Source organism: Cryptomeria japonica, chromosome 2, assembly GCF_030272615.1.
Source record: "Cryptomeria japonica chromosome 2, Sugi_1.0, whole genome shotgun sequence".
Taxonomy (NCBI): Eukaryota; Viridiplantae; Streptophyta; class Pinopsida; order Cupressales; family Cupressaceae; genus Cryptomeria; species Cryptomeria japonica.
Window position 1 is genome coordinate 72,293,115 of NC_081406.1, and position 144,179 is coordinate 72,437,293.

Here is a 144,179-nt window from a genome sequence, read left to right on the forward strand (position 1 = left end):
GATCAAGCTCTGGTTAACTTAGTTGACCATGGTTGACCTTATTTATAAATGCTAGAATTCAATAGGATGGGCTATGTTAGATGGATAGATTGGTGAGAAATGTAATTGAACTAAGTTACAAAATCTTTTCACCTTGCTGTGTACATTTTGATGTGTTATAGATTTGAAATCTTATATAATCCACTGATTGGATAATCTTTATCTAACGTATGTCAGCTATATCTGAATTTGTAGGACTTTATTATGATGTTACAAATTATGATGCATGCCTTATGAATGGTTGGAGTTTATGAGGATTATGATAATTGCTTTATATGGATTGCATTGTTTTATGGTAAATTGATTTGTATGATGTCCATTGTATGCAAAATGATTGATTTGTATTCTTATTTATGTGTTTAATATTATGAGGCTATTTGGGAATTACTAATGTGTAATTGAGATGCATTGGAAAATTATCCATGTGACCATGGAAACATTATGGAGAATCAAGCCTAGACCTTTCTACATTCATAAAACTAGGGGTTATCTATCCGGAGAGACAACACCCCATTTGTATTGTATTTTATTTGTAAACGTAAATGTTTGCATGTGTGTTAAATTGTATTTATTAAATTGTTTAAAACCAACAAGAGACAATTTCCATGTGTAAATTAAGTAATGTATTTTATTGTGTCACTTGACACGTGCTAAATAGTGTTTTGATTTGACATGTCTCTTGGAGGGAAATTGTTTCAACCAAATCCTTTTTTAAATATTTGAGTGTGGTCCCAAATTTACCTTGGGTAAAGAGTCTTTGGGGTGGTCAACTCAGGTTTGACCCGTAGGTTAACTTCAGTTGGGTTTCTAAGGGGTCAAATGGACTTCTAGGGTTAGTTTAGGGGCTTTTCCAAAGGTCCATAGGGTATACCTATGGGTTAGGGGTATTTTTAAGCATGTAACCACTCCCATGTGACTGATTTGACCCTTCAAAAATTGGTTTTCCCAAGATGGGCGAAAATTCAACTTGGAGGATTCTTCATTGGTTAGATAACCTTCTTAGTATGTGTCATCATTTTCCCCATTCCATTTCCCTTTTTGAGGTGCCTTGGTTAGGGAGTGTGTAAGGCTTTGGGAAGACCAACCAATGAGAGCTCTCACTCTATCCAAGAGGTTGGAAAGAGTGAGAGAAGCCTTATTAGGCAAGGGATTGAGACTTAGTAAGTGAATCACCCACTCTCCATTATGGAGACTAGATCTTGCAGTTTTGAAACAAGTTTAGGATATAATTTTTGGCTAAGTGTTGAAGGAAAGAAGTGTGGATTTGGGCTGCTCTTCTCCAAACTATCCTTTGTAAACCTTTGGAAAATTCAAGGTTGGTTCAATCTCTTACTTTGTATGTTGAAACTTTGTTTTGAAAGATTGCTTGAATGTAGTTGTTTTCTTCCCTTGTGTTTTATTTGTGAAGATATATATGTGATCTCTCACTTGTCTAGTTATGCATTTACTTGTTTTTTGGGAGTATCCAAGGTCATCTTACCCTTGGGAGGGTAGAGTGGTCTTGGAGGTGGAAGGTTTTTTGATAGCCTTAGAGTGAGAGGCTCTCTTTAAGAGAGTGATCTCAAGGGTTTGTTTATGTGACCCTTGTTGCATAGTTTTGTTTATGCATTTGGGGGTCATAAGGGGGGATATTATGGCATGTGTGCCTTGGGGGTCATAAGGATGTTGGGTCAAGTTGGACTTGTGATGTGTTCTTGGTTGCCATGAGATGGCTTGTGATCTACTATTTTGTAGTTTCTCCTCAAGGTACTTAGTCCACTTCCACCCATGTAAAAATCACATTATGTGATGATGTTTAGCCTTGGGATGGGAATGTGTTTGCTATGAGTTTTCCATGCTTGTTTGTGTATTGCTTGAGTGTAACCCATCTAGGTCCTGGTTCTCCAAGCTCGAGGGTGGCTTCTAGTAAGCCTAGGTTGGGAGGTGTGCCTTCATGGTCATGACCTAAAAGTTTGTATTGCAGGTTTGCTTGGAAGAGAAGGAAAGAAGAAGGATATGAGTTAATCCTAATTTTATTTGTATTTTAGTTGCAAAATGTATATATATTTGGGAAGCCCTCATTTAGTAGAAATGAGAGGCTAAGTTTGAGATCTATTTATTGTAAAAGTTATCAAATGTATTAAATGTAATTATTTGTCTTAAGTTTCATTATGAAATAAAGAGGTAAATTTACTTGAGCATATTCTTGCAAAGAAAAGAGTAAATAAATAGAGTTATTTCTTTATAGATATTTGAGATAATTTTAATATTTACTTGTTGCAATATATTAGGAAAGAAATTTATTTATGCCTTATTAAGCTTTTGAAAAGAAATGAAATAGATAAAAGCTAGTAGTGTTGTTGTGCAAAAAAAGAATAGTGTAAATCTAAATGTTAATGAAGCAGTCTCTTTTGAATAAGAAATGAAATATTGATTTACATTTATAGTTTAAACTCAAAGAAAGCATAAATAGATATTTTAAGGGTTATTACTGAAAATACATTATATCTTGTTGTTTATTGATTTAATGATATTTAAAGAGAAGTTAGTTGCAGTCAAAATAAATTCATTTCTGTCATATTTTCTAATGCTGAAAATATATGTATAGCAGGAAATAAATAAATCCAGTTATAACTATTTAAACCAAAAGATAGCTAAGTAGATATAAATAGTGAAATATGTACATTGAAATGAATATGCCCAATGTTTTAAATCTGCATCTAAACTATGGTATTTATTTCTAAAAGAAAAGAATGACTACATTTTTACACTAAAGTATAGATATATAAATATGATGATAATGAGAAATTTAAATTTAAGGGAATGAGGTTGCTGTTAAAATATATATATATATGTGTGTGTGTGTGTGTGTGTGTGTGTGTGTGTGTGTGTGTGTGTGTGTGTGTGTGTTAATAAGCTGAAATTTAGATTTAAAAGAAAAATACATTTTATCTTAGTACTCTATTTATTTAATATTTTAATGTAGCCTGTTGTTTATATATATATTATACTACATTTTCAAAAAGCATTAAAAAATAAATTAAATAAATAAATAAAAGAAAAATACAAATAAATAAATAAAAATAAACAAAGTTTTTTTTTTTGCAAAAGAAGGGAGGGCAACAGTGAGGAGAGTCATGGCTCCCTCACCTGCCTCCAAGGGAGTAACCCTCCTTGTGGGCACCGCAGTGAGTAGACATCTGCTCACTATGGGCCATCCGTAGTAGGCGAGGTGAAACCCACCACTGCAGGCAACCCATAGTGAGTGGTGTGCCCGCTACTGTGGCAGTTGCAGGGGCTCTCCCCTTCCTCCCCCTTTCCTCCTTGACACGGCAGCCGCAAAGCATAGCTCGGCCCTTGTCGTGTCATCCATCGTTGTCCCTGCATCATGCCTTCACGCTCCCTTTTTTTTCATATCCGCCCTGCAATAAAATGATTAAATGACAAGATCACAAGATGCCCTAACTATGTTATTCAGTTAGGGCATCAATAAGAGAGGGCTTAGCACATTTTTGGAACTTTAAAGTTTAGAAATAAAATTATAATATAATAAATAAATCATTAAAAGAGAAACAAGTAGATGTCTATGTTTAAATATTTAAGGGAACCCTAGTTAGGGTTGGAGGGATTAAAATAATGAGAAAAGAGGAGGGAAAATGTCCCTCTAAGAATTTGAAATGGAATTATTCATTGTAACTTAAGTTATTATTTAGTTTAGTAGGCTAGTTTGGAAACTTAATGGAAAGTGTAATGAATTATTGTATATTTGGGTAAATGATTTTAGTGAAAAGTTTAATTAGTATGGAGATTAAAGTTTAGTTTAAGAAGTATTTTTAAATATCTATCATTGGATATTAATATTTATTAAATTTGGGAATTGTTTAGTTATAGAGAAGTAATATACTCTTTTCGACAGGATTTATTAAAAGGGTTGTTGATGGAAATGTTAGAAAGTTTAATGATTTAATTTAAACCTAGAGGAAATGTATATGTTGAATATTAACTATTTATATTAATGTTTGGAGGATTAACATATTACAACTTGATTTAAGTTGTATAGATACATTTATAAATCTTAATGATATTCACAATTAAAAGGAAGAATTTAATATAGGTTATTAAATGTTTAATTGAGAGGGGATATTGTAGGTGGAATTATATATATTTCTAAAATAGGTCAATGAACTTGATCTTGCGAATTTATTTATCCCAAGTGAAACTTTTTATTTAATAATTTAATTATTATAATGGCATTTAGTACTTTAAATTTATTTGCTCTAATGATTAATATTAATTCATTGAAATCGTGTTAATATTGAATTAATAGATCTAAGAATTAATTAAGTTATAAATGAGGAGGTTATAATATCAATGTATTGGGGAATACTTGTTATACCTTTACCTAGATGAATAATTATTGAATCAAGTAATTATATTAATGTTTATGTGGTAGAAGTTGATCTAATTAAGTATTATAATTCGCAACTGAAATAAAAAGGGACATTTGAGTGAATTTATTATTGTCCTTATAAAATTAATTTGTTCTACTTGATTATAGGAGTTATAGTAATTGTTATGTTAGAAATATTCTAACTTTATCGTCTAGGAGTTTTATAGAAACCTAAGGCTTCTAGTTAAACTTTAATTCATTGCTCACTTTAGAAACCCATTTTTTTTTAATATCAATTAAGGTTTCATTGGAACAACTTGTTAAGTTGTCACAACTAATTAAGCATAGGTTGCATATAATTAAGTGTTAAAAAAAAAAATTGTTGTTTGTGTTTTTGCCCAAAAGTTTGGGCATGACACATAACAGATAGATGATCCCTATGATGGGGGAGTCACCACTTTTATCAAGATACAAGTAGCTTTTCAAAAATCCCTATTTCTACTCAAGGAAATATGTATGGTGAGTATCTTGGGAGCAAAACCATCTATGCTCTTGCACTGAATTTATCACAAATATCCTCAATCAATAGAATGGGTGGGTTTCTATATAAAAAAGTGACTAGTAATTTTTTATGTTTTTGGACATAAGTTCACTTTGTAGTGACTCACTTAAGAGCCTTGTAACTTGTGGTGGGGCCCATATGTCCTTTTGACAAGTTACACTATAGGAACAACTATACCCAAGGCTATAGCTTTCACTCACACTTGATTTATATAGCAACTTGAAGGATTTACCACACGAGGTTGTTCCCAAGAGTGATGTGTCTCTTGGCAGGCCTCTCTTAAGAAGATAAAATTTTGAATGTTACTAACACTTTTCTCTTGCACCTAGGACCACGAAAGTCAAGGGAGAGGATAGTGTGTGTTAGAAGTAGGGCCACTCGACAAACTTTGCACAAGTGTGTCAATCACCAAAAACACTTGTTCTTTTTAATTGATTTTCATTGCAATGTGATCTAACTATTTGGAGATGTTGCTCCAACAATCATGGTGTTCTTTTTAATTTTAAAGGCAAAATGTTTTGTAGTCTAAGAATTTAAAATCATAGTCAATTGAATTGAGAACACGTTTTGCTTGAAGTAAATCGATTGAACTTTGAAGGAAAAATGGTTTGTTCTTTTTAAACTTGCCCAAAATAAAGTGTGGATTGTGATTTCTTTTAAGTTTGATGCAAGAAATGAAATTCGTGTTGTTGATTTTAAGCACCAAAATAAAGATTTTGCTCCTATCTTGCAAAAAAGAAATTTTGTTGGGTTTTGAAATTGTGGTTCTTTTTACCTTTGACAAATGAGATTCTTTTTATGAGCCCAAACAAAATGTGTTATTCATTTTATACCCAAAAAGAAATGTGAAGTTTATTTAAACTAAAATAAAAAGTGAATTCATTTTTAAGCCAACTTTGAAAAAGTTAGTAAAAAAAATAAAAATTTACTTCCTAATCTAATTTAAAAATCTACACAAGGAGATAAATAGTTAGCAAAAATGATTATGGTGGGCTTCTACAAGCCTAAATCCTAATTTTTCAGTTACAAAAAGCGTTTTTTACAACTCTCTATTACAATAGCGCTACTCTGTGTGAAAACATAAGCGCTATTTAACATGAAAGCGCTAAATAACAATCAAAAGCGCCAAAAGAAACATAAACGCGCTAAAAAAAGAGACAGAAGGGCTAAAAGAACTCTATCAAATAGAATTAATTTTGTCAAACAACAAGCTAAAAGTGTTAAACTGGGAACGATAGCATTATTTAATGGTCAATAGCACTAAAAGAAAGATGATAGCGCCAATTGAGAGACAATAGCGCTATTATTAGCAACAATAGCACTAAAGTACCAACTTTTGAAGGCACTAGAGCATGAACAAAAGTTCTAAAGCGTGACTTGTGTGTCAATTAAAACATGCAAAAGTTAGTAGTTTTCAAAAAAAAGATATTGGGAGGTTGCCTGTTCGATTCACATCGGGTTCACCAAATTATTCTCTACAAGAAGGAATGGTTAGGATAACAAACACAAGTAACAAGTAAGAAACCAATTGTTAGTGTTAGAAAATCAAAGATCAAACACTATCCCAAGCAAGCATATCAAGAGAGGCACTAAAAGAAAAATATAATATTTAACAAAGAAAATAAATGCAACAAGGCATCTCCAAATGCCTTCCACCATGCTTGTAGCTTCTCCTCCCTTGTTCCTCTCCTCTCCAAGTTCCCAAATGAGTGTAGCTCTCAATAGCTTTTTGTACTATCCTAGATGTCTTATGGAGGTTCAAGATTGTAAATGCTTTAAACTATGCAAATGCAAGTGTAAAACAAACTAAATATGAGATATTATGTAATTAACTAAGATTAATTTTAGCCCAAAATGACAATGTGAGATGATTATGCTAAATGCTCTCTAAAATTTATTATAAGTCAGTTGCATACAAGTTTCTAGGATCTGGATTATGAAGAAATGAGCTCTACTTATAGGTAAAATGGAGCAATGGAGGGTTGAGATTGAGTATTCTCATCAAGGGTCAGAATTGATAGGTTTATGATCCATGTGAGGGATTTCAACCCAATCCTAGGATGACAAATATCAACAAGAAATGGTTTGAGAGGAGAGGGAATAAGCATTAAATGATTAACATGACTTGAGGGTTAACTTGGGAGGTAAGGTTAATGTTGAGTTGAAAGAATAAATCCATTATCCAATAAATAATGTCTTTATCCAATAGATAAACTCTTGTGCAAGAGTTAGTGAGGATAACCATGGTCAAAGAAATAAATGCTTGAAGAGACCCATGGGTTAAATGAGGGTTGAGTTAGAGGTAAAGTCTTTAACCATGGGAGCAAGTGGATTTAACCATAAATGGTTATGTAAGAGCCACTAATGGTCATGCAAGAGCCATTAGTGGTTTGGAAGACTTTATTGGTTAGCTTGTTGAACACATAAAGCATTAAATGCTTTTCAAAGACTTTGAGGGCTTTGAGAAGTGACTTCAAGTTGCTTAGGAATGTGACAATAATTAGGGAATGAATTAGGCTAATTGGGAATGATTAGAAAGTGGTTAGAAGGGTCTAGAAGGGGATTTAGGATTTCAAGTGGGTTTGGTGGGTAAGGGAAAATAGGATTTAAAATAAAATAAAATTAATTTATTTCAACTTGTGGTTGCAACTTGCATTTGTAGGAGAATGCAAGTGGGGGGTTTAATGATTTAAATAAATGTTTTATTTATTTATTTAAAAGAGGAAAGGGGATTAAATTAAATAAATAGGATTTATTCATTTAATTGATTGTGAATTTGGTTTAATGAATTAATTAAATGTTAATTTAATTAACTATTGACTAGTGGGTTTGTTAATCAAATAAATATTAAATATTCATTTAATTAAATGGACATATTTATGTGACTACAAGTACCAATTACATTCTTGTCCTTAGGTCTCAGAACAAGTTCTCATGTTTAGCTCTTCTCAATTTGATCTAACTCTTCTTCCATAGCTTTTACCCAATTTTCATCTTTACAAGCTTCAACAACATCTTTAGGCTCAATTTCAGAAATCAAACATGTCTCTTCAACAACAATCCTTCTCCTAGTCATCACACCTTTATTATCACCAATAATCTGATTCTCTAAATGATTTAATCTTACATACTCGGGGAGTCTTCTAATTATTTTGATTTCCAATCTCTTGAACTTCTTCACCGACAACAACATCTTGAATTACTCTCTTCTAGATCACTCTACTTCATGCTTGGAGTCTGCACTTTCTTTGAAGTAACATCTTGATCATCAGACTCATATCCACATGCTCTATTTTTCTTCTCACAATTCTCATCAACCTTAACATTTGCACTTTCTACTATCTTTCTTAGTCTCTTGTTGTAACACCGGTAGGCTTTCCTGTTAGTAGAATATCCCTAGAAGATTCCTCCATCACATCTTACATCAAATTTTCCTATATCCTCATCTCTTTTGATATTAAATTTGCTTCCAAAGATTCTGAAATATCTAACTATAGGAACATGACCAAACCATGGTTCATAAAGAGTCTTACCAAAATCACCTTTTATATGCACTTGGTTGAATGTGTACATCAGTGCTAAAAACTTCTCTCTAGTAGATATGCAAAGCATTTCCTTCAATCATCACAGTTCTAGCAACATCCAAAACAATTATGTTCTTCCTTTCAACAACTCCATTATGTTTAGGGGTTCTCAAAGCAGATAACTATCTACTGATTCCATGCTCTTCACAAAAGGAATTAAACTCACCAAAGGTGAATTCTTCTCCTATGTTGAAGACCTCAGGCACTCAGCTTCAATCATGTCTTAGTCTCTAGTCTAGCTTGAATATTGTGAGCTTCTCTAGTGCTTCAGATTTATCCCTTAGAAAAGTAACCCATATCATTCTAGAATAGTCATCAATTAGCAACATAAAGTATCTATCTCCCTGCAAGCTTCTCACCCTAGAAGGTCTACATAAATAAGTATGCACAAGATCTAATCATCCATTAGATGAATACAATTTTCTCTTGAATGGAATCCTTGTTTTCTTTCCGAATTGATATTCTTTACACACCAGATTAGTAGGCTTTACTATCTTAGGCAGATCTCTAACAGCTTGAGTAGAACTTATCTTGATCATACAGTCAAAGTTAAAATGACAAATTCTCCTATGCCACAACCAACTCTCATTGATCTGAGCAATCAAACAAATTTTCTCACTGACATTCAAATGAAAGATATTACCTTTATTTTTAGTACCTGATGCAATTTCTATACCAAAGATATTCAAGATCTTACACTTCCCATTCTTGAATTGTAAAGCATATCCCTTATCAACCATCTGTTCAACACTCAAAAGAGTATGCTTCAAACCTTCAACATATAAAATATCATCAATATTATGCTTACCATCAAGAGAAATAGAACCTCTACCATGGATTACACAAGCTTTGTTGTCTCCAAATCTCACTACACTACCATCATACTTGTCCATATTTAAAAATTTACCTTTATCTCCTATCATATAATGTGGACAACCACAGTCAATTACCCATTCATCTTTCTAATCAATTTTAATAGCCAAATCTTTCTCTTCAATAATACAGCTTGTAGAATCATCAGATACTGGATCATCTTCCTTGATAACAATGAGCACAAATTCATCTTTTGAATTTCCTTTCTCAAACTCTTCATTTGTCACACCTTCATTAGTTGCATAATAACACTTCTTCTAATATCTATACTTCTAGTTAGGCTTGTAAGGCTTATCATACTTTGACAATCTCTTAGCTCTTTCAAGACACCTAGAAGAAAAATGACCAATCTTATTACATGAAAAACATTCCAAAGGTAAATTTTGTTCATACTTACCAGCTCACTTAGGTAATCTTCTAGCAATAAGTGCTTCAAGATATTCCAATTCTCTTTCTTGTTCTTCCATCTCTCTCATTTCTCTTTCATATCTAGAAACCCTTGTTGAACTTTCTCTTGAATCATACTCTGCTTCCTAGATATAGTAGCTTTAAATGTAGTCTCAGTTTTACCCTGTGATTCTCCAAGTTTGGTCAACTCAAAAGTAGCAAGCTTACCAACTAGCATATCTCTTGTCACCATTTTCACAATCTGGATCTCATCAATAATAGAAACTTTATGTTTATAGGTAGGAGGCAAATATCTCAACACTTTAGCCACAATCTTATCTTCTTCAAGAATTCCACTAGCACACCCGATGTTCAGCACAAGATCATTCACTTTAGCCATAAAGGATGAAATATTATCATCTTCTCCCATCTTCAGCATCTCATATTTTTCTTTCAATCTATACAATTTAGCAACTTTCACATGTTTATCTCTTTCATACAGGTTTTCTAGCTTCTCCCAAATGTCATGTGCAGTATGCAATCCCATCACATTAGTCATCTCTACATCAGTCGGGGCACTCAGTAATTATTATTTAGCTCTTATGTTATGTTCAACATCTTTGATTATAAAATCAATTTACGTTTATCTTTTCCAAATCAGCATGGCATGCTATGGAGATGACTTATTATTGTTGTAAATGCATTAAGCCAACATATTGAATCAATTATTACATCGGGTATTAATTGATATGTAAACTAATTTTATTGTAATATCTTGTAGAGCCAACCTACTAAAATTGGTCCTAGGTTATGGTATAAATGTAAGATCTTATTTGTAAGATCATGTGTGGAATGCAAAAAAGGACTATGTGAAGGTATATGTGAGAATAAGTAGACCTATACACACAGACATCTTTTGAAGATTGAAGGAGGGTTTTTGTGAAGACAATCAGAACTACACTGGTACTGAATCTAGCATATGAAGATGCTATTTTGAGTAGTACATTCTTATTGGATTTAAACATCCAATTGTAGCCAGTGTGACTCCCATTTGTGATTGAGCAGTGAGCTCTAGGCACTTGGCCTTTCTGCATGTGCAGACCTCATTTATGTACACTTACTATCTACAGTACTATCATCTGATTGTGGGTAAGGTTTCCCACCGTGGTTTTTCCCCTTATAGGGTTTCCACATACAAATATTGGTGTTATGTGTTGTGAATGACTTTGTCTTTTTTGTTTCATGCATTAATCCTTACCGGTGTTGCAATTAACTATTAAAACTGTCTACCAACATATTAGGTTGCTTTACCAGTATTAATCATTAAGTTGGTTATGTTGTTTTTGGTTTGAATTTATTAGACAACTGATTCACCCCCCCTCTCATTTTTCTTCAGACCTAACAAACACCACTTCAACAACACACATAACACATGGATTTTTGATCTAGAAAAATCAGTCAAGGGAAAAAACTAATGACTCAATGATGAACAATAAGTACCAAACCAGTACTGAGGGGGGGGGGGTGAATCAGTAAAGTCACAAATTCTTTTCACAAATCGGTTTGACTGCAAACACTGCAAATGTCAGACAAACAGTAACCCTGATCTAAAACAAAGTCCAACTAATAAAGCTATGAATGACTGTGACAAACATTAACTGGTTAATCTCTTAACTTTCCACTCCACTTAATAGTACACTTCCATTTCACCCTTATGCATGAATAGGTAATCTATCATCAGAAATATAATAATAGCTAGTTCAGCATGATTTACCTTCAGACACGAATCACTTAAATCATCACATGAAAAATACTACACATGACACAGATTTTTCACGTGGATACCCAAGTGGGAAAAACCATGATGGGGATGAATACCCACAAGCTGCTTTTGAACTCTTTAGAAGTCCACTCTGTTAGGAGCCTAGTCCGGTTAAAGACTATTACAACAGGTTCTGCTAGGAACTGATCCTATTAGGGATCACCCAGTTAAGGAATGGCTAAATAGCTGGTTAAGGGTTAAACCTTGTTAGAGGATTTCAAGAACTCAATTAGTTTGAGTCACCCTATTAAAGGATTTACAACAAGCTAATTAAAGCTACCCAGTTAAGGGATTTTCCAATTGTTGAAGTGATTAAAGATCAACAGGTATTACAATGATCTAATAATAGCACTCAACACCTAATGCAGATCTGCTTAAGTTCCTTCCTTCTGCACACACACAATGTAGGAATCAATCCCCTTATCTCATCTGGTCTGGCAAGAATCATGTATCTTTGCACTTAGATACACACACACACCATTTGCCAACAACCTCAGAAAGAAACACAACATTGACCTTATAGGAAACAGATAGGTTAGTAGCATAAACCCTAAACCCTAAAACATTTAGATTAAGTAATTCAAATGGTTTAATCCTGACCATTGAACACATTGCATTGAATCTCAAGACATTCTCCATCGTTCATTCTTCACCACTTTCATGGTGGCTTGTAACCCATCACACATTCTCCACCATTTACAGAGAATTTGCATATTCCCGAGGTAGATAGGATCAATCTTCTTCATGCAAGATCCTTCACCCACTCAATATGATCTTCACTATAATTCTAACTCATCATATGATGTCATCGATAGAATCACACAGGCTTGGAACACTTCAACTAGAAACCCTTAAGCTAAGACTACCAATCAGTTAGTCATATCATGTTAAGTCTTCATAGAGAACATTCCATATGCTGGTTCATATTTCATCATACCGGTTCTCTTGGACAAACATACCACTTCACCTATTGCTCAATATATCGATTTATACCGCTATACTAGTTCACTTTGCCAACTGTTTAGCTTCAATATACCTGTTCTCTTCTTTGCACATATACCGGTTCATCACATTGTACCGGTTCACTTTTTAGCATATTGCCAGTTCACTCTCCAACATATTGAAATCAATTACAACATAATGTCATCATGTCTTCATGCTCTAGGTGCCTTCTTTAGTCCATACAAGGCTTTATGTAGCCTACACACCATGTCTCTATCTTCTAATAGAGCAAACCCATATGGTTGCTTTATATACACCTCCTCTTCAAGTATTCCATTTAGGAATGTAAATTTTACATCCATTTGGTATACCTTGAATCCTTTAAAAGCTGCATATGAAAGAAGCATACGAACTCCTTCCAATCTGGCTACTGGGGCAAAGGTTTCTCCATAGTCTTCTCCATCTTCTTGAGCATATCCTTTACATAATAGTCTGGTTGTGTTCCTTACCACTGTGCCATCCTCATTCAGCTTGTTTCTTAAAACCAATTTGGTACCAATGACATTTTTATGCTCCAGTTTGGATACCAAAGACCATGTACCATTATTCTCTATCTAGTCAAGTTCCTCCTCCATTGCCTTGATCTAGTCTTCATCTTTATGTGCCTCTTTGAATGATTTAGGCTCAAATTCAGAGATCATACAATAATTCTCTTTGACCTTTCTTCTTGTAAGGATTCCTACATCCTTATCTCCTATGATCTACTTTGGATCATGATTCAGTTTGACATATCGAGGAATGCTCTTGACTAATTCCTCTTGCTTTTCTTCTTCATCCTCATCTTCATCAGCATCAACATCTATCGGTGTAGGAACACTATTACTGATATTTGGCTGATTAGCAACCGGTTCCCAGAAGGTTACTACTGGTTCATCTCTTACTTGCTTACTTCCAGTTTCCTCAGGTTTTCCAGAATTTTCATCAACTCTAACATTGATGCTTTCAACAATTCTCTGAGTCCCATCGTTGAAACATTTGAGAGCTTTGCTCTTGGTGGAATATCCTAGGAATATTCTTTCATCACATTTTGCATCGAACTTGTTCTAATGTTCACTCCTCTTGATATAATATTTGTTACCAAACATTCTAAAGTAGCTTACCACTGGTGTCTTACCAGTCCAATACTCATAAGGAGTCTTATCCTTTCCTTTCTTAATGAGTACCCAATTCATTGTGTAGACTGCAGTGCTCACCGCTTCTCTCCAAAAGGTGTGAGCAACTTTTCCTTGGATCAACATAGTTCTAGCTACTTCAACCATAGTCCAATTGTTTCTCTCTGCTAAGCCATTCTACTATGGAGTCTGGGGGGCAGACAATTGCCTCTTGATGTCATTCTCTTCACAATATTTGTTGAATTCACTTGAAGTGAATTCCCCTCCTTGATCAGTTCTAAGGCATTTGATTCTTCTACCACTTTCCTTTTCTACCAATGCTTTGAAAGCTTTGAACTTTCCAAAGGCTTCAGACTTGTCCTTCAAGAATGTGACCCACATAATTCTTGAGCAATCATCTGTAAGAATCATAAAATACCTATCTCCGTGCACACTCCTAGTTTTCATAGGACCACACAAATCAGTATGCACAAGATCAAGTAAATTGTCTGTTGTGAAAGATTTACCTTTGAAAGTTGAGGAAGACATTTTCCCCAATCGACATTCTCTACACACAGGATTTTCTAGTTTTCTTAGCACCGGAAATCCTTTGACTGCCTTAGTCTTACTGGCCTTCATAATGTTATCAAACTTTGCATGGCAGAGTCAATTATGCCATATCTAGCTATCATCAAATTTAGCCATAAGACATGTACTTACATTTGCATTTAGTTGAAATAAGTTACCTTTGGTCTGCATACTAGTAGCCATCAATTCACCATTCTTTCCTTTGATTTTGCATGCTCTATTTTTGAATTCCAGAGTGAGTCTACTATCATTCAGTTGGGAAACACTGAATAGATTGTGTCTGAGACCTTCCACCCAATACACATTGTCGGCACTACACTTTCCATTCAGAGAGATGGACCCTCTTCCTCTAACCATACATGGTGCATCATTACCAAAGTGAGCCACACCACCATCATATTCTTCCAAAGATAGAAACTTGCTCCGGTCACCAGTCATATGATGAGAACAACCACTATCGATAATCCACTCATTGGAATTATCAAAGTGGGAGACAAGAGCCTTCTTGTCTGATACATATTCCTTTACTACAACAAATACAATATCTTCATTCTCTTCATCTTCTGATTCCTCATCTATGACACCTTCATCAACTGCAACAAAACAGTTTCTCTGGTTTCCTTGTTTGAATTTCTGGAACCTCTTTGGTTTGTCCTTGTTGTCACCATTAGGACAATTTATAGCAATATGTCCTATCCGATTACAAGAAAAGCATTTCAAAGGGAGCTTACCTCTGTATTTAGCGGTTCCTTTAGGAAGTTTCCTAGCAAGAAGAGCTTCAAATTCCATTAGGATCTCCTCATCATCTATTTCTCTACTTTGTCTTGGCTTACCATTGGTGCTTGCTTCTTTTCCTTTTCTGGATGGTATAGCAAAAGCTCTAAAAGCTGATTTAGTCTTTTGAACACTGCCATCAAAACTATTTAGCTCATAGGCTATCAACTTTGTAATGGTGGAGTCTAGGGATACCCTAGTCTTGTCTATTGATCTCAACTCATGAATAGCACCAACCCTTATTGCATAGACTGGTAATAAGGATCTTAGAACTTTGCTTACTATAGTGGAATCTTCTATTTTACCACCTGCACTCTTGATATCTCCAACAACAGTTTTGATCCTTATTCCATACTATTGAATGGTCTCACCTTCAACCATCCCCATGTCTTCAAACTTCCCTCTAGTGCTTTCTTCCTTAACTTGTTTTACATGCTCATCACCACCATAGATATTCTCAAGAGTGTCCCATACTTCTTTGGGATTATCTTTATCTTGGACATCAATAAACTCAATGTCAGATAAGCTATTGATTAAGGCTTCCATGACTTGCCCATTCTCCTATATTTCTCTCTTTTGATCATCGATGAGAGTATCGGTAGGAATAACAAAAGCATTCTCAACATAGCTCCAGTGTTGAGCACCCATGCTTCTAATGTAAATATTCATTCTATCCTTCCAAACTTTGAAGTTATCTCTATTGAACTTTGGACCTTCTCTCTTCATCATTACAATAGGATCTTTCCCTCAAGCAGTTAAGCTTACAACACAGAGGACCTGGAGGATGCTCTGATAACAATTGATAACTCAATGATGAACAATAAGTACCAAATCGGTATTGAGAGGGGTGGGCGAATCCGTACAGTCACAAATTTTTTTGACAAACTAGTTTGACTGCAAATACTGCAAATCTCTGACAAACAGTAACCCCAATCTGAAACAGAGTGCAACCAGTAAAGCTAAGAATGATTGCGACAAGCATTAACTGGTTAATCAGTTAACTTTCCATTCAATTTAATACTACACTTCCATTTCACCCTTATGCATGAATAGGTAATCTATCATCAGAAATATAATAATAGCTAGTTCAGCATGATTTCCCTTCAGACACAAATCACTTAAATCATCACATGAAAAATACTACACATGACACACAGATTTTTCACGTGGAAACCCAACTGGGAAAAACCACGGTGGGGATGAATACCCACAAGCTACTTTTGAACTCTTTAGAAGTCCGCTCTATTAGGATCCTAGTCTGGTTAAAGACTGTTACAACAGGTTTTGCTAGGAATCAATCCTATTAGGGATCACTCGGTTAAGGGATGGCTAAATACCTAGTTAAGGGTTAAACCCTATTAGAGGTTACCTTGTTAGAGGATTTCAAGAACTCAATTAGTTTGAGTCACCCTATTAAAGGATTTACAACAAGTTGATTAAAGCTACCCAGTTAAGGAATTTTCCAACTGTTGAAGTGGTTAAAGATCAACAAGTATTACAATGATCTTATAATAGCACTCAATGCCTAATGCAGATCCGCTTAAGTTCCTTCCTTCTGCACACACACAATGCAAGAATCAAACCTCTTATCTCATTTGGTCTGGCAAGAATCACGTATCTCTGCACTTAGATACACACACACCATTTGCCAACAACCTCAGAAACAAACACAACATTGACCTTATAGGAAATAGATAGGTCGGTAGCATAAACCCTAAACCCTAAAACATTTAGATTAAGTAATTCAAACAATTCAATCCTAACCATTGAACACATTGCATTGAATCTGAAGACATTCTCCATCATTCACTCTTCACCGCTTTCATGGCGGCTTGTAACCCATCACTCATTCTCCACCATTTATAGAGACTTTGCATATTCTAGAGGTAGATAGGATCAATCTTCTTCATGCAAGATCCTTCACATGCTCAAGCTGATATTCATTACAATTCTAACTCATCATACGATGTCATCAGTTGAATCACATAGGATTGGAACACTTCAACTGGAAACCCTTAAGCTAAGACCACCAACCGGTTAGTCATATCATGTTAAGTCTTCATAGAGAACATTCCATATGTCGGTTCACATTTCATCATACCACTTCACCTATTGCTCAATATACCAGTTTATATCACTATACCGATTCACTTTTCCAACTGTTTAGCTTCAATATACCTATTCACTTCTTTGCACATATACCGGTTCATCACATTGTACTGGTTCACTTTTTAGCATAATTGTTGGTTGACTCTCCAACATATTGACATCAATGACAACATACAATGTCATCATGTCTTCATGTCGATTCACATATGCCAACAAAACCATGGTGGGAACCTACCCACAATATGATGATACTCTATAGTAGTATGTATAAATATTACAATGGGGAATGCACATGCATTCAAGAACACTACCTAGAGCTCACTACTCAAATACAAGAAGGGCTATAACCCTAGGAAGGCTCATTTCCTTACAAAGATCAGATACCAATCTGGATTACATGAACTAAAATAATAGCATCTCCAAATGTCTGATTACAGTTTCAGTTAAGCACACTATCTGCATAACAAAACTTCTCAGCTCTTCTCTACTACTGAATGATAAATTCCCTTGTTCACACATACAATACTCTCACATATCATAGATCTAATTGTAGACACTCATAGACACACAACTTATTTATACAAATCATCAACCTTAAATTTAAGGTCATCTCAACACATAAAACCTAATTAGAAAATTACATCACATGATACATAAATCAATAAATGAATCAATACAATGTCAGCAAGGTCATAGCATGGACCCAAATCAAATCCTCAAACATGTAACAACACCAAATAATTTTCCAAGATCATCCACAACACACTACACCACCGAATATGTCACATAACATGAAGAATACCACCAGACCAATAAAATGTTCAATAATCTACACCATGATCAACATAGACCACCAAAATGCATAGAATGCAATCAAAGAACATCAACAAGCAATGTGAATTCCACTGCAATCACCACAACAACTCAGATAACAATAATCATCATTATTCTATCACTCAAGCTCAAGAACACCAAATGACAAACTAAAAGATATGTTTGTGAAGTTCTAAATCATGAACCATCCAATCTGAGGATACACATGAACACCCCAAACACTCTCCAAATTCTGCAACTCAATATATAATCATTCTGGAGCAATATGGATCAAATACCACAACTCTACAACACTGGACACTGCAAAACCAACCATCACACTGGATCACATAAATTGACCAAATAATCTCATAGCATCAAGAAACTCAAACTGAATCAACTAGAGATAAGTATCTCAAAACCCATTCATCCACATCAACACATCTGCAATAGATCACCAAAACAACTCTCTGCAACAAACCAATTCTCCGCAACACAGGAATATGTTAACATCAATGACAACAACACATTCCAACAACTCTAATATCCAACAGATTGGGGGTCCTTATATTTCACACCTTCTTTTTGTACAAAATCTAAGATGCTTGAAGTTGATACTCAAAATTTTTATCCTAACACATGTCTAGAAATTGATTTCTTTAAAGTTCAATCCAATTATACATAAAACTGAACCCTCTCTTGATCCTACAAATAGATACAATGGACAAGTTTTAGGATGTGTGTAGCAAAGTCTTGAAAGTAATGAGAAATCACACTTTTCTAAAGAAAACCTAGGTTTCCAACCTCTTCCTTTGTCAACATCCCCTCCTTCATTGTCTAGTGAATCCACATTTTCTTATCCCAATATGGTATTACAACAAGTTAATATTTTATCTGATCTTCTTCAATCCAATTTAATCTCTCTTATTTGGGCTAAAAGAAGAAGGAAACGTAGACAACATCTTGAAAATTCTTCTTTTTGTTAGTACCATCAAATTCATGGCCATTCTACTAACGAGTGTCAAGATTTGAAAACAAAAATACAACATTATATTGATTTAGGTATCATAAAAAATAACATCTGACAATGAATGGCATATTTCTCATAGCCATTTCAAATAATATTCAAGTACCTATTATGTTTCTCCTCACTATTTGACATTATTGACCTATCTAGTGGGGGGCCATTGTCATTCATGGTGGTACAATTTTAGGTGCAATCATAATTAGTGAGCGACATAATAGTATATTTATTCTTATCTCCATTCTTGGGGGCAAAAGTATTATCTTCTCTTTCTAAGGTTTCATTATTTCCTTTCTGGATTGCATTCTTCATAACTTGATGTCCTTTCTTGTGTAGAATTATCCTTCATACAAATACATCTATGTTCCTTGGTTAGGAACTATTCTTTGTTTAAAATGATATATCTCTTATGAATAATCTCTCCTTAGGGAATGTGTGATGCTTCATCCTAATCTTTCCTTGTCCTCTTTCTTGGGGGGCAACGATGGCATTTTTCTCTCATTTTTGAATATTTCTTCTTTTGTGTTGTATTTTTCATAATGTGATGCCCTCTCTTGCATAGATTTATTGATCATGCAAGTACGTGTGTTTTCATTGGTAAGGACATATTCTTTATTTGAAACAATATGTTTGTTATGAATAATCTCTCTTTGGAAGTTGTGTAATCCTCCTTCTCAATGTCCCTATGCTTGGGAGGCAATTATTTCTCTCTCCTATCCTTTCTAAGGATCGAAATTTCCTTTGTTGCATGGGGGTTTGTTTATTATTTAATGTCATTTATTTTGTGAAGTTGTTGTTTTTTCAATGATTCTCTCTTTATGTAAGAGGTGTGTATCCTTGACTTTAACCTTTTTTACATTCAGAAATGTATATCTGTTATAAAATTACCCTTCAGACTAGGTCAAAAATGTGTCATCCTTCATCAAGAATCCCTTTCACTTAGAAATGCGAGGAAGGTATGCATTCTTATTCTCCTTCCCTTCTTTTGGTAGAAGATGTTATGTTTGTTCAAGAAACTCCTCTAGGAGGTAGGTGTATTTTGAGAAAAAATATCTTCTCCTCCAAGGATCCTCTTTACACTTGTTGGAAGATATCTCTTTTTCAACTATCTTATCCTTTCTTAAAGAGTATTCCCTCTTTACCTGGGATTTATGAACATTGTTTCCTAAAGGATATCTCATTGCCGTTGAAGGTTAGGTATCCTTGTTTCTAGCTTCCTTAAGACATCAACATAAGGATATGTTGATATTTTAAGGGGGGGAGAGGGGGGGAGGGGTGCACCCATATCACCCTCTTTGTACCATATTGTATTATATCTTTGTATGTCTTAAATGGGGTGTTTAGAACTGGAACCAGAGAAAACAAACTCTTATATGAGATGCTTCATGCCCGAAACCAGATGCACCATTGATATATGTCTCAAATGGGGTGCACATCACCAAAACTAGAGAAAGTAAACTCTTAGATGAGATGTCTTCAAAACCAAGCATGTATCTATCTCAAATGAGGTTACACATTCTTGAAACTAGAGAAAACAAACTCTTATACTAGATGTTCTTGAAACTAGACATTCGCCCCTTGGAACTTGCAATTTTATTATGTCTTAAATAGGTTGATGCATGCTTGAAACCAGAGAAAAAAAACTCTTATATGCGGTTCTATATACTTGAAACCATACATCACTTGTAGACACACACGAGGATAATTGGAACTAGCAGAACATAGCTAGACTATTCCTACTCTCCTCCCCAACATGGATCACCAAGAAAAACACATCTAGAATGTGTATCCATGTCATATATCTTATTTCTCTCATGGATCACCTAGAAAAAAATATCTAGCATGTATCCACACTCTCTTTCTCTTTTTTCTCATGATCTCATTGCATTTCTATTAGTAGTTCATGGATGATGCATGCTTTTCTCTTTTATGTGATCACTTGTGTTCTTGAGATGGTATTTTTCAAGAATGATATTAATAGTTGAGACATTTTGATATCGAGGTCTCTTTGGCTAGTTGACTTGAGGTCTTGTTTTTGGTTTTTAGATTTTTTGTTGTGTGTATTTTTTCCTTTGTCTTTGTTTGCCTTTTCTTTGCACTTTTGTTTTTGTCTTGTTTACTGTGCCCTTGCATGTATTTGAGTGAGTTAAGATTCTAAAATTGGGGGTTTAGTTCCTCAAAATTAGTGATTTCTTATACTCCTTGTGATTGGTCTCCATTTCTCCTCTCTTTCATCTCTTGTGTCTACTTTACCATGAGTATTTGCATAGGCTCATACTCCCGTTAAAGTGGGTTCTAAATGTAGCATCATAAATTGTCATCGGCTCAATTTACACCTCATGTTTGTGCCCCTACTTTAGTGTGTCTCCCTCTCATCTCTTATCCAGGTCCATTCAGTGCCTTACCTCTAGTTGTTTATGTCATATATACCTACCAAATGATTCTTTGGAGGGGTGTCCTCCTCTCCGAGCCTTAATTTTGGTCCCTGATTGAGGAGTACCCTATCAGATATTAGAGTTGTTGGAATGTGTTGTTTTCATTGATGTCAAGATATTCCTATGTTCTTGTGCCTCGGTGTTGCAAAGAGTTGGTTTGGTTGGTATATTGCAGATATGTTGATGTTGATTTAAGGATTCAGAGATTAGTATCTTCAGTTGATTTAACATGAGTTTCAATGCTTTGGAAGGTGATTTGATCAAGTTATGAGGTCTAGTGTGATGAATGGTTTTTCTGTTGGTTCTATATTGCAGAGTTGTAATTTTTGGTTTGTATTGCTTTGAAATTGATTCATTATGTTGAGAGGATTTTGGAGATTATTTGGGACGTTCATGTGTGTCCTAGGTCGAAATGGTTCATGATTTGAAACTTCAAAACCGTATCCTTTAGTTTGACAGTAAGTTATGTTGGTGTTCTTGAGCTCCAAGAGGGAGATGATGATTATTCTAGTAATCTGAGTTTTTACGGTAGAATTCATGTTGCTAATCCACATTAATCATTGTGTGTGTTATTGAATATTTTCTTGGTCTTGTGGTATTCTTTGTGTTATAACATGAAAAACACTTGGATATGTTGAAGAGATCATTTGAACACTTTGTCTTGGAGATTTTTTCATTGGTATGTTCGTGTTTGCATATTTGTTGTTACCGGAAAATAGGTCCATGCTATGCATCGACAAGCTTATCTATTCCAAATCAACACGACACACTTTGGAGATGATTTTGTTGTTATTATAAATGCATTAAGCTGACATGTTGAATCTGTTGGCATTTCAATAGAAGGAGATTGTTGGCATTTCATTAAGGATATTGAGAAGGTTGTTGAAGATTATTGATATAACTGAAGAAGGATGAAAACTATCTTTATAATATTATTTTGTCATTGATGTCAAGAAATTGATTTTCTGATTCAGTATGATGTTGCCATATCTTGAGAAGTATGTATTGATGAGTATTAAGAGGTCAGTAAGTGACATAGAAAGAATGTGATAATGAAGGGGAATAATAAGTTATTCAATGGGCACCTATTACCGAGTTAGACAATGATGAGATCATGATGTTTAGATTGTTTTGATATCCTACATATGTTGTTGATTGTAAGGATAATACTATACTATGTCACCGAGCAAAGAACCTAGTTGGTAAACCCTAAGGTTATCGATATCGATTAATGAAGGCAGAATGTCTACTGAGTAACAACTGAGTTATAATAGATCGCATTGGATGGATAAAAGAATTATTTAATGAAGGATGTTGATGCACTAGAGATGAATAAATGATTGGTATGTCGTGCATGAAGTTTGTTAAGGATCTACGACAATGGAAAATCAAAAGGAAGATCTACAACATAGATTGAACCGCAATAACCTAGCACAAGTTCCTAGGAAGGAATGCAAGTTCCAAGGCAAGGTAAAACATTTTCAGATTGAAGGATACATTGAACCTAGTCAATATTGAAGATTTGATGGCTATGATTGATCATAGGAAATGTGATCAAGGAGATTAAGCGGTTAGAAATTGTTTATGAATAAGGAATTGTTGATAAACAATGTATCCAGGCAAATGTAAGCACAGTGATGCTACATAGTGATTACCAAGCACATAAGATTGAAGACCTATTTGAATAACAAAGTAGGGAGCCCAGCAGAGGTGAGATAAGTCCTATGACTAGATAGTTTTGAGTAAATAAGAATCTGCTTTAACATTTTAGATGTGAAGTTGCAGATATATTTTAATTAGTGTTATTTTGTAAGTGATAGAAAATCTCTTAACCGAGTGGACTTAATAGTCTTAGTTGTAAATCCTCTAGCAAGGTAACATTATAAATGAGTGTTTGAAATCCTTTGACAAGGTCACTTCTAACAAAGTGCAAGACTCTAACAAGTTTGAGGGAAATCCCTTAATTGGGTCACATCTAGCAATGTGTTTGTAATCTTTAACAGGATTTGCTTTTAACCGAGCATACTCTAGAAGAGTATATTTCTTAGTGGGTCAGAAATCCCATAATGGTTTTTCCCTATTTGGGTTTCCATGTTAAATCTAGCGTTATATGTGTTATGATGATTACGTGTTTATGAGTTAGCATGTTTAGTAGTTTTTGATTATATTGCTGAAGTATAAGTTACTGAGGTTGAATCTGTTGATTTTATGGAAGATTAAGTTTCTATGATTCACCCCCCCCCTCTCATCTTATTAGCTATTGGCATTAGAACTTTCCAATTGGTATCAGAGCTGTGGACTCCAGAAGAAAAGTTTAAAAGGTACTTGAGGCAAAGATCCGAAGATGTATAAAAGGGATGCACCAAAGCTCAACAAGTCAAGTTTCTCCACATGGCAGAAAAGGATGAAGTTGCACTTATCAGGAATTGGAGAATATGCAACATATTATTTTGTCAATGATTACATACCACCAAGCACCAAATCGATGACTTTGGAAGAGATAAAGGCAAAGAAAGAACATATTCAAGCTATGATTGAAATAACATCAGCATTGACCGACTCAGAGTTTAATGATCTAGAAGGCTGTAATGATGCAAAAACAATGTGGAACAAGCTCATATCTATGTATGGTGGTGATGAACATGTTCAGAGAGCAAAAGTAGATAGTCTAAGAGGAACTTGAATCCATGAGAATGAATGAAGGTGATAACATAGCCCAATACAATACAAGGTTAAAGGAAACTGTCAATCAAATCAAAGGAGAAGGAGGAACTATTTAACAAAAGGATGTAACAAGTAAGTTGCTTAGAATCCTTCTACCTGCTTATGCAATTAGAGTCTCTACAATCAATGAAATAAGGTCTGTACCAAATATGCCAATCTCTTTGGATGCCACTATCGGTAAGCTACATGCATTTGAGTTAAGTAATTTTGATAACAGTAGGTCTTCGATAAATAAAGTAGAATCTGCATTTAGTTCTTTTCATATTGGTGAATCTGATGATTACAATGATAGAATGAGTAAGTATTCTGAGGGAATCACAATGGAGCAAGTGAGAGATTTCATAAAAACATGGAAGAAGTACACAAACTATATGAAGAAATCAAAAAGAAAGAAGAGTTTGAAGCATTATTAGTCAGGAGGTTACCGAGAGGCAAAGGTAAGTATAAAGGAAAGCTACCTTTAAAATGTTTTAACTATGATAAAATAGGACATATGGCTTGTAACTGCCTTGACAAAGAATCTAGTGAAAAGAGAGAATACTGAGACAACAGGCAGAAAGACAACCAATACAGAGGACACCGAGACATCAGAAGGAGAGACAAAAAGACATGCCTAGTAGCTGATGAGGAATCCAACAATGATAAATCTGATGAAACTGATACAGAGGAAGTTGTTTATGTGGCTATTAAAGATGGATCAGATGAAGAAAGGTATGAAGAAAAATCCCTAATATCTCACATAAATAATAATGATTCTTGGATCATAGATAGTCGATGCTCACATCACATGACAGGTGATAAACACAAATTTGTCAAATTAGAAGATTATGATGGAGGTTATGTAAGATTTGGTAATGATGCACCATGTCTAGTGAAAGGTAAAGGATCTACAACAATTCTTGACAATACTAAATGTGATGATGTATACTAAGTTGAAGGTTTGAAATACAATTTGTTGAGTGTAGCACAGCTAAACAATACAGGATACCGAATAGAATTCCAGAAGGGGTGTGTCAAAGTTCATGACAAACATGGAAAGCTGGCTGCTATCAAGACACAAGAAAAAGGTAATACATTTCATCTTGACTCAACTCAGAACAAATGTCTATATGCAAAAATAGAAGATACCTAGTTATGGCATAAAAGGTTTTGTCATGTAAATTTTGATAATCTGATCAAAATAAGTAAGAAGCACCAAGTAAGAGGTCTACCGAGCCTAGAAAAACCTGAGAATGCTATGTGCCAAGGATGTCAGATGGGTAAGATGACAAGATCAAGCTTTACAAGGAAGTCCTACACTTCTAAAGGAATTTTAGATCTAGTGCACACTGATCTTTGTGGTCCTATGAAAGTTCAGAGTTATTATGGTGATAAATATTTCATATTATTTGTGGATTATTACTCAAGAATGATGTCAGTTATGTTTTTAAAAGAAAAATTAGAAGCTTTTCAAATGTTTAAATGGTACAAGGAAAGAGTTAAAAATGAAATAGGAAGACAGTTGAAATGTCTTAGATCTGATAGAGGATGAGAATTCACTTCTGATGAATTTAACTTATTCTACAATGATCATGGTATAAAAAGGTCTGCACCAAGAACACCTCAACAAAATGGGATAGCTGAGAGAAGAAACAGATCAATTGTAGATTGTGCTAGAACCTTAATGATAGAAAAGAGGGTGCCTCAAACATTTTAGAGAGAAGCAATCAGCACTACAGTTTACACCCTAAACTAAGTACAACTAAAGAAAGGAACTATGAAGACACCATATGAAATCTGGTATGATAAGAAACCTAATGTAAGTTATTTTTAAATCTTTGGAAGTAGATGTTATGTTCACAAAGATGACAGGAATGGAAAGTTTTATCAGAAAAGTGAGGAAGGAACATTTCTTGGTTATTCTTGTAGAAGTAAAGCATTTAAATGTTTGATCAAATCATCTAACACAAGAGTAGAAAGTGCAAATGTGAAAATTGATGAATTTGCAGAAAGAAATGATGAAGGAAATTCCAAAGAACCAGAAAATTATGAAGAATTTGTTTATGTTCAACTGAGAAGTCCTATCGAGAAAGTTGCTAAAGAAAATGAAGATAATTTCCAGTTACCGAGTGATGAAGAAGATCAAACAGAGCCTACCGAGCTTGTATTAGCCAAAATAATTTAAAAAGAATCTAGCATCAAGGCAAATAATAGGAGATAAGGATGATCCAGTGATGACAAGGAACAAACTGAGACAGAACACATGTCTGATATCTGAATTTGAACTGAGAATAGTAAAAGAGGCATTCAACAATGAAGATTGGGTAAATGTTATGACAGAAGAGATTGATCAAATCAAGAAGAATGAAACTTGGACATTGGTTCCGAATGAAACTTAGACATTGGTTCCAAGACTGAAGGACAAAAATGTAATCAGCACAAAGTGGATTTTTAGAAACAAGATAAATGAAAAAGGTGAAGTCATATGGAACAAAGCAAGACTAGTTTGCAAAGGTTATGCTCAAGAAGAAGGAATAGATTATGGTGAGACTTTTGCACCTATGGCTAGACTTGAGGGAGTAAGAACATTGTTGGCATATGTTGCTTTCAAAAATTTCAAGGTATATCAAATGGATGTTAAATCTACATTTTTGAATGGTATACTAGAAGAAGAAGTTTATATTGAATAGCCTGAAGGATTTGTTGAAGATAGGAGTAAAGATCAGGTATGTAAATTGAACAAAGCTTTATATGGTCTAAAACAAGCACCTAGAGCATGGTATGAGTGACTGCACTCTTACTTGATTAAGATTGGATTTATAAGGACAAGTGAAAACAACAATATGTACATGAAGAATGATGAGGATAATGGAATACTGATCTCAACCATATTTGTTGATGATATTATTTTTTGTGGACATGATTCTCTATGCAAGAACTTTGGAAATGAAATGTGCAAAGAATTTGAGATGTCATTAATTGGTGAGATAAAGTATTTTATAGGTTTACAAATACTACAAATGAAAGATGAGATTTTCATTACTCAATCCAAGTACATAAAGGAAATCTTGAAGAAGTTTGGAATGGAGGATTTTAAACCTGTAAGTACTCCTATGACTACTAACTGTAAACTATTAAAGAATGATGAATCTGCATGTGTTGATGAGACACTTTACCAATCCATGATTGGAAAATTACAATATGTTGTGCACAGTAGACCGAATATAGCACATGTAGTAGGTATTGTTGCAAGATTTTCTGTAGATCCCAAAGAAACCCATATGACATCAATCAAGAGAATTTTCAAATACCTCAGAGGCACTGAAGACTATGGCTTATTATATGAAAAGAGGAATGATTTTGATTTAAAAGTTTATAATGATGCTGATTGGGCAAGAAACATTGATGACAGGAAAAGCACAAGTGGTAGAGCTTTCTTCTTGGGAGATAGACTAGTAAGTTGGCTTAGCAAGAAACAAGGATGTATTTCACAGTCAATAGTAGAAGTTGAATATTATGTGTGGATTGATGCTGATTTACATACTTTAGGAGGTTTTCTAAAGGTGTGTAGGAAATAGTATTGTAGGAAAGATTGCTCTGATTGAGTTTTAGATGTTACATTTGCATGTGTAACTCAACAAAAGCAAGCACTTCACAGTAGAAGAGTTCATGATTTAGTTCTTTTACTTTTTGGAATTATTGTCAGAGGGGGAGAAGACTAAATGGTAGACTAAATGGTAAAGCCCTAAATGAAGAAGATAAAAGAAGACTAATGAAAGGGGGAGAAGACTAAATGGTAGACTAAATGGTAAAGCCCTAAATGAAGAAGATAAAAGAAGACTAATGAAAGGGGGAGAAGATTACTGAAAAAGGGAGAAGACTAAATGCAAGATAACAGCTCAGAAGACTAATGAAAAAGGGAGTAAGCCTAGAAGACTTCAAAAGAAGAAAATAGCTCAAGGATAATAGGAGAAGTCTCCACAACAATCTGAATCTGAATCAATTTGAATATCTTGTTGGTCTTACCATTTAAAAGTTGGTATTGCCATCAATGGCAAAGGGGAAGATTGTTGGCATTTCAATAAAAGGAGATTGTTGGCATTTCATTAAGGATATTGAGAAGGTTGTTGAAGATTATTGATATAACTAAAGAAGGATGATAACTATCTTTATAATATTATTTTGTCATTGATGTCAAGAGATTGATTTTCTGATTCAGTATGATGTTGTCATATCTTGAGAAGTATGTATTGATGAGTATTAAGAGGTCAGTGAGTGACACAGAAAGAATGTGATAATGAAGGGGAATAATAAGTTATTCAATGGGTAACTATTACCGAGTTAGAAAATGATGAGATCATGATGTTTAGATTGCTTTTATATCCTACATATGTTATTGATTGTAAGGATAATACTATACTATGTCACTGAGCAAAGAACCTAGTCCATAAACCCTAAGGTTATCGATATCGGTTAATGAAGATAGAATGTCTACCAAGTAAAGTTCAGTATTAACTAAGTAACAATTGAGTTATATTAGATCACATTGGATGGATAAAAACATTATTTAATGAAGGATGCTGATGAGCTAGAGATGAATAAATGATTGGCATGCTGCGCATGAAGTTTGTTAAGGATCTATGGCAATGGAAAATCAAGAGGAAGATCTACAGCACAAATTGAATCGCAATTACCTAGCACAAGTTCCTAGGAAGGAATGCAAGTTCCAAGGTGAGGTAAAACATTTTTAGATCAAAGGATACAATGAACCTAGTCAATTTTGAAGATCTGATGGCTATGATTGATCATAGGAAATGTGATCAAGGAGATTAAGCGGTTAGAAATAGTTTATAAATAAGGAATTGTTGATAAATAATGTATGCGGGCAAATGTAAGTACAAGGATGCTACATAGTGATTACCAAGCACATAAGCTTGAAGAACTGTTTCAATAACAGAGTAGGGAGCCTAGTAGAGGGACAATATAAGTCCTATGACTAGATAGTTTTGAGCAAATAAGAATCTGCTTTAGCATTTTAGATGTGAAGTTGCAGATATATTTTTATTACTATTATTTTGTAAGTGACAGAAAATCTCTTAACCTAGTGGACTTAACAGTCTTAGTTGTAAATCCTCTAGCAAGGTAACATTCTAAATGTGTGTTTGAAATCCTTTGACAAGGTCACTTCTAACAAAGTGCAAGACTCTAACAAGTTTGAGGGAAATCCCTTAATCGGGTCACATCTAGCAATGTGTTTGTAATCTTTAATAGGATTTTCTTTTAACCAAGCATACTCTAGAAGAGTATATTTCTTAGTGGGTCTGAAATCCCACAGTGGTTTTTCTCTATTTGGGTTTCCACATTAAATCTAGTGTTATATGTGTTATGATGATTATGTGTTTATGGGTTAGCATGTTTAGCAATTTTTGATTATATTGCTGAAGTATAAGTTATCGAGGTTGAATCTATTGATTTTATGGAAAATTAAGTTTGTATGATTCACCCCCCCCTCTCATCTTATTAGTTATTGGCATCAGAACTTTATAGAATCAGATATTGCATCAGTTATTGATTTACTTGTAATTGTTCTATTATAATGTTCTAGAGCCGACCTACTAAAATTGGTCTTAGATTATGGTATATATGAAAAATCTTATTTGTAAGATCGGTATGTGATTAGGAAAAGGATTTGTAAGAAGGTATATGCAATAATAAGTAGAGCTATACACGCAGACATCATTTGAAGGTGAAGTAAGATTTTTGTGAAGACATATCAGAACTACACTGGTACTGAATCTAGCATATGAAGATGCTATTTTGAGGAGTACATCATTATTGGATTTAACCATCTAATTGTAGTCAATGTGACTCCTATTTGTGATTGGGCAGTGAGCTCTAAGCACTTGGCCTTTCTGCATATGCAGACTCCATTTGTATACACATACTATCTGCAGTAGTATCATCTGATTGTGGGTAAGGTTTCCCACCGTGGTTTTTCCCTTTATGGGGTTTCCATGTACAAACATTGGTGTTATGTGTTCTGGGTGTTATTGTCTTTTTGTTTCATGCCTTAATCTTTACCAGCACTGGAATTAACTAATAAAATTTCTACTGACATAAAGTTTAGTTTACCAGTATTTAGCATTAAGGTTGGTTAAGTTGTTTTTGGCTTGAATTTGTTTGACAACTAATTCACACCCCCCCCTCAGTTTTCTTCTAGACCTAACAATTGCTATCAGAGCCTAGTCCTCTTTTGCAGAAGTTTAATAGCTTGAGGAAACCCAATGTCTACTAACTATTTCAGGAAGGACAATCCTAAACTTGATGGAACCAACTATGGCATATGGAAGATCACAATGGAGACACATCTAAATTGCATTGGAAAGGACATCTAAAAAGTTACAAAGAATGGCTATACTGCTCCTACTCCCGGTCAGCCTAATCCACCTACCTTAGGAAAAGATGAAGAAAATAATTGCAAAGCAAGGGAAGCACTTTTGAGCGCATTATCAGATCAGCAAATCATGGGATTATCAGATAGGTCTACTACTAAAGCTATTTGGGATCATTTGGAAACATTGAATGAAGGAGATTCTGTTAGGAATCCCACAGATACTGAGAGGGGGGGTGAATCAGTATCTAACCGATAACAAGTATTTCTTAACTTAAAACATGCATAACATATTATAACAGTGTACCGGTATGCAAGAAATAGTGTAATAAATAGAATTAAGAACATCCACATGAAAAGCACACCATAACACAAGGATTTAACGAGGAAACCCGATGTGGGAAAAACCTTAGTGGGATTTTTGACCCACAATATTCACTTATTGGCCAATGAGAGAATATTACTTACAATAGGAGCCTGCACATGCAGGAAGGCCAACTGCATAGAGCTCACTGCTCAATGGGTAGTCTCACTGACTTACAATGTGGATTATACAAATCTAATATCTTGTATTGCTTTACAATAGCATCTATAAGGCCTAATCTAGTACTAGTTGTTGCTCTGGTTCTTACATAAACCCTTCAACCTATATTTTGCATAATAGGTCTACCTTAATATGTTGCATACATCACCTTCTTTTCTCACTTCCTTATGTACAAAATGTCTACAATGATGTCTTTTATATATAAGAGTCATTTTACAACATGCCAAGTTGGCTCACAAAGTATTTACAACAATAAACAAAATATAATATAACAAAATCTCGTTAGCCTCTGTGCCGGTATACTTCCTTTCTTTGTGCTAGTGCCGGTGTCCTAAGTGCCAGTGTAGAGTGTGATCTGCTGATGTCGGTGCACTAACTTGCCGGTGTAATTCCTTATCGATATAATGCCTTATTGGTATAATGCCTTGCCAGTGCCATAGGATTGCAAGGTTTCCATCAATGAAAAAACCTTCAATCACCTACAATGTCTCATTGGAGTGTGCATATGCCAACAATCTCCCTCTTTGGCATTGATGGAAACACTCATGAGAAATTTCAAAAGTGTATCAAAAATGTGAAGTCCAAAAATGTTACCAAAAATGTGTGTTCTCCCCCTTAGCATATGATTCGTGTGATGTTGAATTTTCTCATCCCACTACTCCCCCTTTAGTATCAATGACAAAGGTTTTCAAGATGTTAGTAGAGTTTGTAGTTTCAACCTTGTAACTCGGTAGTTACAATTTGAAATAGATCAGCCAAAATAAAGTTTATACTCTCCATAAAATTTTTACTATCTCTTATTTCTGTCTCTGTTCTCTTAACTATACCGGTGAGATATTGCAAATGCACTGTCGGTGTTTTCTATCCGTGTATTGGTGCCTTAGATACTTCCTTCTGCAGTGATGCTAGATAGTCCAATCTTGGACTCAGTTTTAATCTCAGATGCTTTGCCTTATTCACTATTCTCTCTTTTTCTCTTTCCAATTTAAGTAAATCTTCCTCAAAATTTGTTATCTTCTATTTAAAAATTGATAGTGTATTAGGCGAGTTGACAAAATTATCTGCAAGATTATTGATTTCATCTTGGACCTTGCTCATCTTCTTATCTATATCTATAGTCAAAAAGTTTGTTTTACAGGTGTCTTTGTACAGAGTTTTGTACTCTTTTAATAAATTACACAATTCCGGTAGAAGTGTGTCAAAATCTCTATTACACTTCTTTATTTGCTCATCAAAGAATTTCTGCTTTTCAATTTCTACTTTATCCTTCAATGTCTCTTCCTTTATTTTCTCAATGTTTTTTGTGATATATTTACACAAGGTATCAAGTTGTCCTAAAGAATCTTTATTGTCTATATTATAGTTAGGAGTAATTACCTTCAAAATTGGTATGGTATCATCTATTGCCTTATAGGCTTGTGAGCTGCAGTCTGTTATCTTTTTAATTGAATCTAATAGTACCTTAGTCACATTAGTTTATTTGTAGCCTAATGATGAACCTAGATTCTGAGTACCACTAGTGGAAGTAACCAAGCTTGTATTGACCTCTGGTAGGTCTATTTGTGTCTGCATTTCCTTAAGCAATGGTTTTTCTACTTCTCCAGTTGACAGTGGCACTGTTTCCTTATGAGCTTGTTCCTGTTTTTGTTGTTGTTTCTATTCAAGAGTCTTTTGCTCTGTTTGTTTCTCTGTTTTTTGCATTGTCTCGATCTAAGTATGAGTCTTTACCTTTTGTTCTTTGTCATCTGTCAATTTCTCCTATGTGTTATCAGTTTGCTCGGCTACCAGAGGCTCACTAGCCATGTTAGTCTTATCAGCTATATCTTTGTCTACCACAATGTTGATCTTTTGAGTATCAACATCCATAGTATATAAGAATTCAGGATTAGGATTACCATCTTCTACATCCATACTTCTAGCTGCCGATTGATCTTTGTAGTTGTTGTTTTTGCCGATGGAGTAATCAAAGGAGGTGGGGGTAAGTTGTCTTTAACTTTGATACTAGGTGGTCCACCAACTTTACCTTTACCCTTGTCTCTTTCTTTCTGATATACCTTTATAGTTTTGTGACTCATGTATTCTTCTTGTTTTTCTTTTTCCACTAGGAAAATGTCCCATGCATTTTCTGTCTCCTCAGTCACCTCATTAACTCTTCCAACCATTAAAGCAATGTCCTGGTGTGCAGTAGAAAATACTGACCAGTTGGCTTGAGCAATTAAGTCATCAATTTCTTTAGGTGAATTCACCGGATATACAACAAGTAGCTTTTCAATATTTATTTTCTTGTCCAATTCTATTACTACTTGTCTCCTTGCTTCTAGTCTCTTAAATAGTTCATCTGGAAATTCATTTACTACTTCCATAAAAAATTTCTTATACATATCCATATGCAATATAACATTGTTTTCTACTTGTTCTTTTTCATCAGTTGTTAGAGTGTCATATAGTTTCTCTATATTCTTCAATTTTCCTTCCTCTGTAATTTCATTCAACAGTATGTCAAAAGGGGCCAAGTCTTTGTTTGTCCTCTTCTTCTTCTTGGGTGTTAGTTTCTTCTTCTTTGGTGTAGCCTTTCTTAATGGAGATCTCACTACTTGTTGTTTTTGTCTTGTCCTCCTAGGTGAGGGTGTGTTGCCAGTGAGGGATCTCTTTTCCTTACAACTCTCTTGAAAGTTGCAGGCATGTCACTCTCTGAAGAAGTACCTACTAGTGGTAGGTGAGTTTCAGGTTGTGGAGCTGCTAACTCATCCTCTGTTATACCAGTTTGCTTTAACACATCTTCTTTAATAGCCTTTGCCTATCTGGAACCTTTTCTTACAATTGCCTCAACCTTTTTCACTCTTTTCTTAGATTGTATTTGGATTTCAATAGTTTCTACACTACCAAATACTTCTTCCTTAGGTTATTTAGGGGCTTCCAGAAGTGCTTTAGCATAAGTTTCAATTATATGATCATTTTTTTCATAGCCCATCTCTGTTACCCAAACTGTCTTAGGGATGATTGCTTCCATCCATATCTCATCCTTCTTGATTACAAAGCATATTTCATCCTTATGTTTATCAACAATCTTTTGTGATAGTCAGATTCTTTTCTTCATTTTGGTTTTTAGTGCTTGAAAGAAATCATGGATATTGTTTACCTTGTCTTCTCCCATATTATTGAATAGTTTTGTTAATTGTTTGCCTACTAGTATATCATATCCAAGTTCTTTGTAGCCTATACTGGGAACCTATTTGGTTATGTGTAGCATCAGACATACTAGTAGATTTCCAAACCTGAAAGTTCCTTTCTTGTCCTTCTTAATCTTGCCTAAGTTGTGAATTAATCCGTCCTTTAACCACTCACATACATCAATCTTTGCATTTTCTATGACCATATCATAAGCACTCTTAATGCATAAACTTGAAACTGAATTAAGTCTATTTGCATGAGTAGCTTTATACCCTAATATGATGCTGATAAATCTCACATTAATGTCTGTTACATCATTTACTCTTAAGGATCTTTTATCAGATGTGGCACCAGTTAACTGAGTAACTAGGTCATTGGATACCTTCTTAGTTTTGTCTGGCCTTTTACTAGTGGTCGGTAATCCTATGGTAGCTTTCACAGCTTCCTTGGTGATTTTGTGAATTGCATCTAGTTAGAAAAATTCACCATGTACCCTGCTTAAGACTATCCTAATCACATCCTTGGGGAATTCAGGAATGCTAAGGATCTCTATAAATCCTAGGGTTTCAATGATCTTATGTTCATCTTTTACATTGCCGGATTCATCACATATGACAGTTTTAAACATGGTTTTAATCTCTTCATCTCCTAGTTCCTCAATGTTATAGTGAATGTAAATTCTGGGGTCTTCAGCATAAACAACTCCCATAGGAATTTGAGAAAAAGCACCTAAGGTATCATCTTTCTTTGCTACCTCAGAAACTAATTGAAATACAAGCCTAGGTCTTTTTATAACTTTGACAATAGTAGGGTTTGCTATATATTCAATTGTAGAGGTGGATGCCATGATAAAATACCTTTTACTACCTTTAGGATGGATGATTGCTTGAAGTGTTCTTGCCTCTTGCTTGAAATGCCTTAGCTCGAAATCTTTGCGCTCTTCGTCGGTTTGAAATCTCGGTGAAATGAAATGGAGCCAAAACCTCAAATATATAGTGTCTTTTTGCCATCTACCACATTAAATACATGTCAGTTAAGTATTCACTTAACATTGTCTACCGGTAACAAGTAATTTCCAACTTCTTATCTCTAACCAAGGGAATAATAGCACATGTGTCATTAGATTGCCAAACCCTCAAGGAAACTTTCTTCAATTAGATGAAGAACTTCCTATTGGTGGAGCACTGCTCTATCCTACTGGTGAAGCATTGATTGATTCTACTGGTGGAGGAGCATTCCCAATATTTAGATCAGCTTTTCTAATCCATTGTTTTGAGAATTCTTGCTTAACCTCTTCAACTTTTTCTTTACCTTTCAAGCTAGAACTTTTGTTGTCTATCGGTGATCCTTTACTTCTATAGAATTTTGCAATATGCCTAATCTTGTTACATGCATAACAAGTTACATTATTCTTTTGAATAGCTTTTCCATAACCTATGTCAGTTTGTGTTCTACATTGATTAGATAAATGTCCAAATCTTCCACAAACATAACATCTCACATTCATTCTGCAATTTTCAGAGTTGTGACCAACTTTGTTGTATTTTGAACATTGATTGGTGGGTGTGTTATTCTGATAATTTCTAGATCTACATTCATTTTCTCTATGACCATACTTATTATAGTTAAAGCATTTTCCATTGAATTTATAAGCATTGGGTTGTCTTACCAGTTTACTATGATCCTGAGTATTTGCAGTACCAGAGCTTTCACCAACTTCAAAGCCAATTCCAGAAGTGTCACCTTTAGGTTTTTGATTCTTCAACAAGGTGCCAAGTTCCTCTGAGCTTTTCTTGAATTTTTCTTTATGTTGATTTGTAGTTTCTAGTTCTCTTTCTAAGACCTCTTTCTATCTCATTAGTTTGTTGGAGTCATTTTGAGTGTGCATCAGATCTGTCTTCAACATGTCATTTTCATAGCTAAGTCTTGTGTTTTCATTTGTTGCATCAATTAGTCTTCTGGTCAATTCTTCTTCATTCTTCTTCCTGTCCTCAATTTCTTTACAAAATCTCATAGTCATATCCTGCATCTTATTCTTTGTTGTCATGTTCTCTTGTTTCAGCTTGCTTATCTGATCATTAAGTGATTCTTTTTCATCATTCTCATTTTGCAACTTTTCACAAAGTTATCTTCTCTTATTTCTTGCAGCAGTAAGATTCTCTTGAAGTGCTTGAATGATATCTTGAGCTGCCCTTAAATCATCTTCTAGTTTGATATTTTTTGATTTCTCTGCATCATAGTTTGAAAGAGCTCCTTCAAGTTGCTTCATCAGATTTTCCATCTTTACCGGTGTCAAGATCTTCCTCAAGCTATTAGGCTTTTGAAAATAGAGGACCAAGCTTTCATACCAATTGTTAGGAATCCCAAAGATACGAGGAGGGGGGGGGTTGAATCAGTATCTAACCAGTAACAAGTATTTCTTAACTTAAAACATGCAAAACATATTATAACAGTGTATCGGTATGCAAGAAATAATGTAATAAATAGAATTAAGAACATCCACATGAAAAGCACACCATAACATAAGGATTTAATGAGGAAACCTAGTGTGGGAAAAACCTCAGTGGGATTTGTGACCCACAATATTTAGTTACTGGCCAATAAGAGAATATTACTTACAATAGGGGCCTGCACATGCAGGAAGGCCAACTGCCTAGAGCTCACTGCTTAATGGGTAGTCTCACTAACTTACAATGTGGATTATACAAATCCAATATCTTGTACTGCTTTACAATAGCATCTATAATGCATGATCCAATACGAGTTGTTGCTCTACTTCTTACATAAACCCTTAAACCTATATTTCGCATAATAGATCTACCTTAATATTTCACATACATCACTTTCTTTTCTTACTTACTTACAAAATGTCTACAATGATCTCTTTTATATATGAGTCATTTTACAACATGCCAAGTCAGCTTACAAAGTTTTTACAACAATAAACAAAATATAATATAACAAAATCCTGTCGGCCTCTGTGCCGGTGCTGGTGTCTTGAGTGCCAGTGTAGAGTCTGGTCTACTAATGTCAGTGCACTAACTTGCTAGTGTAATGCCTTATCGGTATAATGCCTTGTCTGTATAATGCCTTGCCAATGCCATAGGATTGCAAGGTTGCCATCAATGACAAAACCTTCAATCACCTATAATGTCTCATTAGAGTGTGCATATGCCAATAGATTCCACAATCAAAATTGCAACACTTGAAAGCTTCTGGGTCAGGTATGAAAATTTGAAAATGCAACAAGATGAAAGGATTTATTTTTTTATGGAAAGAGTTAATGAAATTGTTTTGGGTATTAAATATTGTGGAGGAACCTTAAGTGAAGATGAAATTGTTTCAAAATTTTTAAGAGGATTGCCACTGGCATACAAAATGAAAGTTACTGCTATAAATGAGTTAAGAACAATGCCTAATAAATCAGTAACTAAGGACACATTGATTGGAAAACTTTCAGCTTTTGAAATTGAGGAATTTGATCCTGTTGCTACTATAAAGACAGATTTAGCTTTTAAGGCATCAACATCATCTACTCCACCATTTGACAAATCTGATTGGAAAGCATGAGAGAAAATGAAGAACTTGAAGCACTATTTGCAAGGAAAATGCCTAAAGGTCCAGTTGGAAGTAAGTATGAAGGTAAAGCACCCTTTAAATGTTTTAACTGTAATAAGATTGGTCATATGGATTTGAGATTTCCTGATAGACATGCTAGATTGAGAGAAGAAGCTAGAAGAACATACAAGCCTAACCTTGAATATTAGAGATACAAATTTAAGAAGAATACAGATAAATCCTGTTATCTTGCTGATGAAGGAGTCACTGATGATTCTGATGAGGATCCAACAGACAATGGATGGGTCTTTGTTGCTATAACAAAATATCAACCGACACCTACTATTCAACTAGTAGAACAGGCCCTGATAGCTAAAATTGAAGTTGAGGGTGAATGGATCATTGATTCAGGATTTTCACATCATGCGACTAGTGATAAAGGTAAATTATTGACCTTTTAGGAATATAATGTAGGTCTAGTAAGATTTGGAGATGATAAAGCTTGTTTGATCAAAGGAAAAGGCACTATATCTCTTGATGGTAAGCATAATACTGAAAATGTTTACTATGTAGAAGGTTTAAAGCATAATATTTTGAGTGTTGGTCAATTAGTTGAAAAAGGATTTCAGTTAAAATTCAAGAATGGAAAATGCAAAATTATGAACAGAACTAGTTTGGAAATTGTAACCGGTAATCAAACTAGAGGTAACATCTTTCATTTGAATAACAATGAAAAGATATGCTTGATTGCACATATTGATGAAAGTTGGCTATGGTATAAGAGACTGTGTAATGTAAATTTTGATTGCATGGTAAAAATCAGTACTACTAAGGCAGTTAGAGATTTACCTAAGATTGTCAAACCTCACAATTTGGTATGTAAGGAATGTCAATTTGGAAAACAACTTAGAGAATCTTTTAAAAGAATTCTAAAAAAATCCAATAATGGTCTTGACTTAATTCACACTGATTTATGTGGTCTAGATAGAACTAAAATCTTACAAGGTGATAGATATTTCATGGTAATCATTGATGACTATTCTAGAATGTGTTGGGTTATTTTTCTCAAAGAAAAATCAGAAGCACTTGGGAAATTCAAACTATTCAAAGCAATGGTATAAAATGAAACTGGTAAGAAAATCAAATGTTTGAGATCAGATCAAGGAGTTGAATTTACATCTAAAGAATTTAATGCATTCTGTGAAGTGAATGGACTCGGAAGACAACTATCAGTACCCCAGACACCACAACAAAATGGAGTTGTAGAAAGAAAAAATAGAACTATCTTGGATGCAGCTAGAAGTATGTTATCAGAAGCAAATCTACCACATGTATATTGGAGAGAGGTAGTAAGTACAGTGGTCTATACATTCAACAAAGTTCACATCAAAGGAGAACTGGTAAGACCCCTCATGAACTATGATTTGGTATTACTCCTACTCTTAAATATTTTAGAATATTTGGAAGTAAATGCTATATTAGAAGAGATGAGTATATTGACAAATTTGATCCTACAAGTGATGAAGAAATATTTCTTGGTTATTCATCTAAGAATAAAGCATATAGATGTTTTAACAAAATATTGCAGAAAATTGTTGAGAGTACAAATGTGAAGATTGATGAACAATTTAGAGGAACTTCAAAGTATATAGACTCTGAACCGGCAACAGAGATACTAACAAATGAACCTACATTGAACCTACGGGTACAAAATGAAGATCTAGTTATACCAGTATCATCTGAAAATTCCATTGTAACTGAGGAATTGCAGCAAACAAAGACACCTCGATATGTAAGATTGAACCAGTCTAAAAATCAAATAATTGGGAACAAGTATCAAGGAGTTATGATAAGAGGAACACTAGCAAATGGAGAGGTATGTCTTATTTCTCAAATTGAACTATCATAAATTAATGAGGCATCTGAATATAAGCACTGGATTAAAGATATGGAAGAGGAATTAGAACAGATTGAAAAGAATAACACATGGACATTAGTTCCCCCGCCTAAAGACAAAAATGTAATTGAAACAAAATGGGTATTCAAAAACAAACTTAATAAAGATGGTAAGGTAATCAGAAATAAAGCAAGACTAGTGTGTAAAAGATATTCTCAAAAATAAGGAATTGATTATAATGAAACCTTTGCACCGATAGCTAGAATTGAGGCAGTCAGATTATTCTTGGCTTTTGCAACACACAAGAATTACAAAGTATATCAAATAGATATTAAATGTGCATTTTTGAATGGAGATCTTGAAGAAGTTTACATTGAACAACCTGATGGATTTTCTTTGACAAATAACAAAAATATTGTTTCCAGGTTAAGGAAAGCTTTGTTTGGGATGAAGCAAGCTCCAAGAGCTTGGTATGCAAGATTGGATAAATATCTTTTGAAGATTGGTTTTTCTAAAGGTAATGCTGATAGCAACTTATACTATAAATTGACTAATGATGACATCTTGGTTATAGAATTTTTTGTTGATGATATAATCTTTAGAGGAGAGTATGGATTATGTAAAGACTTTTCTATTGAAATGCAACAAGAATTTAAAATTTCTATGATTGGAGAAATAAAATTCTTTTTAGGATTGCACATATCATAGACTGATAAAGGTATATTATTGAGTCAATCCAAGTACTTGAAGGAGTTACTAAAGAAATTTAGGATGGAGAACTCTAAACCGGTAAGCACACTTATGACTACAAATGACAAATTATCACTAAGGGATGAATCTACACCTGTTAATAGGACTAGGTACAAATCTATGATAGGAGATTTACTATATTTGACACAAACAAGACCTGATATTATGAATGTAGTATGTATTGTTTCAAGATTTTAGAGTAATCCTAAAGAAAATCATGAATCAACAGTAAAAAGGATTTTTCAGTACTTACAAGGGACTACAAATCCTGGTTTATGGTATCCTAGAGATGAAAACTTTGAATTATGTGCATAAATAGATGCAAATTTCTCAAGAGATGTGGATGATAGAAAAAGCACCACCAGTGGAGCATTTTTTCTTGGAACCAGATTAATTTCTTGGTTGAGTAAGAAACAAAGTTGCACATCTTTATCAACGGTAAAATCAGAATATGTTGCAATAGTAACTAACTATACATAGGTATTATTGCTTAAGCAAATGTTGAAGGACATGAAGGTAAAATGCAAGGAACCCATAACTATCTATTGTGATAACATTGCAGCAATTGATATATCTAAGAATCTGGTACTGCATTCTAAAACTAAACATGTCTCTATCAAATTTAATTTCCTGAAGGAGAATGTTGAAGCAAAAGAAGTAAATTGGTTTATGTGAATACTAAAGAGCAGATTGCAGATGTTTTTACTAAGCCTTTGCCTAAAGAAACTTTTGAATATCTCAGAGATCAGCTTAGGATCATACCCCCACCGGTAGAGACTTAGATAGTTGATGTTTGTCATCAATCGGTAGAATCAACAAAAAAATCTTTTATTTCAGCTTTGATGAGGTGAGCTACTTCTCAAGGGGAGTAGTTGGTATACTGAATTGGTTGATATTTTGTATTTGAACTTGGTTTTGTAGTAGCTTTGTCATTGGTTGTCAAAGGGGGGAGAGATTGATATGGAAAAACACAAAGAAAACACATTTTACTTTCAGGGGGAGAGATTGTTATTTATTATTCTCTATATCTGAATTTTGATTTCTGGTTATAATCTCTTTTGGGAGATTGCTGGTATTTGGCATTTCTGTTTTGGCACTTTGATGGTTTTTCAATCTTGTGTTGCCATCAATGCCAAAGGGGGAGATTGTTGGTATTTTGGTTATGTTGATATGGTTTTGTCATTGATGTCAACACCTATTAAACACTTATCAACTCTAGCACTTTAGAGAATTGGCAATGTTCACCGGCAAGCAAGTGACTTATGCACAGTCACTGGTATCTGGTACATCGGCAAGATATATTGTTCACCGACACTTGGAATAACATGAAAAACACTTGGTTATGTTGAAGACATCATTCAGACACTTTGTCTTAGAGATTTGTTCATTGGTATGTTCCTGTTTGCATATTTGTTGTTACCAGTAAATAGGTCCAGGTTATGCACTGGCAGGCTTATCTATCCAGATCAACATGACACGCTTTGGAGATGATTTTGTTGTTATTGTAAATGCATTAAGCTGACATGTTGAATCGGATATTGCATCAGTTATTGATTTACTTGTAATTGTTTTATTGTAATATCTTTTAGAGCCGACCTACTAAAATTGGTCTTAGGTTATAGTATATATGTAAGATCTTATTTGTAAGATCGGTATGCGATTGGGAAAAAGATTTGTAAGAAGGTATATCCGAGAATAAGTAGAGCTATACACGTAAAAATCATTTGAAGGTGAAGCAAGGTTTTTGTGAAGACATATCAAAACTACACTGGTACTGAATCCAACATATGAAGATACTATTTTGAACAGTACATCATTATTGGATTTAACCATCCAATTGTAGTCAATGTGACTCCTCTTTGTGATTGAGCAGTGAACTCTAGGTGCTTGGCCTTTCTGCATGTGCAGACCCCATTTATATACACATACTATCTACAGTAGTATCAACTGATTGTGGGTAAGGTTCCCTGCCGTGGTTTTTCCCCTTATAGGGTTTCCACATACAAACATTGGTGTTATATGTTGTGGATGTTATTGTCTTTCTGTTTCATGCATTAATCTTTACCGGTACTACAATTAACTGATAAACTGTCTACCGACATAAAGTTTGTTTTACCGATATTTAGCATTAAGGTTTGTTAAGTTGTTTTTGGCTTGAATTTGTTTGACAACTGATTCACCCCCTGCCTCTCAGTTGTCTCTGGGACGTAACAATTGGTATTGGAGCCTAGTTCTCTTTTGCAGAAGTTTAACAACTTGAGGAGATCCAATGTCTACTAACTATATCAGGAAGGACAATCCTAAACTTGATGGAACCAACTATGGCATATGGAAGATCAGAATGGAGACACATTTGAATTGCATTGGAAAGGACATCTGAGAAGTTACAAAGAATGGCTATACTACTCCTACTCCCGGTCAACCTAATCCACCTACCTTAGGAAAAGATGAAGAAAATAATTGCAAAGCAAGGGAAGCACTTTTGAGCGCATTATCAGATCAACAATTCATGGGATTATAAGATAGGTCTACTAATAAAGCTATTTGAGATCATTTGGAAAATTGAATGAAGGAGATTCCGTAGTCAAAATTGCAAAAGTTGAAAGCTTCCGGGTTAGGTATGAAAATCTGAAAATGGAAGAAGATGAAAGGATTTATGCTTTTATGGAAAGAGTTAATGAAATTGTTTTGGGTATTAAATATTGTGGAGGAACCTTAAGTGAAGATGAAATTGTTTCAAAAGTTTTAAGAGGATTTCCACTGGCATACAAAATGAAAGTTACTGCTATAAATGATTTAAGAACAATGCCTAATACATCAGTAACTAGGGAAACATTGATTGGAAAACTTTCAGCTTTTGAAATTGAGGAATTCGGTCTTGTTGCTACTGTAAAGATAGATTTAGCTTTTAAGGCATCAACATCATCTACACCATCATTCGAAAAATCTAATTGGAAAGCCTTTTATGCAAGAGAACTTGAAGAAAGCAGAGAGAAAATGAAGAACTTGAAGCACTATTTGCAAGGAAAATGCCTAAAGGTCTAGTTGGAAGTAAGTATGAAGGTAACGCACCCTTTAAATGTTTTAACTGTAATAAGATTGGTCATATGGCTTTGAGATCCCCTAATAGACATGCTAGATTGAGAGAAGAAGCTAGAAGAACATACAAGCCTAACCCTGAATATTAGATATACATATTTAAGAAGAATAAAGATAAATCTTGTTATCTTACTGATGAAGGAGTCACTGATGATTCTGATGAGGATCCAATAGACAATGGATGGGTCTTTGTTTCTATAACAGAAGATCAACCGACACCTACTGTTCAACCGGTAGACCAGGCCTTGGCAGCTAAAATTGAAGTTAAGGATGAATGGATCATTGATTCAATATGTTCACATCATATGATTGGTGATAAAGGTAAATTCTTGACTTTTTGGGAATATAATGGAGGTCTAGTAAGGTTTGGAGATGATAAAGCTTGTTTGATCAAAGGAAAAGCTACTATATCTCTTGATGGTAAGCATAATACTGGCAATGTTTACATTGTATAAGGTTTAAAGCATAATCTTTTGAGTGTTGGTCAATTAGTTGAAAAAGAATTTCAGTTACAATTCAAGAATGGAAAATGCAAAATTATAAAAAGAACTGGTTTGAAAATTGCAACCGGTAATCAAGCTAGAGGTAACATCTTTCATTTGAATAACAATGAAAAGACATGCTTTATTGCACATATTGATAAAAGTTGTCTATGGCATAAGAGACTTTGTCATGTAAATTTTGATTGCATGGTAAAAATCAGTACTACTAAGGCAGTTAGAGATTTACCTAAGATTGTCAAACCTCACAATCCGGTATGTAGGGAATGTCAATTTGGAAAACAAGTTAGATCATCTTTTAAAAGTATTCCAGAAAAACCCAATAATGCTCTTGACTTAATTCACACTGATTTATGTGGTCCAGCTAGAACTAAAAGCTTACAAGGTGATAGATATTTAATGCTAATCATAGATGACTATTCTAGTGTGAGGACCTACCCTGACTCATCCTAGTATTTCAGTGATTTTCATGTTGAGACTATTATGGATGCTTTATTTTTATGTATTATGGATTTAGAACTTATATGATTCCATGATTTGGATAACATTGATATATATTGATACTTCATTTCTATGCATTATAGATATAGAACTCTATATGATTCTAGAATAGGATAAATTTGGGAGGATGTATGTCATTATTGGATTTGCAGGATTTTACTATGATGATAGAAATAAGATGCATGTTTATGTATGGATCAAAATTATGAGGATTATGATAATTTCTATGTGGATTAGTTTGGATATAAGATATATTGATTTGTTTAAATGTAAATTGTATGCAGAGTGTTTGATGTGTATTCTTATTCATGTGTTTAATATTATATGAGGTTATTTGGAATTACTAATGTGTAATCGAGATGCACAAGAAAATTATCCATGTGACCATGGAAACATTATGGAGAACCAAACCTAGACCTATGTATGTTCATAAAACCAGGTTTTATCTATTTGGAGAGACAACACCCCATATGTATTGTATTTTATTTGTGAAAGTAAATGTTGCATGTGTGTTACATTGAATTTATTAATTTGTGTAAATCTACGAAGAGACAAATTTCATGTGTAATTTTGTAATGTATTTTATTGTGTCACTTGACACATATGTTGATTTATGTCTTGATTTTTGACTTGTCTCTTGGAGGGAGTTGTTTCAACCATAGCTTTTTTCAAACATTTGAATGTGGTTCTAAATTTTCCCTGGGGTAGAGAGTCTTTGGAGTGGTCAACTCAGGTTTGACCTAAAAGTTAACTTCAGATGGGTTTATAAGGGGTCAAATGGACTCCTAGGGGCAGTTTAAAGGTGTTTCCTAAAGTCCATAAGGTATACCTATGGGTTAGGAGTATTTTTACGTATGTGTCTACTCCCATGTGACTGTTTAGTAACCTCAAAAAGTGAGTTTCCTAAGGTGAGCGAAAATTCAAAATTAGAAGGTGCCATCTAGGTTAGATAACCTTCCTTTTTGATGTGAGATCCTTTTTCCACTTTCTCTTACTTTTTCCTTTTTCAGTTTTAGAAACCTATGAGAACTCTCAATGAGGTCTTTTTAGGCAAGAATGAGAGACTTTGTGGGTAATCACCCATTCTCAAGTTTTGGAGATCATGCAATTTTGAAAAGAATAGTTTTGGGATAGAATTTTGGTAAGTGTAGAAGGAATGATTTGTGGAATTGGGCTGCTCATCCTCAAACTAGTTCTAGTAAACCTTTGGGTAGATTGAAGGTTGGTTCATCTTCTCCTTTGTTTCTTTTTACATTGCATGTTTATGTTGGAAAGATTGCTTGTATATAAAAGTTGTTTCTTGTATTTTCTTTTCTGAAAATTATTATGTGACCTATCTGTTACTTCTTTTATGCATTTTCTTGTAATTTGGGAGTAACCAAGGCCTTCTACTCTTGGGAGAGTAGGATGGTCTTGTGGGTGGTAGAAGTTTGACATCCCTCGAGTGAGAGGCTCTCATTATGAGAGTGAACTCAAGGGGTGTATATGTGACCCTCGCTACATTGCCTAGTTTATGCATTTGGGGGTCATAAGGGGAGAAACTGTGCCATGAATGCCTTGGGGGGCATAAGGATGTGGGGTTAATGAACTTATGATATATCTTTGTTTTCCATAAGGTGGCTTTGTGATCTACCATTTTTGCAGTCTCCTCAAGGTATTTGGTCCACTACCACCCATGTAAAAACATCACATTTTGTGATGAAGTGTAGCCTTGGTTGGGAAAGTGTTTGTTGTATGTTTTTCTCTTGCTTGTTGTGTTTGCATGTGTGTAACCTGTCTAGGGCTTGGTTCTCCAAGCTTGGGGGTGACTTCTAGTAAGCCTAGGCTGGGAGGTGAGCACTCCATGGTCAAAGCATTATGATTTATTTGCAAGATTGCTTGGAAAGAAAAAAAAAAAAAAGACAAGCTAGGAGTTGCTGGTTTTTGTACTTGATTTGCAGAAAGAGAATAAGAAAGGGGATGCTATATGTTCAGTTGCAAAAAAGTAAATAAAAAAAGTTGCATATTGTATTTACTTTATAAAAAAAAGAAAATGTATCTATTTTATTTAAAGTCCTCATTTAATAGAAATGAGAGACTAGTTAGGTATCTCACCCACTTGTAATGTTGACTATATTGTATTCTTAATATATTCTAAATAAATGTATTATTTTATTAAGTTATTATTGAAAAGATGAAATGTTTATTTCGGATTAAGTTCCTATAGTAATTGGAATAATATTTGTTGTATTCATGTTATTCTTTTGAAAATAAAAGTTCATTTTATCCCCTTAGGCATTTTGAAATAATGGAAAAGAATGAAGTAGTAAGCTTGCATGTTAGTAGGAGAAAAATAAGCATTTTAGCCCTGTCTATTTAATTCCCAAATACAAATTATGGTTAAATAGATTTAACATGCCTATCTCTATAGTCAATTTCAATGGGAGGCCCTACCCCGACTTAGTCTAGCATTTCAGTGATTTTTATGTTGAGACTATTATGGATGCTTTATTTTTATGCATTATGGATTTAGAACTTATATGATTCCATGATTTGGATAACATTGCTATATGTTGATACTTCATTTATATGCTTTATGATATAGAACTCTACATGATTTTAGAATAGGATGAATTTGAGATGATTTATGTCATTATTGGATTTGCAGGACTTTACTATGATGATAGAAATAGGATGCATATTTTATGTGTGGATCAAAATTATGAGAATTATGATAATTGCTTATGTTGATTTGTTTGGATATAAGGTGTATTGATTTGTTTAAGTGTATATTGTATGTAGAGTGTTTGATGTGTATTCTTATTTATGTGTTTTATATTAGATGAGGTTATTTGAAATTACTAATGTGTAATTGAGATGCATAGGAAAATTATCCATGTGACCATGGAAATATTATGGAGAACCAAACTTAGACCTATGTACATTCGTAAAACCAGGGTTTGTCTATTTGGAGAGACAACACCCCATTTGTATAAGTATTTTAATTGTAAAAGTGGATGTTGCATGTGTGTTAGATTGAATTTATTTATTTGTGTAAATCCAACAAGAGACAAGATTTCATGTATAATTTTGTAAAAGTATTTTTATTGTGTCACTTGACACGTGTTGATTTATGTTTTTTTTTTTTTAAATTGTCTCTTGGAGGGAGTTGTTTAACCATAGTTTTTTCAATTAATTTAATGTGATTCCATAATTTCCTTGGGAAGAGAATCTTTGGGGTGGTCAACTTAAGTTTGACCCGAAAATTAACTTCAGAGGGGTTTAAAAGGGGTTAAATGGACACCTAGGGGTAGTTTAAGAGTGTTTCCTAAAGCCCATAAGGTATAACTAAGGGTTAGGAATAATTTTAGGCATGTTTCAACTCCCATGTGATCATTTAGACACCCTAAAAAGTGGATTTCCTAAGTTAAGCGAAAATTGAAAATTAGAAAGCATCACCTCAGTTGTTAACTTTCCTTTTTGATGAGAGATCCTTTTGGATCTTTTTTTTTTGACTTTTCATTTTTCAATTTTAGAAACTTGTGAGAACTCTCACTGAGGCCTTTTTAGGCAAGAATGAGAGATTATGTGGGTAATCACCCACTCTTCATTTTTGGAGACAATTTTTTTTGAAAAGACAGATTTGGTTTTAAGAATTTGGGCTAAGTGTAGAGAAGCAAGGGATTTTGGATTTGGGCTGCTCATCCTCAACTTATCTAGCATACCTTTGGGTAGTTGAAGGTTGGTTAAAATTCTCTTTGTTATGTTTTATATTGCATGTTATGTTGAAAAGAATTGCATGTGTGAGAAGACTTGTTTCTTGGATTTTTTCCTTATGAAAATTTATTTTGTGTTCTACATTTTACTCGTGTATATACTGTGTTTTGAGAGTAACCAAGACCTCCTACTCTTGGGAGAGAGGATGGTCTTGTGGGTGGTAGCAGTTTGACAACTCTCGTTAAGAGAGTAATCTCAAGGGATTCCTATATAACCCTTGCTGCATGGCTTGTTTATGCAATTGGGGGTCATAAGGAGGGAAATAAGGCATGAATGCCTTAGGAGCATAAGGTTGTGGGATTGTTATACTTATGATTTATCATTGATTGCCATGAGGTGGCCTTGAGTTTTACTATACTTGTAGTCTCCTTAGGGTATTTGGTCCACTACCACCCATGTATAGTCATCACATGTGTGGTGCAGTGTAGCCTGGGTTGGGAATGTGTATGTGATTGTTTTTCCCATATTTATTATGTTTGCATGTGTGTTACCTGTTCAGGGCTTGGTTCTCCAAGCTCGGGGGTGGCTACTAGTTAGCCTAGGCTAGGAGGTGAGCTCTCCATGGTCATAGCTTTTGATTTATTGTAGGTTGTTGGAAGAAAAGAATAAGACATGTAGATATGGCTGGAGTTATTTGTTGCAAAAAAATATTTGTAAATGTAACTATTATTCTTTGAAAGTCCTCATTTATTTGAAATGAGAAACCTATTTGTAAAGTGGCAATAAAGACTTGGGAATATGTTTTAAAGATATGTAATACTTATTTATACTACACTGCAGAAAAGAAATGAGTAACTCTGGTTTTAGTTTTCTATATTTCTAAAAAATAACATTTGTTGTGTTTAGGATATTTTGAAAAGAAAGTAATTTATTTATTCCCTTTATGCATTTAAAACAAAATATTAGAAAAGAAATGAATTAGATTTGCATGCATGTAGAAGGCTGGAAATAAAACAATTAGATCTGTTTATGGAAGTGCAGTTTTAGTTTATTTAAATCTATCATTTCATTTATTTGCAGAAAAGAAGACCTAAAATATTGTAGTCATTTCTAAGGGATTCTTTTTAATATTTCCTAGATCTAAATAGTTGCTATTAGAATTTATTAAATACTGTCATTGGATATGTGCAGAAAATAATATCTATGGTTATACAGATTAATTGAAATAAGTATTTTTTGGAATTGTTGTTTTAAGTATATTTAATTATGTTATTTACCTTATTTTTGCAGAAAGTAAAATTATAGTTAAATAATCTATCTATTATTTTTTAAAATAAATACAATGATTTGAATATGAAGAATTTGTCTAAACTGCTAAATATGTGTATATATATATATATATAAACAAATTTGCATGTCTATATTAATGTGTAAATGAAATCATTTCTTAAAAATAAGCAAAATAAACTTATTGTTTAATATATATATATATATATATAAATAAATATATATATATACATATATATATATAAATAAATTTATATATATATACATATATACATATATATACATATATATTTGCCCTTTTTAATAATAATAAACAAAAAAAAAATGGGGTAGGGCTCGGGCCGAGCACTGTGTTAGCATAGTGGTCAGCGTTTGGCTGACGCCACTGTGAGCATCCACAGTGGACAGCCCGAAGGCTGCCACTATGGGTGACCACAGTGGTCGCCGCCACTGTGGAAACCCACAGTGAGCGACACCCCCGAGATTGTCGTCACCGCCTCCCCAAGCCTGTCGAACCTTCAATCATGGCCACCGCTCCACCATGAATACATTCGGCCCCTACATAACATTAAGAATCAAAAAAAATATATATATAAAACCCTAGCTCGGGTAGGGCTAGGGTAGTATAGAAGAGAGTAAGGAAATTATAAAATATGAGGTATTTTATAATATACATTCTTAGTTAGGGTTTGCATGTAGATTTTTATAAATATGTGGAAATTATTATAGTATTTATACACACACACACACACACACACACACATAGTTTGAAAATATAAGAGAATAAGGCAGATTTTAGATTTAATATTTATTTAAGTGTTTATAATTTATATATGTTTTAATAAACATATGGATTTAATTAAAAAAGAAAATAAAATGTTTAAATTTAAAATACTATGAAATTTAATTCTTTTAGAAATATTATGACAAATAGGGTAAGTTATTTTGATGAGATTAAACTTTACAAGAGAATTTTTCTTATGAATCTAATCGACATCGTTAGTCGATTTAGTTTAAACTACATTTTAATTATTGTTAAAATAGAATATAGACACTTACAAATCTAAGTGCTAGGACTAATTTAATAAGATCCTAAGAACAATTAATGGATATTGGAGATTTATTGTTACCTACGTTAATTAGTTGACTAAATTAGTTTATTGATTAAAATCGATGAGACAATAAAACTATTCATTTAATATATCGCATCTAATTTTAAATTATTTTTACTTACTTGAGTTAGTAGATAAAGTTAACTCTAAACATAGTTAAGACAAAATAGGTTAGAGCATTTCATATTTGCTAATTTAATGTTTTAAGTTGTGATTTAAAAAAAAAAAGTTATCCCGTTCATGCCCAAAAGTTTGGGCATGACATTAAATGATTTCTAGGCTAATGTAGTTGTTGTTAAAATTTATTAAATTATGTTATTTTTCCCTTTATCTATTGCAAAAAGTAAATAAAAAATTAATAATCTATCTCTAAAGTATGTAGCTAGATATATATAAAATAAAAAGAATTGCTTTATTTAAATCTGTTAGTTTTGAAAACCTGTTCAATGGGATTTTTAGGAAAAAGAAATATAAACAGATTGTATAAAATAAATAAATGTAATTCTACCTTCATTCCCATGCTGCCAATATTTTATTATTTATGCATGATTTATAAGGTCCAGAAAATAAATCTTTTTTTTTAGGTAAATCTGAATTAAACCTACCCCTAAAACATCATAATTATATATATATATATATATATATATATATATATATATATTAAAAAATATATATTTAAAAAAAAAAAAATTAGCAAAAAAAATTATGCCATAACCCTGGGGTGGCACAGCTCTCTGTGGGCCACAACCCACAGAGGTGTTGGGCGCTGCTGCGAGCCGTGACCCGTAGGGGCAACCAAGGCCACCACTGTGAACTGCATCCCGTAGGGGCACCACGGTGCCGCTGCGGGCCACAACCCGCAAGGACGGCCGAGGCCACCACTACAGGCGGTGACTCATAGCGACGTTGACGCCACTATGGGGAGCAAGGCTTCCACCACCGCGACCCCCATGAAACCCTGTGGCGGCCGCCTCCGCCTACCTTCATCATTCAGCCCTACAACAAAATTAATGAAAGCCCTACCCGAAATGTGGGGTTAAGGCAAGTAGGGAGTTTTTTTTTTTAAAAAAAGGGGGTTAATTTATGGTAATAGTATATTGTTAGGGTTAGAGATTTTAAAGGGGGGAAACCCATTCAAATTTTTAAATAGGGTATTCCCCATTAAATTATATATGATAAATTCATTAAAAAAAAGAAAAAGGAAGGATTTTTATATCTTTATATACATGTATTTGTATAAATGTTTTAAACACACACACACACACACACACACACATATATAGTCATATATATGAATGTATTAAATTCAACTTTAATTTAATTAGTTTATTTAAACATTCATAGTTTATAAACGAATATATAAACAGTTAAATTTGGTATTATAGATTTTAATTATTGTAAAATTTAATCCCTTAGAAAATTTATAACGAATTTATTATGTTTGTAAGTTATTTGACTATAGGGGGATTATTTAGTCCACCTAAATTTAGGCTATTCCAGACTAAATTTTATAGAGCAATTTACATCATGGATTTAATTGACCCTTTAGTTGAATTAGTTTAACCACATTTTAATTATTGTTAAAATAAAATATAGGCATTAATAATCTAAGTGCTAGGACTAAGTTATTTAGTTCCTAAAAGCAATTAATGGTTATTGGAGATTAATATTACCTTTGTCAATTAATTTAGAGATTTTTGGTTAAATTAATTTATTGATTAAAATTGATGAGATAATAAATAATTCTTTAAGTATTCCGCATTTAATTTAAATTATTTTCGCTTACTTGAGTTAGTGGTTAGAGTTAACTCAAAACATAGTTAAGGCAAAACTTGTTAGTGTGTTTCGTATTAGCAAATTTAATGTTATTAGGTTGTTATTTTAAAAAAAAAATTATTCCATTCGTGCCCAAAAGTTTCGGCATAACATTTTGGTATCAGAGCAAGGTTTCCAACACTAGGAACCTTTCTCCATTACGTTTCGCTTTAATTTTTTAATTAATTAATTATATTATATTAATTTTTATGATATTTTTTTTTAAATAATTAAATATTTATCTGAAAAATTATTTAATTAATTCATTTTATTTTATTTTCTCATAAGGATGCCTCTGACTATGTGACAAGCTCGCAAGCATGGAAGGGGTCCTAGGCATGAAAGCATGGCATGCGAAGAGGTTGATAGGGAGGAATCGGTTCTGGAAAGGAACCCAAAGGCCCCTCCCAAACGGTCGGTTGACCCAAATTGAGACATCTTAGAAGCACTCCAAAACCTGATAGGGATAGTCTAGGAAAGGCTTCCAGCAGAGGATCATCATGTTGAAAACCAGAACTTAGCGAGCCATAGATTGATAGATAGGGAATGGAGTAGGAGTCTACCTCCTAATCCCGTAGAGAGTTAGGCTAGGCATGAGCCCAAGTCCATTCACCTACTAGGACCACCTCTAGTAGTAGAGCCAGTGTATTATGAGAGATCACATCGGGATCCAGGGGATATAATCAAAGAGGTTATGTGCCTCCTGCCACCATCTTTTGGGGGATCTACCGATGGGGTAGAAGCTGAGGCTTGGCTTTTGAGCCTAGATAGGTGCTTTGCATTGTGCTCCTATGAGAGCAATCTAAAGGCATGTGTAGAAGTCCACCTATTGAGAGGAACGGCCTCCACATGGTGGAGACAGGAGGAATACAAGTGTGGTTTAGTTGCTGATACTCTCACATGGGAGATTTTTACAGAGAGGTTCAGGGAGAGGTACTTGTTAGAGCATTACAGACAACATAGGATAGATGAGTTCCATGACCTCCAGCAGAAGGGTCTCTCAATGAACCAGTATGAGAGCAAGTTCTTTGAGCTCTTGTCATACGTGGACTACATGAAAGATGAGAAACTTCTTGTCAACCATTTTATTAGAGGGCTGAATGCCGACATAGTAGGACCAGTGAGGATGTCCGCTCCAGGGAGCCTTCAGGTTGCTGTGGAGAAGGCCTTGATAGCAGAGGAGATTCAGGTTAGGCCACATGATACAAGGTATCGATTCCAAAACCAAAACCCTATACCCTAGACATATGGGTTTCAGAAACCCCATTAGAAGGATAATAACAGATACACATCGGGGTTCTCCAAACCCCCTCCTCCATAACAGTCATAGCAGAACCAAAGGTAGAGGCCTCCGCAGAGTCAGTAGGGCGCAAAGCCCAAGCAGTGGCAGTCTTAGGGTCAGAGGCAAGATCAATGATCTTAGGTTCCTTACACACCTTAGGCGAGGACTCAGTAGTCCTCTAGGGGTGGGTATAGTGGTTCTAGTAAAACAGGGGGACAACCTTTCTCTAGGCCTCAGGGCATCCATTTTTAGGCACATGGTGCTTGTTTCACATGTGGAGCCATAGGGCATATGGTGAGAGAGTGTCCTTAGGGTTAGATGGCAAGAAATCAGAGGATGGCAGCATCAAAACCTATAGTTGGAGATATGGGCAGGTCCCATAGGGTCTTTGCAGCAGTTGACAACTGCCAGGCAGAGCACTAGGCCACAGTCTTTGAGGTTGCAGGTATGATTAGAGGTAGCAGTGTATCTATATTATTTGATTCAGGAGCTACTGACTCCTTTATATCTCCATTGGTTGTGGAGCATTGTGGGCTAGTGGCAACTAGACAAGGTGTTAGTTGGAAAGTGGAGTTAGCTTCAGGGGCTAGAGTGTCAGTGGAATCAGAGGTTAGGGCATGTCAGCTTCAGATTGGCAATACCATCACCTTAGTAGACCTTAGAGTTACACCACTTGGATCTTATGGTATTGTACTTGGCATGGATTGGCTTTATCCCCACAAAGTCAAGATGGATTGCCACCTAAAAGTGATCAAGTGTGAGGATGATCATGGTTCGCCCATAGTAATCACTGGGATTCAGAGACCCGTGTCTCTTCGTATGATTTCCGCAATGCAGCTTAAGCAGAGCATGCGAAAGGGATGTTAGCTATTTGCCATCACCATCAGTGATAGAGGGGAAGAGGATGAAAAGGAAAAATCGATTGACGACCATCCTATCCTTAAGGGATATTCAGACATGTTTCCTTCAAAGCTACTTGGAATACCGCCCCGTAGAGAGATTGACTTTCATATAGACCTTGTACCAGGAGTTGAGCCAGTTTCAAGAGCACATTATAGGATGACCACAAATGAGCTTAATAAGCTCAAGATGCAGCTTGAGGAACTCCTAGAGAAGGGTCACATTCATCCTAGCATATCCCTTTGGGGTGTACCAGTCATCTTCATGAAGAAGAAGGACGAATCTCTTTGGTTATGCATGGATTATTGTCAGTTGAACAAAGTAACCATTAAGAACCAATATCCCTTGCCCAAGATCAATGATTTATTCAACCAACTTTAGGGAGCCAAGGTATTTTCTAAAATTGATATGAAGTCAGGATACCATCAGTTGAGAATAGTGGAAAGCGATATCCATAAGACCACATTTCACACTAGATATGGCCTACGAATGCTCTAGTTGTTTTCATGAGCCTCATGAATGGGGTATTCCACACATTTCTTGACCATTTTGTGATTATGTTCCTCAATGAAATATTGATATATTCTCAGAATGAGGAGGAGAATGAGGAGCGCCTAAGATAGGTTTTGCAGTGTTTGAGAGACAATCAATTGTTTGGTAGTTTGTCAAAGTGTGCCTTCTTTCGTTCAGAGGTCAAGTACCTTGGGCACATTATTTCCAGTGATGGGGTCTTAGTTGACCTATCAAAGATTAGAGCTATTATGCATTGGCCAATGACAACCAGTGTGACAAAGGTCAGAAGCTTCACAGGCTTAGGAGGTTATTACCGATGCTTTGTTGAGGGATTCTCTAGAGTCGCGCATCTTATTACTTCTCTTCAGTGTAAAGGGAAGAAATTTGAGTGGATAGAGAAGTGCAAGAGGGCCTTTTAGGAACTCAAAAAGGAACTTACTAGTGCACCTATCCTTGTAGTACTAGATCTCTTGGCTGACTTCATGGTTTGCATAGATGTTTCCCTAGAGGGTTTAGGAGTAGTCCTTATGCAGGATGGTAGGGCTATAGCTTTTGAGTCTAGGAAACTTAAGACTCATGAGCTTAACTATCCTACTTATGACCTTGAGCTTGCAGCAGTAGTGCATGCACTTGTGAGGTGGAGACACTTCCTTTTGGGTCACCATTCTGAGCTTTATTCAGATCATCAGAGCCTTCAGTACATATTCACTTAGCCGAACCTTAATGCATGCCAAAGGAGATGAATGTAGTTCTTGTGCGAGTATGATTTTGATGTTCACTACATCAAAGGGAAAGAAAATGTAGTTGCAGATGCTTTGAGTAGGAGACATCATGAAGTATACACCATATCTATGGGCATGGATTTGAAAGATCGTATATTGCAGCAGTTGCCAGAAGATGGATGGTATTTAGAGATTTGTCAAGTGATACGATCTCAGGAAACTCTAGAAGGGAAATATGTGGATTATTCCTTAGAGTTCGATGGACTATTATGCCATAGAGGGCGCATCTATGTACCTTCTTCTGGGGGATTGTGAGAGTTCATTGTCATGGAGGCTCATAGAGCTCCTTATGTAGCACATCCTGGAGTTAAGAAGATGCATGCTAACTTGAGATAGTTATATCATTGGCTAGGAATGTGACAACTCATTGCTGAGTTAGTAGCCTGATGCCTCAAGTGTCAAAGAGTCCAAGTGGAGCACCACCATCCAGGTGGGTTGCTCCAGTCTCATGCTATACCAGAGTGGAAGTGGGATACTATATCCATGGATTTCATCATTGGTCTCCCCATGTCATCTCCTCACCATGATGCCATCTTAGTGATAGTTGACAAATTGACCAAAGTGGCCCACTTTTCACCAATTCGGACTACCTTCATAGCACCAGCAGTAGCACAGGTGTTCTTGCAAGACACTGTCAGACTTCATGGCATTCCATGCAAGATTATTTTTGATAGGGATTCCCTCTTCACTTCTTCCTTTTGGAAGGCATTATAGGCAGCTATGGGCACCAAGCTCAACTTCAGTATAGCCTATCATCCAGAAATGGATGGTCAGACAGAGAGGGTTAACTAGGTGTTAGAGGATATGCTTCGCATGTACGTCATGGATTATTTGACCAGATGGGAAGAGTACCTTCCCTTAGTGGAGTTTGCCTATAACACTAGGCATCACACTTCTTTGGGGATGCCACCCTATCAGGAATTATACGGTAGGCCTTGTAGGACACCATTGAGTTGGGACCACATAGAGGACAGAGTTGCTATTGGTCCTGAGATAGTTTGAGATATGGAGCAATAGGTGGATTTTATTAGGTAGCATCCTAGAGAGGCACAGGATAAACAAAAGAAGTATGCAGATGCGAAGAGGATAGATCGTAGCTACTTGGTTGGAGATAAAATCTTCTTGAGAGTATGACCGCATAAGAGTCCAATCCATTATGGAAAGGGTTCTAAGCTCACACCTCACTTTGTAGGACCATTTGAGATCCTTGAGATGATAGGACCAGTTGCCTACCATTTAGCATTGCCACCTAGCCTATCATGCATCCACGATGTGTTTCATGTATTAGTTTTGAGGAAGTATATCTATGATGAGTCTCATAGTTTAAATTGGGATGCCTTGCAGGTGGAGTCGGACAGGCAGCTAGCTTTGGAGCCCATTCGCATTTTGGCATGTCGGACACTGGACCTTCGAGGTTGAGAGCTGGACCAAGTTTGTCAAAATTTCTACCATGCTAGAAGAACAAATTCAATCACAGAGAATGAAGGGTAATATATTTGGACTTGGTTTTCATACAACTGAAAAAGGTGAATCCTTTGGTACAAAGAGAAACTATCCAAAGAACAAAATTGCTCCTAAAGTCAATAAGACTATCGGTAAGAAGGTTTTTAGCCCTATCTGCTTTGTTTTCCATAAGCCAGGTCATACTGCAAATGTCTGTAGAGACAAACCTAACAGAAATGTAAATTACAATACTAATGCTAGGTATGTGTCAAGAAAGTTTGAAGGTCATTACTTCACATGTGGAATGTATGGGCATAGACATGTTGAGTGTGGATATGGAGAAAACAATCCTCTACCAAAAATTCATCCAAGACCAAATGGTGACCGGATAAGGAACTTTGATAACTAGGTAAACCTGAACGGGCAAAGATCTTACGAAAACTAGTTTAGTCCATTCGAGATGAAAAAGGTAAAAAATGTTATTTGCACCTTCTGTAATAACTTTGGTCATGTGGCTATGAACTATAGAAGAAGAACAAGAAGAGGAAATACAAGACCTTAGAGATCATTTGGTATGATCTGTTACCACTGCAACAAACTAGGGCACTTAGCAAAATTTTCTAGATCAAGAAATAGCAAACCGGTCAACTCTTTCGAGGATCAAAAAGGAAAGTAGACAGTTGATGTTGAAGAAACTAGAGAGGATATGAATCAGATTTGGAAGAAGAAAAGTGATGACTCTCCTGGAGAAGAAATTGTTCCTTCACCTAGTGAAGAGAACCCAACACCGGTGACTTAAGCCTATTTTAACATGACTAAGGGGAGCTTAATGGTAAAACATCTCTGGACCCCTTGTAAAATGAGTGAGAAAGAATTTTTGAATCATGAATTTTGGTGACTTTTTGTTTACATGTTATCAACTAGTTTTTCACTTGAGCGGTGAAATTAGGGTTTGTAACCCTAAAGTGCGAACATTTATTATAGTTGGTAAAAAGGATAAAAGCAATTTTTATTTGGTAATTTTTCCTTTAACTCTTTCGAGAAAGAAATTTGAAGCAATTGTAGAGCCGAATAAGATTATCTTTTTGTCAATTGGTGAATTGTTTCATGATTAGAAAAATTAAGTTGAATAGAAAGTTGCAGAGAGGCGAACCATTGTGCATTTGGGAATTTTAATCGGGAAATAGAGCAATGTGCAAGAAAAAAGGTATTTCTTTGAGTATACCACTTCAAAACTTGCTTATCTAGAATGGCATCTACTTCTAAGTCTATAGAGAGGTTGATGATCATTGCTGAGCCTGAGAAAGCACTAAAGGAAGACCAAATTATGTCTTATAATGCATTGTCGCAAGTCCCGAGCGGAGTTGTGGTCAAAGGTGACTTGTCCAGTTATATAGACTGCAAGATAGAAGAGTTAGGAACTCTAAACATTTATACACAGTTGAAATCACTCTGTGATAAGAATGGAAAGATTGAAACAAAATATGCTAGGGTTTTTGAAAAAGGTTTTCATAATGTTGTCTACTTTCTTGAAGATTTTGAGGAAGAACACATCAGAATAATTTTGAGTCGAGTTCATGAAGAGAACATGTATTTAGAAAAGACACACAATAACCAAGGAATCTATTCAGGTTGTAACTGGTTATTTCTCAACCAGTGAAATTCCTATGCTGAGATGAATTTAAAAGGATATTGTCTTCAAATTAACCGGTTCTACATCTGATGGGCATTATTTTTCTATCAACAATATTAAAGACCCTACAGTGAAACTAGCAGTAATGGTGATAGGCTACCGGGTATTTTACTCCATTAGGCTTAATAGTGTTCCATCTGCAACAATTCATATAGCATATAGAATGATTGTTGATAATGTAGATTATGATCTCTATGAAGCCATCATAGGGCAATTATTTCAAAATTTTCAATCTATTAAGAAAGACAACACTCAAAAGTTCAAATATGGTCAACTATTAGTTAGGTGATTTTCTATTTCCAGAACTTCCTACCGGGAAGTGGAGACATTAAATGGTCAAAAGACCTACCAGTCAATGCACAGATCAGGAACAACTTTAAGGTTGTGAAGAATACCTTTTCAAATGCCTTGAATAAGTACTTTAATGAATTTTTGAAAAAGATGAGCATGAGAATGAGATTACCTGAAGATGTGGTAAAACACTTTGCAAAAGACATAGCCTTCACTGTTACCACTAAATTTTTCTTGATGCAAGAAATTGAGCCCAGAGAGGAAGAGATGGAAGATATGAGCTATAAGGTTAATCATGATTTACTGGTTGGCTATGCTAATACCCTATTAGAATTGCCTAAAGATAAACAACAAACAAAATTGAACACAATGGTAGTCCAAGTTGTACCAACAAAAACCGGTACTGTACCTATAGCTAATGTGAAAGGAAAGAAAAAGAAGTCTAATGAAATGTCCCTAGTGATAAAGTCCACAAGGGTGACTCAGAGTGTCCTAACCAAAAAGGAACTGACACCTAAAGTATATGTAAAGAAGGAGAGTGCACCAAAGAAGAGAAATCAAAAATTGAGTTTGCAACCAAAGTCTGAGGGAGAAGATTCTGAAGAAGAACCAAAGAAGGAAAAAGCAATCGGCAAAACATCCAAGAATGTAGAGGTAGTACCAAAGGAAACTACACCTATTGATATAGCTACCTACAAACCTGACATGGTTTTTGAGAGAACAATGAAGACAGTAGGAAGGAATAGGTTTGACAATGTCAAAGAATATTTTTATTCTTTCACTAAAGATGAACAGAAGAAAGTCATTCAATAGGTAATCACTTATTTGGGTCATTACAATAGATCTATGCATGACTTGGAAAAAGATATTTCAATCTCTTTGTATAATACTCTTTTAGATAAATGGCAGGAAGCTATTCAATTGGAAAAGAAAATTATTGATGAAATATTTGTACAATATTTTCCCAATTTATCCTCGGATGGAATTAGTGCTTTAGTTGAGCAATACAAAGTACATTTTGATTTAAAAATGAGAAGATTGAATCTTCTTAATGCAAAAAAGGAAATTATTGAGTCCGAGACACATGAGATAGCCTATGTAATCAAACAAAGGGAATAACTCATCCACTCTAGAAATAAGGATAATACTACAGATGATGTTCAACTACCAGAAATGGATGAAGAAGAGATTGTTCAACCTAACATAGTCTATCCATTAAAGAAGAAGGATGATTCCATTATTCTTGTCGATGAAGATGTTCAGAACACAGTGGACCTATCTGGAGACAACACTGCACCAGATATGGAACCTCCTACAATTACTGAAGTACATGTTACATTAGTTGATCAACCAAATATTCAACTAAAAGTGGACAATGAACTGACAATAGAATGACTGGAGAAACCCCAATCTCCACCAGTCATTGAAAATACTCAAAAGGAGTCTACTGAGAAAGTTGTCACTCAGTTACCTGAAAAGACAATAGAGCATAATACAGAGAGAGCTATCATTAAGAGTGTACCTCCTAAATCGACGAAGCAGAAACTACTTGAAGATGATGATGATGATTCAAGTATTTCAGGACCCATTAATATGAACACTTTTAACATGTCAGAAATGTTGAAGATTGCTAATGTTATGCAATCTAGAGTGCATAAGAAGAGACTGATAGAGCAAAGGATTGAAGTAGAGATAATCTAGAATGCAATAGAAATTTTGTCTGGTTTACTACCGGAAACAGTTGTTGCACATCTTCCTACACCCATTAGAAAACTTGGTCAGTTAGTTGTAGATGCATTTGATAAAATCAAGTCACTTGAAGATGCTGCTCAATTGTCTACTGAGAAGAGACAAGAAGAAATATGGAGATAAACTATCAAAGAACATTGAAAGTGGCAAAATGGCTCTATCTCATAATGGAAGTTTGTTGAGAAAAGATATTGAATTTGGAGGAAAGTATCTTACCTTTACCTCCAATGTTTCTTTCTTTTATTCTAAAATTTATAAGAGTCAAGTTGAAATTGAGCAAGAAATGGAAAGGATATGCAAGGCATATGTCCCACTCTAGGACTCCATTCATGCCTTTAACCAATCTGTAGATGATTTTAATGACAGATTGGACAGGAATGATAATGAGAAGTTTAAGAGACTCCAATCTCTAAAAGAGCTCAAGAGTCTGCTCACATCATAGGTTGACATTCTTCAGAGATCCTACTCCAATGCAAAAGCTATTCTTGCTACTCCTGAAATCTGCATGCTAGACTCAATGGAAAAATTCCATTCCCTGTTGATGTCTACATTTGAGTATACTGCTAACATATTGGAATCATGGGAAAATTCTTTCATAGATGAAGTATAACTTCAATGACATTTTTATGAGATTAGCCAATGCATGAACTTTTTAAAGTTGTTAATATATGCTGAACACTTTGATACAGGTTTTCTATATATATGTATATATTTTACTTTTTCATTTTGGCATTGTTGTCAAAGGGGGAGTAGAAATATGTATGTGTGTTTTTGAAAATTTTGTATTTATGCATGCATTAAAGGGGATTATTGCATTAAGGGGGAGTATTACATTAAGGGGGAGTATGATTATATGTGTAAATTTGTTGTGTATGCACACTTAGCAGTATTGTATTACTCTAAAGTGTTGCCATCAATGCCAAAGGAGGAGATTGTTGGCTTGATGATGATTGTAATGTATTCATCACTTGTTGTCATTGATGAAACACTCTCACACACAAATATGATCACATTGACTAGTGGTGTAACTTCAATTGGTTTACACTATCAACCGGTATGTTTAAGTTTTATCTCTAACCGATACTTTGTGTCAACTAGTATGTGCATAAGAGGCAACCTTAAGTCAACATCAAAATGAAGATGAAGATGAAGATGGAGATCAAGCATAATATTCCAGGACAATGGTTCACATGTTTTATTCCAACTGGTATTGACTGTTCTAACCAGTATCTGATTTTTGTGATGAGTTTTGATCACTTGTCTAGATACACTGCACCTAGGAAATTGTGTTTTGATTTCCTTAGGCCAACATAAGATTTGAATGTCTATTTTAAGACATCTTAGTGAATCATTTGAAATATATGGAGAATGAGTATGGTTATGATGTTATGCGAATATTGATATGCATCAAGAGTGAAAGATTTTGTTGAAGAGTGATAAGTGTTAAGATGAAGAGCAGTGTTGAATGTACTTAGAAGGATCTGATCAAGCAAGTATTGTGCTACTTAGAACAAATCAAACCATTCTTGTTGTTTTCTAATCATTACAACATAATCAAATCCCCTAACCGGGTAAGCTCTAACAAGATTCATTGTACAAATCCTCTAACAAGGTGATCCTTTAGTTTGGATTCTCAAATCCTCCAATGAGGTTACTCCTAATAGGGTAGTACTCTTAACAGGGTATAAGCTTCTAATCAATCTTTGGGATCTCTAACAAGATTCTCTCCTAGCAGAGCACTTTGTAGACCTTAATCGGTCAGTTATCTATTACTGCAGATAGTTAACTTGTGAGTTCCATGTCACCGTGTTTTTAACCTATTTGGGTTTTCCACATATAAACACTTGTGTTATGGTGGATGCTTTACCTTTTGTGGATGTTGTTATATCATTTTGGATAGCATGTTTTTTGTTTGAATGATTGGTTAAGTTCATCTATCGGTTAGTGTTTGAAGTAGTGTTTTATTCGGTGTCACTGATTCACCACCCCCCCCTCTTAGTGCTTTTCAAGTCCAGCAGTGCTGGCATATGAAGGAGGGAGCCAATCATGGGCATTGCATTAGCAACCCTATTGTTTATTCATGGGACTTGATCAAACTTGAACATTGTGAAGTGCTTCTTAAGATCTTCAACCATACTATGATAGGGGAGAAGTTTGTCATCTTTTGTTTGATATTCATTATTGAATTGTTTTATGAGAAATTGGGAATAACCATAGACTTTTAATTCCCTTATCTTCCACTGGATAGCCAAGAATAATCCTGTAATGAGTGTCTCATATTCTGTGATGTTGTTCATACATGAAAAAGCTATCTTGTATGACTTTGGGATGCAATCTCCTTGAGGTGTGATCAGCAATATTCCTGCCCCTGATTCATTTTGTGTGCAAGAGCCATCAAAGTATAACTACCATGTGGAGGATGTGGTGACAGTCATAATGAATTCATCTATTAGTTCTGTAAGAATAGGATGGTCACCTAGAAGTGGAGTGTTAGCGAGCTGGTCTGCGATGACTTGTCTCTTGATTTCTTTTCTATTTACATATTCAATGTCAAACTTGGTTAACAACATGACCCATTTAGCGATTCTACCAATGAGGGCAACTTTTGATAAGAGATATTTAAGCGAGTCAATCTTAGCAATCAGTTTTATTTTTTTGTTTAGCATATAGTGTCAGAGTTTCTATGTACTAAATACCAATGCCAAGTATTCTCTTTCAATGGGGATATAATTGAGTTCATACCCCACTAGTATCCGACTGATATAATATATGGCATGTTCCTTCCCTTGATCATCTATTTTTACAAATAAGGCCCCCAATGCCACTATGGTAGCACATATGTACAAAATAAGAGGTTTTCCAGGAGTAGGAGGCATAAGTATAGGAGGCATTGCCAAATATTCTTTGAGTTTTTCAAAGGCCTTTTGACACAAGCAAACCCATTTGAATTTTGTTTCTTTGTGCAACAGGTGTGCAAATGGATGGCATTTATCTGCAAGTTGTGAAATAAAATGTCTAATAGATTGGAGTTTTCCCTGGAGGTTGCACAGTTGTCTAGGTGGAGGCATTTCCATGATGGATTTTACCTTTGTAGGATCAACCTCGATGCCTCTACAAGAAACAATGAATCCTAGTAGTTTTCCCGATGTGACACCAAAAACACATTTCTTAGGGTTGAGGCACAATTTGTATTTTTCCAATCTTTCAAAGAACTACTTTAAGATAGGGATGTGCTCCTGTCTTGTCTTTGATTTGCCTAACAGATAGTCCACATAGTCCTCCATAATTTTACGCAAGAGTTCATGAAAAATTGTTGTCATGGCATGCTGATATGTGGCTCCAACATTTTTGAGGCCAAAAGGCATGACCCAATAATAGAAAGTCCCTCATGGTGTTGTGAATGCAGTTTTATGTTGATATTTGTCTGCAATCTTGATTTGATTATATCTAGAAAATTCATCCATAAGTAATAGAATCTCATGCCCTACTATAAAGTCCACAATCATATCTATGTTGGGGAGCAAGAAATCATCTTTAGGACAAGCCTTGTTTAGATCTCAGAAATCAATATAGATGCGGATGCCCCCAGTGGGTTTTCTGACAGGTACAATGTTGGATACCCATTCTATGTAGTCTATTGGTTTGATGAATTCTACATCCAACATTTTTTGGAGATCTTCCTTGACCAGGAGTGCAATATGTGGATGCATTTTGCGCAACTTCTATTTTACAGGTTTTGCATATGGGTGGACAACAAGATTATGAACCACTAGGTCAGGATCTAGACCTGGCATATCAGCATAGGACTATGCAAAATTGATTTTTGCCTCTGTGAGGAAGTTGATGAAGTCTTGTTTCTCTTGCTCTACGAGGGACTTGGCAATGAGAACATTTTTTGGAATGTCTCTGGTGCCCATATTGATGATGTTTCTTTCTTCTATTAACAAATCTGACCTATCTTGTGGATGATAACCAATGGTAGGGAGTTCAAGTCCCTCATCCTAAAGTTCCTTTTCTAGGTTTTCACTTTTGGATACGCCCTTTGTTTTTGCTTTTTTCTCATCCAAAGGTGCCTCGGAGAGGTTTTCACCTAGGAAATCATGTATTTTTTTCTTTTTATTATCTTTTTTATGGGTAAGGGCGTTGACCTAACTACCAAAGTATCCTTTCTCATGTAGTTGAATATGTTAGGGTTTCAAGCAGATCCAAAGCAAATATGAACTAACAATTATATGCAGATTTAAATACAAAAGATAAAGAAATAAAACAGAACACAAATAACACAAAGATTTAATGTGGTTCACCTAGAATGGGTTACATCCACCATACACAGCCATCCAATCTTTCTTATTATCCAGCAAAAATAGTACATCAACCTTTCAATGCCTTAAGCATCCCAACCACTTATAACATGCATTTTTAGAGCAACAAACAAAGTCGGCCTTTTTAGGGTTTTATTACAATGTCGGTTTTCATCAACGAAAAATGGCAAAAAAAAATTTCTTGGGGGCTCTCACCCTCGAACCCCTGCCCGGGGCTCGGCCCGACCCTGGACCCCAGCGAGGATATGTGCTGAGTGTACAGTACTTTGCTGATCAGTCACCACATTTCAACAATCTCCCACTTGGAGACTGATCAGGCTCCACACCGAACAATCTCCCACTTGGAGACTGATATTACACAACACCACTATACATGCAGCATCTGCTAGATAAAACACTAGGACTCAATTGGTATAAATTCCACAATTATCAATCAAGAAGACCAACAGAAACTGATGAAGAAATCAGCTTCTCCTATCGAACTGCCTTCATGAACATATCAGCAGGATTCTCACTTGTGTGAATCTTCTCAAGCCCTAACTGACCCTCCTCCAAAACAGTTTGGATGAAGTGGTACCCAAGCTGAATGTTCTTTGTCCTTGAATGAAAAGAAGAGTTCTTCGCAAGATGAATGGTAGTCTGGCTATCAGTATACAATGGGCTATCCTCTTGTGTCTGACCCAATTCCTCCAGAAAACATTGCAACCAAATCATCTCCTTGCTGGCTTCTGTAGCAGCAACATACTCAGCTTTAGTGGTTGAAAGTGCAACAACCTTTTGCAGCCTAGAAATCCAACTGACTGCAGTTCCCCCTATAGTAAAAACATACCCTGTAGTACTCCTCCATGAATCATATCACCCGCCAGATCAGAGTCAACAAATCCACTCAGAGCAGCATAAGATCCTTTGAAAAATAATGCCTTCGTAGTAGTTCCTTTCAAATACCAAAGAATCCATTTCACAACATTCCATTGTTCCATACTCGGATTACTCATAAACCTGCTCACAACTCCCACTACATGTGCAATATCTAGCCTTGTGCACACCATTGCATACATCAGACTGCCAACAGCTGATGAATATGGGATGTTAGACATTTTATTAACCTCTTCCTGTGCCTTTGGGCACATCTCCTTAGTCAATTTGAAATGACTAGCCAAAGGTGTACTAACTACTTTTGCATCCTGCATGTTAAATCTTTTCAACACCTTCTTTATATACTCACTTTGGGACAAATTCAAGGTTCTATTTTTCCTGTCCCGTGTAATCCTCATATCGAGAATTTGCTTAGCTGCACCCAAATGCTTCATAGCAAATGACCTGGCTAATTTCTATTTAAGATCATTTATATGTTGCATGTTAGACCCAGCAACAAGCATGTCATCAACATAAAGCAACCGGATAATATAACTGCCATTATCAAATCTCTTAAAATATACACAATGATCAGAATGACATCTATGATAACTGTGTTCCACCATGAAACTATCAAATTTTAAATAACATTGTCGGGGTGCTTGCTTTAGGCCATACAAACTTTTCTTCAACCTGCACACCAAGTTCTCCTTACCTTTGACCTCATATCCCTGTGGTTGCAACATGTAAATTTCCTCCTCCAAATCTCCATGGAGAAAAGCTATTTTCACATCTAATTGTTCAAGATGTAAATCATCTGCAGCCACAAGACTATGTACAGTTCTAATTGAAGTCATTTTTACAACTGGAGAAAATATTTCATCATAATCTATACCCTTTTTCTATGCAAAACCTTTTACCACAAGTCTGACCTTATATCTTTTTTGACCTCCTTCCTCCTCCTTCAGCTGATAAACTCATTTGTTAGGTAGGACTCTTTTTTCTGTAGGTAAAGGGACTAAGTCCCAAGTCTTATTTTTCATCAAGGAGTCCATATCCTCTTTCATGCTTAGCTACCACTGTTGTTTGGCATCCACCTGCATTGCTTCTTCATATTCTTCTGGTTCACCAGAATCCATTAAAAAAATAGAATACAAAGAAGGGGAAAATATTTTAGGGGGTCTACTTGTCCTTGTAGAATGTCTAACACTTGCAAGAGTTTGTGGGACAATCTGTTGTTGCTGAGCATCAAGTACCTGTGCCATTTCATTTTCAAGAATCTCATCCAACACCACATATTCTTGTTTGTCCTGTTCATGCTTCTTTTCCTGCATCTGTTCTTTATGCATAATCTTCCCATTGAATATAACATCTCTACTTCTAAATATTTTCTTATTTTCAAAATCCCATAACCGATAGCCATATTCATCTATCCCATATCCAATGAAGGTACATTTATGAGATTTAGCATCAAGCTTGGTTCTATTTTCTTTATCAACATGGACAAAAGCTTCACAACCAAAAGTTTTTAGAAAAGAATAATTTACCTTTTTACCAGTCCATGCCTCCTCTGGAATATCACCATCCAAAGGGGTTGAAGGTCCTCTATTTATCAAATAGATAATAGTATGTATAGCATCTACCTAAAAATGTAAGGGCAATCCAACATGCAATCTCATGCTCCTCACGTGTTCCATGATTGTCCTATTCATTCTCTCTGACACACCATTTTCCTGTGGAGTTCCTAGAACTATCTTCTACTTTTGAATCTCATTTAAGGAGCAGTAATCTTCAAATTCTTTGCTGCAATACTCACCTCCATTATCCAATTTGAGACACTTCAACTTTTTTCCTCTCTCATTCTCAACCAAAGCTTTCCATTTCTTAAAAGTTTCAAAAACATCTGATTTTTGTTTTAGGAAATATACCCATGTTTTTCTGGTTGAGTCATCAATAAAAATAATATAATAACAAGAGCCACCAAGAGATGACACCTAAGCCAGTCTCCATACATCTGAATGTACAAGCTCTAACTTCTCACTCTTCTTCTCTTTCCCAACCTTGAGAAATCTGACTATTTTCTGTTTACCATAAACACAGTTTTCACAGAACTCTAAATCAATATTCTATAGTCCTAGCAATAGATTTTTGGAGTGAAGGGTTTTCATCCCTTTCTCACTCATGTGCCCAAGCCTATGGTGCCACATTATCGAATCTATCTGTAGCAGCTAGGGTAGAGTAAGTGTTACCTGTACATAGATATAATGTGCCTACCTTCGCACCTTTAGCTATTACTAATGATCCTTTAGCGACCTTCCACATACTGTCTGAGAGGGTAACTATGCAACCTTCACTACCTAGTTGCCCTACAGAAATTAAATTTCTTCTTAAATTAGGAACATGTCTTACCTCCTACAAAAACTAGTCATTTCCATTTTGCAACTTGATCTTTATCTTTCCTTTTCCAACAATTTGACAGGGCTCATCATCACCCAAATATACTTATCCAAAATCACCTTGAACATAATCTAGAAAATATTTTCTATGGGGTGTAGCATGAAATGAAGCCCCAGAATCTATTACCCAGGAATCATTAACATTATCCAAACATAAGATTAAAGCATCTTGTAAAGTATTACTTGAAATATTAGCTTCCTTACTGTCATTTTCATTTTTGTCTCCTTCTTTGTTTTTCTGAGACCAACAATCTTTCTTTAGATGACCAGGCTTTCCGTAGTACTAGCAATCTTTCTTTCCTCTAGATTGAGAGCATCCTTTCTTTGACTTCCCTCGTGACTTCTCATTCCCAGGGCCTTTTCCTCTTTCCTTTGATCTTCCTTTGTTCTCCACATTCAAAACACTACCCGATGATGTTGGAGTCTCACCTGTGCTTTTCCTTCACATTTCCTCCCTTAGGATAATACCAACAATATCATCAAATACCAAAGTATTTTTACCAGAGACAGAGTTACTTACAGCCATAACCAAGCTATTCCAGCTTTCTGGCAAAGAACATAAAATCAAGAGAGCCCTAACCTCTTCTGCAAAGGTAATTTTTACTGAAGACAATTGGCTGGTAATTGTATTAAATTCATTTAAATGCTCTGTTATAGATCCTCCCTCACTCATTTTCAAATTAAACAAATGCTTCATAAGAAATACTTTATTCGAAGTCGAGGGTTTCTCATACAACTTAGCCAATGTTGCCATCAAATCTACATCCATTTTTGCTTCTATTATATTGAATGCTATAGACTGTGCAAGACACAATCGAATGGATCCTAGTGCCTTTCTATCTAAAATGTCCCACGCTTCATCTGACATTATGGTTGGTTTATTTGCCTTTCCTTCCAATGGCCGCCACAAATCCTTTTGATATAGGTAATCCTCCATCTGCATTTTCCATAACTGATAATTCCAGTCGTTAAACTTTTCAACCTTGAATTTGGAATCCTCCATTTCTCCCACTCAAATCTAAGAGTCCTACCAATTTACAAAAAACCTCACTCTGATACCAGTTATTAGGGTTTAAAGCAGATACAAAGCAAATATGAACTAACAATTATATGCAAATTTAAATACAAAAGATAAAGAAATAAAATAGGACACAGATAACACAGAGATTTAACGTGGTTCACCCAGAATGGGTTACGTCCACCATACACAGTCATCTAATCTTTCTTATTATCTAGCAAAAATAGTACATCAACCTTTGAATGCCTTAAGCATCCCAGCCGCTTATAACATGCATTTTTAGGGCAACAAACAAAGTCAGCCTTTTCAGGGTTTTATTACAATGTCGGTTTTCATCAATGAAAAATGGCAAAATGACCCCGGTGAGGATACATGCTTAGTGTATAGTACTTTGCTGATCAATCAACACATTTCAACAGAATACCATGTATCCCATTGTAGTCTTCCAAATTTTGCATAGTCAGGAGAGTAATGAGAGCATTATCATTGGCACAGATATCTAAAGTGGGTTTGTCTCATTGGCCCCAGTCTATGAGTTTAGGATGGACAAGATATAGCTTGTGTGAAATGGGAGGGGTTATGGGGGTGATGGCATTGACGTGAGTGTCAAAGCAAATGTTGTTTTCATATTCATAAGGCATTTTATGGGACTCCTCTTCGTCAGAGTTTTTGATATCCAAAGAAGGAATTGAAGGGGAACCAATGATAGTAATCTTAGGCACCAGGGTGTACCCCAAGCCTCTTTTGTACTTGTAGGAGATAGGATTTATGGGTGCTTTTCTTCCTTTCTCCTCTGGTCCCAAGTCGGGTCCTTTGTAACCCATTTTTCAACTATAGCTAATGCCTTTGGATAAATTTGTTTAGGTATTTTTGCTGGGTCTTCATCTTCTTCTTGGTAAAACCATGATGAGACATATGTGTCAAGGAATTCCTCATCAGGTGGGCCCCATTGCTGGAAGGTGGTATCTTTGCATTGTATAACAAGTTTTTGATCTTTTTTGAGTTCTTTTGGTTTGCCAAATGACTTAGGAGATAAGGGGAGGTTGCCTATTAATAAGTCATCTTCCAATTTGTATTCTCCACAACCATCATCCAAGATCTTGATTTGTAGGTCTTCTTGGGATGAGGTGGAGGCAACATTTGATGTGTCAGATGGAGGAGTTGGCGAGGGTGTATTTAGTGGGAAATGATATGGATGTTTCCCCTCTAAGATATTGCAATATTGAAAAGGTTGTGGATCACCTTTGATAGTGATCTCTATTCCATTGAAGGGGAATTTGATGCATTGGTGATAAGTGGAGGGTACAGCTTGCAAGGAGTGAATCCATAGATGACTGAGAAGGATGTTGTAGGGGAGATCAAGATCTAGTACTTGGCAAGGGGTTTCAATTGTGATAGGGTCCACTTGAAGAGGTAAGGTGATCATGCCTTTTGAAACTCTTTCTGCATCATCATATGCTTTTATTGTGATCCTTCTTGATGTATCTACCAAGTCCTCAGAGAGTCCCAATTGTTTTATTAACTTGTATGTACAAAAATTGAGACTGAATCCACCATCTATTAGGATATGTTTGACCTTGTGCTTATAGATAAGGCCTTCAATATGCAAAGGTTTATTATGGTCTTCATCTATAGGAGCATCATTGGAAGTGAACACAAGGTGTTGTTTGGTGGCAAGGTTTCCAATGAGAGCTTGAAATTGGGTAGCATTGATATTATCAGGAACATGAGACTTCGGGAGGGCTTGTTCTAATATTTATTTATGGATATTGGAAGTCTTGAGAAGTTCTAGGATGGAGATTTGTGTGAGGGTCTTCCCAAGTTGGTCAAGGAGGTTATATTGGCGGGTGGAAGACATGGGGGGAGGGTTTTGGTGGGGGAGGATCTCCTTGCACAATGACTCTGCCTCGGTGCGTAGCTACATTGAAGTCATTTTGAGAGTGGGAGGCGAAAGGTGTAACACCTTGAATGACTATCCTAGTAGGGTTAGGTCTTCTTTAGGGAGGGGGAGGGTTAACTCCTTGGATAGTTATGACATTGACATGATTGTCTACAGGCTCAATGCAACCTACTAAAGAGTCAAAGTCAGTTATGTAATTAGTGTAGTCATAGTTCACTGCATTAGATGATGAGCCTTTTCCTTTATCATGTTTCGGGAAGGGTTCTTGTTACATTTTGAGTTTGTCATTGTTATTACCAAGTTTCATGTTTGCTAATTCAATTTCACCCCTATCAATGAGATCTTGTATGTAGGTTTTAAGCTTCATGCATTTTTGTGTATCATGTCCCTTGATATGACTATTGGGACTCATTAAATTTGAGTCAAGTTTTGAGGCCCACTATGAAATTTTTCTATTGCACTTCCAAATGACCACCTAATGAATCAACCTAATAGGCCTACTTTGAGGGCACGCAAAATCAAGCCAGTTAATCATCAAAAGGTAAAGATTTGAAACTTGTTGTACACCTTTCATTTGGCCTATGAAGTGTTTTGAAACTCTCAGAATTTATTTTGGATCAATTTATCAGGTACCCATTTCAAGGGGTGAGCTGAAAGTCCATGTTAGGTGCAAATGCAGATTTTATTAAGTAGCCTACTTTGAGCTCCTATAACTTTTACCCTGTTGATCATCATGGTGAAATTCAAAGTGCACTAAATTCTATGCATAAAATTGATTCCACATGCAAAATTTCAAGTCCCTATGAATCAATTTGCTTAGTTTGGTAAGCTCAATCCATTTGCTATTTATGGTTTGCACAAGTCCCTATTTTGTCAGCTAGTCAGAGCCTCACTTTGCACATGTAAAAGTTGCCCCAGTGAGTGTCATATCAGAATGTTTTTTCTGGGCTATTATGGGTATAAAAGACAAGCTATGTTTCAAATTTCAAGCTCCTACCAATCTGTTTAATTAGTTTTCAAAAGGGTTTCTTGAGCCACCTTATTCAGTGTTTCGTATTTTCATTGCTACATCAGTTAAAGTGGCTATTTTGATGAGTGCACTATTTGTACCCTATCGGCTTCTCAGTCAAATTGAGCATTCTAAGTTTTGATCTATACTTGAAGGTACCTATGCTTCATATCTGAGGGTCTACAAAGATCATTTGATATTTTTAAGAAAGGCATCATGAGTTCCCTGCACATTGACTTTATCAGGTTCGCAGTGCTGACAAAGCCAGTTGGTCATCTTTGACCATTAATATTTCTTCACTCGGGATTCTTCTTGAGAAACTGCTTGGCAGAGTTCATGTTTGTATATCAAAGTACACACGTGTTAGTTTGCGAAGTCCAGAAAGGTGTTTTGACTAGTTTGAAAATTATGTCTTTGAGATTAAATGTGAAAATGTGGTGCAGGCACCTGAAAGTCGCGAAACTCGGTTTAATGATCAGAAAATGGTGTCAGTCGATTCCAGAGGTATGTTTAAGGTTCGTGAGGCATTTTGAAGGTCAGTTGCATGAAAGCAAATTTTTTTTTAGCCGGACTCACTTTGGGGCTCGACCTGGCTCATGCTCATGCATTAGTTTTATGGCGAAAATGGTCTTAAATTCATGGCAATATATATCAATGTCAACTTGACCCATAATTGGCAACTTGGTTCATTCAGAGATGATTTTGTTTTGTAATGTGGGCATATAATTGAGATGTTATCATATGGGCCATTTTTGAAATGGAGTTTCTAGTGGGTGATGAAAGTTTTAAAAACATGCAATCTATAGGCGTAATACTAATGCAGGAGGTTTTATAAATTTCAAGGAAATTCACTAGCAAAGGTATTAGTAGAGTTTCACCAATTTAATGTTGAAGAGTCTTTTATAAGCTTTCAGGAAAATTCCATAAACCTCTTTAGGAAGGCATGGTTGCACACAGAGAGGGGCATTAATAATGTTCAAGCAATTGAAATGGGCAGGCTCCCAGCCAAAACCCCCTCCCACGTGAGAATAGCCCAATAGAAATATTTGAAACTCCAAGCAAATGAAGATTAGTAGGTGTATATGTCGAATTCCCCTATTGGAGTGTGGAATAGAAGTTTGGGGAGTGTAGTTTAAAACTCAAGAAAATGCCAATGGTGTTCAACCAAAATCCAACATGGCAGATTCAAAAAACACATCCTCTTGCGTGGTGTTGAAAGAAACAAAAACTGTGAAACCCCCAAATGATGCAGTATGCAAGTGGCATTGAAATCTAAATCCTCGTGCGCATTGGCAAATGAAGAAGACAATTAAATTCTAAAGTAATGAATGTGGCATTGGAGGTAGAGAGATTTCCAACCAAATGCATTGGCAGGTGATGGAAATGAGCATAATGAAAAATCCAAAGCCAATGCAATTCACAAGTTTGATTGCCAAGACATCTTCTTTCCCTACGTAGTGGCTGGAAAGAGGTAGCTTGAAACTATTCCAACAAATTGCAATCTGTAGGTGTAAATTTCTCCCTGCGTGGTGTTTTGTAAAGACTGGGGAAACTTTTATCAAATGCATTTGGCAGGTTTGAAGCCAAATTCATCTCCTGCATGGCACATGGAAATGAAAGATTATTTTGAAACCTTCAAACTAATGCAATGATGGTAGGTGTAGACTAGTATAGTCCTTAGCATGGTGGGTGAATTGGAGAAGGCGTTGAAGAAGCTTTATAAGTTTGCAAGCAAATCCCATGGGCATACATAATGCCAATGTCTTCCCACGCGTGGCTGAAAGGAGAGGCATTTTATGATCTTTCAAACAAATTGCAATTGCCAGGTGTAAATTTCTAGTATTCTTTTGTGGCGCACCATGGAATAGAAATGGGCAAAGGCATTTAATAAACTTCAGCAAAATGCCATTGGCAGGTCTCAAAAACCCTTAAAAAATGCATAGTTCCAGGCTAAAACCATTATCCCACATTGGCTAGGGAATGGATAATTTTTGTATTTAAAAGTAATAGCCCACATAACCATAGTGTCAAAGTCTTGAAGGCTTTTGACACAAGGTGTTGGATGATGCCCAGTGGACCCCACGTGTGTGTGCATGAATCCTGAGACAAGGAGGCTAGCTGGCGACTAGGTGGACCCCACATGTTCATGGTTCTCGAGGAAAGTTTTACAAAGAGTGGATGAGTTAACTGGTGAGCAGGTTTGAGGTAATCAAATAGTGGTCGCTATGTCACAAGGTGAAGATGCTCGTCAGTTGAGCATCGCGACCCAACGACCAAGCATGTGCGGAAAAGGACATGGTAAATATCGAGCAAGTTTGCAGAAGATCAATGGTGGTTGCCATGTCGCAAAGCAAAGGTACTCACTGGTTAACCATCATGACCCAGCGATCGCTGATGTGGCTGGTACAGGTGGCAGTCCTGCTAGCGAGTCTCGGTGAGATGGCGCTGATGTGGTGGACAGGTGGCAATGACATGGCCAACAAGTGGCGGATAGGTGAGGTGTCATCCTAGGTGGTGAAAAGTGGTGTCATGAGCAAATCACAAACTGCCATGTGGTAGGGCGTCAGGCCAAAATTGATGAAAAATCAAAGTTAATTGATATAGTTTCTACTATGTGAAGATTGAAAAATTTAAATGATGGTGGCCTGCATTCAAGATTAATTTGCTCAGAGGGATTTTTTTACCCAGAATAGAAAGTATTATATACCGTTGGAAAGCTCTTCGGACAAGGAATCCATTCATGTAGTTTGTTTTAAAAAAAATGAGTTATTTTGAGAGAAGTTTCCACGGGAAGAAGAGGAGATATTTTTTCAATTAGGGAAAACGGGACACATGGCAACTTCTGATGCATTCTGGTTTTTTCCCCCTTCCTTCATATTCCTATTTCTTCTCAATTGTAAGGGTTCTAGAATTTTTGGAGAGATGCTCCAGATTTCATGGTTCCCAGTTCTGAATTTCTTGACCCAAGTTTGTAAAATTCTATGGATCCCTTTAGGGTATAAAGGTTACATTACAGTATGGCAGATTTTTTTCTAGTTGCAGGTTTTACTTATGTTAGGCATGAGTAAATTTCACACAAGATTGTCTCTAGGCCTGTATTTCATTATTATAAATTAAGTCTTCAAGGAGGCTAGAATTTGTCATCTGTAGGAGATTGTTATGATTGTTTGTAGCTATCCTTCAATGAAGGTTTTAAATTATGTAACCAGTCATAAATAATGGAATATGTATCCAAGATCTGATAATTTTGTGAATGAATCAAGTAATGCATTGGTATAAGGTATTGATGGAGGAATATTCAATAAGAAAAACAAGTTTGCATCTAAGATTTGCATTTGCAGTTATGTGTGTGACTCCATGCCCAATGAACAAGGCACTGGTCTTTGAAGGATTTGGGGATACTTTTAGATTCATACAAAATAAAGAAAATCTATTTCCCTTTGTGTTTAGGGGTTGTGTTATTTTCATTCCAAGCCTTGTTTCGTCTATTGTTTATATAGATTTAGCCAATCTGTAGTGTGTTTCTAATTGGTTGGGTTTGTGGAATGATCTATCTGCTTATTGTTTGATGTTTCCATATGTTTGTAATTGTTCTATTTAATGCATCAAAAGGGTGTCCCCCCTAGGTCTAGCAGAACCTAAAGTGCAGGAGGATTAATTAGGGTCGTATGTTATCTTGGCCAAGTCCTGATGTGTTCTATAGATTGAAATTGGCCATTTCATAGAAGGATTGTAGGTGAACTTGGGTTAACCAGATTTAGTGAACAACAATGATGATACCCACAATATTCATTTTCATTATACCACCTAGGTTTGGGTTGATTGGGATCAAATGGGAGAGTGATCGAGAAAACCACTACACTTGCTTGAACAAGCTCTTGAAACACCACTTCAATGGACTTAGCAAGAGGAGTGAAGTCTCTTGGAGTCCTATTGTTGGATCAGGGTGGTCACCCCTAGATTTAGACATTATTATGAGGCTTTTGGGATTGATTTTGATTATTTTGATTGTTGAATTGGTGATTTGTGAGGGTGGTTTTTGGAGGAGCGGCCATGGTCTGGACTCGTTTTGCATCAGTTACACCATCATTGACTATGTTTTTATTTTTGGACTAGAATTTTGGTGTATTGTTATGGTAAGAGGAAGAATTTTGACTTGATCTTTGGTAGTGCTTTAAGGTTCCTTCCTTCAACAACACACGTTCAAGGGCTAGGCCCTTATCAATCAATTTTTGGAAAGATTTAATACATTGAGATGTTAAAGGCCTTGATAGTTTGAGCACCAGATTATTTTGAAATAATTTAATTTGGTGTTGTTTTGGCATGTCCCATTGGAATTTATTGATGAGGTTTCACCATCTTTGCAAGACGTTAGTGAAAGTCTCTTTGGGCCTTTGCTTTGTGTTACACAGGTCCATCATGGAAACATCATTAGCCATGTTGTAGGCATAGTGAGCCACAAAATTCTCTACCAGGTCTTGGAAGGAGATAATGGAATCTCGTGATAAGGATGAGAACCATGCCAGGGCATCTCCCATGAGACTTTTAGGGAAGAATCTTCGAAGGTATAGGTCACTACAGGAGACTTCTTGACATAGGATGTGAAATTCCTAGACATGGTCATGGGGGTCCCCTTTGCCCTCATACTTGGTGAACTTAGGGATCTCAAACCCCAGGGGATAAGGTACAACTGATATAGATGGGTCATAAGGACAAGGACAAAATTCCTCAAAAGTATAAGGTTTCCTTTTGTTAGTCACTTCTTTCATGTCCTGAATTTCTTTAATGAGGTCTTGTTGTGGATTTTGGAAATGATGGATTGTGTTTGCCCCTAGAATTGGGTAATTCATGGAAGGTGCATCACCATGAATGTATTGATACAATGAGGAAGCGGGGATGTGAGATGTGATGATCAATGTTGTAGGGAATTGAGTGATAATTGGTTGAGACCCACAAGCTATTGTGACAAGATTAAGTGTGGCCCAAATGAAGCTAGCAACATTGTTGATGGGAATGGAGGTTTGTGGAATAGGAATATATGATTGAGAAGAAGATGGTATAGAGGCATGTTGGAGAATAGATGAGATTGGATTTGATAGTGGTATAGATGGTAAGGAGGAAGAAGGTGGAATGGAGACCACGGGGGGAGGTGTCACGGGTGCTGTTGATTAGGGTTGAATGATTGGCGGGGCTGCAATTAATTGAGTTTGAATAATAGGTGCAGAGGTATGAGTGGGAGAAAGGTCTCCTTGTGGTTGTTGACCAAGGGTGGATTTATCAAAATCAGGTGGGAGTTGAGCTCCATTTTCAAGGAGGGTCTTTAGAAGCATAGTAGGATTATATTGGATAAATTTCTCCAACATCTCTTGATTATAGGAGTCTCCTAGGAAAGTTTGCACTTCTAGAGAGAGCTCATCTTGGTCAACCATATTAGGATTTTGTGTTTGATTTTGGATGCTAGGTTGCACACTTTGTGTAGGATCTTCATATAGGACACTAATGTCTGGCATACCATATTTTTGTTTGGGCATCTTTTTCTTTTGAGATCAAGCTGTAACCATACAAGAATAACCTTAGAAAAGATTGAAGCATGAAATTTTTGATGAGAGGAGTTAGCAAGGCTCTTGGATTGTAGGATTTGAATTTGATGAAAATGGATTTTGTTGATTGATAGGGTCTTTGGATTAGGACCCAAATTTGATTAGGATTGCACCTTAGTCCTTGGGTGAGGAGCTTAGGTGGGAAATGTTGATGAGCCCCCAAGAAAGGTAATGATCAAGTTGGGTAGAATTTAGACCTTGGAATGACAATCAAAAAGCCTTTCTTCCACTAAGGGTTGACTAATGACCCTAAGTAAAACAAAGACATGAGATAAGAGTCTTGATTGGCTCAAATGATATGGCAAAGGTAATTGGAGTGGATTCTTCTTCAAGACCAAAGCCATGTGATTAAGGATGAGGTCTAAATGAAAATTCACAAGGCATGCAAGCTTAATGTGAGGTTAAATTGGATTTGATTTAGATTTTGAGAGAGAATTGATTTGATAATTGGAGGTGATTGATTTTCTAATTGATTGATGTGCAAAGTCCTTAGGAAAAGATTGAGGATGATTGATTGAAGAGTGATGATAGCGATGCTTAGAAGAATTTTGGTGACTAGGATATTCTTGGCATGAACATGACTCAATAGATGATTGGTTCGGATGGCAAGTTATACAAAGGGACACGACCACCCTAATTTTGATGATAGTTGGTGTTAAAAGACAAATCTGAACCTTGATGGAGGGCACAGATTCTTAATTCATCACTAGCATCAAACTCATTACTATGACCATGGATGTAATCATGGTAATGATGTAAGAAGGTCCTATGTTTAAGCAAGAGTTTGTTGTTTGTGTACAAATATTTCTGACATCTAATCAGTTGTGCTTATGTGAGCTTCTTCTTCTTGATAGGGAGGTGGATTGACTTCTTAGGATGCTTATACAACTTAGGTTTATGAAACATGAGACAAACAGAGTTTTGACGCAATTAGGACTTTGTGTGGATGGTGACTAGGATGTGACTTGGGTGTGACTATGTTTGGAATTATGACTAGGATCTTGACTTGGATGATTGTTTGTTTTTGGACAAGTGTTTTTTGCAAAGTGTTTGAGGATAATGATGTGTTTTTAGTCTACTCTTGGCAAGTAAGTATCAAGCAAAGAAAACACAATAATCAAATGAATTTTATCTCAAAGACACTCATGCTCATGTACAACATTCTTAAGGATGGCAAGGACAATAGTCATTGGATTCCAATTGGTTTCCTAGCTATGCTTACCTAGAGCAGACACTTAGATGCTTGATCCCATTGGCTCCCTTCTCACTGACTCAAAGAGCAAGTTGGGAGGGCAAGCCTGCTAAGGGTAAACATGCAAAAAACATGAAAAACTTGGAGGGTCTAGATTTATGATCATCTAGCTAGATGAGAACATACTCTCCTACCTTTATGCTTTTCACAAACACAAAAGATAATGGTTTATTTACCCCCTAATTAGATCTAGGTGTCTAGTTAAGAAAAAAGACACAATGTTTGGTTGGAACTCCTAGGCAACCTGCAAAATAATTGGGTTAGTAGTTTATGTGTTTCTTAGACCTTGGATAGTTGAAGAAGTTGCAACACTCATAAAAAAATATCAGTAGCTAATGGCCTGCAGAAACAACACATGTGCTGAAATGCAGTCACTCACGCTAAAGTACCTGTGTATGCGCTAAAACGCCTACATACATGCTGTAGTGGGCCGAAATCTAAAAAAATAAAAGGAAATGAACACAAATAGAACTCATGATTTATACCTATCTATCACATTGTTCAGGATCGGTCACGCTGAAGTGCCTCCACATGCGTCAAAATGCTCGCGCTCACATTGAAATGCATGTGCTTGCGCTTGCATTGAAATGTCTATGCTTACGCTTGTGTTCAAACGCCTGCGCTCACACTACAACACACAAACTTGCAATAAAAGTTAGCAGTTAGATTTCAAAATTCAAATTTTTAATGTTTTTTGCAGAGGGCGGGATTCTGAAAATAGTCACGCTGATATAGTTTCTCCCATGTTGAAATGTGGGTGTACACGGAAAAACGCTAGCGGCTACGCTGAAGAGACCAAAAGGGTTAGTAGACTTCAAAATGGAAGAGGGAAAATAATTTAAAAATAGGGTGCTCGCGCTGGTGCACCTACGCTCGCATTGATGTGCCTGTGCATGCGCTGAAAAGCTTTTTTGTTGCGCTAAACCCGAGTCGCCCGCATTGTTCTGATACTTGTGACTTACAGACACAAAAACTCACCAAAACATTATATTCAAGGACATGGGTCCTATAGACACCTAAAAATGTCTCATTGATCATGTACTAATTATTCCTCTAATTGATTAAATAATTCTTTAATTATTTAATTAAGTTAATTAATCATATTCTTCTAATTTAATATTTCCTCATAATCTTACTAATTATTTTATTTCTTATTCTATCATCATTTAATCATTTAATCATTTTCTAATATTAATTAAATATTTATTATTTAATTAATTCTAATTAATTCCCCAATTTAAATAATCTTTATTATTTAAATAAATTAATTCTCAATTTTTATCAGCTAATCATTCAACCCTCTTCTAAATATTAATTAAATATTTATTATTTAATTAACTATGATTTAATCCTTTAAATTAAATAATCTTTATTATTTAATTAAGTTCCATTTCTAAATAAAATAATAGTTTCTTTAAATTATTTAATTAGCTAATTAATTCTTCTAGTTCTTCAAATTCTAATTTCATTTAATTTCTTATTTCTTCTAATTTCTTCCAAATTCAATTACATGTGCATGATTTCAAAAACCAAATTGAAAATCAAAGTCAAGTTCTAAATATATTCAAATGCTAAAATGAATTAAATAAATTCAATATTTGAATAAATATCATGCAAAGATTTAATTGAAAATCTAAATCTAAATGCAAGCACATGCTAAATTAATTAATTCAATCATTAATTAATTAAATCATTTTTCTCTCCAATCTCTATTTCCATCTTTTAGGTTAGCTTTTTCTAAATTAAGCTTTCTTTGTCATCCTCTTTATTTCCTCCAATCATTATTTTTCTTCCTTCAGTCAGCTTTTTCTCAATCACTTGACTCAATTAATCTATTCAATCTATTGAGTTTCACTCCTACAATCAGCAGTTCAATTATCAATTTTCATTTGAGCTCATCTGAGTTCCACCTCTTGATCAATCTGTTCCACCTTTCAATCAATCTTCTTCAATTTTCTATAAATTGAATATTCAATCTCCATTTTCAACAATCACAAACTTTGAATCTTTGTGTCACTTGTAGGTTGCTAGAGCAATATCTGAGAGCCATCATACCACGAAGAAGAGAAGAGCAATGGAAGCTATATGCAATCCTCAGGTAGGGAGTTTGATTTGAATTGTTTTAATTCCTATTTGCTTGATTGGTTTATTTCATTGTTAGTTTGCTAAGATTATTTGATTAGATAGGGATTCTTGATTTCCCTTTGTTTCTAATTGATATTTGATACTTGTTATTAAGATGAATTTTATCATGCATACATTTTGGTGAACCCAACGTGAAACACAGCTAATTTACCTTCTTTGTTCTCTATGTAATTTTTGCAGGTCGTATGGATTTTTGTATTTTTTTAATAGATTTTGCATGGGTTTCGAGAACAGATCTTCTGTCATGCAATCATGCTGACATCATCATGCATTCGCATAAGCACAATGCATTCGACCCCTTGGGGTCACGCATTCACTCCGATAGGATTACACAATCGCCCTTTCCAGGTCATGCAATCACCCTTTCCAGATCACGCATTTGCAAGAAAAATTGTTGTTTAATTTTTTATTTTGTCTGTTATTTGATCTGTCTAATTTTGTCTAAAATTGGGTTAATCTGGAAACATATTGCTTCTATTTCATGATTTTATTATAACAGTTTATGGCAAGAAAAGTAAAGCTTAGGATTTCAAGTGCAAGGATGAAACAACAAAGAAGAGAAGCCAAATGCTATCAAAAGGTTTTCCAAGCAAAAACGTAGATACAAGATTCGGAAGAACAACTAGCCTTTGATAGATATAACAACTTAGTTCTTTCTTATCAAGTTAAATATGATCTAATCAATATTGAATGGATGATGAGAGATTTGGCTAGGGCCTCATAGTTGGTTTTTCAGGTTGTTGATTGGGTTTAGTTTTCTTTTATTTTTAATTTTTTTAATTTTTTGTTGTCTGCCTGTCTATCATGCAATCGACCTGTTATTACTACGCAATTGATCTATTATCATTACGCATTCAGTCTGTCAAAATTACGCATACGCTCTATTAGGTTCACGAATGCAGTCTATAAGTCACACAATCGAATAGGTATTATCATGCATTCACTTTTGTCAAATTTTGAGTTTCTATTTTCTATTGGTTTGATTTTACTACTAATCTCTTGTTTATAGCCTGTGATGGATTTATAGAAAGTATTAGATCAGTTGCATGCATCATCTAACACTTCATCTTTTGGTGCTTAAAATCAATAACAGTTAAAATGGACATGCATGGATAATCTCACACTTTGTTGTTTGGTGCTTAAAATGAACATGGGCTAAAATTGACATGCATGTATCTCACACTTTGTCTTTTGGTGCTTAAAATCAACAAATGGTTAAAATTGACATGTATGGCTTCATATTTCAATTTGGTGTTTAAAATGGACATGCACATGCATATTCAACACCTAAATTTGGGCTATAAAATGAATGTCAATCAGGCTACATTAGATTAAATCATATTTATTTTTATTAAGGTAAAGAATTTTTATCGTGTTTGGGGTGGACCTAATATTGCATTAACTGACTTTCCACATGCCTTCAGGGTCTTGGGAGAAAGGAGGAAGGTGACAATGACATCCAATTTTTATTTTATTCTACATAGTGAGGGGTATCTTTGACTGGGGATTTCATCACCCCACAAAGGTATTTTGAATTGGGATGCATTGGGGATATCATCTCTCCCAGCATACTCTCGAGCAGGTTTTTTGGGCCGCTATATAAGTATACTGGTTAGGTGGCTAGAGTGTTGAGTGAATTCAACGTATGTGGGGGCCTTCCCTAAACCAATAATCTCAACTAAAGTCTTAAGTGGCTTGGTCTAATAATTCGTCGTTAGATCGGGATCCCTCAAAACCTAATACTATGAACCAATTTAATTGCAAAAAATCCTACATTCAATGATTTTGGGAGTGCGGATCGTACCCCATAGATACCCTTCATGTACCTTATGTTGGCATTATGTGAACCGGCATGGCATTATGTAAACCGACATGAAGACATAATGATATTGTATGTTGTCATTGATGTCAATATGAGACATGGTGTGAACCGGCACATGTGATAAGTGAAGAGAGAGAGGAACCAGCATATGTATGAACTAGTTTATATGCCAAAGTGAAGCAGCATATTTGTTCAGGGTGAACTGGCATGTAGTTATGGGAACTGGCACATGAAAGCATTCCATGACTAGCAGTTGGTAGGTAGCTTCCACTTCAGGATTTTCGGTTGGAGTGCCTCAAGTCTATGTGACTCAATCGGTGATCTTTGTGTGATGAGTTAGCAGTATGATGGAGGACAGATCATGTTGCCATGTAAGCTCTTTGTGCGTGAAAGATCTTGCATGAAGATGACTATTCCTATCTACCTCGGGAATGTGCGAAGTCTATCAAATGGTGATAACATGTGATGGGTTATCAGCTGCCATGAAATTGGTGGATAATGGATGATGGAGAATGTCTTGAGATTGATTCAAGATTGTTGCATTTAATGTAGTATGATTCAATGGCTAGGATCAAACCATTTAAATTGCTTAACCTAACAGGTTTAGGGTTTAGGGTTTTTGCTACCGACCTATATGTTTCCTATAAGGTCGATGTTGTGTTTCTTTATGAGGTTGTTGGCAAAAGTTGTGAGTGTGTATCCAAGGGAAGTGATACATAATTCTTGCTAGACCAAAGGAGAGAAGAGATACCTGCAAAGTGAAAGTGCAGAAGGAAAAGGGGAGCCTAAAAGGATCTGCATTAGCATTGAGTGTTTTTAAGAGATCATTGTAATTCATGTTGATCTCTAACCACTTCAACAGTTGTAAAATCCCCTAACAGGGTAGCCTTAACTAGCTTGATTCAAAATCCCTTAAATTGGGTGGTCCTAAGAGGCTTTATTCAAAATCCCTTAACCGGGTAACTCAAGGCTAATGAGTTTTGAGAAGCTAAAGAGCTTAGGAGATCCTTTTAGCTATTGAGTTCTTGAAATCCTCTAACAAGGTGACCCTATCGGGTTTAACCCTTAACTGGATATCCCTTAACCGGGTGATCCCTAACAGGATTGGTTCCTAATAGAACCTATTGTAATGTCTTTAACCAGACAAGGCTCCTAACAGAGCAGACTTCTAAAGAGTTCAAAAAGTAGCTTGTGGGTATTCATCCTCACCATGGTTTTTCCTAGTTGGGTTTCCATGTGAAATGCTTTTGTCTTGTGATGCTTTGTTTTACCTGTTAAGCATATGAAGGTTCTATATTGAACTCACTGTTGTGAAGATCTGATGGTCAAGTTTACCTATTTATGCATAAGAATATAATGATACTATAGTATTGAGCTAAGAGGATAGCTTATTGAGTGACCGGTTCATGACTGATTGTCTACCGGTTGCACTCTATTTTACTGATATCCCTGTTTGTCGATCATTTGGGTTATTTGCTATCAAATTGGTTTTGGACTATATTTGTGTTTGTACTGATTCACTCCCCCCCTCTCAGTACTAGTTTGGTACTTGTGGATCATCATTGAGTTATCAATTGGTATCAGAGCACTCTAGGTCCTTTGTGTTGTAAGCTTAACCACTTGAGGAAAAGATCTTAGTCAAATGATGAAGAGGGAAGGTCGAAAGTTTAACAGGGAAAATTTTGGTATATGGAAAGACAAGATGAAGATATTCATCAAAAGCATTGGTGTTCAACACTAGAGTTCTATTGAAAATGTATATGTTGTTCCTACCAGTACTCTCACCGATGACCAAAAGAGAGAGATACAAGAAAATGGGCAAGTCATGGAAGCCCTCATTAGTAGTCTATCTGACACTAAGTTTATTAATGTTCAAGACAAGGCAAATCCCAAAGAGGTATGGGATGCTCTTGAAAATATTTATGGTGGTGATGAGCATGTAAAATAGGCTAAGGAAGAAATCCTAAGAGGGAAGTTTGAAGACATGCGGATGGTTGAAGGAGAGACCATTCAACAGTATGGAATAAGTATCAAAATAGTTGTTGGAGAAATAAAGAGTGCAGGTGGCAAAATAGAAGATTCCACTGTGGTAAGTAAAGTCCTGAGATCCTTGTTGCCAGTCTATGCAATAAGGGTCACTGCTATTCAGGAGCTGAGATCAATAGACAAGTCTAAGGTGTCCTTGGACTCCATCATAGCTAAGTTGACAGCCTATGAACTGAATAGTTTTGATGGCAGTGTTCAAAAGACAGAGTCAGCTTTTAAAGCCTCTGCTATACCATCCAAAAAAGGAAAAGAGGCTAGCACTAGTGGGGAACCTAATCAGAATAGAGAAATGAAGGATGAAGAGTTTCTGATAGAATTTCAAGCTCTTCTTGCCAAGAGATTTCCAAAAGGGACTGGTAAATACAAAGGTAAGCTCCCTTTGAAATGTTTCTCCTATAACCGGATAGGACATATTGCTATGAACTGTCCCAATAGTGACAACAAGGATAAACCGGAAAGGTTCAAGAAATTCAAAGGAGGAAACCAGAGAAACTATTTTGTGGTAGTTGATGAAGGTGTCACAGATGAGGAATTAGAAGATGAAGAGAATGAAGACATTGTGTTTGTTGCTATAAAGGAAGATGTGGCAGACAAGAAGGCTCTTGTCTCCCGGTTTGATAATTTCAATGAGTGGATCATTGACAGTGGCCGTTCTCACCATATGATTGGTGACTAGAGCAAGTTTCTATCCTTAGAGAAGTATGATGGTGGTGTGGTTTGCTTTGGCAATGATGCACCATGCATGGTCAAAGGCATAGGGTCCATCTCTTTGAATGGAAAGAGTAGTGCTAACAATGTGTACTAGGTTGATGGTCTCAGACATAGCCTTCTAAGTGTTGCCTAGCTAAATGATAGTGGCCTCACTCTAAAATTCAAGAATGGAGCTTGCAGAATCAAGGGAAAAGATGGTAAATTAGTGGCCACCAACATGTAGACTAAAGGTGACTTATTTCATCTGAATGCAAATATAAGTACATGTCTTATGGCTAAGCTTGATGATAGCTGGATATGGCATAGGAGACTCTACCATGTAAACTTTGATAACATTGTAAAGGCTAGTAAGATCAAGGCAGTTAGAGGGTTGTCGGTGTTGAGAAAACTAGACAATACCTTATGCAGAGATTGTCAATTGGGGAAAATGTCTTCCTCAACCTTTAAAGGTAAATCTTTCACTGCTGACAACTTGCTTGATCTTGTGCATACTAATTTATGTGGTCCTATGAAAATTAGAAGTGTGCAGGGTGATAGGTACTTCATGATTCTCACTGATGACTACTCAAGAATGATGTGGGTCACATTCTTGAAAGACAAGTCTGAAGCCTTTGTGAAATTCAAAGCTTTCAAAGCATTAGTGGAGAAGGAAAGTGGCAAAAGGATCAAGTGTCTCAGAACTGATCAAGGAGGGGAATTCACTTCTGGTGAATTCAACAAGTATTGTGAAGAGTTTGGCATCAAGAGACAACTGTCTACCCCTCGGACTCCAAAGCAGAATGGCCTAGCAGAGAGGAATAATTGGATAGTGGTTGAAGCAGCTAGAACCATGTTGATTCAAGGAAAGGTAGCTCACACCTTTTGGAGAGAAGTTGTGAGCACTGCAGTCTACACTATGAACCGGGTACTCATCTGAAAGGGTAAGGACAAAATTCCTTATGAGTATTGGACCGGTAAGACACTTATGGTTAACTACTTTAAGGTATTTGGTAGCAAATGTTACATCAAGAGAAGTGAACATCAGTGCAAATTTGAAGTTAAATGTGATGAGGGAATATTTCTAGGATATTCCACCAAGAGTAAAGCTTTCAAGTGCTACAATAATAGGACTTAGAGAATTATGGAAAGCATCAATGTAAGAGTTGATGAATCCTCTGAGAAGACTGAGGAAACCGGCAGTGAGCAAGCTGTAAATGAACTGGTTGCAACCTTCTAGGAACCAGTTGTCAGTCAACCAAGTACCAGTAACAGTATTCCTAAACTAGTGAATGCTAATATTGATGAAGATGAGGATGAAGAAGAAAACCAAGAAGAACCAGTTAAGACCATTCCTCAATATGTCAAGTTGAATCATGATCCGAAGCACATCATAAGAGATAAGGATGCAAGAATCCTTCCTAGAAGAAAGATTAGAGAAAACTCATGTATGATCTCTGAATTTGAGCCTAAGTCATTCAAACAGGCTCATAAAGATGAAGACTGGATCAAGGTAATGGAAGAAGAACTTGACCAGATAGAGAAAAATGGTACATGGTCCTTGGTACCCAGACCAGAGCATAAAAATGTCATTGACACCAAATGGGTGTTCAGAAATAAGTTGAACGAGGATGGCACAATGATTAGGAATAAAGCCAGATTGGTATGCAAAGGATATGCTCAAGAAGAAGGAGAAGACTACGGGGAAACCTTGGCTCCTATAGATAGATTGGAAGGAGTTCGTATGCTTCTTGCATATGCAGCTTTTAAGAGGTTCAAGGTATATCAAATGGATGTTAAATTTGCATTCCTAAATGGTGTACTTGAAGAGGAGGTGTATATTGAGCAACCAGATGGGTTTGCCCTATCTGAAGATAGTGACATGGTATGTAAGCTACATAAAGCATTATATGGTCTAAAGAAAGCACCTAGGGCATGCTATGAGCGCCTACATTCCCATCTTGTGAAGATTGGATTTGAGAGAACAAGTGAAGATAGCAATATCTACTTGAAGTCTGAAGGAGATTAGATCCTGATCTATGAAGTTTTTGTTGATGACATCATCTTTGGTGGAGATGACAAGATGAGTCATGAGTTTGCTAATGAGATGAAGAAAGAGTTTGAGATGTCACTCATAGGGGAGATTAAGTTCTTCATTGGACTGCAAATCTAGCAGATGGAAGATGGAATCTTCATCACTCAGTCTAGATATGTCAAAGAGGTGTTGAAGACTTTTGGCATGGAAGATAGCAAACTGATTGGTACACTAATGGTGACTGGTTGAAAATTGACAAAAAAGGATGATTCCGCACTAGTTAATGAGAAGGAATACCGATCAATGATTGGTAAGTTGCATTATGTAGTGCATAGTAGACCGATATTGCACATGCAGTTGGCATTACTGCAAGATTCCAAAAGAGTCCAAGAGAATCTCACTTGATTGTAGTCAAGTGGATTCTTAGGTATCTGAAGGGAACAGTTGACTATGGATTGTGGTACCCATACAACAATAATTTCAATCTGAAAGTGTTCACAGATGCTGATTGGGCAGGCAATGTGGATGATCAGAAAAGCACAACCGATGGTGCATTCTTTCTTGGTGGTAGACTGGTCTCATGGATGAGTAAAAATCAGAGTTGTATCTCTCAGTCTATAGCAGAAGCAGAGTATGTTGTAGCTTTCATGAATTGCACTCAGATAATCTGGATGAAGCATGTACTAGAAGGATTCAAGATCCTTGTATCTGAACCGGTAAGCATATTCTGTGATAGCACAAGTGCTATCAATATATCAAAGAATCTAGTTTTACATTCTAGAACCAAGCATTTTGAGCTTAAGTATCATTTCTTGAGGGAAAAGGTTCAGAATAAAGAGATTGCACTAGAGCATGTGTCCAGTAAGGAGCAGTTAGCAGACATATTCACCAAGCCTCTCCCAAAGACAACATTTGTGCATTTGAGAGGTGAACTAGGGGTATTACCCCTTCAGGAGGTGAACTAAAAGTGATTGGTCCACATCAGTCAGGTACTGGAAAGACAAATTTTTGGTTGATTGGTGTGTTGAAGGATGCTACTCCTTAGGGGGAGTAGCATGATGAAACAGTGATGATTGTACCTCCACTTTGGCATTATTGTCAAAGGGAGAGGAGTGAAGCGAAAAGATATCTGTAGCAAATCGGGAGAGGATGTGAAGCAGAGAAGATATCTTTTGTATATTGCCATCAATGCCAAAGGGGGAGATTGTTGGCATTATGTGAACCGGCATGGCATTATGTAAATTGGAATGAAGACATAATAATATTGTATGTTGTCATTGATGTTAATATGAGACATGGTGTGAACCAACACATGTGATAGGTGAAGAGAGAGAGGAATTGACATATGTATGAACCGGTTTATATGCCAAAGTGAAGTGGCATATTTGTTCAAGGTGAACTGGCATGTAGTTATGGGAACCGGAACACGAAAGCATTGTATGACTACCGGTTGGTAGGTAGCTTCCACTTCAGGATTTTTGGTTGGAGTACCTCAAGTCTATGTGACTCAATTGGTGATCTTTGTCTGATGAGTTTGCAGTATGATGGAGGATAGATCATGTTGCCACATAAGCTCTGTGTGCATGAAGGATCTTGCATGAAGATGACTATTCCTATCTACCTCGGGAATGTGCGAAGTCTGTCAAACGGTGATAAGGTGTGATGGGTTATTAGCCAAAATGAAATCAGTGGATAATGGATGATGGAGAATGTCTTGAGATTGATTCAAGATTGTTGCATTTAATGTAGTATGATTCAATAGTCAGGATCAAACTATTTAAATTGCTTAACCTAACAGGTTTAGGGTTTAGGGTTTTTGCTACCGACCTATATGTTTCCTATAAGGTCGATGTTGCATTTCTTTCTGAGGTTGTTGGCAAAAGTTGTGAGTGTGTATCCAAGGGAAGGGATACGTAATTCTTGCCAGACCAAAGGAGAGAAGAGATACCTGCAAAGTGAAAGTATAGAAGGAAAAGAGGAGCCTAAAAGGATCTGCATTAGCATTGAGTGTTGTTAACAGATCATTGTAATTCCTATTGATCTCTAACCACTTCAACAGTAGTAAAATCCCCTAATAGGGTAGCCTTAACTTCCCTTAAATCAGGTGGTCCTAATAGGCTTGATTCAAATCCCTTAACCGGGTAACTCAAGGCTAATGAGTTCTAAGAAGCTATAGAGCTTAGGAGATCCTTTCAGCTATTGAGTTCTTGAAATCCTCTAACAAGGTGACCTTACCAGGTTTAACCCTTAGCTGGGTGATCCCTAATAGGATCAATTCCTAACAGAACCTATTGTAATGTCTTTATCCAAACAAGGCTCCTAACAAAGTAGACTTCTAAAGAGTTCAAAAAGCAGCTTGTGGGTATTCATCCCCACCGTGGTTTTTCCCAATTGGGTTTCCACATGAAAAATATGTGTGTCATGTGAAATGCTTTTGTCTTTTGATCCTTTATTTTACCTGTTAAGCATATGAAGGTTCTATGTTTTATGCTTGTCTATAAAACATATTGAACTCACTGTTGTGAAGATCTAATGGTTAAGTTTACCTATTTATGCATGAGAATATAATGATACTGTAGTATTGAGCTAAGAGGATAGCTTATTGAGTGACCGGTTCATGACTGATTGAGCTGAACTGGATGTTATTGGTTGCACTCTGTTTTACTGGTATCCCTGTTTGTTAGTCATTTGGGGTATTTGCTGTCAAACTGGTTTTGGACTTTATTTGTGTTTGTACTGATTCACCCCCCCTCCTCTCACTACCGGTTTGGTACTCGTGGTTCATCATTGAGTTATCACCTTACACTATGATACAAAAATCCCTCAGCTATAAGATCTTCAGATCTTTGGGGTAAGAGAGGCTGGCATGCCCAAGAAGTGTGTGTCGTGGAGTGAAGCCACTATTACCAGACTCTCTATTTGTTCATTTTGTTTCGGTATTTTATTGTAAGGCCCTCATTGAATGGTGTCCACTTTCTAGCCTAAGATTGTATTTCATGGTTTTGTATGTATCATTGTGTTAGACAAGTATTAAGTCATTCCTTTGGGCTATTTCAAGCCCTATCCTACATATCTCTGAATTTTCTGAGATTGTATAAAAATTGAGTCAATCATCTATACATACCTCCAAGAAATTGTTCTCAGATTTGGAAAACTACAACAACTTGTCATACACATGAAGTTATAGAAAACAAAGTCCATTTTGAAACCAAAAACTCAAAAATTTCAACATAATTTTGACCCTAGGAAGTCCTAAGTCTTTGCATAGTCCCACTTATGTCCTCATTATCATCCATAGTCATTTCATAGTCTTAATTCTACGTCTTCATTATCATCCTCATATACATCTTCATCTAGACCTCATATACATCTAATTCCATTGTCAATTATAGAGTCATACCATGTGTCATCATGGGTCTCCTAGGTGATGGTTTGCTCCCCTTTGAGCAACCTAATCTAGTGCCAAACGGCGGTCAATGAGAAATCATTGATGGTCTAGCTAACTTAGCTTGGGACTCAAGAAGAAATGCACCTCAGTATATAGGAGTCATATACAAGATAAATATTGAGCCTAAAATTTCCTATCGAATTGATAGAGAGATTGAGATAGAACAACTTGGGCAAGAAATGGAAAGACTTGCATTAGAGAAATTCAGAAATGCTCAACAAGTCTCACGTCAAAATCCTCAATAGAGAGTCTATTATAGCCTTTCATACCTTATATTTATGTCTACAGTCTAGCGTTAGTTGTCATCTTGCATAGAACCACCCTCACATAGCAGTTTTAGATGCCTGTCATGATGTTACAAAAAGAGAAAGGTATATTGGACCTAAAAAACACACAGTCTGTAAACCCTACTTGGAATATGGATATGTCAACTAGTCAACACTTAGGTCCTTAGACAATGTCTACCCTAAACGAATTAAAAAAAAAATTTGACAAAGGAAGAAATTGAGTCAGCTCAACAAGATCCACACATCCTTATGATCCTAGATGCACTTATACATAGTGATAGGGACAAGTATCTCTCGTTGTTATTACAAAATGGGGTGAAACTACAAATCTAGGTCTTGGCAATACAACAAGTACAACTCAACCAAACATAGGTTTGCATATTACTTATTTCACAGTAACTAGTGGAATGCACAACACACAAAGGTATAATCATGGTACCTTCCAACAAAATCCTAGTTATGCAACCACAAATCCTTTTTTGGGACATACACAAACACAAGGTCTACCATTGACACAAATAGATATCCTGACACAACAAATGATGACCATACAAATTGGTAATGATAAAAAGAGCTACACAATGCAAGACTTACATCCTTATCCATTCGATCACACATTATACCTGCCACCTTTCCCACAACATTTTGAAATGCCTAAATTTGATAGATATCGAGGGAAGGGTGATCCTAGAGATCATATCAAAGAATTTTTTATGACATGTATAGAGGTTGCCTTAGAAGATACTTATTTAATGAGACTATTTCCTAAAAGTTTGGGAGGTCCGGCTTTAGAGTGGCTTTCACATTTACCACCAACCATCACATCATGGGGAGAATTAGATGAACAATTTATTACAAACTTCTCACACAATATTGACACCCTAGTTACTTTGATAGACTTGTGTGCCACTAAGAAATATGAGAATGAAACATTTGCATCCTTCATACAATGATGGAGGGCTCTCTATAGGAGGTGCAAGACAATTATCCCAAAAATAGAGCAAGTAGACATGTTCACAGAAAACTTGATTCCCAAGATTAAATATCTGATATAAATGCAATGTTTAACCACATTCAAACAAATCATGGAAAAAGCTCTCAAATGTGAGAAGGGACTAGTGGAACAAGATCTTATTAAGTATGGCAACACCAACAACAATGACAAATCTAAGTTTTGGTCGAAAAACAAAAATGTGACCAATGATGGTATTGTAGATGCCAGAATGATAAACAGAACTCAACCCATTTTATCTTTGGGAATAGATCAATCATCTAATCTTCATATAGGTAATAACACAACCTTCACAAATGTAATTTCTACACAAAACATGAACACAAGATACCCTAGGGTAAATGCTCCAAGAAAAAATCACACACTTGTAGGAGAACCTATGTTGGTAAATGCACACTCCAATGAGATATTGTAGGTGATTGAAGGTTTTGTCATTGATGGCAACCTTACAATCCTATGACACCAGCATGGCAATTTACCGGCAGTAGCAAAGATAGACTCTACACTAGCAGTGAAAGGAAGCATACTGACACAAAAGCCGACAGGAATTTTGATTGTAATATATTTTGTTAATTATTGTAAAATCATTGTAAGCTGACTTGGCAAGTTGTAAAATGATTCATATATATAAGAGATCATTGTAAAACATTTTGTAATAGATGGAAGAAAATATATAGGTGAAATAAGGCAGACCTATTATGTGAATTATAGGTTAAGGGTTTATGTATGAAGCAGAGCTATAAACCGGTACTGGATCTGGCATAGTAGATGCTATTTTGAAGCAATACAAGACATTGGATTTATATAATCCATTTTGTAAGTCAGTGAGACTTCCCATTTTGTAATTGAGCAGTGAGCTCTAGGCACTTGGCCTTCCTGTATGTGTAGGCCCCTCTTGTAGTAGTAATATTCTCTTATTGGCTAGTAAATGAGTATTGTGGGTCACAAATTGCACCAAGGTTTTTCCCACACCAGGTTTCCTCGTTAAACTACTGTGTTATGGTGTGTTTTTCATGTGGTTGTTGTTATATCTATTTATTGCATTATTTTCTATTTACCAGTATATTGTATTGATATGCTCTACATGTTTTAAGTTAAGAAATATTATAACTGGTCAGATACTGATTCAGCCCCCCTCTTAGTATCTATGAGAATCCTAACAATTGGTATCAGAGCTTGGTCCTCTATTTTCAAAAGCCTAATAGCTTGAGGAAGATCTTGAAACCGGTAGAAATGGAAAGCTTGATGAAGCAATTAGAAGGAGCTCTCTCAGACTGTGATGTAGAAAATTTAAAAAATATCAAACTTGAAGATGATCTAAAGGCTGCACGGGATATTATTCAAGCACTTCAAGAAAATCTTACCATTGCAAGGAATAAAAGAAGAGAACTTTGTGAAAAGATGTAAAATGAGAATGATGAAAAGGAAACTCTTAGTGATCTGATGAATAAGTTGAAACAAGAAAACATGACAACAAAGAATGAGATGAAGGTTATGACTATGAGATTTTGTAAAGAAATTGAAGATAGGAAGAAGAATGAAGAAGACTTGACTAGAAGACTGAATGATGCTGCAAATGAAAACACAAGACTTAGTTATGAAAATGATATGTTGAAGACAAGTCTGATGCATGCACAGAATGACTCAAATGAACTCATGAGGCAAAAAGGTATCTTGGAAGGAGAACTGGCTACTACAAATCAACATAAATAAAAATTCAAGAAAAGCTCAGAAGAACTTGGTGACTTGCTGAAGAATCAGAAACCTAATGGAAATACAAATGGCCTTGGCTTTGAAGCTGGTGAAAGCTCTGGTACTATAATCACACAAGATCAAGACAAACCGGTAAGATAGCCTATTGCTTATAAATTTAATGGCAAATGCTTTAACTTTAACAAGTATGGTCATAGAGCAAATCAATGTAGATCTAGAAATTATCAGAATACCAATACACCCACTAGTCAATGTTTCAAATGCAACAAAGTTAGTCATAATTCAGAGAATTGTAGAATGAATGTAAGATGTTTTCACTTATCTAATCAATGTAAAACACAAACCAACATAGGATATGGGAAAGCTATTCAGAAAAATAATGTGACTTGTTATGCTTGTAACAAGATTGGACATATTGCTAAATTTTGTAGAAGCAAGTCCTCACCGGTAAACAACAATGGTGCTAGTTTGAAAGGTAAAGAAAAGGTGGAAGAAGTAAAGCAGTAATTCTCAAAACAATGGATCAGGAAATCAGATCTAAATGGTGATAGGAATACTCCTCCACTGACATAATAGAGTAACACTCCACCTGCAAAAGAGAGTAACACTCCATAGACAGAAGAGAGTAACACTCCACCGACAGGAGACTCTTCATCTAACTGAAGAAAATTCATTTGAGGGTTTGGCAATCAAAAGTGAAAATTGTTATAGTTCCCTCGGTTGATGGTAAGAAGTTGAAATTACTTCTATACCAATCGATAAGTTAAGTCATTACTTAACCAACAACAATTAAATGTGGTGGTTGGACAATTTAACACTATAAATCAAGTGTTTTGGCTCCAATTTCATTTCACCAAGCATTCAAACATTCAAAGAGCACGGAAATTCCTGAGCAAAGGCATTCCAAGCAAAGAAGAAAAGAAATTCATCAAGAAATCATCCTTAAGGTAGATAAAGGTATTTATATCCATGGCTTCTTCATCTGTTCCTGAATTCATAGCAAACCCTACTGCAGTCGAAGTGATTAAACACCCTAGACTTGTATTTCAGTTAGTTCCTGAGATTGCCAAGAAAGATGATAATGTTGGTGCATTTTCTCAAATCCTCAAAGGAGTAGTTTTTGCAGAAGACCCTAGAATGTACATACAGTGTCACATACAAGAATTAGGTGATGAGGAAATCAAGAGCATGTATAAGACTGTAATTTGTGATGACTCTAGTAATGTGAAACCTGAACACAAAATAGTTGAAACCCTAGGATTCACTAAAATTCTCAGTATTCTGGATTTCCCTAAGGATGTTATAAGGATAGTTCTAAGAAGGGTTCATGGAGAATTCTTTTGGTTAGACTCAGTTCAGAAAATTACAAAAGAGGCAGTAAAGGCTATGATAGGGTTATCTTCCACCGGTAATAGGCCTGATAAGACAAAGAAGGTCTCAAATGACCTAGTGATCAACCTAACAGGTGTAACATCTGATAAGAGATCTTTAAGAGTAAATGATGTAACCGACATCAATATCTGATTCAGTAGCATGATTTTAGGCTACAAAACCACACATGCAAATAGGTTAAATTCAGTCTCTAGCCTATGCATAAAGAGTGCTTATGATATGATTAAAGATAATGCAAAAATAGATATGTGTGAATGGTTGAAAGATGAACTTATTGACAATCTTGGAAAGATAAAGAAAGACAAAAAGGGGACATTCAAATTTGGAAACCTACTTGTCTATTTAATGCTACAAATAACAAAACAAGTGCCTAGTATCGATAATAAAAATCTTGGTTTTGATATACCGGTAGGCAAAAAATTGTCTGATTTACTAAACAACATGGGAGATAATAGAGAGAAGAATATAAATGAGTACTTTCAGGCATTAAAGGCCCGGATGAATACCAGAGTCAGATTATCACAATAAATTGTAATTAAGTATAAGGATGAAATATTCTTTGTTATTAAGAAGGATGAGATTTGGATTGAGGTAGTTGTCCCAAGAACCATTTGGGTTACTAAAATGGGTTATGAAACCGATGACCACATAATTGAAACATATGCAAAAGCCCTCCTGGAAGCACCCAAGGAACCTAAAGAAGAGGTAGTTGGCAGTGCTGAAACTATTGAAAGTCAAATCCAATCAAAGAAAAGGGTAAAGAAGGTGGAAGCAATAGTTAGAAGAAGATCTAGACAAGCTAAAGCTATCAAAGAAGATGTACTTAAGAAAACTAGTATTACTGAAGATGAGTTAGAAGCACAACAACCAGAAACTCACCTTTCACCGGTTACAACCTCTTCAGAAAGTGATATGCCAACTGAATTTAAAAGAGTTGTGAGAAAAAGGGAACCTTCACTAGTATCTACACCTTCTCTTGGAAGAACTAGATAGAAACAATAGGCAGTAAGGCCCCCGACTAGGAAAGCAACTCCAAAGAAGAAGTTAACACCCAAGAAGAAGAAGACTTAACAAACCATTTCTCCAATTGACAAACTTCTAGATGAAATAACAGAGGATGGAAAGTTGAATAACATCTATAAATTATATGATTCATTATCAGCTGATGACAAAGAAAAATTTGAAAATAGTGTAATTCTCCACTTGGACATTTACAAGAAATTTTTAATGCAAGTTGTAGATGAATTACCGGCAGAACCGTTCAAAAGACTTGAAGCTAGAAGGCAAGCTATTGTAGAACTTGATAAGAAATTAAAAATTGAAAAACTTCTTGTTGTATATCCAGTTAACTGACGAAAAGTGATAGATGACATGATCTCTGAGGCTAACTGGTTAGTATTTTCAATTGCACACTGACATGTAGCACTTATGGTTGGTAGAGTAAATGAGGTAGCAGAGGAAACTACTAATGCATGGGACATATTCCTTGTAGAGAAGGAAAAGAAGGAAGAATATAGAAACCCTAAACCCATCAAAGTATATCAGAAGGATAAGGATAAGGGAAAAGGAAAGGTTGGTGGACCACCTAGCATAAAAATAAAAGATAAGTTATCCCCATCACCTCTGAATACTCCACTGTTAGTTATCACTGACAATCAACTGGCTAGTGAGAGTATGGACATACCACAAGAGGACACCAATCCCAATTTTGAGGTGTTATATACAATGGACATTGACACACAAAAAGTCAATATTGTGGTAGATAAGGATACAACTGGGAAAACAGATATGGCTAAAGAACCACCGGTAACAGATAGTACAAAAGGCAAACCAACAAATGACAACACTGAGCAACAGGCTCACACAGAGCAACAAGATCCATCACAACAATAGGTTCATACAAAGACAGTGCCATCGACATCAGCCGAGCAATCCAAACCTTTGCTTAAAGAAATGGAAACACAAACTAACCTACCAAAGGTCATCACAAGCAAGGAAACTTCTCCCACCGACAGAATATAGATTATTGGCTCATTAAATAATGTAACAAAAGTTCCTTTGGATTCCATTAAAAAGATAACAAATTGTAGCTCACAAGCATACAAGGCAATAGATGATACCATACCAATTTTGAAAATGAGAGCACCAAAATGTAATGTAGATAATAAAGATTCTTTGAGTCAACTTGACACTTTGTCTAAGTATATTACTGACAACATTGTGATAGTTGAACAAATAAAAGAGGAAGCATTCAAGGAGAGATTAGAGAAAGAAAAACATAAATTCTTTGAGGAGGAAATAAAGAAGTATACAAGGCAATTTGACACACTTTTACTAAACTATGCAGAACATTGAAGGAATTTAAAACTTTGTATAGGGATACATGTAAAGCTAACTTTCTGACAGTTGATATAGACAAGAAGATCATTAAGATACAGGAGGAAATAAATTAGCTAGCTGATAAATTCATTAATTCATCTGATTCACTATCAGTTTTTGAGTAGAAAATAATAGGTTTTGAGGAAGAACTACTAAAGTTGGAAAGAGAGAAGGAAAGAATAAAAGGAAAGACTAAAGATCTAAAATGGAGATAGTCCAAAATTGGATTATCTAGCCTCCTTAAGAAAAGAAATATCTGATGCTTTGATTCAAGGATAGAAAACACCAGCAGAGAAAATGCAACATCTCACCAGTACAGTTTAGAGGACTGAGGCCGCAATAAAAGACAGTAAAAAGTTCATTGAGAGCCTGAATCTAGTTTTGATAGATCTTTTTCAGATTGTAATCAACCGGTTACAAGGATGAAATAGGAAACCACACTCAATTGACAATTTGACAACCTTTGTCATTGATGCCAAAGGGGGGGTAGTGGAATGAGAAAAAATAACCAGCAAATGACTCATCAGCTCAGGGGGAGTACATATTCTTTTGGTACACAATTTTGGTAATTCTGGCAGGTTCTTTTTTTGGATTTTTCTCATGAGTGTTGCCATCAATGCCAAAGGGGGAGATTGTTGGAAAATGCACACTCCAATGAGATATTGTAGGTGATTGAAGGTTTTGTCATTGATGAAAACCTTAAAATCCTATGACACCGGCAAGGCAATTTATTGGCACTAGCAAAGATAGACTCTACACCAGTACAAAGACCACCGGTAGTGAAAGGAAGCATACCGGCACAGAAGCCGACAGGAATTTGGATTGTAATATATTTTGTTAATTATTGTAAAATCATTGTAAGCCGACTTGGCAAGTTGTAAAATGATTCATATATATAAGAGATCATTGTAAAACATTTTTTAATAGATGGAAGAAAATAAATAGGCGAAATAAGGTAGACCTATTATGTGAGGTATAGGTTGAGGGTTTATGTATGAAGCAGAGCTATAAACCGGTACTGGATCTGGCATAGTAGATGCAATTTTGAAGCAGTACAAGACATTGAATTTATATAATCCATTTTGTAAGTCAATGAGACTTCCCATTTTGTAATTGAGCAGTGAGCTCTAGGCAGTTGGCCTTCCTACATGTGCAAGCCCCTATTGTAGTAGTAATATTCTCTTATTGGCCAGTAAGTGAATATTGTGGGTCATAAATCTCACTAAGGTTTTTCCCATATCAGGTTTCCTCGTTTAAATACTGTGTTATGGTGTGTTTTTCATGTGGTTGTTGTTATCTCTATTAATTGCATTACTTTCTATTTACCGGTATACTATATTGATATGCTCTACATGTTTTAAGTTAAGAAAATCTTATAACCGGTCAGATACTGATTCACCCCCCCCCTCTTAGTATCTGTGAGAATCCTAACAACCTATTGAGTCAGTGCTCAAAAAGTTAATATAGACAAACATGATCACTTTACCTGAAGTAAGAGTGTATGAACTAGGTCCTTTCAAACCCACATGGTTGAATGATAACGATTTCTGTGATTATCATCAGACTAAAGGTCACAAAACAACAAGTTGCTATAAATTGAAAAACTTGGTCCAAGATATGATAGACTAAGGGGACATCACAATTGATACTGATAAAACCTCAGCAAACACAAATCATACAATTTTTAAGGATCCTTTTGTTAAGCATGACTAAGGGAAAGCTACCACATCAGGTACCCAAGACAATACAACCAACTACACAAAGGTCTCATACAACTACACTATTCATGCCATTATCTCAGGAGATATAGCGAACAATGATTCACAAGAAATACTTGATCAAGATGACCAATATCAAGACACTCACACAGATGATAACCAAATTTGCATGATGTTAGAGGCACCAAAGTACGATGATGATACAAATATTTGTCTCAAAGACTGGGGGCATGATCACCCATCTCACTCAGGTTGGTTTGAAGATGAACTCATAAAGCACATCATGGATGTCAAACATACACATAAAGCCTATGAAGAGGGATTTAATATAAATCTTGATAAAACAGCTTATGATATCGACAAATCTTGTAAGTTAAATGATACAGTCACTACAATCACCATAACTCCCAGAGATAGAGACTGTGCAGTGGTTATTCACAGATCCAAGGTAACTTTACAAGGGATACCACCAAATCATCCACTAGCAGTAGTGACTTACAATGTTGTTGAACAACTTAAGAAAACTTTGGCACATATATCATTATTCTAACTTTTGCATATTTCACCCACTCACAGAGCTATACTAGATAAATCACTTCAAGATTTAGTAGTAGACAAAGATATAGATGAAAATGCCTACTAGTCTATGGTAGGAAATCTGACACAAGGAACACGTATTGCATTCAGAGAACAAGATATTCCTAGTGATAGACTGCTTCATAACGACCCACTACATCTGGAAACTTACATTCATAAGAGAAGAATCAGAAGAGTACTCATAGATGGAGGAGCTGGTCTCAACATTTGTACTTTAAAATTGGTTAAGGTACTAGGATGTTCTGAACTTCACATTGATTCATCCAAGAGGATAAATATCAAGGCATATGATGATGAAGAATGTCCATCAAAAGGCATTGTAACATTACTCATACAAGTAGGACCTATAACAATAGAGGTCACTTTTCAAGTCTTGGATAGAGAACTAGGCTATAACATGTTATTGTTAGGATTCCCACAGATACTAAGAGGGGGGGGGTGAATTAGTATCTAACCAGTGAATTGAATTTCTTAACTTAAAACATGTAGAACATATTATAATAGTATATCAGTATGCAAGAAATAATGCAATAAATAGAATTAAAAGCATCCACATGAAAAGAACACCATGACACAAGGATTTAACAAGGAAACTCGTTGTGGGAGAAACCTCAGTGGGATTTGTGACCCACAATATTTACTTACTGGCCAATAAGAGAATATTACTACTACAACAGGGGCCTGCACATGTAGGAAGGCCAATTGCCTAGAGCTCACTGCTCAATGGGAAGTCTCACTGACTTACAATGTTGAATATACAAATCCAATATCTTGTACTACTTTACAATAGCATCTATAATGCCAGATCCAATACCAGTTTCTGCTTTGTTTTTTACATAAAACCTTTAACCTATATTTCGCATAATAGGTCTGCCTAATATCTTTTTCTTTTGTCACTTACAAAATGTCTACAATGATCTCTCTTATATATAAGAGTCATTTTACAACTTGCCAAGTTGGCTTACAAATATTTTACAATAATAAACAAAATATAATATAACAAAAATCTTGTCGGCCTCTGTGCCGGTATGCTTCCTTTCTCTGTGACACTGTCGATGGTCTGAGTGTTGGTGTAGAGTGTGATCTGTTGATTCTGGTGAAGTATCTTGCCAGTGTAATGCCTTGTCGATGCCATAGGATCGTAAGGTTTCCATCAATGACAAAACCTTCAATCACCTATAATGTCTCATTGGAGTGTGCATATGCCAACAATCTCCCCCTTTGACATTGATGGCAACACTTATGAGAAAATTCAAAAGTGTATCCAAAATTTTAATCCAAAAATGTTTTGAAAAATATGTTACCAAAAATATAAGAACTCCCCCTGAGTAGATAAGTCTTTTGCCGGTTATTTTCTCATACTACTACTCCCCCTTTGGCATCAATGATAAAGGTTGTCAATATGTCAGTAGAGTTGTAGTCTCAACCTTGTAACTGGGTAGTTACAATTTAAAATAGATCCACCAAAATCAATTTTATACTCTCCATAAACTTCTTGTTGTCTCTTATTGTTGTCTCTATTCTTTTAACTATACCAATGAGGTGCTACATATGCTCTACCGGTGTTTTCTATCCCTGTATCAGTGCCTCAGATATTTCCTTCCACAATGATGCTAGATAGTCCAATCTTGGACTCAGTTTTAGTCTCAAATTCTTTGCCTTATCCACTATTCTCTCCTTTTCTCTTTCTAACTTAAGTAACTCTTCCTCAAAATTTGTTATCCTTTGCTCAAAAACCAATAATGTATCAGGTGAGTTAACAAAATTATCAGCAAGTTTATTGATTTTATCCTGTACCTTGCTCATTTTCTTATCTATGTCTATTGTCAAAAAGTTTGTCTTCCAGGTGTCTTTGTACAAAGTTTTGTACTCTTTCAATAAGTTACATAGTTCTAGTAGAAGTGTGTCAAATTCCCTTGTACACTTCTTTATATGATCTTCAAAGAATTTTTGCTTTTCAATTTCTACCTTATTCTTCAAAGTCTCTTCCTTTATTTGCTCAACAGTCACTGTGTTCTCAGTGATGTATTTACACAAAGTCTCAAGTTGTTTTAAAGAATCCTTATTGTCTATGTTACAGTTAGGAGCAATTACCTTCAAAATTGGGATTGTGTCATCTATAGCTTTACAAGCCTGTGAACTACAATCTATTATCCTTTTGATTGAATCTAAGAGTACTTTAGTTACATTTGTTGATTTGTGGCCTGCTGAGGAGGAACCAACATTCTAAATTCCACCGATGGAGGAAGTAACCAAGCTTTTTGTAACCTCTGGTAGGTTTGTTTGTGTTTGCATTTCCTTAAGCAATGGTTTGTGTACTTCTCCTATTGTCAGTTTTACTATTTCCTCATGACTTTGTTCTTGTACCTGTTCCTGTTCTGGAGCCTTTTTCTCTTCTTGTTTCTTTGTCTGTTCTCCTATGTTATCATCTGTTGGTTTCTCTTGTGTTTGATTAGTTTGCTCAGTTACCAGTGGCTCACTAGCCATGTCTATCTTGCCAGTTGTATCTTTATCTACCACAATGTTGATCTTTTGTGTATCAACATCTACTATGTACAGTACCTTAGGATTAGGATTAGTATCCTTTATGTTTGTACTCTCATCTGCCGGTTGATCTTCAATATTTTTTACCGGTGATGTAATTTGAGGTAGTGGGGATAAGTTATCTTTAACTTTGATACTCAGAGGTCCACCAACCTTTCCTTTTCCTTTGTCTCTCTCCTTCTGATATACCTTTATTGGTTTGGGGTTCCTGTATTCTTCCTATTTTTCTTTCTCAACAAGAAATATATCCCATGCATTTTCTATTTCTTCAGCTACCTCATTAACTCTTCCATCCATTAAAGCAATATGTTAGTGTGCAGTAGAGAATACTGACCGGTTGGCTTCAGCAATTAAGTCATCTATCTCCTTAGGTGAGTTTACTGGATAAACAACTAGTAACTTTTCAATTTAGATTTTCTTATCAAGCTCTATAACAACTTGTCTTCTTGCTTCCAGTATTTTGAATAGTTCATCTAGTACTTCATTTACAACTTCCATCAGAAACTTCTTATACATGTCCATGTGCAAAATAACACTGTTTTCCACTTGTTCTTTTTCATTTGCTATCAAAGTGTCATAGACCTTTACTATGTTTTTGAGTTTCCCTTCCTCTGTAATTTCATTTAGCAATATGTCAAGAGGGGCCAAGTTTTGTTTTTTTCTCTTCTTCTTCTTGGGTGTCAGTTTCTTCTTTGGTGTAATCTTTGTAACCAGAGATCTTCCTTCTTGTTGTTTCTATCTAGTTCTCCTAGGTGAGGGTGTGGTTTCCGGTGAAGGATCTCTTTTCCTTACAACTCTTTTGAAAATTGTAGGCATGTCACTCTCCGAAGAAGTGCCTACCGGTGATAGGTGAGTCTTAGGCTCTAGAGTTCCTAACTCATCCTCAGTGATACTGGTTTGCTTTAATACATCTTCTTTAATAGCCTTTGCTTATCTAGAACCTCTTCTCACAACTGCCTCAACCTTTTTCACTCTCTTCTTAGATTGTATTTGACTTTCTATGGTCTCAGCACTACCAAATACTTCTTCCTTTGGTTCGTTTGGTGCTTCCAGAAGTGCTTTAGCATAAGTCTCAATTATATGATCATCTGTCTCATAACCCATCTCTGTTACCCAAATTGTTCTTGGGATTACTGCTTCCATCTAGATCTCATCCTTGTACTTGTCAACAATCTTTTGTGACAATCTGATTCTCTTCCTCATTTTGGCCTTAAGTGCTTGAAAGTATTCATGGATATTCTTTTCCTTGTCTTCACCCATGTTGTTGAATAGTTCTGTCAACTATTTTCTTACCGATATATCAAATCCAAGTACTTTATAGCCTATATTGGGAACCTGTTTGGTTATGTGTAGCATCAAGCATACAAGAACATTACCAAATCTAAAAGTTCCTTTGTTATCTTTCTTTATCTTGCCTAAGTTCTCAATTAACTCATCTTTTAACCATTCACATATGTCAATTTTCACATTGTCTATAACCATATCATTAGCACTCTTAATGCATAAGCTTGAAACTAAGTTAAGTCTATTTGCATGAGTAGCTTTATACCCTAAAATCATGCTAACAAATCTCACATTTGTATCTGTTACATCATTTACCCTCAAGGACCTTCTGTCGGATGTTGCACCAGTTAGTTTAGTTACTAGGTCATTTGAGACCTTTTTAGTCTTGTCTGGTCTTTTACCGGTGGATGGTAACCCTATGACAGCTTTCACAGCTTCCTTGGTAATTTTGTGAATTGTATCTAACCAGAAAAATTCACCATGTATCTTTCTTAAGACTATCCTAATCACATCCTTGGGAAATTCAGGAATGCAGAGGATTTCAGTAAATCCTAGGGTTTCAATGATTTTATGTTCCAGTTTTACATTTCTGAAATTATCACATATGATAGATTTATACATTATTTTGATCTCTTCATCTCCCAATTCCTCTATGTTACAGTGAATGTAAATTCTGGGGTCTTCAGCATAAACAACTCCTTTTGGTATTTGAGAGAAAGCACCTATATTGTCATCTTTATTTGCTACCTTAGGAACTAGTTGAAATATGGGCCTAGGGCATTTTATAACCTTGACTACAGTAGGGTTTTCTATATATTCAAGTGCAGAGGTGGATGCCATGATGATAAATACCTTTTTCTATCTTTAGATGGATTGATTGCTTGAAGTGCTTCACCTCTTGAAATCCCTTAGCTCTACAAATTTCGTGCTCTACAAATGTTTGAAATCATGGTGAAATGAAATGTAGCCAAAACCACAAATTTATAATGTTTATTTTCCATCTACCACATTTAATGTATGCCGGTTAAGTATTCACTTAAGATTGTCTGCCGGTTATGAAGTAATTTCCAACTTCTCATCTCTAACCGAGGGAATAATAGCACATGTGTCATTAGATTGCCAAACCCTCAAGAAAACTTTCTTCAATTTGATGAAGAACTTCTTGCCGGTGGAGCAATACTCTGTCTTGTCGGTGAAGCATCACTCTATCTTGCGGGTGAAGCATTGTTTGATTCTACCAGTGGAGGAGTATTCCCAACATTTAGATTAGCTTTTCTAATCCATTGTTTTGAGAATTCTTGCCTAACCTCTTCAACTTTTTCTTTACCTTTCAAGCTAGAACTTTTGTTGTCTGTAGGTGATCCTTTACTTCTACAGAATTTTGCAATATGCCCAATCTTGTTAAATGCATCACAAGTCACTTTATTCTTCTAAATAGCTTTCCCATAACCTATGCTAGTTTGTGTTCTGCATTGATTAGTTAAATGTCCAAATCTTCCACAAACATAACATCTCACATTCATTCTACAATTTTCAAAGTTGTGACCAACTTTGTTGCATTTTGAACAGTGACCGGTGGGTGTGTTGATATTCTGATAATTTCTAGATCTACATTCATTTGCTCTATGACCATACTTATTACAGTTAAAGCATTTTCCATTGAATTTATAAGCATTACGTTGCCTTACTGGTTTGCTGCAATCCTGTGTGTTTGCAGTACCAAGCTTTCACCAACTTCAAAGCCAATTCAAGAAGTGTCACCTTTAGGTTTTTGATTCTTCAGCAAGTTACCAAGTTCCTCTGAGATTTTCTTGAATTTCTCTTTATGTTGATTTGTAGTTTCTAGTTCTCTTTCTAAGACTTCTTTCTACCTCATCAGTTCATTAGAGTCATTCTGAGTGTGCATCAGATCTGTCTTCAATAAATCATTTTCATAGCTAAGTCTTGTGTTCTCTTTTGCTGCATCACTTAGTCTTTTGGTCAATTCTTCTTCATTCTTCTTCCTATCTTCAATTTCTTTACAAAATCTCATAGTCATATCCTTCATCTCATTCTTTGTTGTCATGTTCTCCAGTTTCAGCTTGCTTATCATATCATTAAGTTATTCCTTTTCATCATTCTCATTTTGCATCTTTTCACAAAGTTATCTTCTCTTATTTCTTGCAATAGTAAGATTCTCTTGAAGTTCTTGAATGATATCTTGAGCAGCCTTTAGATCATCTTCTAGTTTGATATTTTTTAATTTTTCTATATCATAGTCTGAGAGAGATCCTTCAAGTTGCTTCATCAGATTTTCCATCTCTACCAGTGTCAAGATCTTCCTCAAGCTATTAGGCTTCTAAAAATAGAGGACTAGGCTTTGATACCAATTGTTAGGATTCCCATAGATACTGAGAGGGGGGGTGAATCCGTATCTAATCGATGAATTGAATTTCTTAACTTAAAACATGTAGAACATATTATAACAGTGTACCGGTATGCAAGAAATAATGCAATAAACAGAATTAAAAGCATCCACATGAAAAGCACACCATGACACAAGGATTTAACAAGGAAACCTGGTGTGGGAAAAACCTTGGTGGGATTTGTGACCCACAATATTCACTTACTGGCCAATAAGAGAATATTACTGCTACAAGAGGGGCCTACACATGCAGGAAGGCCAACTGCCTAGAGCTCACTACTCAATGGGAAGTCTCACTAACTTACAATGTGGATTATACAAATCCAATATCTTGTAGTGATTTACAATAGCATCTATAATGCTAGATCCAATACCAATTTCTGCTCTGTTCTTTACATAAAACCTTTAACCTATATTTTGCATAATAGGTCTACTTAATATTTTTTGCTTTTGTCACTTACAAAATGTCTACAATGATCTCTCTTATATATAAGAGTCATTTTACAACTTGCCAAGTTGGCTTACAAATATTTTACAATAATAAACAAAATATAATATAACAAAAATCATGTCAGCCTCTGTGCCGGTATGCTTCCTTTCTCTGTGTCGGTGTCGGTGGTCTGAGTGCCAGTGTAGAGTGCGATCTGTTGATGTCGGTGAACTATCTTGCCGGTGTAATGCCTTGCTGGTGCCATAGGATTGTAAGGTTTCCATCAATGACAAAACCTTCAATCACCTACAATGTCTCATTGGAGTGTGCATATGCCAACAGTTATTGGGTTGCCCATGGATCCACACCATGCAAGTAGTACCATCCACATTTCATCAGTGTGTCAAATTCCCATACAATGGTATTGAAATCACCATAAAGGGTGATCCAAATCCCTTCCAACATTGCAATTACTTGAAAGATAGTGTGGATAATCAGGTACCTATTAATCAAGTAGCACCTCTCATTACACAACTGAAGGCATTAACAATCATAGAAACAAAAAAGGACCTGCCTTCAACATCAACCTTACAAATACAAGATAGGGGTTGTGGAGAGTATTCTATTGCAAATAATTTAAGTGGGAAACAATTGTCTCTATCTCCTAAGTATTTTAGGAAACCACACAATATAGTACAAAAACAAGACAAAGGAAAAGAAATTGTCAGATACAGGGACTCATGCTCTTTCATTAGATGGGGTGACTTACAAGAAGAAGTATTGAATGAAGATGTTAACCATTGGATATATACATAAGAAGATCACATGTTGATACCCAGAATACCCGCAAATCAGTATGGCAATGGATTCAAAATATCCAAAGACATGGATATGATGGTACCACAAGCCTTGGGTTACAGAAAAAAGGAATACTAGAACCTATTGTTCCTAATGATAATCCAGGGAATCAAGGATTGAGGTATAAACATGTACCACATATCACAGAGGAAAGACAATGCACCCTTGATATACTAAATCAATCAATGCAACCATCAGACTACATACCATAAAGGGATTTTTCCATGTAGGTGCTTCCATCTTCATCTCAAACAAGTTATTAGGTACCCACATCACCTAGTGCAGAATCAAATGGAGAAGACATGAGACAACTCCTGCAAGAACCTACCACTAAGCTACAAAATGATGCAGTTATTAACACAATGGTATAGGCTAATGTTGCAATAGATGCAGATTTACCACCACCACCTGAATCTAATCCTTGGTTATTGTCACTACTTCTACCACAAGAAATGACTCAGGCTCAACCAAAGGAATCAAATGAAGAAAGATTGTAAAGGCTTATACCAGGCTTAAGAAGGGTAACTAATGTCCACAGAAGACTAGTCAATCTACACCAGAATCAATGACAAGAAAAAGAAGAAATAAGTGATGATAGCTCACAGGATGAAACATATATGTAAAGTGAGGCAGACTCTCACAACTACAAGTTCTTATCACTCCATGATGCTAGCCCACCAGCAAGTGTAATATTAAAGTATCAAATAAAGCCTATAGAAGATGAAAATACACAAAGTCATTCAAACAATCAAGTCTTCATGTTATCAGAGTCTACTAAAGAAGGGAGTAATGATTTACCCCTAGTACATTCACACTTTATCGATTGGGGGCAAGAATCAAAACCAATGCTGGATTGGTTTGAAAATGATGAAGCAATTGCAAAATTTCTCGGAGTCTGAGAGGGACTTCCACAAGGTGATCACAAAGCAGGGTTTGTTGTAGACCTAGATAGAACAACATACTTTGGAGAAGAAAGTACCTTTACAATAGAAGATAAAGATCAAAACACCCATAATGGAAAGATCGAGTTGGGTAACCTTCCTATTGAAAAATAAAGTTCAACATTGCTTATAGAAGAAACAAAAGAAGTAAACATAGCAGAAGAAGAGGTTGTACATAACATCCATCTAGCAAAATCATTAAGCAAAGAAGAAAAAGAAAGATTCATTAATTTTTTCAAGCAAAGACCTAACAATTTTGCTTGGTCCTATGCAAATATTCCAAGCTTAGACTCTAAATTAGTGTTACATCACTTACCTTTGATACCGGGAGTTAAACCTTACAAGCAAAAATTGAGAAAAATGCATCCAAGTATCACATTACTGGTTAAAATAGAACTACAAAAGTTGTTGGATGTAGGTTTCATTAGACCTATTAATTATGCGGAATGTATATCCAGCCTAGTACCTGTGACTAAGCCCACAGGAGGCATAAGAATTAGAATTTGCACAGATTTCTAGGATCTAAATAAAGCTTGCCCTAAGGATGACTTCCCACTACCAAATATCAATATGATAGTTGACCTAAAAAATGGAAATGAGATGCTATCCTTAATGGATGGTTTTTCAAGATACAACCAGATTAAAATTACACTAGAAGATCAACATAAAATGACCTTTACATGCCCATGGGGAACATACTGCTGGAATGTGATGCCATTTGGTCTCAAAAACTCTGGAGCAACATACCAAAGAGCCATGACAATGTTGTTTCATGAGATGATCCACAACATAATGGAATCTTTTATGTGGATGACATATTGGCTAAATCACAAACAAGAGAAGGTCACCTTGAAGTTCTAGCACAAATATTTGATCGGTTGGAGTAGTATAATGTCAGATTAAACCCAAAGAAGTGTGTGTTTGGCATAACATCAGGTAAACAGTTAGTGTTTATAGTGTCAAATAGAGGGATTGAAATAGACCCTTCCAAGGGAAAGGAAATCATTGTTATGCAACCTCCATCAACACTTAAACAACTAAAAGGGTTACAAGGAAGACTACAATCTATAAGGAGATTCATAGTGCAGTTGGCAGATAAGTGTCACCCATTCCAGCATTCACTCAAAAAAGGAGTTACCTTTAAATGGACACAACAATTCCAAGAAGCTTTCCAAGCTCTAAAAGATTATCTTTTAAACATACTAGTGTTAATATCTCCTACTCCAGGAAAAACTCTATTGTTATACATATTAGCAACAAACTCAGCTCTAGGAGCTCTATTGGCACAACATGACAAAAATGGAAAAGAAAGAGCCATTTATTATATAAGTAGGACTCTGATCGGCTATGAGTTTAATTATACCCATATAGAGCAAGCATTATTAGCAGTAATCTTTGCATCCCAAAAGCTCAAACATTACATGCTAAGTCATAAGGTATAAATCATTGCACGCTTTGACCCACTCAAGTACTATTGAGTAGAGCAACATTGATCGGGCGATTGGCTAAGTGGGTTATGATCCCGAGCAAGTTTGATGTACAATACATAGACAGAAAAGCCATCAAAGGACAAATTATAGCATATCAATTAGTAGAGGCTCCTTTATAGGACAGTCACCTATTGCTGATAGACTTTCCAAATGAATCCATTTTTACATTAACCGCCTCTATAATGTGGAAAATATATTTTGATGGGTCATATACAAGTCATGGATCTGGAGCAGGGATTCTTTTCATCACCCCTCAAGGGGATGCTATACCTAAGTTATTTAGGATCAATTTCCAATGCACAAACAATATAGTTGAATATGAAGCTCTCCTCATAGGACTTTGTATAGTTGTACAGTGGAGAATACAAGAGTTATAGGTCTATGGTGATTCGCAGTTGATTGTAAACTAGGTCAATGATGATTACAACATGAAGGATGAAAAAATCGTGCCTTATAAGAAGCTAGTAGAAGATTACAAGGAGAACTTTAGCAAAGTTACCTTTGAATAGATCCCAAGGATACAAAACAAGGTAGAAGATGCAATGGCTACCATAGGATCTCCTTTAAATATACCTGCTAATGAAACTCAGTTTGAGTTCATCATAGAATAGTTGATGCTAGTGGCATATGGGAATCCCTTATCAAAACATGTATGTGCAATTGTGGGTCCAGAATCACCTTGGTACAATGAAATATATACATATTTATATACTCAATACATGTCACCACATCTGTCCAGAAATTAAAAGAAGACCTTTATTCATCAGGCATCTAGATACACCATTATAGCTGATACTTTATACAGAAAGGGATTTGATGGAACTCTTCTTTGATGTCTGGATGAGAATGAAGCACACCTTTCTTTAAAGGAAGTCCATGATGGAATCTATGGGGCTCATCAAAGTGGTCCGCCATTGTCAAAGAAATTGTTAAGAACAAGTTATTACTGGCCAACCATGGAAAATGACGCTTATAAGTATATACAGAAGTGGAAACAATGCCAAATGCATGGAGACCTCATTCATTCACCAACACAAGATCTTCAAGCCATTATATCACCATGGCCATTTTCACAACGGGGATTAGATCTAGTGGGTAAAATCAACCCTATTTCTTCCAATGGGCACAAGTTCATCTTGATAGCCACTGGGTACTTTACCAAATGGGTTGAGGCAATTCCTCTTACATACACCACTAGAAAGAAGATATTAAAATTCATGCTCAACTATATTATATGCAGATACGGGGTTCCAATATACTTCATGATAGATAATGGATGTCCATTTAAAAACCAGGAAGTGAAAGAGTTGTGTGACAAGTTTCACTTACAATAGAGATTTGCCACACCATATTATCCACAAAGCAATGGACAAGTAGAGGCTACAAATAAAACAATATTAAAAATTCTTAAGAAAGTAGTCACTGAAATAGGATGGAACTGGTATCTCTAGTTAAATCCTTCTCTTTGGGCTTACAGAATAGGAGTACGCACACCTACAGGAGCAACGCCATATTCCTTGGTCTATGGTATAGAAGTGATACTCCCCATTGAAATAGAAATACCATCTCTAAGAGTCTCCTTACAGAACATCATATCAGAGGAAGACTATAGGGTAGCAAGGTTACAAGAACTCAAAACCCTTGATGAAAAAAGACAAACAACGTTCAACCATCTACAAGGATATCAAAATAGACTAAGATGGAGTTATAATAAAAGAGTCTACCCATAAACTTTTCAAGTGGGAGATCTAGTCCTTAAAGAAAATTAAAGGAACCTAGTAGAGCGAGAAAAGCAAGGGAAATTTGAACCTAACTGGCTAGGTCCTTTCATCATAACAAGGATCATAGGCAATGGAGCATATAATTTGGCTACCATGGAGGTAGATCCACTCTCTGACCCCATGAACAACATGCACCTTAAACGATATTTTACCTAAGGGTTGTGTAGTCTAGGTTTTACTTTCCCCATTGCACATCATATTATTCAAAACCCTACATTACATATAGTTTCTTTCTCAAATGCATCGCATCCTTAAAGTTTCTGAATTTTCATATTAGAACATCAAGAACACAAGTTAATTGTTCAAGTTTATCATTTGTTTGCATTCAAGAGAAACAAGGGTCATCGCCTTTCTTAGACATTCATACATGAAGTCTGTGAGGTCCTAAGGTCATTCATTCACAACATTACCTTGTGATGATGCTTTACTTATGGTTGGGTGATGATTTCACTATTTTGAGACTTGTTAACCCAAAATCTATCAATTTCTATATCTCAAACACATTAAGAAGATCTCTAATTCATTCTAGACACCTAGTTGATCATATGACTAGTGAAAAATCTTAAATTCTACTTCAGTGCCGCTATAATTTTCACATCCAAGTAGGTTTCATTACTTACAAGTCAAGGAAAGAAAAGAAAAAAAAAAGAGCTATGCCAAATTCATCTCAAGGCAAAAAAGAAATGATATATAACTGAAATATCATGCATGCAAGTGCAACAAAAAGCTTGACTATGGGAACATGCAAGTAACTCCATTAGGGCTATGAACACCTACTGGGAATGGAGCAATATTTGATAAATTACAGTCTATAACCTCGTCAGAGCTCTCAAGGCTTGCTGCTAGCAAGGCTCTATTCAGGATGCTTTTGAAGTTAGGATAATCCAGGTAGCTAGTCATATAGGATGCTAAAGATCTTTAGTGAACACAAGAGCAATAATTAACTCATCCACACACACATGGGTAGAAGAAGATCAAAGTTTCAAGAATCAATGGGGAAGTTTTCCATGTCTCCATTTGTAAATCCTAGTCACTAAGTGTGTTGAGATGAATCTTTGAAAGGGCCTTAGGGATCGATTGACTGCTTATCTTTGAAATGTTTTGCACCTCCATTTCAATTGGTGTATTACAAATGCTAAAAACAAACACAGTCAACCTTGTTATAATAGGAAATGCATCTTCATCATGCATATTGCATTCACATAGGTCATGTCAAAAATTCATTATCTCCACATACATTCTATAGATCATCATGTCATACAGGTCTGCACACTGGGGGCATAACTAAAAACATCCTAAAAATGATATAAAGTCCTAAAAAAATCCAAAAACAATGAAAAACACAAAATCCAAAATCATTGAAAAGTCAAAAATCCAAAGATAGTCAAATATGGAAAACAACCAAAAACATCTGCAAACAATCCTTCAAAAAATCAAAAACATCTACAAAATGTCCTAAAAAAAATCAATCAAAAACATTAAAATATTGATCCACATAATCCAAAAACATCGAAAAAGCTCTTGGAAAATAACTAAAAATAAAAAATCAATCAATCAAAAAACTTGCAATAAAATGTCATGTGAGAAACAAATACCCTAGCAGATATCTAGTAAATGCTTCACATGAAGTTAACAAAGGATATGACTATCCAATCAAACATCTCCAATCAACTGATCAAACTGTCTTATTAATCGTATCATATCCATATCAAAGTGATCATTATCTTGTCTTAAATATAAGAGGATACACTCAAAATTAGACAAGTCAGTCTTAAATGGGCTCTACAACTTTATGAGATTAGACATTATCAACTATCACATCAAGCAACTGAGAATGAAGGCACAAGGTTAGTATAGCTGCTGAATTTTTTTCTAGGTCAGTCTTTATCTTTTATCAATTGGTGACATATATTGTTCCTATGCTACTCAAGGATGTCCACACTTGACTAGAGGAGCTATGATGGGCATTATATTTTTCTTTGTTTGTTGTTTGTGGTGTGAACTGATGTAATTCTAGGGAAATTTCTCTAGTGGGTGTCTATGATAGGAGCATTCAGCTATTGGATGCCACACATACCTCGACCCCTAGCATAATTCCCAGAATGGAGGGTTCACTCCTTATCTTCTATGTGTTTGTTTCTTCAATGAGATATCTTTGCATCTTGGTTCTTTATACCTTGATGTGCTAAGCTTTTTTATTCAATAATAAGGCTCAGTGATGAATATATATTGATGCAATAAAATATGTGACACAGGTTCGTGATTCTTTCAATTTCATTCTCATCTCATTTGCTTATTGATAGTTTGTTGATTTCTCACCTTCTTTCTAAATCATATTCTTTCTAACATTCTTTCTATCATCTAACTAACATTTCTTCATGGTGTATCTGAGTTAAAATTGGTTCAGTCATTATCATACAAAAACCTTCATAATAGAGTTCATTGCATTCATTAGCATCATTAATACATACATGTACTACCATTGCATTTCAGAATCATATAAGCATACATGGAAAAAAAAACATAAATAGATCACTGCCAAATACTGCATATCATATATATACGACTCAAAAATGATAATATGTGTGAATACAATAAATAAGCCCGAAGGCTCAGATAACATGTCTCAACCAACATTTCCTTTGTCAGCAGGTGGATCCTATCCATTAGATCCTGCCCTAGGATGTCGAGGGGATCCCATAATGCCACCACTACTAGTCCATCGTGAAGAATATCTACTTGATCTCCTCCCCATAAACGCACTGAAGCTAGGCTCTCTCTGACCCTTGGGGACAGCTCTCTCATATGCTTGGAGATAATAAATAGACTCCTACGCAGCAGTGAAATACCTATCTACCTGGTCGCATGCATCTGTACCTGCTCTAAATAGATGATCAAAGGCATACATGGTGATCTGACATCTCCTAACTACCTCATCTCTATCCCTCTAGAGATGTTCTCTCTTAGCCTCAAGGGTACCATAATCTACATGGTAGGTCTCTTGCTCGACATCTTGTCTAGTGACCTCATCCTCTAAACTCTGGACCCATGCTCTAAGAGTCTACAACCCATCCTCCTCACCAACCTATCCTCTCCCACCCTCTACAAAAAGCACATCCTCTAGCTCCAGCATATCCTCATCATGACCTCCATCCTCGCTACTCAATGAATCTAAAGAATCATCGCTATCCCCACTACTAATAGACTCAGTGTCTCCACTAATGTCTATATCCTCATCTCCCTCACCTCGCTCACCTCCTCCCTCATCTCCACCAACTCCTCTCTCAGCTCCACCCTCTCCTCCTCCTTCATCTCTCTCCCCTACATCTATCCTCAAACATTGTTTAGGATGCTAAATCTATTGTGCTGTAATCAAAATAATAGGATCAGTCAATGGCATTGGTCTATTCCTAGCAAACCATGCATCATACTCCATCATCATCTCTAGATCCACTACAACTCTACCCCAACCCTAGAGTAATGGCTGAAGAGAATCAAACTCAGAAGAATCAAAATGTGGCTAAATACAAAAACCCCAATCAGATACCTCCCGCGATACGCGAGCAAAGTAAGCAGTAACCACAAGTGTCACCTGTACCTCACCAAACTGTCTCAGAACTTGCCCTAGAAGATACATCTTGATAAGCTGCTGGGTCTCAAAAGTCCTATAGATCAAACATCTCTATTATCGGCAGAAAGGCATGTGCATTGCATCATCCTCCCAACCGGGGCAATCTAAGTAAGGTCTCTAAATGAAATGCTACAAAATATCCAACTGATGCCTCCAATACAAGGTGTTACCCAAACCCCTGTGTCTAATACCTATTGTGTACCTGAAAGTATAAGGCTCACCAAGCTGCAAATAAACATGAATGACATGCCTCAAGATAGAAATATGCTCCCATGCCCATGTCTAGAGAAGAGTCACACCACAACTAATAGATTGGTATCCTAGATGCACAATACCATGCATCTGATAGTATAACATGGCTAGTAGACAAGGACCCCAAGCATACAATCGACAATGAAAAATCATATCATGGAGCACTCCACCCCATCCAACTAGAAATCCATGACCTCATCTGCCAGGTATCAATAAACCACTAACAACACCGCATAATACAATAGTCATGTCGTCATAGTCTACTCGAGCCCAAGGGATGTCATATCATCCACTGATTTGTAAATCCTAAATATCACACTCAAAACATGCACATAGTCCAGCAATGCCATCATCATGGTCATATACAACTCTCTCACCATGAATAGGAATACAAAGTATATGCCATACATCCTCTAATGTGATGGAAGCCTCACTAGTCGGAAGATGGAAATAACAAGTCTCGGAATGCCATCGCTCTATCAAAGTTGTAATCATGGCCTTGTTGGCCATAACCTCTAGCAAGTGTAAAACATGATATAGACCAAGCTATCGGATATGCTCAATCTCCTCATTGAGTAAGTCCACACAAAGATCAAATCCACTAGGTCTTCTCTGTCTGCAATATAAGACTCCAATGTTCTCTCGCAACAAGAAAATGTTGAAAATATCAGATATCAGATCCTGAAAAACAAAAATATTTTCAAAACGCATGACAAAAATTACATGTACAATGAATGCGTGATAGTTATGACTAATGTGGTACAATTATGAGTCTTGCATGACATTTAAAGCTAATGCATAATGAAATGAGCGCATGTGTTACAATACACACTATTGCATAAAGAAATGAGCAAATGCAGCATGTTTAACATGAATGCAGAATAGTTATGATGCATGCATAGCAATTAGAGAATTTGCGATACATTGAGAACATATGCGTAAACATCGACAAGCAATTGCTTAACACAATGCAAAAATTGATCATGGAATTTTTTTGGAAAATAGCACAAAAATAGGTAAAATATCAAGAAAATTTTGAAAAATACCATGCCGCCAGTCCCAAGAGGTCTCTAATATGAACGTACTCGGTTAGATAGATGCAGTCAAGCTCTATAACTAGCCATGATGATCAAATACTTGGCAAAAAGCACACAAATTGCAGAGAAAACCAAGAAATTACCAAATTACAAATGAGCAAATGAAAACCTAAAAATCTCTATTTATAACTCAAAATTAGGGTTTTTTGACACCTCGACACCCGTGGTCCCCACCAGCTTCAAACACCTTATAGCCTACTCAAACGATCTCGAAATCAAATGAAACTTCACACACTTGCTTATTACACTGATATCAAAAGCATGGTCTCTATTTTTGAATTTTCTGACCACCTTTTCAAAGGGGGCATATTTACACTATACAGCAATACCAAGGCATACTGGGGTAGAATTTTTCATTTTCTTTGAAACAATATTGTTTTGACTTTGTCTCAAAGAGGGGCAAATGTAGACACCTAAAAATGTCTCATTGATCATGTACTAATTATTCCTCTAATTGATTAAATAATTCTTTAATTATTTAATTAAGTTAATTAATCACATTCTTCTAATTTCATATTTCCTCATAATCTTAATAATTATTTTATTTCTTATTCTATCATCATTTAATCATTTATTCATTTTCTAATATTAATTAGATATTTATTATTTAATTAATTCTGATTAATTCCCCAATTTAAATAATCTTTATTATTTAAATAAATTAATTCTCAATTTCTATCTCTAATCATCTAATCATTCAACCCTATTCTAAATATTAATTAGATATTTATTATTTAATTAATTAAGATTTAATCCTTTAAATTAAATAATCTTTATTATTTAATTAAGTTCCATTTCTAAATAATTAAATAGTTTCTTTAAATTATTTAATTAGATAATTAATTCTTCTAGTTCTTCAAATTCTAATTTCATTTAATTTCTTATTTCTTCTAATTTCTTCCAAATTCAATTACATGTGCATGATTTAAAAGACCAAATTGAAAATCAAAGTCAAGTTCTAAATATATTCAAATACTAAATTGAATTAAATAACTTCAATATTTGAATAAATATCATGCAAAGATTTAATTGAAAATCTAAATCTAAATGCAAGCACATGCTAAATTAATTAATTCAATAAATTAATTAATTAAATCATTTTTCTCTCCAATCTCTATTTCAATCTTTTGGTTAGTTTTTTCTAAATTAAGCTTTCTTTGTCATCCTTTTTATTTCCTCCAATCATTATTTTTCTTCCTTGAGTCATCTTTTTCTCAATCAGTGGACTCAATTAATCTATTCAATCTATTGAGTTTCACTCCTACAATTAGCAGTTCAACTATCGATTTTCATTTGAGCTCACCTGAGTTCCACCTCTTGATCAATTTGTTCCACCTTTTAGTCAATCCTCTTCAATTTTCTATAAATTGAACATTCAATCTCCGTTTTCAACAATCATGAACTTTGAATCTTTGTGTCACTTGCAGGTTGCCAATGCAATATCTAAGAGCCATCATACCACAGAGAAGAGAAGAGAAATGGAAGCTATATGCAATCTTGAAATAGGGAGTTTGATTTGAATTGTTTTAATTCCTATTTGCTTGATTGTGTTATTTCATTGTTAGTTTGTTAAGATTCTTTGATTAGATAGGGATTCATGATTTCCCTTTGTTTCTAATTAATATTTGATACTTGTTATTAAGAATAATTTTATCATGCATACAGGTCCCATTGGGCATGCCAGAATAAAGATGCTAAAAAGAAACAAGGTGAATTCAGGTGGTTAGTATGCAAACAAAGCACTAAAACATATTAAAAGCATGGAACATAAATCTAACCACATGAAAACATAAAGACAATGCTTATACCTTGCAAAATTTTTAATTCTCCCTTGGATCGAGCTTGGTGAAGTGAAAGTGCCCCTTCGTGATGCTCCACTTGATATGCTCCTTTGGGTTATTTGAATGTAGTTGTCTCTCCAATATTGTGCACAAATGGATGTGATAGATTAAAGATTGAAGGATGAAATGGCTAAGTATGGATGAGTTTTAATTTTGGCATGGCAAGGATGGTTTCTTGGGCACAAACTAGTAGCATGGATTTGCTAAAATTGGAGATGATATATGAGGGGATCGAGTCCTCAATTTATAGGAAGAGAGGAGGAGAAATGGAGGGCTAGGATTGACCCAAGATGGAGGGTCAGGATTCCTTGTGAGCCCACACAAGGCCCAAGAGGAGGTGTGGAGACCAAGAGATATGCCTTAAGGACATTTATTGTCTCCACATTCCTCAAGGTTCATTGGGAAGACTTCCCAATATTCCTTGAGAAGAACAAGGGATAGGATATTCCTTGAGGGATGGAAATGAAGAATTAAAAATTCTTCAAAAGGGGTGCTCATGGGGATTTGAGGAATAAAGAGGAAATAAAAATTCCTTGGAGGATGGGATGCTTAGAGGAATGTGAGATTTTGAAAATCTCACATTCACCTAGGAAAAGAGTATTTAAGGAGAGTGGTTGGATGAAAGGGATAAGGAGTTGACTTTGTGGCTAATCATGATGATTAGCCACTAGAAACTCATTAGGAGAGGGATTAGAAGAAAGATTAGGTGGGATTAGGGTAAAGATTTGTAGGAGGATTTGACTAGGAGAGAGAATGAGTGGAGGGAATTAAAAATTAGAAGAATAATGCTAAGTGAGTTTAGGGAGTTTCTAGAAGAATTTATTAGGTTAATGATGGATTAGGAAAAAGGTGATTTGTAGGAATCACCTAGGTTAACTAATTAATTGAAATTAATTAGTTAAGAGGAGGAATTTGAGGAGATTTAATATTGAGAATTTTAAGAGGAATAAAAGAGGATTGATTTATTAAATATGTCAATCAATAGACTATAGTGACAATATTAATTATAATTAATTAATATTGAGGAGGAATTAAAAATTGGCATAATTAATAAATTAATTGTTGGGAACTTAAAATAATTAAAATAATTATTTTTAAGTGTCTACAATCTTGATTAGTCCAAAGCTGAAGTCAGGGAGTTGCAGGTGAACCTTAAGGATACTGATAATTTCATTCAGTCATTGAAAGGATAACTAAACAATTCCATGGGAAAGAGAAAGGAACTCTATGAAAAGATAAAGTAGAAAGAAAGAAAAAGCTTGGATGATGGTCACCTTAGTCAAGCCTTGAAAGAGAAGACAAAAGAATGTGAGAAACTTGCAAAAGAAAATGTAATTATGAAACATGAGATGGAATCTATAGTTATGGGGTTGACCAAGGAAATTTAGGGAAGAAATAAGAATGAAGAGAATCTTAATCAATCCTTGAAAAAAAGATCCGATGAATGTCGCAGACTTGATTGTGATATTGGCCAACTGAAGCTTGACATGCAAGAATCTAAACACAATGAGGAAGAACTTGTAAAGTAGATTATCATTCTTAGGAGTGGACTTGTGACTACAAATGAGTATAAGGAGAATTTCAAGAAAGACATTGGCAAACAAAAGTGAGATTGATACAGGGAATGAGTCTTTACTTAAATCTAGTGCTGGAAATTCCTTCATAAATTAATTTAAGGTCTCTGGTGATGCAGAGGCTTATAGGATGCACACAAACTAGGGAAACATATGAATGCCAATCAAGCATATTTCACAATAATGGCTTAACACTCTTCACTAGACTCCTCTCCATCTTCAAAAAACCCTTACAAGACAAAATATTCAATAGAAACCAAATGCCAACTCATACTCTTTAAACCCTCACATGACCAACCATGATTATACATATGACTAAGTTTAGGATTGAAACTAAGATTATGACAACCAATCCCTCTTTTAGGATAGTCAACTCTAAGTGGTAAAAATCTTTAGTAGACCTTCCCAAAATGACTTCTCTAGTAAGTATAGGAGTCTAACACACTATCCAACATCCTATCTTATAATAACAAAAAAAATACACCCCATTTAGGTTATTTGCAAAATCTTGTAGATTGCTAGTTACTACATCTGAGACACTATCTAATTTATGAGAGTCATATGACTTCACTGCCAAACCATAGTAAGATGATTAAAATCCCTTCCTTGCACCTATCAATGTTATGAGAGGGTTATAAAAATCTTCTAGGGTCAATACAAAGAGTTGTTCACAACATGAATTCATATCTTAATGGATTAACCAAACTATGATTATCTAAACCATTACCTTGTCTGATTTTTTGTTATGAACTGTGAACAGTCATGAATAAATTTTTCAATATTTCTCATCAAGACAATCACTCTATTCAGATTTTAGATGGGTTATATACAAAATATTTCCCCAATTTACAGAAAAATCCATTTGTTAAAATCAAATATATGACTGTTTTACCAAAACGGGTTAACCCTAGGCAAGGTTTTGACAGTTTTCAAAGAAATAATTCAATCTTTCACCACAGAACATGGAATGAACTCAAATAAAATTTAAATGAAAGAAAAATAATTTTATTTTAACTTCAAATAGGTTTAATAATAGGATCAATCCATAAAAATGAATAAATAACTTCAGATAAGCAAAAATGTCATAATACAACATTACAAAATAACATTTTATTGATCTTCATTCTTCCAAAACACACCAACCAGCCTTGGATTCGACCTCCACACTCACATATATAATATCTAAATAAAAACGAACCCCAAACCGAATCCAACTCATTCTAACCACCCATTTTTCATTTTGACAGCTTTTTGCAAAGTTGCAAAAGTTGTCAAGCAACTTTTTGCAACATTTTGACAATTTTTTACATTTTTGACATTTTTTGTCCAAATGACTCAAAATCTTCCTAATACCTCTTACAGATGTCAAATATGAAATTTAGACATCATTCCAACCCTTATTGAGTACTTTTATAAACTTTGACCAAATTTGACTTTCCTGGGGTCTCATAGATTTACATTGAACAAATGGCTTATAATGCCTTATAAAATGATGCAAAATGATCTCAAATGATTATTAGAAGTTTATTTAAACACAAAAAATAAACAAAAAATAAAAAAAATTGATTGGACTCATGGAGGCATGTCTTCAAATAGGTGCTCCTATACCATACTCCTGGGGGACAAATAATTCAAGTCCCATTGAATGACCTACTTCTTCTTCCCGGTCTTCCGGTTCTTTTGCACATTATGCTTGATTCTTGCAAGAAAATTTGGTTCTTTCCCCTTTTTCTTCTTTCATTTCCTTATTTTACCCAACATGTTCTCAACCTCTAGATTCCAAAACTCCAAGTCTTCAACACACATCTCCATGTCTACATGGATGTCTTCATTGTTCATTGTAGCAATATATTCACCTACATAAAATCCTTGGAAAACTGCATATAACTTGTTAGAAATCAAAATTGCAACACCTTCATTAGAAAGTTCATCATATACATCAACTTGTTCATCCATGAAATTCATAGTAGGAACATTCATAGTGTAACTATAACCCTTGCCTATTGAACCACCAACAACAATCACATCCACTTATCGAGCACAAACAATAATCTCAAGATGAGATCCATTAGCAATTATACCATCTCTTTTTTTGTTCATCAACAATAACCTCATCATGAATATCAACATCAGCATGCCTTTTCTTTGATTCATCAACAAACAAATGAATTTTTTCATCTTCAAAAAGATTATCAAGCATTTGTAATGTACCTTTCTCATCTTGGACAATAGGTTTAGATTCTACCTTTGCCCCTTGTGCTGCTATCTTTGTTTTCCTTTTCCTCTTCTAGATGATCTTCTTTATGGGCCACTTTATCTTGACCTTAATTAGTAAGAGCCATAGCTACCTAATCCAATCTATCTATTCATCCAAGCCTTGCTTGTGTTACTACTTATCTGATTGCCATTATTTTTCTATCAAAGTTATACTATATACTCTAGTTGGTTATCTATTACCGAAATATTTAGTCGGTATGTACAGTCTAGTCAGTTACAGAATAAAGCAGTCATAGAATGCAGTATACATCGAGCTATCTACCAAGTATCTTTACATGTCTACTGAGCAGCAAAGATGACACACCGAGTTGATTTACACCAAGTGAAACGTGTTACTAGATTCATTGAACCTAGACATGTATATGAAAATGTGTTACAAGATCGAGGCACATCTAATCATTATCACATTGGAAATTGCACTTAAAGATTGTGTATGATTTTGAGGTTATCTAACCAATGAAATATTTTGCATAGTTATTCATTCAATAAATCATGTTTATAAGATCAAAACAATGAATTGGATCACCGTCATAAGAGATCTATTTATACAACATGAGTTAAGAGTTAAAGGTGTGTGCATGAGTGTAAGAAGACTGTTACAGAGACACAAAGGTCACCGAGAAGGTTTTCAGAGAACAGTCAAAGAATAGAGTAAACAGAAGGGTTTACCGAGTTACTATATGGGTTATTGAGGTATGCTATAAGCAAGGTAATATATTCTAAGAACATAGAATCTGCTATAACATTCCAGATGTAAAATTGCATATATTTGTAATGATTTTATTGTAATATTGTGAAGTTGTAAGAGAAACCTTTAACAGGGTAAAAGACTCTAATCAAGTCTATAAATTGTAAAACCTCTAACTAGGTGCAACATTTAGATGAAGTGTTGTAAAATTCTTTAGCAAGGTAGGTCTAACAGATCTTGTTACTCCTAATAGGGTATGCTATCAGAAATAGCTAAATATGTAGCTCTAACCAAGCACTCTTTATTATTGCAGTAGTGAAGTTTTGGGTGCCATCCCCACCACAGTTTTTCTCTCTAACCAAGAGTTTCTGCGTAATCAAAATATATGTGTTATGGAGTGAATCATGTATGATTGTTATCTATTTGTTTTATCTTTATATTATGTTACTGCACTATTTGGTTTATGCATAATAGTAAAGATATTGTTGAAGAAATGTTTTGAAGTACTGATTCACCCCTCCCCTCTAAGTACATTAGCTTTCCATATTAGGCCTAACAATTGGTTTTAGAGCTTGAATCTTGGAAAAGGGTTTAACTACCTAAAGAGAAGGATCTTATCAATGGAAGGCTATAAACAATCTTGGAGGATTGTGTATCTAAAAGAAGAGCTGGATCATGCTAATCAAGTGATTGCAGACATGCAAAGGCAAATGCAAAAATCTCTAAAAGTGAGAAGAAGATTATTTGATGATTTGTAGGACTCTCAAGAGTTAGTGCAACAAATTGAGACATCATCTAAGAATAGTATATCTGAAGAGACTAAAGAAATTATTGGAGTATTGAAAAAAAAGAACAAAGCACTAGCTGATCAACTGAAAGCAATGAAAAGAGAACATGAACATTTCAGGACACAGATGACTGAAAATCTTGATGCATTGAGAATAGCTGAGGATAAAGTAAGAGATCTAGAAAGAGAGAAGCAATATCTTGAAATCTTAGTATCTGATAAGAATGATGAAATCATAAGGTTGACTAGAATTAAACAAAACCTATCAGATCAACTAGGTTATGCACATCATGAAGCAATTCTGAAAAATGATGAGAATCAAACATTGAAACTTGAAGTATCAAGGTTAACCGATAAACTTGAAACAAAGAATAAATCCAAAGAAACACTGAAGAAGAGCTATGAAGCATCAAAGATGTTGGATGAGCAACTGAACACAAGACAACCCAACAAAGATGTGGGACTTGGTTACAAAGGAAAAGACTCTACCAAGAAAGGAATTCATACTACCGAGAGAGGAGAATCATCAAAGCAAGCTGGAAACAAGAATAACATCAAAAGAAAGAGGCCTATTTGCAACTACTATGGAAATCAAGGTCACACCGCTAACATATGCCAAATCAGAAAAGGTAAGCAACTGAATGACACTAAGTCCAATGGTTATTGTTACAATTGCAATAAATATGGTCACACATCTAATCAGTGTAGGACAAAGTCTGTTAACAATTATTAGAAGGCAAAATTCAAAGGGTTTTGTAAAAACTGCAATAGATATGGACATAGTACCAAGAAGTGTTGGTTTAAACAAAAGAACTATATGTGGTATGCACACTGAGAAAATGCTAGAGGTTACCGAACTCACACAAATCCTTACCGACAATATTCTGCAGTACCATGGGATTACAATACAAGGATATGGTGTGAATGTTGTGGAAGATATGGACATATAAGTGCCAACTATTTTATAAGGTTTGGGATGTACAACTGAAGATCATGGAGAAATCCTGGTATGGCATGTTTTCATTGTCACAAAGTTGGACACTTAGTTGGAGATTGCAGAGATCAACCTAGAAAAGACACTGAAGAAATAAAAGAAAAATTGAAGATGATTTGGAAAAAGAAGGAAATTGTATCAAATGAAGAAAGAACCTTACCTACTGAGTTAGGTGCACCTATTCCAAATTAATCGGTAAAGGTATGAAGGGACTGCATTCTTTGAAGGTTAAAATCTTAACAGTTCCTATTCTATTATGAACTAAATTCAAAAATCTGAATAGTTAAGATGTAATAGTAAACTTGAAATTCTATCAAAGTCTTTTGAAGCACATTACAGGAAACTTGTCAAATCGGTGAATACAAGAAGCCTGTCAAGTCAGTAAATGAAGGAAGTTTGGTTACGCGGTTAAAATGAAAAAGGAGAGTAAATCAGTTAAAGAGGAACCGAGTACATTTAATGTTTTGACCTAATCCGCACATAGCTCGATAAGGTATTTTGTGTACTTAAAAGCATTTTCATGGTCATTTACACTTACCAAGTTTTTGAGAAAGCAGAGAAAGCAATTCAAAGGTGATCAAACCTCCTACAAAGAAAATTCAAGGTATTTATATCAAATCTCAACACATTGTTAAGCTAGTTTACCAAGTGTATCTAGTTGCCATTATCTGCTAAGTATAAAGCATCTATCATTTGAAATCCTGAAACCCTAAGGACTCTTTGTTAGTTTTTTATCTGAAATCTTCAATGGCACCCAAGATCCAAGATCCCATAGTTGTCAAGAATGTAGAGAAGCCCTCACTAAAATACTCTTTGACCCCCAAAGTCACTTCTAAACCAGATGACAAAACCATCTTTTCTCTCATCCCAGACAAAGTGTTGTTAGTCAAAGATGTGATATTCTTCACCAAATGTCGTGTTGAAGAACTTGGTCATGTTGAAATCAGAGACACCTATGATGAGCTATGTACCGATGGTATATTGAACAACAAGTATGAGCACATCAAAGTCAAGGGATTAACTGAAGCCCTAACCTATCCTTGTGTGTTCAAACCCTAGTGGGTCAAGTTTGTTCTGAGCAGAGTTCATGATGATTTCATGTGGCTAGAAGAACAACCGTTTAAGATTACCAAGGAAATCATTCATCTGATTACCGGTTACCCTATCTATGATCATGCCCGAGCCCAAAAGATGATATCACAAAAGGAATTGATCAGTTTAACCAGAGTGGAATCTGATTGCAGAGGATTGAAACTGAATAATGTCATTGATGAAGAACTAAAATTTTCCATTAGAGTAATGGGCTACTTGTTCTTCCAATCAGCAAGGGAAAATAGTGTTCCCTGTGCAACAGTAGACTTGGCATACAAAATTGTGAAAAAGGGAATGAAAATTGACCTATGCAAGGTATTTCTGAAGAACCTATTTGAAAATCTGAACACCATTAGGAAGCCGAAGAAGAACAACTCGGCTAATACTCTAAAGTTTGGATCACTACTGGTATGCATGTTTTTCTACTTTGAAAAATTCTTTCCATCAATCGATAAAGTTGTTTGGTAGCTACACCAACCTATCACCCATCAGATTAATGACTTCATTAAGAAGTTAGGTGATAATTTCAATGATACCATGGATGATTACTTCAGTAAATTTCAAGAGAAAATGCATAACAAATATAGGATTCCACCCCAGCTAGTAGAGAAATACAAAAATGATATATGTTTTGAAGTTGACACCGATTACTGTTATGTGAATGATGTGGAACCGAGGACTCAATCTTTGTCACCAATAGGCTACGAGATTGATTTTGACATCAAAAAATAGTAAATTGATGCATTTCTTACATTGCCCAGACATGCTACCAAGATGAGGTATAGTACCTATGAGGAAGTAAAGAAAAAGGTAAAGATGAATATTGTAGTACACAAAGCTACAAGAAAGGCATCAAAGATGATTAAGGCATTGTTTGAGAAATTTGGAGAAGACTCTTCCTCTACACCTATCAAAGGCACCATTGCCATTACCGAAGAGGAATCTGAAGCCCAAGAGGTAGCTATAGCACTGAGCACTGAATTGCCTAAGGGTAAAGTGTTAATGAGAAAGAAACATGACACATCAAAAGTCTCACCGACTCCACCTCTAGTAAAATGACCTAACACTAGAGCATCTACAGCTTCACCAAGTAAGAAGACAAAGAGTGTTACTATTCCCAAGGTAATAAAGACATACAAGAAATCTACTTGGAGACTCATTTTGGCAAAAGAGTCTAGTGATACCGAATCAGAAGATGCAAGCAAGTTTCAGATTGTCAAGAGCAAGAAGGTAAATATACATAGTGTTGAAAACTTATGTGCCAATCTAAAAGAATATGGTGGATTTGGAGGATTTAGATATGTCAAGTATGAGACCAAGAACAATGATGAAAAGAGACAAATTGAAGAAGCTATCATCTGCACACTTCTAAAGTTCTGGTTAGCTCCATTGGAACTAGCTAAGTCACTTCCAAATGAATTGCATCTGCATATTGATAATAGGTGGAAGTATGCAATGGGCTCAGAGAAACAAATCAGAGAAAGAATTCTAGTCCATCTCTTTCCTGATATGTTAGTAGCTGAAATAAAGGAACATCTGACAACCTACAATTCAAAGTTTCTTATCAAACAAAGAGCCTTAAAACTGATGAATGGGCTATATATTGAAGTAGAAAATCAGACAAAAGCAAAGTGGCAGGAAATATTTAAAATCAAGGATGCCGGTGAGCAAGCTATAGTTGAAATCGTTGATGTCACCAAGCATGATCTTGATATCACTGAGCAAGGTCTTGATGCTATTGAACAAGACCCTACTGACACCATTCAAATAGATGAAGATGTCATGGATACAAAGGTACCAGAATAGGAAATGATAGAAGGCACTACATATGCAAAACTTTTATCTAGTGAATCCATTTTGGAACAAGTCCAACCTTATCCACTGGTCAAGCAACCTATCTCAACTGAAACTCCTCAGGATACAGATCAAGGCACTGAAGGTCACAAGTCTGCAACAGGAGAAGGTACTACTCAAGAACAGACATCTCAAGCACCTTTTGACATTGAGAATGTTGCAACTGAGACACCAATTACCGAGACACCGAAGGACTCAATAGAGGCTAAAGGAACTAATCAAAGTGTTGCCTCTATCAAGCAACCTACCGAGGGTAATCAAGCCTCATAATCAATTGTCTTAGTTCCATCAGTGAAAGGTAAAGAAAAGAAAGTGAGGAAGCATAGTTTTAAAGTTGATTTGTCAAAACCCATAGTTTTGCCCAATGTAGACATAGCAAAATTAAAGGGGCAAGCACTCATTGATTTCAGTGAACTATACAAAGCAAAGGCTAAACAAGAGAAGAAAATGGCCATTCAAAAGAAAAATAGAGTACTTCAAAAGGTAAAAGCACTCCTAATAGATGTGCTACCTGAAGCTACAGTATCAATAGATGCAACCATCCACATTCAACTGGATGAACTCCTAAAAAAGATAGAGACATCTGGAGTAGATGCATCAAAGTATTTGAGCAAGCTGAAAGACAAAGAGCTCACTGGCAAAATGATAGAAGAGGTACAAAAAGCTACAGCTATTGGCAAAGTTAAACTTGTCAAATTTATTGTTGAGTTGACTCCTCAACTCAAGCATATTCATTATTTATTTCAGAAACTCTACACATTTTCTTTATTCATTAAAGAAATTAAGAATAAAATAGAGGCAATTGAGAAAGAGATCACCGATCTCTCAAATAAGTTGACCACCGAGCCAAATTTAGTTCAGAATTTTTATACAAAGTTACAACAGCTCATGGCTCAACAATTGGACTTAAGCAATGACGAACACAAAATCCAGATGGACATAATGACCCTTCAGACATTATTCCTTCCACATCTTTCATCAGTCCAAGAATAGATCAACTGAGCCACATACTTATCTACTACTCAAGAGGGAAGAACTCTAGATGGCTTAATATCACTATTGGCCGATATTCAAGCACAAAATTCTCTAATGGACAGTGTAAAGGATGCACTCTCTATCGCTCTCACCGATGCCCGGACCAAGTACAAATCCATTTTTGACCAGTTGCCACCCCTGAATGGAAATTAAGTTTTTGATGTTTGTCAAAAAGGGGGAGTGATGCTATATTTGGGGAGTAATATGTTACAATACTAGGGGAGTGATACAGTATTGATTCGGTATTAAGAGAATTGTATAGTATTTGGAGTATAGTAAATATGGGGAGTATACTGAGCTGAATAAGCAGAGTATCTAAGAGTAGTAAACCGCATAGTGTACAGGACAGTAAGCATAGAATAAGAACAGATCACCAAGTAGGCAAAACTTAGATTTTTATATAGTATATCGATAAGGGGAGTATATCTGATATATTATTTTATTGACTATTGTATATACTATCAGCATAGTCAAATTTTGCAAGAATATAGATTATTGAGTTATAACTTTGAAAGTAGTTTTTTGTCAAACATCTCAACTAATGTCAAAAGGGGAGATTGTTACTACTTATCAGATTGCCATTAGTTTTATGTCAAAGTTATACTATATACTCTAGTTGGTTATCTATTTCCAAAATATTCAGTCGGTATGTACAGTCTAGTCGGTTACAGAAGAAAGCAGTCACAGAACACAATATACACCGAGCTGTCTATCGAGTATCTTTACATGTCTACCGAGCAGTAAAGATGACACACCGAGTTGATTTACACCAAGTGAAACGTGTTACCAGATTCATTAAACCTAGACATGCATATGAGAATGTGTTACAAGATTGAGGCACATCTAACCGTTATCACATTGGAAATTGCACTTAAAGATTGTGTATGATTTTGAGGTTATCTAACCAATGAAATATTTTGTATGGTTATTCATTCAATAAATCATGTTTGTAAGATCGAAGCAATGAACTGGATCACCGTCATAAGAGATCTATTTATACAGCATGAGTTAAGAGTTAAAGGTGTGTGCATGAGTGTAAGAAGACTATTACAGAGACACAGAGGTCACTGAGAAGGTTTTCAGAGAACAGTCGAAGAATAGAAGGGTTTACCAAGTTACTATATGGGTTACTGAGGTATGCTATAAGCAAGGTTATCTATTCTAAGCACATAGAATCTGCTATAACACTCTAGATGTAAAATTGTAGATATTTGTAATGATTTTATTGTAATATTGTGAAGTTGTAAGAGAAACCTTTAACAGGGTAAAAGACTCTAATCAAGTCTATAAATTGTAAAGCCTCTAACCAGGTGCAACATTTAGATGAAGTGTTGTAAAATCCTTTAGCAAGGTAGATCTAACAGATCTTGTTACTCCTAACAAGGTATGCTATCAAAAATAGCTAAACATGTAGCTGTAACCGAGCACTCTTTATTATTATAGTAGTGAAGTTGTGGGTGCCATCCCCACTGCAGTTTTTCTCTCTAACCAAGAGTTTCTATGTAATCAAAATATGTGTTATGGAGTGAATCATGTATGATTGTTATCTATTTGTTTTATCTTTATATTATGTTACTGCACTATTCGGTTTATGCATAATAGTAAAGATATTGTTGAAGAAATGTTTTGAAGTATTGATTCACCCCTCCCCTCTTAGTACATTAGCTTTCCATATTGGGCCTAATAGTTCGAACTCTTGTAACTTCATTTTCCATTCTCTCTCTTCTACCTATATCCTCTTACTCCATTCTTCTTTCCTCTTCCTCTTTTCTTCCTCTTTTCTCTTTCTCTCTTCTTATCATTTCTTTTATGCATCCGAATAAGCCTTCCATGCATTCCAAAACTCTCTCTCTGCTAGTGTCAACTTCATCTTTTCCTCACCTGGGTCTTTCTCCTCTTTTCCACTACCTAGTCTCTTGGAAATCACTGACCAAGTTATCCCCTCAATCTAACTCAACAACCACTACAAACTCTCTCTACCCAAAACTTTTGGGCTTTGATACCAATATGATGTAGAGGCTTATAGGATGTACACAAACTTGGGAAACATTTCAATGCCAATCAGGCATATTTCACAACAATGGCTTAACACTCTTCACTAGACTCTTTTCAATTTTCAAAACACCCTTACAAGACCAAATCTTCAATAGACACCAAACACCAACTCATACTCTTTAACCCCTCACATGAACAACCATGATTAACCATATGACTAAGTTTAGGACTAAAACTAAGATTATGACAGCCAATCCCTCTTTTAGGACAATCAACTCTAAGTGGTAAAACTCTTTAGTACACCTTCCTAAAATGTCTTCTATGGTCACCCAGCTTATGAGATGTTTCTAGATTATTGAAATAGCTCCTACAAGCAGAAAAAAAAGAAAAGCAGCATGCCCCCATTCCTTGCTCCTCTTAGTCAAGATAGACTTCCTTGAGTTACTCAGAGAGAATAATAAACAAAAACCAATTTAAAAGACATCATACAAAGAAAATTTCAATCATATCTCAAACAATTTAGTAATTAGTGTCATTGTTCTTGTTTTGTTTGCTTACTTAGTGGTAAAACCCTACAATGATTAGGAGACTTTGACTTATTTGGATTGGATGACTTGGTACTACCAAAAAAAGATGACTTGATTAAACTCCTTAGGACATTTAGATTGATCAATTGATTACCCTAAGACTAGGCATTTGATTTTTATTTTTTTCAACTCTTTATGATTTTTTTTTTTTTTTTTTCAGGACTTTTATCTATACAGGTTGCTAGAGAAGAGAATTTTAAGTGTAAAATTTCTTCAAGTAGATGGTGTTGATCAGTTCGTAGAGTTTTTCTCCTTTCGATGTTGAGAGCTGATAAGCGCCAGAGCCCAAAACTATAATAACAATGTAGGGACCCAATTAGTTGGGTTCAAACTTCCCTTTTTGTTCCTGATGTTGTTGATTTTTAGGATTCTCTCTCAAAACAAGATCACCAACCTAAAATTCTTTGTGTCAAACTTTCTTGTTATAGCCTCTAGACATTCTCTTTTGGTAAGCTCTTAGATGATCAAATGCCACTTGTCGATGTTCATCCAACAATTCTAGTTCTTGCAATCTAGATATTTTGTGATCTTCTTCAGTAATAAGGCCTTGCAAAGAAACTTACAAAGAAGAAATTTCAACCTCAATGGGCAAGACTACTTTGGCCCTATACACCAAAGAAAAGTGTGTAGCCCTAGTAGGTGTTCAAATGTTCATTCTATAAGCCCACAACACAGGATTGAGCTGTAGATGCCAATCCTTTCCAAATTTGTTGACCGTTTTGTGCAAGATAGTCAGCAATTTTTTGTTAGATGCTTCAGCCTGTCCATTACCTTGAGGGTAGTATATAGAAGACCAATGTTGTTTTATTTTGAACTTGTCACATAGTTCATCTATATCCTTATTTTTGAATTGCCCTCCATTATCAATCACAATTGAAGAAGGGATTCCATACCTGTAGATGATGTAGTTAAGAATGAACATAGCCACTTGTTTGTCTATTTCTTTAATGAGTGGAACCACTTAAACCCACTTAGTGAAGTACCTAGTGGCAATTATGATAAACTTGTGTCCATTAGATGATGTAGGATAGATTTGTCCAATGAGGTGAAATTCCCATTGCTAAGAAGGCCAATGTGTGATAAAACATATTAGCTCCCTTGCTAGAGCATGTATGAGATTCCCATGTAGTTGGCATTTCTCACTAGTTTTAAAATTTTTTATAGCATCTTTTTCCATATCTGGCCAATAGTAGCCAACCCTTAGCAGTATCTAAGATAGAGTTAGACCATTTGAGTGAGATCCATAAATACCTTCATGGAATTCAAATAACACACATTGAGATTCTTCAAGTTCTAGAAACCTAAGCAAAGTACTATCTAAACCTCACCTATACAAATCATTAGTGATGATGACATACCACGAAGAATTTTGGATCAGGTTTCTTTTCTTATTATGAGTAAGGTTATTTGGATTAATTTGGTCACGTAAGTAAGAGTAGATATGGTTATAACAAGATGAGTCATATCCAATGATAGAACAAACCATCTGGGAACAAGGAGAATCATAAGCAGGACAATGAAGCTCTTCCACCAAGAACTCATAGCGGAACTCTATTTCTTGTAGTTGTGGTATAGATGCCAATGTAGCCATAGCATCTTCTTCTCTATTTGCCAATCTAGTAACCTACTGAAATGAAACAAAGACAAAGTATTTCTTACAGTCATCAACCATTCTTTTATAGGGCATCTATTTTTCATCCCAAGTTTGATATATATCATTGATCTAGTTGATTATCAACTCGGAGTCTGCATAGATGCATAGCTCAACAACGTTCCATTCAATAGCCAACTTTATTCCATTTGCCAAGGCTTCATATTCTGCAATATTGTTGGTACAAGGAAAGAGGATCTTGTACACCTTTTGAATTGAGTATGTCTAAGGAGTGATAACAAGGATTCCAATACCAGAACCTTGTTGAGTAAAATATCCATCAAAGAAAATTTTCTAGTATTGCTAAGTAAGATGCATTATGGATTCATCTATAAATTCTATATTCAAAGGCCGATTATCTTCAAGAAGAGCATCAACAAGTTGATTTGCAATAACTTGCCCTTTGATAGCTTTGCATTCTACATACTCAATGTCAAATTTTATGAGTATCATAACCCATTTAACCAATCTCCCTGTAAGTGTTTCTTTACTTAGAATATATTTCAGAGGATCAATCTTAGCAACCAGTTTGATAGAATGTGCTAGCATGCAATGTCTTAATTTTTGTGATGCGAAGACTAATGCCAAACAATATTTCTTAAAATAGTGTAGTTCATCTCATAGGACACCAACGTCATGTTGATAGAGTATATAGCTCTTTCCTTTTTGTTTTCATCTTGTTGAGCCAAAAGTGCCCCCAGTGATGTGCTAGTAGCTGATATATAAAGAATCAAAGACTTGCCTTGAATTGGTGGCATCAAGATAGGTGGATTGGAAAGATATTCCTTAATTTTCTTTAGGTGTTGTTCATAGTCTTTATCCCAATTGTATGTAACTCCTTTCTGTAATGATTTTGTGAATGGTTGAGCCTTATCTGCTAGCTAAGAAATGAAGCATCTTATTGATTGGAGCCACCCTTGTAGAGTTCTCATTTGAATGACATTCTTTGGAGGTGAAATTTCCATTATATCTTTAACTTTTTATAGATCCACTTCAATCTCTTTTGTTGAAACATTGTATCCTAGGAGTTTGTCAGATGTAACTCCAAATGCACATTTCTTAGGATTTAGTCTGAGTTTTAACTTTTCCATTTTGTCTAAGATTATACCCAGTTCTAAGAGATGTATTGATCTTTTCATAGATTTGAGTAAGGTATCATCGACATAGTCTTCAATATTTTTGTGCATCATGCCATGAAAGATAGTAGTTACAACTCTTTGATAAGTAGCACCTACATTTTTTAAGCCAAAGGGCATGACATTTCAATAGAAAGTTCCTGAGGGACATGTGAACATTGTTTTCTCTTAATCCTCAAGTGTGATTTTGATCTAATTGTAGCTCAAAAATCTATCCATTAGAGAGTACATTTCATAACCAGCTATCATGTCCACTATCATGTCAATGTTAGACAATGGAAAATCATCTTTTGGACATGCCTTGTTTAAGTCTCTAAAATCTATGCAAACACAAATTGATTTATCAGGTTTGGAAATACGTACAATGTTAGATATCCAATCATCATAATCAATTGCTCGGATGAATCCTACTTTTAGTAATATCTCTAGCTTAGCCTTAACAAGTAATGCACCATGAGGATGCATTTTTTGGAGCTTTTGTTTGATAGGTTTTATTCCAGGAGCAATAGAAATATGATGCACTATAAGGCTAGGATCTAGACTAGGCATATCATCATATGTCCATGTGAAGTTGATCTTTTTCTCTATGAAGAAACCAACAAAGTCTTTCAGTTCTTATGCTAATAGGGATTGAGCCACATGTATTATATGTTGAGTTTCTTCTATTCTAATGTTCACAAGTTGTGTAGGTTCAATCAGTACTAATGATCGCTCTTGAAATTGATCAGGCAGAATATCAAGTATCTCATCTTCATGTGCCTCAGAGAGGTTTTCACCATCAGATACATCTTTTTTTTTCACTTTTTTTCTATTATGATACCGCCACAATGTGGTTTTCTCTATCAGAACACATATTTTTCTTTTTTTGATTAGTTTAGACTAAGATACTTGGCATCCACTTCTGTCATGTTCACACTTTGTTCACTAGTGAAAGAGTTCACATGTTTGACTACATTAAGATAACATGCTAAGGTGAAGTAGTCACCATGTCACCATTGAGGATGGACCTCAAAGAGATCAATCCAGACCAATCAGCAAGACTTAACACAATGGAAAGAGAAAGATATGATGGAGGCAATGCATAATATATTGTTTTATTGCATGATATTTGATTACATCCAGCCGGTAACAATCAGGTTACAACATACCGGCAAACAAAAAGGAAATTTTTTTTGGTTGATGTAAGATTGCAATGAACTGGGGATGCTCTTGCATCAGACATTTGAGGTTATTGAAAAAGTGAGCCTCTCACTTTGATGGGGTCAGAGAGAAATCAATATGGTCTACCTTTACGTAAGAAATATAAGATGAATCTTCATCTGGTCTGTCCTTCCACTTCACAAGATATTCGTTAGACTGACTACTCTGGGTACTACGCCCAATCCTACTATCCAAAATCTCATCAATCTGATCTGGTCCCTTCTAGGGAAACTATTTCTCCAAGTCTACAATAGTGTTCTAACTGAATTATGGTTCATGATACTCATGAAGATCTACAATGTTGAATATAGGTGAAATACTCAGACTATTCGATAACTCCACTTCATATGCATTTCTAGAACTGAACTTCCTCAAAATCATGCAAGGTCCAAACTTCTTCATCTGCAACTTGTTATAAGTTCCAACTAGGAATCTCTCTCTTCTCAGATATACCATCACTTCATTGCCAAATTCAAATTCCTTATCTCTCCTCTTCTCATCTGCCTTCTCCGTATACTTGTTCTTCATGTCTTCCAAATACTGCTTAACATGAATATGCAATGCTGCCATGTGATCTACAAAGTCTTCTTCTTTTGGACTTCTCTGGTCTTCATTGCTAATATCTCTTAATTTTGATATACCTCTAGGGTGCACTAAAGTAACAATCTCAAAAGTTGTTATTCCAGTACTTCTATTCACTGAATTATTGTAGGCAAACTCTGCTTGGGATCAAATCCCAACTTCTGGTTTTATCTCCCACCAAACATCTCAACAAGTTTCTCAAACTCCAGTTAACAACTTCTATCTATCCTTTAGTCTATGGATAAAAATTAGAACTGAAGTTCAAATTTGTCTTCATCTTTTTCCAAAGTGTTCTCCAAAAATAGCCAACAAACTTAGTGTCTTTGTCTGAAACTATGCTCTTAGGTAATCCATGCAATCTCACCACTTCCTTGAAAAATAGTTTTGCTACATGGAATGCATTTGATGTATTCTTACAAGGTATGAAATGAGCCATCTTTGAGAATCTATCTACTAACACAAATATAGAATCATTCCCTCATGGTATCTTAGGAAATCCAAGTACAAAATCCATGCTTATATCCTTCCAGGGTATTGTTGGTACTGTCAAAGGTTTATACAATCCCACATTCTGACTACTACCTTTTGCAACTTGACAAACTCTACAACTTTGCACATATCTCTTGACATCCTTATGAATCAAGGGCCAAAAGTACTGCTCACTCACCAATGCTACTATTTTGTCAATGCCAAAATGTCCAGCTAATCCTCCACTATGTTTCTCCTTTATCAGATTCTCCCTCATAGAACTCTTAGGTATGCACAATTGAAATCCTTTGAATAACATCTCATCCTAAATAAAGTAATCCAACCATTTTCTTCTATCTACCATAACCGGTTCTCTACATGCTTTCCAAGGTTCTGCAAAATCCGAGTCATCATCATACAAGGTCTTCATATCTTCAAATCCTAATATTGTCACCCGCATCCCTATCAAAAAATCCCTTCTCTTACTCAATGCATCAACAACTTTGTTAGATTTCCCACTTCTATGCTTTAACACAAATGTGTAACTCTGCAAAAAATTCTACCCATCTCATATGTCTCTAATTCAACTTTCTCTCACTGTTCAAATACTACAAATCTTGATGATCTGTGTACAACACAAACTCCTTAGGAAAAAAGTAATGTCTCCACTTCTTTAAGGCTTGAACTATGGCATAAAACTCCTGATCATACACTAAATATATCCTCTGGGCATCATTAAATTTCTCACTGAAATAGGCTACTGCTCTTCCTTCTTGACTCAAGATTTCTCCTATTGTTGTTCCACTTGCATCACAAACCACTTGAAATACTATTGAAATCTGGTAAAGCTAACACACGCTACTTAGTCACTTCTTGCTTCAATAGTTCAAAACTTTTTTTTTCTTCAGTGGTCCACTTGAATTCCTTCAAATATCCTCTCATGGTCTCAATCATAGGGTTACAAAATGAACTAAATTTTTTGATAAACTTCTGGTAAAAACTAACCAATCCATGAAATGATCTTACCTCTCCAATGCTTTCTGGTATAGGCCACTCAACAATTGCTTTCACTTTCTCAGGGTCCATCTTGAGATATCACAAATCCCAAATATACTAATTCATCCTTCATGAAAGTACACTTCTTGATATTGATTAGCATGTTAGGACGGAGGCAACTGACAGGGGAGGTGAATGAATTGTCAATTAATTTCAACCCAAATATAACTTAATCAAACTTGATACTTAATACTGGTAAACCAAACTTAATGCCAATAGATAGATTAGCAATTAATATTAATACCGGTGAAACTTAATGCATAGAACAGAAAGAGAAACAACATCCACAACACATAACACAAAGATTTATACGTGGAAACTCTGTAAGGGGAAAAACCACAGTGGGAAACCTTACCCACAATCAAATGATACTATTGCAGATAGTATGTGTATACAAATGGGGTCTGCACATGTAGAAAGGCCAACCACCTACACCTCACTACTCAATCACAAAATAAGAGTCACATTGACTACAATTGGATGGTTAAATCCAATGATAATGTACTACTCAAAGTAGCATCTCCAATGTTGGATTCAGTACCGGTTAAGCTCTGATAATCACCTTCAAACCCTCCTTGAACCTTCTCTATGGTTTGCTCATATGATCTTCAATATTCGCACATACCATGACATAGTACCACACTTCCACTCTTCATCTCACAAATGAGATCTTACATATATACCAAAGCCTAAGACCAAATGTGTAGGTCAGCTTACCAAGAATATTACAATTAAATCAATTACAAATAAGTCAATATGTGATGCATCATGTCAGCTTAATACATTTACAAAAATATCCAATTAATTAAATCATCTCCATAACGTGTCATGCTGATCTGGAATAGATAATGCATGCCGGTCCATAACCTAGATCAATTTGCCAATAACATCAAATATGTCAGCCCGATTAGATCAATAACCAAAATACCAAAACCAAGTGTCCAAACCATGTCTTTGAGATAACCAAGTGATATCCAAATGATAACAAGCCATCCTTAGTGCCAGTGAACAATATAACTTGTCGGTGAACAATATATTGGTGACTGTGCATAAGTTACTGAACTTGCTGGTGAATATAATGTGTCGGTTCAACATAACCAAAGATCTCTAGAAAGATAAGTGTTGACATCAATGAAAAAAACAATTCAACATATCCATAATACCAACAATCTCCCCCTTTGGAATTGATGGCAACACAAGATGGATAAACATCTAAATGCCAAAACAAAATGCCAAAAACCAAAAACCAACAATCTCCCAAAATAGATCAATACCAAAAATCAAAATACAAATGCAGAGAGTATATATCTCTCCCCCAATGAATAAGCTCTCCCCAAAGGATAATGTTTTTCCATAGATATCTCTCCCCCTTTGACATCAAATGCCAAAGCAATATAAATACTAGAATATACAACCAACTCATAGAACCAATTACAATAACCAATTGTTATAACCAACTACTCCCCCTGAGAAGTAGCTCTCCTCCATCAAAGCATGAAAAATGTTTCTTTGTTAATTCTATCGGTTTGATGCAAATTTTCTACCGGTGAGGGTATAACCCCAAGCTGCTCTCTCAGATATTCAAAAGCTTCCTTAGGCAAAGGCTTAGTAAAGATATCTGCAATCTTCTCTTTAGTATTCACATAAACCAATCTCACTTCTTTTTCTTCAACATTTTCTTTCAAAAAGTTATATTTGATAGAAACATGTTTAGTTTTAGAGTGAAATACCAGATTCTTAGATGTATCAATTGTTGCTAAATTATTACAATAAATGATTATAGGTTCTTTGCATTTTACCTTTATATCCTTAAAAAGAAAAATTTATCCATAATACCTTAGTATAGTTAGTTGTTGTTGTAACATATTCTGATTCCACTGTTGATAATGATGTACAACTCTGTTTCTTGCTCAACCATGAAATCAATCTTCTACCAAGAAAGAATGCCCCGCCAGTGGTTCTCTTTCTATCATCTACATCTCCTACCAAATTTTCATCGGTGTATGCACATAAATCAAAATTTTCATCTTTAGGATACCATAAACCAAGATTTGGTGTGCCTTGTAGATACCGAAAAATCCTTTTCCCTGCATATTCATGATTTTCTCTAGGATTACTCTGAAATCTTGAAATAATACATATTGCATTCATTATATCAAGTCTTGTTTGTGTCAAATATAGTAAACCTCCAATCATAGATTTATATCTTGTCAGATTAACATGAGTTGAATCATCCTTCAATGTCAATTTATCAGTTGTAGTCATAGGAGTACTTACCAGTTTCAAATTTTCCATACCAAATTTCTTCAATAGTTCTTTCAATTACTTTATTTTACATATGAATATACCTTTATCAGTCTATGAAATCTGCAATCCTAAAAAGAATTTTATCTCCCCAATCATAGACATTTCAAATTCATCCTGCGTCTTATTCGCAAAGTCCTTACATAATCCATATCCTCCTCCAAAAATGATATCATCAACAAAAACTTCAATAACCAATATGTCTTCATTAGTCACTTTGAAATATAAGTTGTTTTCAGCATTACCTTTAGTGTAACCAAGCTTCAAAAGATATGTGTCCAATCTAGCATACCAAGCTCTAGGAGCTTGCTTCAATCCTTACAAAGCTTTCCTTAATCTGCAAACCATATCCTTATCATTTGTCAATGAAAATCCATCAGCTTGTTCAATGTAAACTTCTTCTTCAAGATCACCATTTAGAAATGCACATTTTACATCCATTTGATATACTTTATAGTTCTTGTGGGCTGCAAATGCAAGAAATAATCTGACTGCCTCAATTCTAGCTACCGGTGCAAAGGTTTCATTGTAATCAATTCTCTCTTTTTGTGAATATCCTTTACACACTAATCTTGCTTTATTCTTGGTTACCTTACCATGTTCATTAAGTTTATTTCTAAATACCCATTTAGTTCCAATTACATTTTTGTCTTTAGGTCGGGGAACTAATGTCCATGTATCATTCTTTTCAATTTGTTCTAATTCATCTTCCATAGCTTTAATCCAATGTTTATCTTCACATGCCTCAATAATAGATGTTGGTTCAATTTGAGAATTTAAACATACCTCTTCATTTTCCATTCTTCCTCTTGTCATAACACCTTGATACTTATTCCCAATTATCTGACTTTCAAAGTGTTTCAATCTTACATACCTGGGTGTGTTTACTTGCTGTTGTTCTTCAGTCACCATGGAATTCTCTAATGATGCCAATGTGATTGGAACCACACTTTGTACCAGTGCACTCTGTATAGGTTCATTTATGATCATCTCAACTGTCAGTTTAGAATCCATAGACCTTGAATTTCCTCTAAATTGTTCATCCATCTTCACATTTGCACTCTCAATGATTTTATGCAATCTTTTATTAAAACATATATATGATTTTCTCTTAGATGAATAACCAAGAAATATTCCCTCATCACTTCTAGGATCAAATTTACCAATCTACTCATATCTCCTAATATAGCATTTGCTTCCAAATATTATGAAGTATTTAAGTGTAGGAGTATTACCAAACCATAGTTCATAAGGGGTCTTATCGGTTTCACCTTTTATGTGAAATCTGTAATAAAAGTGTAAACCGCTATGTTTACTACTTCTCTCCAGTACACATGAGGTAGATTTTCTTCTAATATCATGCTTCTAGCTGCATCCAAAATAGTTTTGTTCTTCCTTTCCACAACTCCATTTTGCTGAGGTGTCCGAGGTGCTGATAGTTGTCTTCTAATTCCATTCACTTCACAAAATATATTAAACTCCTTAGATGTGAATTCACCTCCTTGATCTGATCCTAAACATTTGATTTTCTTACTAGTTTCATTCTCTACCATTGCCTTGAATAATCATCAATGATTAGCATAAAGTATCTACCTCCCTTTATACTTCTTGTTCTTGTTGGACCACATAAGTCAGTATGGATTAAATCAAGAAAATTATTGGATTTCTCAGAAATACTCTTAAAATTTGTTCTAACTTGCTTTCCCATTTGACATTCCTTACATACTAGATTATGAGGTGTTACAATCTTAGTTAAATCCCTTATTTCCTTAGATGAAGTAATCTTTATAATGCAATTAGAATTCACATGACAAAGTATTTTATGCCATAACCAACTTTCATCAATATATGCAATCAAGCATTCTTTTCATTGTTATTCAAATGAAAGATATTACCTCTAGCCTGATTACCAGTTGCAATCTCCAAACCAGTTATATTCATGATTTTACATTTACCATTCTTGAACTGTAACTGAAATCCCTTTTTAACTAATTGACCAACACTCAAAAGATTATGCTTCAAACCTTCAACATAATAAATGTTGTCAGTATTATGCTTACCATCAAAAGATATAGTGCATTTTCCTCTAATCAAACAAGCTTTATCATCCCCAAATCTTACTAGAACTCTATTGTATTCCTGAAAAGATAAGAATTTACTTTTATCACTAGTCATATGATGTGAACATCCACAATCTATAATCCATTCATCCTTTCCTTCAATTTTAGCTGCCAAGGCCTGCTCTACCGGTGGAACAATAGGTGCCAGTTGATCTTCTTTTATTGCAACAAAAGCCCATCCATTGTTTGCTAGTTCTTCATCAAAATCATTAGTAACTCCTTCATCAGCATAGTAACATGATTTGTCTTTATTCTTCTTAAATCTATATCTTTGATATTCAGGGTTAGGCTTATATGTTCTTTTAGCTTCTTCTCTGAATCTTGCATGTCTATCAGGATATCTAGATGCCATATGACCAACTTTACTTTAGTTAAAACATTTAAATGGTGTTGTAGCTTCATACTTACTTCCAATAGGACCTTTAGGCATTTTCCTTGCAAATAGTGCTTCAAGTTCTTCCAGTTCTTCATTTTCCTTTCTAATATCTTCAAGTTCTCTTGCATACAGTGCTTTCCAATCAAATTTTTCAGATGATGATGATGATGCTTTGAAGGCTAAATCTGTCTTAATTGTAGCAACAGGACCAAATTACTCAAGCTCAAATGCTGAAATTTTTCCAACCAAGGTATCTCTAGATACTGATGTAGTAGGCATTGTTCTCAACTCATTAATAGAAGTTACTTTCATTTTGTATGCCAGTGGAAATGCTCTTAGAAAAAAATTCATCTTCACTCAAGGAACCTCCACAGAATTGTATTCCCAAAACAATTTCATTAACCCTGTCCATAAAAGCAAAAATATTTCATCTTCTTCCATTTTCAGATTTCCATACTTGACCCGGAAGCATTCTAGCTTTGCAATTTTGATAGTGGTATCACCTTCATTCAATGTCTCCAATTTATCCCAAATAGATTTAGCAATAGATCGTTCTGATAACCCCATGATTTGCTGATCTGACAATGCACTCAAAAGTGTTTCTCTTGCTTTGTAATCATTTTCCTGATCTTTAACCAATGTTGGTGGATGAGGTTGATTTGGTAAAGGAGCAACATAGCCATTCTTTGTAACATCCCATATGTCTCTTCCAATGCAATTTAGATGTGTCTCCATTATGATCTTCCATATACCATAATTAGTTCCATGAAGTTTCGGACTGTCCTTCCTGAAAAAGTTAGTTACCATAGAATCTCCTCAAGTTGTTAAACTTATGCAAAAAGAGGACTTAGCTCTGATACAAATTGTTAGGACTCAGAGGCAATTGAGAGGGGGGTGAGTCAATTATCAATTAATTTCAACCCAAATATAACTTAATCAAACTTGATACTTAATACCAATAAACCAAACTTAATGTCAGTAGATAGATTAGTAGTTAATATTAATACC